Genomic DNA, 144179 nt, shown 5'->3' with positions numbered 1-144179 from the left:
TTCAGTGTGTCAAATCGGAGGGCCTGTTGTCCAGACCTCTGGCAGTCTCTATGGGGGTGCCACAGGGTTCAATTCTTGGGCAGACTCTTTTCTCTGTATATATTAATGATGTCGCTCTTGCTGCAGATGATTCTTTGATCCACCTCTACGCAGACGCCACCATTTTGTATACATCTGGCCTTTCTTTGAACACTGTGCTAACAAACCTCCAGATGAGCTTCAGTGCCATACAATACTCCTTCGGTGGCCTCCAACTGCTCTTAATTAAATGCTAGTAAAATGAAATGCATGCTCTTCAACCGATCGCTACCCAACCGCCCGTCGAGCATCCCTATTCTGGACGGTTCTGACTTAGATTATGTGGACAACTACAAATACCTAGGTGTCTGGCTAGACTGTCGTGGGTGGAAGAAGAGGAGGACCAATGCGCAGCGTCGTAAGTGTTCATATTCTTTATTAATGAAACAACTGAACGCTGGGGGAGGGGGGGGGACAAACGAACAGCCCTGTACGTTGAAGAAAAATACAGAACAGAAAATAATCACCCACAACTCAAGGGTGAAAACAGTCTGCCTAACATGGTTCTCAATCAGGGACAACGATTGACAGCTGCCTCTGATTGAGAACCATACCAGACCAAACAGAAATACCAAATCATAGAAAAAAATGACATAGACTGCCCACCCAACTCACGCCCTGACCACACTAAAACAAAGACATCACAAAGGAACTAAGGTCAGAACTTGACAGTGTGGTCGACAGCTTATCGTAAGGTACTCTACCTCAGGCGAGCAATACCTAGAGACTTCTTTATTATTAGTTGTTATTGACAAAAAGACACACACCTCCACCCCTTGTCTTACCAGAGGTAGCGTCTCTGTTCTGCCGGTGCATGAAAAATCCCACCAGCTCTATATTGTCCGTTTCTTCGTTCAGCCATGCTTCGGTGAAACATAAGATGTTACAGTTTTAACGTCCCGTTTGGTAGGATAATCTTCATAGTAGGTCCTCACTTTTTATTTTCTAACGATTGCACGTTAGCAAGGAGAATGGAAGGCATTGGGTGTTTATTTGCTCGCCTCTGGCTTCTCAGCAGGATCCCCGATCTGCGTCCCCTTTTCCAGCGTATTTTCTCCACGCGTGGATCTGGGCCTGTTCCAGTGAAATCAGTATATCCTTCTCGTTGGACTCGTTAAAGGAAAAAGTTTATTTCAGTCGGCGCTGAATAATCTCTTTTCTGATGTCCAGAAGTTTTCGGTCATAAGAGCCGGTAGCAGCAACATTATGTACACAATAAGTTTGAAAATAAGTTAAACAAAACTCAAAAAATAACAAAATTGCACAATTGGTTGGGAGAATGTAAAACGTCAGCCATGTTCTTCGGCACCATCTTCCCTCATTAGATTTAAGCTCATCTCGCTCTGGCTAGCATTAGTTGATCTTGTTATTGTTGATGTGCATAGACAAATGAGGGACAGAGAGCCTAACCTTTCATGGTTGTTTGATCAATAGGACTGTGAAGTTCCCAAATGTAAGAGGACTACCGTGGTATTTACATATTTACAGAAATCCATTCAGGTGTATATTGTGGCTTTTGGCAAATGCGTTTTAATGATCTAAAGTCGCGCTGTTGCTACTGCCTATAAACACACAGTCCAGTTCAAAGTGAATGGCAGGCACATGTGGCAAATGGCTTATATGCATATAGGCCTACTTTAGCTCTGATTGGCTATGGCGCACCGGTCTGAGTAGACTCCGGTCCTGGACAAGACAGATGTTTTTATTCGATTTTATTTACTGCAGTGTCTATCAATTGTCCAAACGCACGTTACTTTCCCACTCTATATTGCTATAGGATTTTCACAAATGCCTTACTATACGTCATTCCCAAACATTCTATGGATTTATGAAAACGTGAAAATGACCATATCTAAGTGCTTGCTTGTAAGAAAATGTTTTTTTTATACTGTCAGATTTTTCCTGGGGGTGTACATGAACAGATTTGAATACGATTTCATGTTGCTAAAACACTGTCAGTTCCACTTTAAATATAACCTTTCAAACTGACATTTAGTAGTAGAACTAGGCGAGAGGGGGTGCACTTTCAGTATATAGCTTTAATCCAGCTGCATCAAAGGATCCTAATATACTAAAGTGCACACACACAGAGAGATAAATGCAAAAATGCCTGTGTGTATGCTTGTATGTGTGCGTGCTCTTTAAAACAGGTAGTTTGGCTACTCAGTGATGGTGGATTAAAAAGCGAGTTGAGGTGATGGATGGCTGGCTGGATACTGCCTTTGTTTGTCCTGAGACTAACTGCTGCGCTGTTGAGCTATTGACTGATAGCTGCTGGAACGAAAGGGACTGATGGATGGATGGATGGAAGAAAGAAAGAAAGAAAGAAAGCAGGAATGGGTGGATGGATACAGATGATATTTCAGGAGGAGAGGTGTGACAGTCGCCTTACTGGAGGAATGGAGGGATGGGGAAGAGAGAGAGAGAGAGAGAGAGAGAGAGAGAGAGAGAGAGAGAGAGAGAGAGGTAAATATCACTTAGCATCTCTCCAACTGTCTCTCCCATTCACTCACACATGAACACACTCATAGCGACCACGTTGAGCTTACTCTTTTCGTTTGTTTTTTAGTCTTTTTACATTTTCTGACTGTGAAGGTTAAGATGATCCCAAGGGGAGTGGCAAAAATATGGTTGAGGAGTGGAGCGAGAGAGTGGTGGAAGGGGAGAGTAGGGGAGGGGTGTGCAGAGAGGCAGGAAATAGGGAACAGGCTGAGAGGAATGGGCAGGAACACACTTAATGCTCCACAAAACTTGACATCCTCGGGCGACTGATGGAGGATGGCGGTCACTGACAGCAGAGGCCAGGCATATCAACCTGACCACAACGTTTTTTTAATGGTGCTCTGTAGAAGGGATGGAAGAAGGAATGAATGCTGAGAACTAATGGTGCAGTCCATTAGGTGAGAACTACTGGTGCAGTCCATTAGGTGAGAACTAATGGTGCAGCCCATTAGGTGAGAACTACTGGTGCAGTCCATTAGGTGAGAACTACTGGTGCAGTCCATTAGGTGAGAACTAATGGTGCAGCCCATTAGGTGAGAACTACTGGTGCAGTCCATTAGGTAAGAACTACTGGTGCAGTCCATTAGGTGAAAACTACTGGTGCAGTCCATTAGGTGAGAACTAATGGTGCAGCCCATTAGGTGAGAACTACTGGTGCAGTCCATTAGGTGAGAACTAATGGTGCAGTCCATTAGGTGAGAACTACTGGTGCAGTCCATTAGGTGAGAACTACTGGTGCAGTCCATTAGGTGAGAACTAATGGTGCAGCCCATTAGGTGAGAACTACTGGTGCAGTCCATTAGGTGAGAACTACTGGTGCAGTCCATTAGGTGAAAACTACTGGTGCAGTCCATTAGGTGAGAACTACTGCTGCAGTCCCATTAGGTAAAAACTACTGGTGCAGTCCATTAGGTGAGAACTACTGCTGCAGTCCATTAGGTGAGAACTACTGGTGCAGTCCATTAGGTGAGAACTACTGGTGCAGTCCATTAGGTGAAAACTACTGGTGCAGTCCATTAGGTGAGAACTACTGCTGCAGTCCATTAGGTGAGAACTACTGGTGCAGTCCATTAGGTGAGAACTACTGGTGCAGCCCATTAGGTGAGAACTACTGCTGCAGTCCCATTAGGTGCAATATGGATTTGTAAAAGGAACAGTGCAGTGATATGAAATTACACTTTTATAATTAACCTAAAGCAATCAGACCTATTCTTACTTCAGAGGGGTTGGGTTAAATGCAGAAGACACATTTCAGTTGAATGCATTCAGTTGGTCAACTGACTAGGTTTCCCTTTCCTTTTTATATTTAGTCGCTCCCAGACTTCCACCACCATAAAAATACTTTTAGTCAGCTGAAGCAAACAAACAGTTTTTGTCTGTAACTTTTTTGGTTATTGAATTATTCACCAAAATACTTTAACATTTACAGACGTTTCTGTAAATTAGAATATATGATATTGAGTCTATCTACTAGTTTAACATTATTGGACAAATAGAACCATCTCACTGGTTGATTCAACGTTGTTTCCACGTCATTTCAACCCAAAACATCTATTTGATGAAGTTCACTCAACATGGAAAACTGATTGGATTTTCAAAAAAGTAATCACCCAATGGCCATTTTGTGTTTTTTTTTTTACCTAAAAAAATAAATGTACTTATCATATATCATATATTCTTATCAAAACAAGACATTGAACTGACGTCTGTGGGATCCTTCTCATATTGCATCCAAATAGCAGATTCATCCTCTTACATTAAGAGACAACCTATTTCAGCAGATTGGGGATTGTGCTAATGTAAGCGGTTTAGCTTGGCTAATTTAGCTGTGGGTGTGATATGAGTGTGATTAGTATTTATATTACACAGCCACATTAGGCAGTTTATTCTTGTTATGTACGGCACTCTCTTCCCTGTTTCAGAGACATGATGGCATGACACGGATGGATACCATCTGGCATCAATATTGGCATGAGCAGTATCTGTGATTATTGCCAAAGACAGCATAAACAAGGGTTCTCTATCATTATCTCTCTCTCTCTCTCTCTCTCGCTCTCTCTCTCTCTCTCTCTCTCTCTCTCTCTCACACACACACACACACACACACACACACACACACACACACACAGACACACACACACACACACACACGTTTTAGTTTCAGAAATAAACACCTGCAGTCACATACACACATACTATACAACAAATATTTTTTACATCTCAATGGAGTACACCGTTAAATTGTCATTTATGGATCCCTGGTTTACAGCAATAACAACATGTGCCATTACATTATGTCACAGTGTGCGTTATTGTATGCTATTATGTTCACTTGAAGGTGTGTGTAGCTCAATTATAATGTGGATCTCGCTGAGAGAAGAGCCAGATCATGCTGGTTGAGCATCATATCCCTGTGCTATTTCATCCAAATGGGAATGGAACCCACAGGGTTTCTTCCACCTCTCCCCTGTGAGCCGCCTGTTGCTCCATGGCCTGGCTGCCCCTGAAGGAAAGATGGATTGCATCAGGAGGACAGCGCACTACCGACCCTGCCCTTTACAAACACACATGCACACGCATGTACACACACACCATCTACTCCATTGTCCGCCTCATCCGCAGGCCGCTAACTCAGATACACTGACAGGGTATTTAGCGAAAGGTTGGCGTAAAGAATCGGACAAATCCCTCTTTAGAAAAACATGATTCCTACTCATCTAGTTCTGCAGAATGCACACGTCCAGTCTATCGTTTAGAGATTTACTCTTTCTGTTCTTCTCTTTCTTACACAACCACCATACACACACACACACCATTGGAGGTCGGTGCTATTTAAGATGAGGGAGAGAGATTGTATTTTTTATGAGCATGGCCTTATTTCTATTACAGCATACTGGATGACTGTCATTCATATTCCATTCATCCAGCTCAATGTAACATCAATAGGTTTAGGCTGCTACATGATACTCTTATTTTCCCTCTACCCAACATGAGGTTGCTACAACCTAGCCAATTAATGAAAGTTTACAACGTAGGTGCACACAGGTCAAGATAAAGATTTGAGGTGGCAGACAGTGACATATGGAGAGACAGTGACACATTCAATACCGCCTTGCACAGTCTTCCCTGCATCTAGCTGATCTACGGTGTAATCATTAGTCCAACAGTTGCAAACAAGAGTTTCTATTGGACAAATTCAGGTATGTTTATCCCCATTTTGTTCCATTTGCAAAACATTTTTCAACAGAATGAATACACATAAACAGAGTTCACTTTCATAGCAGCCACTTCGTAGTCGTTCTCACATTTCCACTCTCTCCTACATTTTACTCATTTAGCAGACACTCCTATCCAGAGAGTACTTAGTGCATAGTATATTTTCTTTGTACTGGTCCCCTGTGGGAATCAAACCCACAACCCTAGCACTGCAAGCACCATGCTCTACCAACGGAGCCACAATACATGGGACTCTCCTTTGCTCACCTTTTCCCTCCACTTCTGGACTTCAATGTACAACACATCAGCTGTCCGTGACCAGGCAAAAACAAAACCTTTCAAAGCCAAACCATATAACCGCTAACCCCTATATCATTGTCACCATTTTAGCTAAAGTAACATCATAGTCAACATAACTAATAGAACTAACACAAGAGTAGATCCGCTACTATCATGCAGCACAGTAAGCAGTTTAGCAGTTACACCGGTGGGCCCCGTGTCAATAAATTAGTAAAACCAAAAGCTTACCTTGACTAGGAAGAGTTCCGTTCCAGTGTTGGATAGTCATAGTCAGAAAGCTAACATAGCATCCCTCTGTTTGAGTTGGCAAAACTAGCCAGCTGCATTTTCTAGCTACTGTTAGTAAGTGAAATTTGTTCCAAACTGTTCAACTATTGTCTTTCTCTCTCTACATTTTAATTACTATGTAAGTCTGAGAATCATGAGCCTACTAGGTTTTGCATTGAAGTCAATGTACCCAGAGGTGGACAGAAGCTAGTTGTCCTTTGGTACACCATTGTGCTACCCTACAGAGTGCTGTTGAGGGTACTGCAGACCTTCATTGCAAAACAGTGTGTTTTAATCAATTATTTGGTGATGTGAATATATTTAGTATAGTTAAAAAGGGTAACTTTTTTAATGTTTTACTATTTATATTTGTATGAAATTCACTGAGAAGGATGGTCCTCCCCTTCCTCTTCTGAGGAGTCTCCACTGACACACACACATACACATACATGCACTCTCTCTCTCTCGCTCTCTCGCTCATTTGTAGGAGCCTAATGTGATTTCCTACTCTGCCAGGGCTTTCCACGACCTTTTACGATCATTTCAGGTACCATCGTTGTCGTCAACGTTTAATGAATGACTTTAGGGTTTGCACCGTGTGAGAAGACTTCCTTCCAGAGATGTAGTCACGCAGAAAGTTAATCTTGGTCAGAAGTCAGTAAGTGTTTGTAAGGCATAACAGAGGAGACTAGAAGACGAAGGCTGTTCTGCTGTTGTATTGTAAAGCAGGTTTTGATTGGTCAGGGCATAGGGAAATATTTTGTTCTAATTCATTCAGTTGTCAAGGTGGAAAACAAACCGATAAATAACCCACCCACGCAGTACCTATTCCTCTCACCTTCTGTGGCCTCCCTTCAGCCTTCCTCCCTTCCCTTCCCTTCCTCTTCTCTTCTTCCCTCTCCTCTCCTCCTTTCCCCTCTCCTCTTTTCCCCTTCCCCTTCCTCTGAGTATGCACCAAGCTTTCCCCCATCATCCCTCATCCCTCTTTAGGTGTGAAATGTATTGGTATTCTGCGGAGCAGAGAGATGGGAGGGGAAAGTGACACAGCCAATCTAATAGAGGAGGCGGTCATGCCTGATGTCTGTCAAAAAACATATTTCTGAGGATCAATCCGTGAAAATACCCAGCTGTCACATCCAATGAGCTATCCCTTTTCACAGAAAAATGTCTTCATGTAGTTGCCAAGCCCTGCTATGGCTCGGGCTCAGGCTCCGCATTGAGGAAGTGAGGGAGAGGCCAATGAAAGCAGACGTGAACCCAAAACCCGGGACGATGGTAGGGTTCTGGGTCTCTGGAGCTCTGCAGCCAGCCAGAAGCACATTATGAATGTCACAAGAGGAGTGAAACTTACAGTGGTGATTTTAGAATGTAAATCTTGATGGGGCAAACTCAGCATCTTTTCTTTTTAGATGCATGCCTGCGAAGCCACTACACAACATAAACAATACATTCATTGCACTATAATGGTGACAAACCGTGCCCACAAACTGTTAGGGCCTACATAAAGCTGTGCCAACAGTGGAGCTTACATTTCAGCACCATGGAGTGAATCCTTACCACTCCTACACCTGGCGGAGCCTCGTTTAGCAGAGAAACAGCTCATTCAACCACATTTACTTGCTTTTTAAAAACCATAGCTGATATGGCTGATTTGCTTAAATAAACACATTTTTTACTGGCTCCTTGTGGATTTGTGTTACTTGATAAGAACCACATTCTCCTTCAATAATAATGAATGCCAACATGAGTTCACTATTGAACCATACACAAACATTATTACATTTATGTTCAGTAAATTCACAATGTTTATTCTTATATCATTAACAGCTCTAAGTATAAGTGCAAGCAAACGAACTGCGATGAGATAGACCTATTCGTTCAGCGACAGGAATTCAGAGAGATGTTCAGATAAATTCAGCCAGATGTTGAGGCCTGAACTTTACTCTTCTTTAAGTCACAACACAGAGAAAGAGAGAGAGAGAGATGGAGGGAGGGAGAGCGAGAGCGAGACGTGGACTAAGAGGTTAGCCAACTGTTTGACATATTGTATCATGTGGTCTAAAAAGCAAGGAAAATACAATCACGAGGATCCACTTTTATAGACAATATATCGACGCACAGACAGCACATTAAGCAAACAAAACAACCCTTCCAATATCAACTGGAATTGCATGTGTTTATTACTGAACATTTTTTGTATTTTTTTTTTTTTAAGGGGAAGTGACTGTCACTGGCGAACATGGTTACAGACCCAACAATATTATCCCTCCTCGTGTAGAGAAGCACATGAGATGATTATAATACACAAAGTAAGCAAAAAAAATGATATGCATCATTCTAACATTACCTAAATGATGAATAAGATACTAATGTGATAGCCATATAAGAAATATAACAATGGCATAATGAGAGGAGGAGCGGATAAGGGACAAGCCGTCATTTCGAATAAGACATGAGCAAGCTGAGACTGATGTAGCCTATTTGCCTATTTTTTCATCCACACAATTTAATGCACGCTATGATTCTGGCAAGCACGTACTGTACCTACTCTCTTCCGTCTGTTGGTTGTGAAGGTCACGGCTTGTCTGTATGTGGCGTCTAGCTGAGCCACAACGTTAGATTTCCCCAGTTTAACAGCGTTGTCTACTTGTGATGCACAATTTTCATGTTTTGAGACAGTAAGCCACTGCTTCCTTCCACACTGTTGAATTTGCAATATCCGACTTGTTTTGCAATGTTTATGTAAAATGGTCCAAGAGCACCGAGACTCATGATATTGACATGATCAGTCCAATCAAAGCTACGGGAGATATAACATGAATTGACGTCATTTTATCTGTGGCCAATGACCTTGAGCCTTCTTGGACGGGCATTTCTACTGTCAATCCATGTTAACACCCCAGGTGGACTTGAACTGCTTAGTTCTCCCATAGATTCAGCGGTGATGTAGTGTCCCCATGAGTGACAGAACCCTGAGCCAATCACAGCATAACCAGAGTACGCTCTGTGCTTTCGCTGGCTGGCACCACAGAAAGCACTGTGCTATTCTGAAACAGCTGTATTATGGAGCTGCCTTACTCAAAGAAAAATACCATGTTTTTATGCTGCTTTAATAACTCAAGGATTTTAAAAAATGTTTTTTTACATTGTTTGCTAAACTGATATGTGACACAAATAAATGCTAGAATTACATGTAAAACTGGCCAACTTTTGTATTGTTATTATTATTTTTTAAACAGGTGGGGCTGCCACTGGATAGGGGACTCTTTCACCACAGCTGATGTCCCTTGAGTGCAAGAAAGAGATGCTGTGCTTTGTTTCTCCTAGATTCTACACTTTGCACTGGTCTCAAACACACACACGGACACACACACGGACACACACACTCACACACTGGATCTTTTTGGAGGGAATGTACCCATTTTATCTTTTAACCCCCGCACAGTGCGCAGTGTGCCCTTTTGCTAATACTTACAGCACAGGAACTGGCAATGAACTGGGACCTTGATGGTTTGAGTGAGTCATGTCCTTTTAAAAAATGCATTTAATTCCGTTAAAGTCTATCAATTCCTGTCATCCCTCTAAGGTTTTTTAACATGCAGACAGCGTAGCATGCTCAGTCGCAAGGACAGCTCAGTCCAGCCCAGTCCAGCCCTCTGGCGCGGATCTTTCAGACACCGACCAGACGAGTCCGGAGGAGAGACGTTTTGTCCCTTTAACTCTATTATCACTTTTAAAAATATTTTAACACATTGATGAATATTTAAAGCAGATTAATATTTCACCGTGGCACACCGCAGTCAGGAGATGAGAAAAAAAGATAGAAAAAGCAGCAGAAAAAGAGAGAGAGGAGAGAGAGAAGGGAGAGAGACGAGAGAGAGGAGAGAGAGTGAAAGAGACATTGAGATGCAGGGAGAGTCACCTCTTCTTCTTCCAACATGCAGTCTCGCTAGTCCTCTGCCTCACCCAGGTCTCTTCTCCTTTCCTCTCCTCTCCTCTCCTTTCCTTTCCTTTCCTTTCCTTTCCTCTCCTCTCCTCTCCTCTCCTCTCCTCTCCTCTCCTCTCCTCTCCTCTCCTCTGATGCATAGAGGACAGTGTAGTGTGTGAGAGTCCAGTACTGTCAACCAGTGTTGTGTCAGTGGAGTTCTGTTGGGGGAAAGCGCTGAGTCATGATGTGTGTGTGTGGAGAGAAGGAGAACGATGAGTTGGTAGGCGCTGTCAGAGGACGTTCATCTCAAACCCATGAGACGGATCATTACGAGTTCACACTTGCTCCAGTGACTCAATCCTCTACTCTCCCCTCTGCTCCCTCCTTTGCCCCGCAGACCCAGCCGAGACTCTTCTGCATTTGCAAGACACTCCACACTTCGAAGGGGGGGGGGGGGGGGGGGGGGGGGGGGGGTGACGGTTTTGTCGACAAGCTCCAAATCATTTGAGACTAATTTGAGGTCAAAGGTTCACATGGGATGGGCATCAAACGTGAATGAAAGCCATTGCTATCAAACAGTATATGAGCACCGCTGAATGATAACCACGCAAGCAACACATGAGGAAAAATGCACCCTCAGCAGCCATTCTATAGCGCTTATCTGCAGTTCACCGAGTACGATATGAAGGATTGTCCTCGCAAACCGTAAACTCTTAGGCGCCACTCAAAGTAATTCAAAACTCATCATCCACAGAGTGGCTTCATCATAGTCTAGGGCCCTATCGGCTTCCTCAAGAAACAATATCTTGTGAGGAAGAGACAGAGGTTTGGCCAGTGATCTGATTAGACTGCTGTCCCTGTAAACCTTATAGGGCTCCAAGCAAAAGAGTTCCCTGTTAGAACTCAAGCTTTGTTCCATAAATATGCCATTAGCAAAATGCATAATAGGAAGGACTTTTATATTCCAAACGCTGCTGCTGCTCCCTAATTAACGTTCCTGCACGCCTCACAATGATATTTGCATATTAATATGCAGTTAATGCGCCACGGGTGCTGGATAAATAACATCAGATACAAGCGTTCCTCTACTTTTACAGATACCAGCTGTAGAGGAAAAAACTAGAAACAAATGGAGCATTTATTTGGCGAGCTGCAGTGCAATTTGTAACTATGTTACATTTTAGTGCAATCATGTTTACATTTGCATTGCTTAAAGTTTCTCATTAGCATTTTCAAGTAAGGCTTGTTTTAAAAGGAAATGTTCGGATGGAACTGAAGAGCGAAGGTTTATGTCTGTATATTAAGCCTACTGACAAACATTTCCCTTGGAGCCATTCCCAATGGGCAAAACTGCTGCAATGACATCAATCTGACGTCTTTTATGACAACATTTTGTTTGCTGGGTTCGAGAGTGCAGCATTGAGCTGCATAAAGAGAAAATATCTGACTAGATATACAGGTATAGGATCTTCATTTGATCACTCTTTTGTTGCGGATCATTTTTCTGTACTGCAGGAAATGCAGTTGAGCTTTGTGATGTGCATAAATGTTACACAGGGTTATGTGAACAGCATTGCAATTTTCATGTAGCCTACTTTTGGCCAGCTAATAGCCCAATCACCAATCAAGCAATATTGAAATTAAAACGTTCAAATTATTATTATTCTGTGACAATATAGGTCAAATTAAGATCCGTAAGGTACACCTTAGAGCTGTAATAAAGTATGGGATAGATTGCACAATATGAGCCATTGAAGGGAATGCATTGGCACGTAGGAGCATGTGGAGGAGAGTGAGACAGAGGGTGGCGCTGTATTCTGATTCTATGGAGGGAAGTGTTGGTCTTCAAAGGGTATAGATGAGTGTGATATGAGAAATGGTAACCATGGACATATCTTTTCATGAGGATACAGTATGTTAGGTTCTGTTACTGTAAAAGGTCAAACATTATGGGTCCGTTTCCCTGACACAGATTAAGCCATGTCCCTGACTAAAAACACTATGGAGATTCCCATTGAGAATGCTTTTCGTCCAGGACTTGGATGTGATTGTGGGAAGTCTGTGGTGCTGGGGGGTTAATACAGCTACACAACCGGTGATAAAAACAGAGAGTTAAAAAACATATTAACGTTCAAAATCGATAAACATCAAACACACCAACCCATTTACAGAGATCGAACTTTACTGAAACACTTGGCACACAAACTGAAAGGTAAAATAATAAGGTATTGATATTCAATCAATCAGCAATAAGAAGAACAAGAACCTGAGTCTTTCTTCTCTTCCTTCTTTCTCACCTCTCGTTTTCTCTATCTCTTTCCATCCTCTGCCAGACCAGGCTCAACTAAGCTTAAAAAAGGAAATATCCTCCTCACTAAAGCCTGTGAAATCCACATGTCAAGCTGAGCTGAGGTGAACGCTACGGCCTAGACAGGACACTATGGTGACAAGTGTTCTTTTGACCGGAAAACAATATGACCGAGTGTAACAGTAACATTAACTAGTATAGAGAAACGCAAGACCAGCCTGGGTTAGCTGGGGAGGATAATATGCCTGTCTAAATTCTTCATGACTTATCTCTTCTTCTCCCACTCTCACTCTTCCGCACTCTCTCTCTCTCTCTCTCTCTCTCTCTCTCTCTCTCTCTCTCACAAACTATCTTTCCTACTCTTTCTCTATCTCACTATCTCTTGCTTTCTCTCTCACTATCTCTCTCTTTCTCTCTCTATCCGCACTCTGTCTCAGGCAGGCTTTTCTCTCTCTCTTCGTCTCATCTCACTATACTGCTAGTCTCTAGGTTTCCTTTTCTCTTTAATACCCTTTTTAGATGTGGGAGCTGCGTTCAGTTTCGGAATGATTCCTTTTCATTGAGTCTCTTGCCTTCTCCCTCTGTTTCTCTTAGATCTCAGCAGGGACCTGGCAGGCCCAACTTCTACAGTGTTCTCTCTCTCTCTCTCTCCCTCTCTCCCTCTCCACTGCTCCTGTGTTGTTTCTCTTGATTTTTATATTTACAACTAAGAGGCATGGATTTCCATTTCATAGTAATCATCCAGTGCTCATCTGCCTTTTATTAATCTTACTGTAAACTATGAAATCCTGTTTGTTAATTGATTGATTTCAATTCAAATTTCAAACAGCAATGGGGTGATTAAGCAGTATCTGTGACCTTTTTTAAGAGTCTTCTGCATTTTTGTTCATGTGTCAGTGAATATATTTGTGTGTCAGTGAATGTGTGTGAGTGTGGAACGCCCGACTTCCCAAATCCCCCCTCACTGGCCGCAGTGAACTAACCTGCAGCAATATTCACACCTTTGACTTGAAAGTGTGAGATGAACAGCCTATATCCTAAGTGTTGCGTGCCATTGCTTGATAATCACAGAGACTGCCTCATGGATGTCGTAATCCTGCCAAGCCAATAGGGAAGAGATTCGAACTGACAGTGAACCGTACGTTACCGTAGGATACACATATAATGCATATAGAATACACACATCCACCATATAGGAAACACACAGCCCTATTTAATACATGCGCTTTAACATGCGCACATGCACACTCAAAACACACGTGCAGACACACACTCTAAAGCCATGTCATACCTGTATATGATGCAGGCACAGTCTCTACACGTACCACAGTTCTCTATGTCTTGGCCTGTCCGGTAGGAGTGTCTCCTGGAGGGGAAAAACAGATGACATCATCACCACGGGACCATAGCATCCGTCACCTTGGCTTGAGTCACAGGAGAGACCATGATGTGACAGTAGTGCATGCGTGTGTGTGGTGAAAAAGGGATTAGAAATAAGCAGGATCTCAGTTTTACCATCCCTAGCTAGGTTTCATCACTTCCTCTGAGAAGTAGCTAGCTCTTATGTTTTTAATCGTAATCGTCTCCTCATCTAGAATCCCACTCCTGATCATTTCTTATGAATGATTTCCCTCAACTGACTCCCTGATGATTACGCAAAAAATGACTCACTTTATCTTCAGGGACAAATTAATGCTGATGAGGTAAATGTCAAGTCTGAATTCATTACATGTAGATCTCAGAACAAGAGCCCTTGTGAGAGAAGATGCAGTGCTTCTACAGGCTTTAATAAAGACTAGTAGAAACGTATTTAACTTGAAAGATAGGTCAAGACTGTACAGTCCGAGTCATACACACCCAGTGCACGCTAACCAGGTTGCCAGGTGCACGGTGTTTCCTCTGACACATTGGTGCGGCTGGCTTCTGGGTTGGATGCGCGCTCTGTTAAGAAGCAGTGCTGCTTGGTTGGGTTGTGTTTCGGAGGAGGCATTGCTTTCGACCTTCGTCTCTCCCGATCCCGTACGGGAGTTGTAGTGATGAGACAAGATAGTAACTACTAACAATTGGATACCACGAAATTGTGGAGAAAAAGGGGGGTAAAAATTCACACCTGGATGGTACGATATTTGCACATTATTGTTTTTTAAATTATTCAAGCTAAGTCAAGTTGGTTGTTGATCATTGCTAGACAAACATTTTCATGTCTTGACATTGATTTTCAAGACGATTTAAGTCAAAACTGTAACTAGGCCACTCAATGTTGTCTAGGTAAGCAACGTCTAGGTATATTTAGCCTTGTGTTTTAGTTTATTGTCCTGATGAATGGTAAATTTGTCGCCCAGTGTCTGATGGAAAGAAGCCTGAAGCAGGTTTTCCTTTAGGATTTTGCCTGTGCTTAGCTGTATTCAGTTTATTGCTATCCTAAAAAAACTCCATAGTCCTTGCCAATGACAAGCATACCCATAACATGATGCAGCCACAACCATGCTTGAAAATACAAAGAGTGGTACTCAGTAATGTGTTGTGTTGGATTTGTCCCAAATATAACATTTCGTATTCGGGAAATACATTTCTTTGCAACACTTTTTGAAGTTTTACTTTAGGGCTTTATTGCAAACAGGACGCATGTTTTGGAATATTTTTGAATTTGAAAATTGTCTAAGAACATAATTCCACTTTGACATTATGGGGTATTTGGTGTTGGCCAGTAACACAAAATCTATTTTAAATTCAGGCTGTAATACAAGAAAAGTTGGAAAAAGTCAAGGGGTGTGAATACTCAGTGATCAGTGATGGCACTGATCTCGTACAACGCGGTGTACTACTCCCTTCACAGAACAGCGCAAACTGGCCCTAACCAGAATAGAAAGAGGAGTGGGAGGCCCCGGAATAGACTGACGAATTTCAAAGAAAGTTCTGTGTTTCTGGCCATTTTGAGCTTGTAATCAAACCCACAAAATGCTGAAGCTCCAGACACTCAACTAGTCTAAAGAAGGCCAGTGGTATTGCTTCTTTAACTAGCACAACAGTTTTCAGCTGTGCTAACATAATTGCAAAAGGGTTTTCTAATAATCAATTAGCCTTTTAAAATGATAAACTTGGATTAGCTAACACAATGTGCCATTGGAACACAGGAGTGATGGTTGCTGATAATGGGCCTCTGTATGCCTATGTAAATATTCCATAGAAAATCTGCTGTTTCCAGTTACAATAGTCATTTACAAGATTAGCAATGTCTACACTGTACTTCGGATCAATTTGATGTTATTTTAATGGACAAAAAATGTGCTTTTCTTTCAAAAACAAGGGCATTTCTAAGTGACCCCAAACGTTTGAACGGTAGTGTATGTATTGATTTGTGTATGTTCATTACCCATTTTGTAATGTTATGAATTTACAAAACATACAATATGTTACGAAATTGGAAAAACATACAATGTGTTACAATTTGCAAAACCTTAGGGGTTAGGGTTATGTTTAGGAGTTGGTTATTAGCTAAAATGCTAAAGGTGTCCGTGATGTGATTCGATCTTGAAACCTTTGGGTTGCTATACATTTGCCTTATACAAATTCTAGCTTGGTGACTAACGTTAGCTAGGCTAGGGGATACGGTTAAGGGTTAGGGTTAGGGTTAGTGTTAGGGTTAGGGTTAGGGTTAGGGTTAGGGTTAGGGTTAGGGTTAGGGTTAAGGTTAAAGTTAAGTTTTGGAGTTAGGTTAAACGGTTTGGGTTAGGGGAAGGGTTAGTTAAAAGGGTTAAGGTTCGTTTGAGTGTCCTGGATTTACATTACTATGTTACGTCTCGTCTATGAGACCAGGCTGAAATATGTTATCCCACCCAGGCGTTCACATTCGCAACCACAGTACATTGATGATTACACCGTTCATGATTACAGACTTTTTCTTCCATAGACCACATGCATGTCTTCTCTCCAGGAGTTTTCCCCCCTCCTCTGATCTACCATGTTGGTATGATACCGACGGTGGAAAAATCCGTAAACAGCTTAGAAATGTGGGAAGTAGATTAATTAAAGTGCTGATGAGAATCATAAAGGGTTTACACTAAGAGCCTGTGCCGCAACTAAACCCAAAGCCTGCACCCGCATGACCTCATCATCAGCACTGATCGCTATTGCCGCCCATTGCAATGAGGAAATTATATAGAAATGATGTGTAGCCCCCCCCCCCCCAAAAAAAATATACAAATAAATAATATATATATATATAATATAAATAATGTGCGTATTAATTTCTCATTTGAAGTTTTGAAAATTTGGTTGGGAATATGAGAAAAGTTTTGACTTGTTGTTGACGTGGTGGATTTCATCATTTGGATTTAATCTCTCTCTCTCTCTCTCTCTCTCTCTCTCTCTCTCTCTCTCTCTCTATCTCTCTCTCTCTCTCTCTGGCATCTCCTCACACCCTCCCTGCTTCTCCTCTCCTCCTCATTTTTACCAAATGTACATTTCATTCTGTCCGCCCAAAGTATTTACAGCCTCACCATGCTGGGGTTGGCCTATAAATAGATGGGCGGAAGAACAGGAAAGCTCAAACAAAACAAACGTCCATCTGTAATATGAATAACACAACACATGCTGGATTATAACAGGGCTGCATGCTGTTGGTTTTTCTATCTTCATCCGAGGAGTGACAGCTACCAACAATAACCCTCGATTTGATTCCAGAATGAGAAAGGAAATGTTGTCGTGCCAAGCTATGATCACATTGTATACTCTGGGGCTGATTAATTTTCACATTGGACAAATCTTTGCACAAACAATAACCTCTCGAAGCAGAGCTAAGAGCATTTATGTGTGACATTTACTTTCTTGTCCTTTGTGTTTCTGTGCTTCGAGGCATTCCTTTATTCTTATCCTTACCTTATCTTTTCTACAATTCCACTAACCATTCTTCAGTTTTCTTAATTTTTTCCTCCTCTATCTTTAAAGTAACCAATTAAATAACTTTTTGTTCTCACATAATTTTTGTTCTCAGAATTCTGTTAGGCTTATATAATTACAGTAGCGGTGAGAGGGTAAAATCACTGGGGAAGCAAAGCTTGGAAAAAATAGCCATATGACAACCTACAGTATGTGTTGTGATAATTGCTTTGTTTGCTCTATAACCTGTGAGTTCATATGCCTTGCCACCGGGATATATAGGCCTACGGCCGAGACAATAAGAAGACACAGTGGCAGAATAAATTCAACCACACCTGTGCTTTTTCACAAAACCGGAGAGCAACATCTGCCCTGTGAAGTCCACAAAGCATATTGCATGTAACAAACAGTTAGATAACCTACAGTATGGTCAAGCATGTTAATGTTCCCGACATTTTCGGACCACCTAACAACTATTGATTTAGAACCACAGAGAATTCGCAAAGAATACAAGAGCTGCCTCCACTATTCCAGCACCATTTCAACATCATCAAATTACCTACAAATTACCTACCATTATGTATGGTCCTGAGTCTAATACAGTGACAACTAAAATACCCCAAAACTATTTAGTCAAATCAATGTAAGCAAAAAATTATGTGGCTGTCCATGGTGCTGATTTCTCTGTCTGTGTATGTGTGTGTGTGTATATGTGTGTGTGCCTATGTGTGTGCACATAGAGAAAAGCCAATGCCATCCTCTTCTCTTTCATGCTGCCGAAACGGTCTATGACTCTGTCATACAGTTCACGCTTTTAGTTTTTTTGTCCTAGTTACCTGGTTAAAATTCTTGCTCGCTAGCCTAACTTCCTTTCATGGGCAACGATGAGCCAGCTAGTTAACATTAGCCTACTACATCTAGCTACATATTGAACTTCCATCATCTCAGGCAAGGGGCACAATGTATGAATTTATGGTTGGATCAGAGTCACTGTTATAATCATTGGCCAGTACGAAGAATTAAGTAACACCACAATCCAAAACCCTATCTCCATCTAATGCAGGAATGACCAATTTTAGCTAGCTAGCTAGCCACCAGAGGACAACACAATGAGATGCAACAATTCAAGTTTTTGATGTGATGTGATTGATGTGAAGAAAAATCCAAACTGACTTCCCTTTACATTTTTTGGGGGGGTGAGCCAGGGCCATTCACATTTGAGCTCACTCAGTTTAGTTCAACACTGATTGGCTTGTATTTGATACTTTTTGGAACAAAGCAGGCGAAATGCTCATTGGCTTCCCTTGCATTCAATGCCATGGGCGGCAACAAAGTAATACTGTTTTCCAGACATCATCAGATAGATGGGCTACACATACAGGAACAGAGGGCCGCTGTTCTGCTCGCTCGGATGCTTTCTCTGGTGAGATACAATCAGCATCTTGTGAATTGAATGAAAATTATGACGAAAGATCAATTATTTTCTTGGTCCATTTTTGGGGGAAGCATGGCTTATATACGTGACTGTATAATTATAACATTGTCCCCAAGCAAGCATTATGTATGGTCCTGAGTTTTCATGGTCATCGCCCTTTATTTTTAATTTGTCAGGTCATATTCAGAGCACTAATTGGGAACAAAAAGGTAATTGCCGATGATCTGTGTTGGCTCAGTGGGACTCACTCACCCATCTCTCTCAGCCTCCTTCTTCTCCAGGTCCTGAATAACGTCCAGCAGTACCTTGATGGTATTCTGGCTGGTCTCCAAGACCCCTTCCAGGCTGTGCAGCTGGGTCTGCAGGCTGCGGATGTCGTGCAGGGGCCCGTTGGGGCCCATCAGTTTCTCTGCCACCCAGGTGGGATCCAGTTTACTCCTGGCCCCTGACACCAGCCCCCCCAGGATTTCCTGCACCTGCCTCAGTGTGTCTGCCTGGATGGAGGTCAGGGGCCCGGCCGAGGAGCCCCCTCCGGAGCCAGAGCAGCCCCCGGAGGGGTACTGGCCGGGGGGGAAAGTGTGCTGGCTGCTGGGGGTGTTAGGCCCAGAGCAGAGTATCTTATGGAGGGCACCAATCTGAGCCCCCAGCTGAGCCTGAGCCTGGCCCAGGCAGGTGGGTCTGGGGATGGCCTTGGTTGGCGAGGAACCCTGGTCCCCCTGGTTCCCCTTCAGAGGGACCTCCGGGGTTGTTTGAGCTCTGTGTTTCAGAGAACAGGCTCGGGGACAGTGCACAGGTGACCCTGATCTCCCTGACTTCTCCTTCTCACTCGCTCGCCTGAGTAGGGGCGCCCGGTGGCCTGGGCCTGAGGTGCAGCTCACCCCCTCTTTGCGTGGGGTGTATGGGGGAGGTGGCGGGGGTGGCGGTGGAAGTATCCTTCTCTCCCCTCTACACTCCCACTCTATCACCCTCCTGTCCTGAGTGCTGCAGTGTTGGGCCTGAGGTGGGGGGGTGTAGGGGGGCGCAGGCCGAAATGTGGAAGCATAGAGGGGCACAGTTTTTGTGGGAGTGGCGCAAGATGGACCCGTTGGAAGTGTATGGTAGGATTTTACCATTGGAGGTGGGGAGTTGCAGCTTTTTACGATGGGAGAGGGAGAGGAGCAGTATTTTATCGTTTGGATTTGAATGTGGGTGGAGTAGGAAGGAACTACTGGAGGTTGGGAGAAGCAGGATGGTATGGTCTGAAATGAGGGGTTCCCAGGTGGTATGGTCTGACATGGAGGGTTCCCAGGGAGTATGGTCTGACATGGTGGGTTCCCAGGGGGTATGGTCTGACATGGGGGGTTCCAAGGGGGTATGGTCTGACATGGGGGGTTCCCAGGGGGTATGGTCTGATGTGGGGGGTTCCCAGGGGGTATGGTCTGACATGGGGGGTTCCCAGGGGGTATGGGCTGACATGGGGGGTTCCCAGGTGGTATGGTCTGAATTAAGGAGATGTAGGGAGGGACGGTTTGGGTTGTTGGGTGACACAATGTCACAGTTGGAGGTGGAGAGGTGCAGTAGATTACTGCTTTATTTAAGGAGGAGCAGGGTGGGGCAGTTTGTGTTAGGATGGTGCAGGGGGCTATAGTTGGAGTCGAGGTGGTGTGGCAAGTTGGGGCTGAGTAGGGGGCTATCGTCGGGGTGGTGGAGAAAGTTGGAGCTGAGTAGGGGGCTATCGTCGGAGTTGGATTCGGGGTGGTGGAGAAAGTTGGAGCTGAGTAGGGGGCTATCGTCGGGGTGGTGGAGAAAGTTGGAGCTGAGTAGGGGGATATCGTCGGAGTTGGATTCGGGGAGGTGGAGAAAGTTGGAGCTGAGTAGGAGGCTATCGTCGGAGTTGGAGTCGGGGCGGTGGAGAAAGTTGGAGCTGAGTAGAGGGCTATCGTCGGAGTTGGAGTCGGGGCAGTGGAGAAAGTTGGAGCTGAGTAGGGGGCTATCGTTGGAGTTGGAGTCGGGGTGGCGGAGAATGTTGGAGCTGAGTAGGGGGCTATCGTTGGAGTTGGAGTCGAGGTGGTGGAGAAAGATGGGGCTGAGTAGGGGGCTATCGTTGGAGTTGGAGTGGGACAAAATTGGGCAGTGTAGGGGGCTAGAACATTAGTTTGTTTTGGGTCGAGGCAATTTGGGGCTGTGTCCGGATCTATCATTGGAGTTGGTGATTGGGTGGGCCAATTTGGAATTGAGGCTTTGGTTGTAGTTGTGGTGGTGCATGTTGGTTTGATTTGAATCAGGGAGGTACAGGGTGGAACAGGTTCAGTTTGTGTAGTGTGATGTGGAGTGGTTTGAGCTTTAGATGGAAGCACAGTCGGAGGAAGCACAGATTTTCTGGGGGGAGATGTACAGGTGGACTTATTCTGGGAGACGCAAGGCAGAACCACCAGAGGGGGAATTTCACAACGTGGATGGGTGGAGGTTAGCACAGTTTTAGGTAAGGAGGCATAGTGAAGCACAGTCTGAGTTTGGGAGGTGGAGGGCACAGTAGGAGGTGAGGAGATAGAGGGTCTCAAAGTCGAGGGAGGTGGGAAGGTGGAGGGACAGTCAGTTTGTGTTTGGGTGGTGCAGGCCTGCACCGACAAGGGAGGTGGGTAGGTGGAGGGTCCCACAGCAGAGGGAGATGGGGATGTGGAGGATCCCACAGTCGAGGGAGGTGGGAAGGTGGAGGGTCTGTCAGTTTGTGTTTGGGTAGTGCAGGCCTGCACAGTTGAGGGAGATGGGGAGGTGGAAGGTTCCACAGTCGAGGGAGGTGGGGAGGTGGAGGGTCCCACAGTCGAGGGAGGTGGGGAGGTGGAGGGTCCCACAGTCGAGGGAGGTGGGCAGGCGGAGGGACTGTCAGCTTTTGTTTGGGTGGTGCAGGCCTGCACAGTCGAGGGAGGTGGGGAGGTGGAGGGTCCCACAGTCGAGGGAAGTGGGGAGGTGCAGGGTCCCACAGTCGAGGGAGGTGAGGAAGTGGATGGTCCCACAGTCGAGGGAGGTGGGCAGGTGCAGGGCTGCACTGTCAAGGGAGGTGGGGTGTTAGGAGGGGAGACACAGGGACTCTCCGTCTGTGTTGGAGTGGTACAGTAGGACACCTCCCTTCCTGGGTCACTGATTGCATTGTTTATGCGCCTTCTCCTCCTCACTTGGGACGGAGTTGCACTCCCCTGGCATTTAGGAGGGGAAAAACAAGTAGAGTTATGCCAGGAAGAGTCCATGTGATTCCCAACAGCAAGGGAGCTAGCGTTAGCCTCATTAGTCCTGAGGCACTGGGTTTGGTTCACCAATCCCTGCTTAGCCTTAAACTCAGGGCCGTTTCCATCTCTGGATGCAGGCTCTGAAAGGTAGTTGTGGGTAGTGTAGTACTCATCATGTTCATTGTCCTGTTTGTCGTCCCCATCCACCCCCACCGAGTCCCCCACGCTGCGGACATTTGAGAGCACGGAGGGCTTGGGCTTCTGGAGGCGGGGGGAGGTCTGGATGGCCATGCTAGTGCACTGCCTCCGGGAGAGGGGCAGCGTGAGTGAGCATGGCAGTGGGGGTGATGACGGTGGTGCCCAGCAGCGGCGCGTGGGCCCTGGGGTTAGCGGGTGAGGGGGCGCCCGAGCCAAAAATGCCGCCACCACCTCAATGGTGTCTGCCATGTCCCCTCGGACTGCCCCCACCACCGAGGCCTCCGTAAGCCATCCTTGGGGGGCCATGGGGCTTGTGGGGCTGTTCTTCCGGAAGGGGTGGGGGCTGTCACACTCAGCGGTAGTCTTCTGGTAGCTCTTGGCTCCAGTGGTCCCACTGCCTAGTCCATCCTCCAGGTCTTTGAAGCGGACCTGCTGGGTGCGGTTGCGGCGGCGCTTTAAGCGGCTCTCGATATCCGGCGAGTCGCGGTTCAGCAGCACTGAGCGCACTGTCATGGTGCCAGGCAGCTTGTCGGTGGTCTTGCTGTTGGTGTGTTGGCCAGTGACCAAGTGATTAGTCTCTTTGCTCACCATGTCTCATGTGGTGTCTTGTTCTTTCCCCCGACATCCACAGACTCTGCAGGCCGTTTGATGTGATGAAATCCTCTTTCAGAGAGTAATTATATTTGCAATTTGTCTGTTGACTATTATTTATTCTCTATGACAATGGATTATCGGTATTATCGGATTTGTTGAGCTGGAGTGCCATCAACAAGCAGATCTGGGGAGACAGCTGTAGCTTGTTGGTTTGAGTGATCATGGAGATGATTGGAAATAACTGTCACACTGCAGTGCTGTTTGTCCTGTCATCCCCCTTCTGCAGCACTCCAATGGACTAGTCCTTCCTCAGGTGTGTGTGTGTTGCTCTGGATATCTGACTTCCTGAGAGATGTAAACAAAGCCAGGTGGTCTGTACTTTGCTCAAACTACAGATAGAGAGAACAGTATCCTGGACTTCATAAAATAAGTATTCAGGGTGAACCAGATTCTCATAGTCCACATAACTTCATTTATTTATGGTAATAGTCCACATAGAGTCCTGATTTCCTTATAGATCTGTTCTATATAGCCACATTAAATGTATAATTGATTTCAGCACGTTAAACATGGGAGCAAGTGCCAACTTAAAGCATGGCTCAGATCTCCCTCATACAAAATCTTCTTCTAAAAGAGGACATTTCACATTAAATAAGTGTGAAGACCCAGAAAAGAGCGGTGAGTGTGAGAATGGGGCACACAGTTCTGTTGCATGACTCCTGGATACTGTACAGTCAGCTCCAACTTAGTCTTAATAATATCCCAGAAGATCGTGACGGGGGCACGGTACCTACCGACAAATAGGCATGACTCCCCTGAATACACTTTGTCCATCCTTCCCATCAATGAATCTGCAGGCTTGCCTTTCCAACCCACTATTGTCCCATGGGGCTGGAGGGAGATTGGATTGCTAAGGAGTGGGATAACGTTGTGTGACTCCCCATAATGTTCTATATTCCTCTTTTGCTTTCTCACATTTTCTCTCTCTCTTTCTCTCTCTTTTTTTCTCTTCCGATACCTCTTCTCAGTGACTCATCTTCCACTCATTTTGCTGGATAACAGGATAGCCCAGGTTCCTGAGGTGACCAGAGAGAGAGAGAGACAGACAAGAGATAAGACAAGAGATGAGACAAGATAAATAATCAGCGCCCCCTCCACCCCCAGGCATTTACCTTATCTAGAGAGAGAGAGAGAGAGAGAGAGAGAGCAATAGAGAGAGAGAGAGCGAGAGAGAGAAAGAGAGAGAGAGAGAGAGAGAGAGAGAGAGAGAGAGAGAGAGAGAGAGAGAGAGAGAGAGCAGATGAGCTCCTGCATTTTTCAGGATGTTTTTACAAAAATATAGATTTAGAGTTAGATAAACGTGGATTTTTCCACAAGGACATATACAGGATAGTACCCTCCACAACATAACATTCACTCCAAATCAAAACTCCAAACCTACAACCTGATTTTGGACGACATTTCCTGGAAGAATTCCTACTACCAAAGATTCTTATTTCCAAGCTTCACAGCAAATGCTCTGGCAAGCAAACAACAGTAACCTAAAAACACCATCCAACCTGGAACTGAGTAAGTAATGTTTAGTCTGAAGCTACTTTTACAGCCATGATAAAAAAATACATTACAGTGTTATATTTAGCTTTATAAGGACTGAATGCTAAGTTAAGGCTACCAAGCATGCTAGGACAGAACACATCTGACTGCAACTTCAATTAGCACTGAGGTGTGAAGTGAGAGTTGTCAAAGCCCTTGAGCCCAAAAGTGGCAGGAGAGTTTCACAGCCTACCCCACCAAAATGCAGAGGTCGTTGAAGCCCCCTCCCTCTGTTCAGAGGTCATTACAATACAGTACCGTTTGGATGTAAAAAAAAATGATAAGGCACGAAAAGAATACAAAAATAAGCTCCTTATGGAAAACCAAGAGACACTTTTTTGCTGACTATTATTAAAATGGGAACATAAGCAACTTCATCTTCCACACAGACCATCCCCTGTGCAATGATATATTAACACACTACCCCTTTGTTAAGGGTGTTAGCGATGGGTGGAAACTTAGGATATTAGACAACAAGGACTCTGAGTCAGCCAATGTCAACCTGTGCAAGTCTGGAACAGTAATGGTACAGGGCAACCCCAAACAGTTTCAGTCTGACTTTCACATAATCAAAGAGCTAGCTCAGTAGGATAAGCTCTCTCTTGTGAAAGATACCCCCACCTCGAGCGTGTCAGACCAGATCTCTTCATTATATAACCCCACAGATGAACAACCCCAAGCGGAAAGAGAGACATATCTGCACTCTGGACTCTGGACTGTGGTGAGACAACATCAACAGGAGAAAGAGCAGGAGCAGGAGAAGAACAGAGCACTAGAGGAGAAGGTGAAAGTGCTCGAGGAGAAGGTGAGAACGATGACGTGTGACAGAGAACAACCCATTACAGAATTGGCTACCCCCGCAGAGAAGCCAGCAGAACAGCTCACCTTAGACCCTGACCATAGCCTCGGCATCACAGCAGGACAGAAAAATGAAGAAACCAAAGCCCAGGGCAACCCACCCTCTCTGAGCATCCCTCCGTCAGCCACCCTGATAGCCTTTCTGACAACCCCCGCACACCCACTTAGGACATATACAAGCCACAGATTGTACTCCTTATGGACTCAAACTGGAAACTTATACAAGAAAATATATTTTTTCCCAAACACACAGTGTCTAAACTCTGATGTCCAAACAGCAAGCACACCCTAGAACCTTCTTCCTGAGGACCACTAGGGTCATCCAGACACATAATAACCCACACAGGCACAAACAACCTGATAACACAACAGGAAAGGGCAGCCACAGCACTCAAAAAAGAGATTAAAAAAGCTTATTCTACTTTCCCCAAAGCACAAGTGGTTATCTCCACCCTGCTAACATACAGCGGGTAAATGCCCTCTAGGTTACAGGGAGCTGGTAGTCCCATCCACCAAGCTACCAGGTGTGAAAAAGGGAAGGGACTCAGGTGATATGCTAATTTGGTATAGAGCAGACCTAACTCAAAACAGGAACATTTTACATTTGGCTAGAAATTCAAAAGGAAAATGTCCTCCTGTGTGCTACCTATATCCCCCGATTAGAATCTCCATACTTTAATGAGGACGGCATCTCCATCCTGGAGGGGGAAATCAACAATTTCCAGGCCCAGGGACATGTTAACTAGTATGTGGCGGCCTAAATGACAGAACTGGACAAGAACCTGACACCTTCAGCACACAGAGGGACAAACACCTACCAGAAGGTGACAGCATTCCCTCCCCCATATGCCCCTCTAGGCACAACAACATAACAAACAAAAACGGGTCACAACTCCTGCAGCTCTGCCGCACGCTGGGTATGTACATAGTCAATGGTAGGCTTCGGGTAGACTCCCATGGTAGGTACACCTTAAGCTCATCTCTTGGCAGTAGTACTGTAGACTACTGCCTCACTGACCTCAACCCAGAGTCTCTCAGAGCGTTCACAGTCAGCCCACTGACACCCCTATCAGACCACAGCAAAATCACAGTCTACATGAACAGAGCAATAGTCAATAATGAACGTGCGTTGAATATGTCGTTCCCATAGCAACGATTAAAACATTCCCAAACCAGAAACCGTGGATTGATGGCAGCATTCGCGTGAAACTGAAAGCTCGAACCACTGCTTTTAATCAGGGCAAGGTGACCGGAAAAATGACCGAATACAAACAGTGTAGCTATTCCCTACGCAAGCCAATCAAACAAGCTAAGCGTCAGTATAGAGACAAAGTAGAATCTCAATTCAACGGCTCAGACACAAGAGGTATGTGGCAGGGTCTACAGTCAATCACGGATTAAAAAAAGAAAACCAGCCCCGTCACGGACCAGGATGTCTTGCTCCCAGGCAGACTAAATAACTTTTTTGCCCGCTTTGAGGACAATACAGTGCCACTGACACGGCCTGCAACCAAAACATGCAGACTCTCCTTCACTGCAGCCGACGTGAGGAAAACATTTAAACGTGTTAACCCTCGCAAGGCTGCAGGCCCAGACGGCATCCCCAGCTGCGCCCTCAGAGCATGCGCAGACCAGCTGGCTGGTGTGTTTACGGACATATTCAATCAATCCCTATCCCAGTCTGTTGTTCCCACATGCTTCAAGAGGGCCACCATTGTTCCTGTTCCCAAGAAAGCTAAGGTAACTGAGCTAAACGACTACCGTAGCACTCACTTCCGTCATCATGAAGTGCTTTGAGAGACTAGTCAAGGACCATATCACCTCCACCCTACCTGACACCCTAGACCCACTCCAATTTGCTTACCGCCAAATAGGTCCACAGACGATGCAATCTCAACCACACTGCACACTGCCCTAACCCATCTGGACAAGAGGAATACCTATGTGAGAATGCTGTTCATCGACTACAGCTCGGCATTTAACACCATAGTGCCCTCCAAGCTCGTCATCAAGCTCGAGACCCTGGGTCTCGACCCCGCCCTGTGCAACTGGGTACTGGACTTCCTGACGGGCCGCCCCCAGGTGGTGAGGGTAGGCAACAACATCTCCACCCCGCTGATCCTCAACACTGGGGCCCCACAAGGGTGCGTTCTGAGCCCTCTCCTGTACTCCCTGTTCACCCACGACTGCGTGATCACGCACGCCTCCAACTCAATCATCAAGTTTGCGGACGACACAACAGTGGTAGGCTTGATTACCAACAACGACGAGACGGCCTACAGGGAGGAGGTGAGGGCCCTCGGAGTGTGGTGTCAGGAAAATAACCTCACACTCAACGTCAACAAAACTAAGGAGATGATTGTGGACTTCAGGAAACAGCAGAGGGAACACCCCCCTATCCACATCGATGGAACAGTAGTGGAGAGGGTAGTAAGTTTTAACTTCCTCGGCGTACACACCACAGACAAACTGAATTGGTCCACCCACACAGACAGCATTGTGAAGAAGGCGCAGCAGCGCCTCTTCAACCTCAGGAGGCTGAAGAAATTCTGCTTGTCACCAAAAGCACTCACAAACTTCTACAGATGCACAATCGAGAGCATCCTGTCGGGCTGTATCACCGCCTGGTACGGCAACTGCTCCGCCCACAACCGTAAGGCTCTCCAGAGGGTAGTGAGGTCTGCACAACGCATCACCGGGGGCAAACTACCTGCCCTCCAGGACACCTACACCACCCGATGTCACAGGAAGGCCATAAAGATCATCAAGGACAACAACCACCCGAGCCACTGCCTGTTCACCCCGCTATCATCCAGAAGGCGAAGTCAGTACAGGTGCATCAAAGCTGGGACCGAGAGACTGAAAAACAGCTTCTATCTCAAGGCCATCAGACTGTTAAACAGCCACCACTAACATTGAGTGGCTGCTGCCAACACACTGACTCAACTCCAGCCACTTTAATGATGGGAATTGATGGGAAATGATGTAAAATATATCACTAGCCACTTTAAACAATGCTACCTAATATAATGTTTACATACCCTACATTATTCATCTCATATGTATACGTATATACTGTACTCTATATCATCTACTGCATCTTTATGTAATACATGTATCACTAGCCACTTTAAACTATGCCACTTTGTTTACATACTCATCTCAGATGTACAGTGCCTTGCGAAAGTATTCAGCCCCCTTGAACTTTGCGACCTTTTGCCACATTTCAGGCTTCAAACATAAAGATATAAAACTGTATTTTTTTGTGAAGAATCAACAACAAGTGGGACACAATCATGAAGTGGAACGACATTTATTGGATATTTCAAACTTTTTTAACAAATCAAAAACTGAAAAATTGGGCGTGCAAAATTATTCAGCCCCCTTAAGTTAATACTTTGTAGCGCCACCTTTTGCTGCGATTACAGCTGTAAGTCGCTTGGGGTATATATATACATGACAAAATACAAATATTAGAATCAACTATTAATGATTACCAGAACCCACTGTGTTCTCCAATTATATTGAATTAACTACATAACAAAATACAAACCCTCCAACCCAAAAAGGCCTGATAAAATATACAGACCACAAATTATCTTTAAATATAATTATTTGGAACTGATCACCCTAATCCACAAAAGTGGAGAAAATGTTGACCCCAATAACTACTGTGGGAAATGCCTCAACAGCAACCTTGGGAAAATCCTCTGCATTATCATTAACAGCAGACTCATACATTTGATCAGTGAAAACAATGTACTGAGCAAATGTCAAATTGGCTTTTTACCAAATTACCTTACGACAGACCACATATTCACCCTGCACACCCTAACTGACAAACAAAACCAAAAAAAAGCAAAGTCTTCTCAGGCTTTGTCGATTTCAAAAAAGCTTTTGACTCAATTTGGCATGAGGCTCTGCTATACAAATTGATGGAAAGTGGTGTTGGGGAAAAAACATACAACATAATAAAATCCATGTACAGTTGAAGTTGGAAGTTTACATACACTTAGGTTGGAGTCATTAAAACTCACTCCACAAATGTCTTGATAACAAACTATAGTTTTGGCAAGCCGGTTAGGACATCTACTTTGTGCATGACAAGTAATTATTCCAACAATTGTTTAGACATATTATTTCACTTATAATTCACTGTATCACAATTCCAGTGGGACAGAAGTTTACATACACTAAGTTGACTGTGCCTTTAAACAGCTTGGAAAATTCCAGAAAATGATGTCATGGCTTTAGAAGCTTCTGATAGGCTAATTAACATCATTTAAGTCAGTTAGAGGTGTACCTGTGGATGTATTTCAAGCCCTACCTTCAAACTCAGTGCCTCTTTGCTTGACATCATGGGAAAATCCAAAGAAATCAGCCAAGATGCCAGAAGAAAATTATAGACCTCCACAAGTCTGGTTTATCCTTGGGAGCAATTTCCAAACGCCTGAAGGTACCACGTTCATCTGTACATACAATAGTACGCAATGGACCATGCAGCCGTCATACCGCTCAGGAAGGAGATGCGTTCTGTCTCTTAGAGATGAACGTACTTTGGTGCAAAAAGTGCAAATCAATCCCAGAACAACAGCAAAGGACTTGTGAAGATGCTAGATGAAACAGGTGCAGAAGTATCTATATCCACAGTAAAACAAGTCCTATATTGTCATAACCTGAAAGGCCACTCAGCAAGGAAGAAGCCAATGCTCCAAAACCCCCATAAATAAGCCAGACTAAGGTTTGCAACTGCACGAATAAAATAAAATTAAATGTTATTTGTCACCTGACCTCAATCCCATAGAAAATGTGTGAGCAGAACTGAAAAAGCATGTGCGAGCATGGAGGCCTACAAACCTGACTCAGCTACACCAGCTCTGTCAGGAGGAATGGGCCAACATTCTCCCAACTTACTGTGGGAAGCTTGTGGAAGGATATCCAAAACGTTTGACCCAAGTTAAACAATTTAAAGGCAATGCTACCAAATACTAATTGAGTGTGTGTAAACTTCTGACCCACTGGGAATATGATGAAATAAATAAAAGCTGAAATAAATCATTCTCTCTACTATTATTCTGACATTTCACATTCTTAAAATATAGTGGTGATCCTAACTGACCAAAGGCAGGGACCTTTTACTAGGAATAAATGTCAGGAATTGTGAAAAACTGAGTTTAAATGTATTTGGCTAAGGTGGATGTAAACTTCCGACTTCAACTGTACATAAATAACAAGTGTGCGTTTAAAATTGGCAAAAAACACATTGATATCTTTCCACATGGCCGTGGGGTGAGACAGGGATGCAGCTTAAGATCCACCCTTTTTAACATATATATCAATGAATTGGCGAGGGTACTAGAACAGTCTGCAGCACCCGGCCTCACCCTACTAGAATCTGAAGTCAAATGTCTACTGTTTGCTGAGGATCTGGTGCTTCTGTCCACCAACCAAGGAGGGCCAACAGCAGCACCTAGATCGAAAATATGTGTTCCAAAAAAGGTCCAGTTGCCAGGACCACAAATACAAATTCCATCTAGTCACCTAAAATGAAGCGAATCCCAAACCTTCCATAACGAAGCCATCACCTACAGAGAGATGAACCTGGAGAATAGTCCCCTAAGCAAGCTGGTCCTGGGGCTCTGTTCACAAACACAAACAGATCCAACAGAGCCCAAGGACAGCACCACAATTAGACCCAACCAAGTCATGTAAAAACCAAAACATAATTACTTGACACATTTGAAAGAATTTACAAAAAAGCAGAGCAAACTAGAATGCTATTTGGCCCTAAACAGAGAGTACACAGTGGCCGAATACCTGAGCACTGTGACTGACCCAAACTTAAGGAAATCTTTGGCTATGTACAGACTCAATGAGCATAGCCTTGCTTTTGAGAAAGGCCGAAGTAGGCAGACATGGCACTTTAAAAAATATATATATTTCATTTAACCAGGTTGGCCAGTTGAGAACAAGTTCTCATTTACAACTGCGACCTGGACAAGATAAAGCAAAGCATTGCGACAAAAACAACAACACAGAGTTACACATGGGATAAACAAACGTACAGTCAATAACACAATAAAAATCTGTATACAGTGTGCGCAAATGAAGTAAGGAGGTAAGGCAATAAATGGGTCATAATGGCGAAGTAATTACAATTTAGCAATTAACACTGTAGTGATATGTGTGCAGATGAGGATGTACAAGTAGAAATACTGGTGTGCAAAAGAGCAGAAAAAAAATCCAAAAACAAATATGGGATAAGGTAGGTAGTTGGTTGGATGGGCTATTTACAGACTGCCTACAAAATGAGGTGGAAACTGAGCGGCTCTTCCTAATCTCCTACCAAATGTATGACCATATTAGAGACACACATTTCCCTCAGATTACACAGATCCACAAAGAATTAGAAAACAAACCCATTTTTTATAAACTCCCATATCTATTGGGTGAAATACCACAGTGTGCCATCACAGCAGCAAGATTTGTGACCTGTTGCCACAAGAAAAGGACAACCAGTGAAGAACAAACACCATTGTAAATGCAACCCATGTTTATGTTTATTTTTTTTTCTTTTGTACTTTAACTATTTGCACAATAATATGACATTTGAAATGTCTTTATTCTATAGGAACTTTCGTGAGTGCATTGTTCAGTGTTAATTAGTATTTTTATTTATCTTTTGTTTATTATCTACTTCACTTACTTTGGCAATGTTATCGTATGTTTCCCATGCCAATAAAGCCCTTATAATGACTTGAAATAGAATTGAGAGATAGAAAGACAGAGAGAGAGAAAGAGAAAGAGAAAGAGAGGGCATTAGTTTTCATATTGTGGTCCTCTCATTTATTTCCATTGGATAAGGAGATGACCTCATCATAATGAAGTTTGTAATGAGGTAGCCAGGTTTTTTTTAATTATAAGAGAAGGGTCAACAGAGAGACACACAAAGCGTGAGAAGGGGAGATTAAGTTTGTTTAAGAGAAGTAATGAAAAGGAGAGAAAGACAGAATGAGGAAGCATTGACAAAGAGCGAGGGAGAGAGAGAGAGAGAGTGTGTGTGTGTGTGTGTGTGCGTGTGTGTGTGTGTGTGTGTGTGTGTGTGTGTGTGTGTGTGTGTGTGTGTGTGTGTGTGTGTGTGTGTGTGTGTGTGTGTGTGTGTGTGTGCGCGCGTGCGTGTGTGTGTGTGTGTGTGTGTGTGTGTGTGTGTGTGTGTGTGTGTGTGTGTGTGTGTGTGTGTGTGTGTGTGTGTGTAATTGTGTTTGTGAGAGAGAGAAAAAGAGAAACAGAACTAGACAAAAAGATAGAATACCAAAAACAAGACATATACATATCCTTTCAGTGATTGACAAATGTCCAGCCGTGACAAGATGCTTTGTGACAAGAGGCAAGCCTGGCTCAGACCATCTGAGTTTCCTGAGGTCTGACGGTCTCTCTGCAGAGCCAGAGACAGTTAGTGTTGCCTCACAAGTTAGCGGTTATTTGTGGAATAGGGACCCCATGGGGGTTAATTACATTCACTTTTTTTCATATCTTGTTTCTTTTTTTTAAAGAGGAACATCTTTGTCAATTCCACACCCCCGCCGTCAACCTTTTAAAAACATGATTTTTAGGATAGATTATGATTACAGTCACACTTGAAGGGCCCAAGAAGGGGATGAGGAAGGAACCGTCAGCTGCTGCACTTATTTGTATTAGTTAGTGGGTGAGGAACACAGAATTTCATTCTTGTTTTACTTTCTTGTTTATCGCTGCGGTGTGTGTCTGTGTACCGATGATCTGCTTAAATGTGACTCACTGAGGAGCGTGTATCAGACTTGCTAATGATGATACATCAACATTGCTACATTGAAACACACTTCAGTGGAGACACAGTCATTCACTTGAATAAGAATGATTTTGTTGTTATAGTTAATGTGTTGGATATGAATGGACTTTATAAATAATTAATGATTATCACAGGCCTTGAAACACTGTAGTGAGAGGACAGACAACCGCTTGAATTAGAAAGATGTTTTTGTCGTTTTAGTTATTGTGGTGTAGCTCAGATGAAGCTTGTAATGCCAAGATATTGGATTTCACTCCTGGGACCACCCATATGTAGAAAATGCATGCACGCGTGACTGTAAGTCATTTTGGATAAAAGTGTCTGCTAAATGGCATGTATTATTGTTATATATTATCGTACTAGATGTGGACGGATCTTTATGAATTATATGCTTTCATTGCAGCATTGAGAACATACAGTAACTGTAACGATTCTCCTCCTCTTCTAAGGAGGAGTAGGAAATATCGGACCAATGCGCAGCGTGGGAAAGTGTCCATGTTGTTTATTAAAACCGTGACACTGAAGCAAAACAAAAATAGAACAAAACGCAACAGTTCTGTCAGGTACTCACACACAACACTAAACAGAAAATAATCACCCACACCACACAGGTGGGAAAAGGCTACCTAAGTATGATTCTCAATCAGAGACAACGAGCAACACCTGCCTCTGATTGAGAACCATACCAGGCCAAACACAAAACCACAACATAGAAAAAAGAACACAGACTACCCACCCAACTCACGCCCTGACCATACTAAAACAAAAACATAACAAAAAGAACTAAGGTCAGAACGTGACAGTAAAACCTGAACCTATAGGGGAGGGTCTGGGTGGGCGTCTGTCCGCGGTGGGGGCTCTGATGCGTAACTCACTGGTATATATAATACAGCTGTATTTTTCAGTGGTGTAAAGTACTTAAGTAAAAATACTTTGAGGTACTACTTAAGTCGTTTTTGGGGTGTCTGTACTAAACTATTTATATTTTTGACAACTTTTACTATTACTTTATTACATTCCTAAAGAAAATGATGTACTTTTTACTCCATACATTTTCCCTAAAACCCAAAAGTACTAATTTACATTTCAAATGCTTAGCAGGACTACTGCCTCTTATCTGGCAGACTCACTAAACACAAATGCTTCATTTGTAAATTATGTCTGAGTGTTGGAGTGTGCCCCTGGCTATCCGTAAAAAAATGTAAAACTAGAAAATGTTGCAGTCTGGTTTGCTTAATATAAGGAATTTAAAATTATTTATTATTTTCCTTTTGATACTTGATGATATTTTAGCAATTATATTGACTTTTGATACTTAAGTATACTTAAAATGAAATACTTTTAGTATTTTACTCAAGTAGTATTTTACTGGGTAACTTTAACTTTTACTTGAGTCATTTTCTATTAAGGTAGCTTTACTTTACTCAAGTATGACAGTTGGATACTTTTCCATCACTGTATTTTTTTCCTGTTTATGGTCAAACTTTAATCAAAACTATTTCTTAACAGTGATGGTCATCCTCCCTATTTCTCCTTCTCTATCTCCTCAATGTTCCTTCTCTCGGAGAGTTTTCCATTCACCTTTCACCCTGAAAGGTTTCCCAAGTTACACTCGTTGTAGGACCATTACCCTCCCCTCATTCTCCTCCACGTCAACCCAATTCCAACCCCTACTTCTGTCTTTCATCTGCCAATCCTCCCTTTTGTCCTTTTTGTTTTTTTACTCGCATCCTATCTCCACCCTTCTTTTTCTCATCCTGTCTTTCTCTCCCATTATCCTCATCTTTTCTCTCAGTTTCTCTCATCCTCCTCTACTTCCTTCCCTCGCTTTCTCTCCTCCCACTCAGTCTGCAAACTGACCTGAGATCAAAACTTACGCTGACAGACAGTTTAATGAATCCAGTGCTTCTTAATGCTTCGCCCACTCTGGAGGCCAAGCCTTTCCTCATGTGACATTTTCATGGAAAGCTTTATTGGCAGACAACAGATAAAACAGCAGCCAGGAGAAGTCAAGGTGTTCAGCGGAATAATGTCACCCGGGTTATAACTCTCCGTTGTTATTATTTAAGATTTACTAGGTTCCTCCTTAGAGAGGTTCCTACCTCTCTCCGCGGCCCGTCGACATGAAAACACTGAGTGAGTGTGCGAAATGTGGTGTGAAGGAGCAACGGTCATGTTTGATCTCTGTGCTTTCTAATCCATGTTGACATTGAGAGACAAAACAAGATATAGTGCACATGTACAGGATGTAACAGATATACACAGGAGATGAGAGAGGCTAAGTGTTACATATTTCATATTTCATTTCTCATGATCTTACAAATCATGTTTAATGAAAATAAAGCACCTTGGAGTTTTGTGTGTGTGTGTGTTTTAAGGGGATGCAGGCAGAGTGCTTCAGATTGAATTGTTATGTAAAGGCGTGTCAGATTAGATTGTCTGGGCATGGCTAACTTTATCCGACAGGACTGTGTACACGCACAGCCACCAACAGAGGAAGGGGGAGAAGGGGGGGTGTAGATACACATGGGTGGGTGGAGAGAGAGGGTGGGTGGATATATTTAGAGAGAGAGAGAAAAAGACAATGAGACACATAGCTGGAGAGCTGTGGGGGGTGGGTGTAGGCAAGAGGATGGGGAAAAGGAGAGAGTGAGGCAGGAGGGTGTGAGGAAGGGAACAACCCCCTTGCAGCAGAGGAGAGGAAATGCCATGGTTAGAGTTCAGTGAAGTGGTAAATAAGTAGCATCAGCGTATCAGGGCGTTTAAGGGGGAACTGGAGAGGAAATAAAAAAGGTACATGATCAGTTATTGGTTCTGGGAGCCCAGGGACCCAGAGGAGAGAGAGGAGAGATAACTACACAGCCAAGTGGAGAGAGAGGAGAGAGAGGAGAGATCCCTACACAGCCAAGGGGAGAGAGAGGAGAGAGATGAGCGATACCTACACAGCCAAGGGGAGAGAGAGGAGAGAAAGGAGAGATCCCTACACAGCCATTGGGAGAGAGAGAATAGATACCTGCACAGCCAATGTGATTGTATTTATAGATCGATGAGATGACTGAACAAAGGCAAAGTGCAAAGTTATGGTCATAGACAAAACAACCACATCAAATAAAAATCTACATTGATCAAATAACATGGAAAACAACCACTTTTTGTGCAGTATTAATCTATAGGCAGGCACAGCAAGGCACAAGGCAATAGTGATGGGTTCTCCTGTGGTTATATTTCTATGGCCAGGCAGAACAGAGGCAATAGTGGTGTGTTTGTTGTGTGTGAGAGAGCGAGAGAGCGAGTCCAATTCAGTAAACACCTCCGAGGAGCAGTGCCTAGGTAGGTGCATATTGTATTAAGTGTGTTTATAACTGTAATTTATGAAGTAAATTAAGATTTTCGCTACAGAGGTTTCTCCTGGGAAAATATTTCATTATGTTTGATAATGACCCAATAAACACACCTGTACACACACAGACATGCCCTCACACACAAGCGTGCACATGCACACACACATCGGCCCATCAGATATTTCCCATAAATCCTACAGTAAATGTAGTGAGGACTGTGTGCAACATATTAGCTGTGGTACAGTGAGCAACGCTAAACAAGCCTCCAGGCTAGAGCTGAGCCCACCCCTCTAACAAGTAGGCTGACCAGATAAGACCTCATATAACAGGGGCGCGAGATAGCCATTCAGAGAACAATATGTTTTCACAGGTGCCAGGCCACATTACAATAGAAATCTAGATAGCTGGACAGCCAGTGGCTACAGCTGCGTAAGAGTTGAAGCTTAGAGCCTGCTCCAAGCTCTGTCTGATGTGAAAGCTTGCTGAGAATATCACTGCATTGGATCATAATGGAAGGTTTAAAATATATATATAGATACAATACCAGTCAAAAGTTTGAACACGCCTACTCATTCAAGGGTTTTTCTTATTTATTTTTTTCTTATTTTCTACATTGTAGAATACTAGTGAAGACATCAAGACTATGAAATAACACATGGAATCATGTAGTAACCAAAAAAAAGATTATTCAAAGTATCCACCCTTTGCCTTGATGACAGCTTTACGCACTCTTGGAATTCTCTCAATGCCAAGCATGTGCAAAGCTGATTCCATATGTCTTATTTCATAGTTTTGATGTCTTCACTATTATTCTACAATGTAGGTTTAAGGGAAGGTTACTCGTGACTCCCAAGCTCAACATTTTTAACAAACTACCTCCCAGTTTGAAGTTAGCCCCTAGCCAGATTACTCACAACATTTTGCAATGAGTAGCTAGGTTTACATCCAATTGGCAACAGATTTTCATGCGAATATTCAAAAACATGTATAAAGAAAAAATTCCCATTTTCCAACCAGTGGTGTTTCCACCAAACTGACTTGTTGCTGATAAAAATCAGTGCATGATGACATAGTGCACACAAAATGTACTTTTTTCTTACGTTTTCATGTACAAAATAAAAATCTAATGTTCAATGTGTTTCCATCTCATTTTCAACTCTAGCGATAGATTTGTCACAAAAACTGTTGCAGGTACAGTGCAGGTAGGCTCTGTTGGTAGGTTAGGCATGATGAGATTATTATGGCAGTCAAGCATTGATCATCATGTTACCAGAATAAGACACTCAATATTTATTGGAAAGGAGCATCAAGCTCATACCATGCACTTTCACCACCCTATGAAGTTCATCATAACATCTGCATCCGAATAAACTACATGGTTTCCTGAGTCGTAGTGGGAGGACCAAAACACCCTATCACCGCATGACTCCAAATTTACTTTGATATGATAGTAAACTAGACACTATAATGTACTTGTCATCTTGCTCAGTTGTGCACCGGGACCTATAACGCCTCTTTCTAGTCTGGTTAGAGACAGTTGCGCTGTTCTGTGAAGGGAGTAGTACACAGTGAATAGCCTGGAATAGCCTTAATTTCTCAGAACAAGAATAGACTGACGAGTTTCAGAAGAAAGTTATTTGTTTCTGGCCATTTTGAGCCAGTAATCAAACCCACAAATGCTGATGCTCCAGATACTCAACTAGTCTAAAGAAGGCCAGTTTAAATGCTTATTTAATCAGGACAACAGTTTTCAGCTGTGCTAACATAATTGCAAAAGGGTTTTCTAATGATCAATTAGCCTTTTAAAATGATAAACTTGGATTAGCTAACACAACGTGCCATTGGAACACAGGAGTGATGGTTGCTGATAATGGGCCTCTGTATGCCTATGTAGATATTCCATTAAAAATCAGCTGTTTACAGCTACAATAGTCATTTACTACATTAACAATGTCTACACTGTATTTCTGATCAATTTATGTTATTTTAATCAACAAAAAATGTGCTTTTCTTTCTAAAACAAGAACATTTCTAAGTGACCCCAAACTTTTGAACGGTAGTGTATATATACATCTAGATGGTTGTAATCTGGGTACCTTGATAGCATCATGAAAAATAGATGCCTTTATCAGGCAGCAACAGAGACAGTTTAGTTGTAGTCTGGTTATTTAACATCTTCTCAACCAAAAAAAACCAACACATTACAACGAGAATTTAACATCATTATAGCCTCATATAGCCTCAAAGATGCGCCGGAGGGGATGGCTACAGTCTTATCGGCTTTTAATCAACCATGCTATTCTGTTTTTTTTTCTGTTTTTTTCGTAACTTGTTTTGTACATAACGTTGCTGCTACTGTCTCTTATGACCGAAAATAGCTTCTGGACATCAGAACTGTGTTTTACTCACCTCATATTCGATGGAGAGGACTGTTTTGCTAGCACAGACTGGATTATGTTCCGGAATTCTTCTGATGGCATTGATGAGTACACCACATCAGTCACTGGCTTTATCAATAAGTGCATCGAGGATGTCGTCCTCACTGTGACTGTATGTACATACCCCAACCAGAAGCCATGGATTACAGGCAGAGCTGCCACTTTCAAAGAGCTGGACTCAAATCCGGAAGTTTATAAGAAATCCCGTTATGCCCGTTGACGAACCATCAAACAGGTAAAGTGTCAGGACTAAGATCGAATCGTACTACACCGGCTTTGACGCTCGTCGGATGTGACAAGGCTTGAAACTATTACAGACTACAAAGGGAGGCACAGCCGAGAGCTGCCCAGTGACACGAGCCTACCAGACAAGCTAAACTTCTATGCTCCCTTCGAGGCAAGTAACACTGAAACATGCATGAGAGCATCAGCTGTTCCGAATGACTGCGTGATCACGCTCTCCGCAGCCAATATTAGAAACACCATGCACAGACCGGACCCGCGCACGCGCTATAGTGCTCAAACTGATTTTGTCCCCCCACACCAAATGAGATCACGACACGCATGTTGAAATATCAAAACAAACACAACCAATTATATTAATTTGGGGACAGGTCGATAAACATTAAACATTTATGGAAAATTTAGCTAGCTAGCTTGCAGTTGCTAGCTAATTTGCCCTATTTAGCTAGGTTTCTGTTGCTAGTTAATTTGTCCTGGGATATAAATGTTGAGTTGTTATTTTACCTGAAATGCACAAGGTCCTCTACTTCGACAATTAATCCACACATAAAACAATTTCTAGCCATCTCTCCTCCTTCCAGTCTTTTTCTTCTTTGGACTTTATATGGCGATTGGCATCTAACTTAGTACTCATAGTATTACCATGACGACCGACTGACCTCAGTTCATCTTTTCAGCTTCTATAAACCAATGAGGAAATGGGAGAGGCAGGACTTGCATTGCATTCAGCGTCACAAATAGAACTTATATTTTAGCGCATGGCAACGCAGACGCTCGTTGGAGCGCACGAGCAGTGTGGGTGCAATGATTGAATAACATGTATGCGTACATTTAGTCAGCATGTGAGACCTTTAAACAGGTCAACATTCACAAGGCTGCAGGACCAGATGGATTACCAGGGTATGTACTCCGATCATGCGCTGACCAACTGGAAAGTGTCTTCACTGACATTTTCAAATTCTCGCTGTCTGAGTCTGTAATACCAACATGTTTCAAGCAGATCACCATAGTCCCTGTGCCCAAAAACACTAAGGTAACCTGCCTAAATGACTACCGACCCATAGCACTGACGTCTCTAGCCATGAAATTCTTTGAAAGGCTGGTCATGGCTCACATCAACACCATTATCCCAGAAACCCTAGACCCACTCCAATTTGCACACCGCACCAACAGATCCACAGATGATGCAATCTCTATTGCACTCCACACTGCCCTTTCACACCCGGACAAAAGGAACACCTATGTGAGAATACTATTAATTGACTACAGCTCATCGTTCAACACTATAGTACCCTCAAAGCTCATCACTAAGCTAAGGACCCTGGGACTAAACACCTCCAACTGCAACTGGATCCTGGACTTCCTGACGGGCCTCCCCCAGATGGTAAGGGTAGGTAACAACACATCCGCCACGCTGATCCTCAACACGGGGGTCTCTCAGGGGTGCGTTCCCAGTCCCCTCCTGTACTCCCTGTTCACTCATGACTGCACGGCCAGGCACGAGTCCAACACCATCATTAAGTTTGCTGATGACACAACAGTGGTAAAGTCACATTTTGTGACCCATGCCAGGTGGTTGCGGTGGCATAGTCTCAGAGGCCTGAATATCATGGGAACGGGTGATGAATGAATAACTGGGGAGAAATAAAGGTAGAGAATGAAATAGAGGTAGATGAGGAAAGTAAAAAGCTGTGAAGAGGGGACGAGAATTAAAAGATGGTGAGATGGAGGGATGAGAGATGGAGAGAGGGAGAGATGGAGAGATGGAGAGAGTGAGAGATGGTGGGATGGAGAGAGTGAGAGATGGAGGGATGCAGAGATGGAGGGATAGGGAGATGGAGAGATGGAGGGATGCAGGGATGGAGAGATGGAGATGCAGGGATGGAGAGATGGAGGTAGAGTGAGGAAAAGGTGAGGTGGATGAAGCGAGAGATCTAAAGGAAGGTACCATTCCTGTTGAGGAGCCTAAACCGACCTAAAAACTGCACAGTGATTAGATGAGATAAAAGAGGGGAAAGAGAGGGAGACAGACAGGAGAGAAAGGAGAAGCAGGATGACAGACAGGACTAACAGCACAGCGTTTCCACAAAGAGGAAGCAGGGGGGTTAGAGTGTAGTGTAGTGTAGTGTGGTGTAGTGTAGTGTAGTGTATATGCGCGCGTGTGTGCGAGGGGTGCATGCATGTGCATATTGATGTTCACATTTAAGTGAGTATGTGAGTGTGGGTATGATATTGTTAAGATTAAAAAAACATCTGCGTGACCTATGTATTCTACATACCTCATTACACTATGAGTGAGATGACAACACACACACACTGTAAAAAAAAACTGGTGTCAACTAAACAATTCAGGGAAAACCAGGACTCCAATGTACTATCCTTTATGGTCAAGGTGACTGTTTTCTATTGACTTTGATCTCTGGGTGTGTTAAGTTACGCTTTCTGTGTGTTAGAATAAAGAACACTGTTTGAGAAGGTTGCTTGGGTGAAGGATTTAGATCAAGAAAGCATTATTTACAATATCACAATGGAGCAGTTACAGTATACACATTAAATACACATTCATGCAGTATACAAAAAGGCATGCCTCTCAGTAAGTACACAGACAGTGTACACATTAAATACACGTTCATGCAGTATACACAAAGGCATGCCTCTCAGTAAGTACACAGACAGTGTACACATTAAATACACGTTCATGCAGTATACACAAAGGCATGCCTCTCATTAAGTGCACAGACAGTGTACACATGTGCTCTCTTAAATACATAGACCCCCACACACTTTCACTCATGGAAAATATGCACTGACAGCATTCTAAGGTGACAGGTAGCCTAGCGTTAGTAGTGTTGGGCCAGTAACCCGAAAGGTTACAGGTTTGAATACCTGAGCCGACAAGTGGAAAGATCTGTTACGGTGCCCTTGAGCAAGGCACTTCACCCTAATGTGCTCCAGTGGAGTTGTACTACTCTGACTGACCCTGTATAACAACACATTTCACTACACCTATCATGCTACTATGACTGACCCTGAATATCAACACATTTCACTACACCTATCACACTACTATGACTGACCCTGAATATCAACACATTTCACTACACCTATCATGCTACTATGACTGACCCTGAATATCAACACATTTCACTACACCTATCACACTACTATGACTGACCCTGAATATCAACACATTTCACTACACCTATCATACTACTATGACTGACCCTACATATCAACACATTTCACTACACCTACCCAGTGTATGTGACAATAAAACCTTTTTTATATATATTTTTTTCCTGCTTCAATCTGCAAACCGGCATCTCTGACAACCCAATATAAGCCCCTTGGTCTTTAAAGCCGCTCATAAAGATAAGCAATCTCACACACAACTCCCACACCGGCTGTAAAGCACTTCCTAACACACACACACACACACACGCACACAACTCACACACACAAACAGATTTCTCTCCCATTCATTTCCCCCATGGTTGTGATAAGTTTGCACACCCGAGTAGAAAGGAAGAGAAACACAAACGAGTCTAAACAAGCAGAAACCAGTAACTCACCAGTAACTCATCAATAACTCATCAATAACTCACCAGTAACTCACCAGTAACTCACCAGTAACTCACCAGTAACTCACCAGTAACTCACCAGTTACTCACAAGTAACTCACCAGTAACTCACCAGTAACTCACCAGTAACTCCACTGCATGTATTCCTCACCAGTAACTCACCAGTAACTCACCAGTAACTCACCAGTAACTCACCAGTTACTCACAAGTAACTCACCAGTAACTCCACTGCATGTATTCCTTATATCGCTCCTTTACACCTGTCCTCTGATAATCTGTTGTCCCTTTTCCTACTCTCCTGGGACCATTCCTCCTCTCCCTCTGTCGTGGGCTGTTTGGGTAGAAGTGAAATGATGCTGGGAATATCCTTCAGAATACTGAACAGAGGAGTCACACACCATCTCTATCTTTCTTCTTTTTCACTCTATCTCTCTTCTTTTTCATATGCTTCTTCCTCTTCTTTCCTATGCTCTGTTTGTTCCATTCTTACATCGTTCCATTTTTTCCCCCTTTATTTCTTTCACATCTCTCTTTCACTGCTGCTCGGTGTTCTCAGTTCCTCCTTTCCCTTGCATCATCAGTAAGGACTCCATCTGTCCCTCTCCTCTTCTCTCTCTCCCTCTCTCTCTCTCTCTCCCTCCCTGCTGTGCCCTCTGTTTCACTCTCTTCTCCTCAGAGTCATCTCCTCAACTATAAGCCTACTCATTTCCCAGCCTGAGCACAGTGGCTTTGCAGGTGACTGTCAGCATGTATGTGTGTGTGTGAGTCTGAAAGTGTATGTCAGAGTGTGTGCGCAGGCGCATGTGTAAGAGAGAACAGGAGGGAGAGCAGGAGTCAGAGACACAGTGAATAAACAGGCAGTTATCCTCTTAGATGCGCCATTCAGTTTGCTCCCTCTGTCTCCCGCTCTCTTTCTCTCGCTCCTTCTCTTTCTGTCTCCCCCGCTCTGTCTTTTTCTCGCTCCCTCTCTTTATGTCTCCCTCCCTCACTCTGTCTTTCTCTCGCTCCCTCTCTCCCTTTCTGACCTTTCTGTCCCTCTCAGTGTCACCGCGCAAGTCCTGTATCCTTGTCAGTGGAGAGAGACCGAGAGAGAGCGAGAGAAAGAGAATGAGAGGGAGGGATAGAGAGGGAGGGGGGAGGGAGGGAGAGCGAGAGAGGGCAGAGTGAGAGATGGGGGAGAGTAGGAGATAGGAGAAGGTGGGGCTTGTGTCTCTGTCTAATTAAAAAACAGAGTATGTACAGCTGCAGAGAGAGGGAGCGAGGAAGAGGGAGAAAGAGGGAGAAAGAGAGATATAATTGAATTGAAATTGAATTGATTGAGAGAGAGAGAGAGAGAGAGAGAGAGAGAGAGAGAGGAAGAAAGAGTGGGATGGAGAGAGAGGGACCTTAAATTGAATTGAGAGAGAGAGAGAGAGAGAGAGAGAGAGAGAGAGAGGAAGAAAGAGTGGGATGGAGAGAGAGGGACCTTAAATTGAATTGAGAGAGAGAGAGAGAGAGAGAGAGAGGAAGAAAGAGTGGGATGGAGAGAGAGGGACCTTAAATTGAATTGAGAGAGAGAGAGAGAGAGAGAGAGAGAGAGAGAGAGAGAGAGAGAAACCCTGGCATGTGAGGTGGGAAAAGGAAGGGGGTATGACACGACACCAAGGTTGGCTGTGTAGGGCTGGAAGAAGGGCAGAGAGGGGAAGCAGAGAAGGAAAGAGAGAGGATAAGAGATATGAAGAGAGGTTGAATTCTGCAGATGTATTTTACACATAATATGAACAGAAGCAGCACAACCAGAGAATCGTGATGAGGGGAACAATGGAATGTATATGAGTAAAGCATACACCGTATTCGATGTCCAATTCTAGAATCCTATTCATAGCCACACACAGTTGAAATAGAAGGTTAAACTGCTGTTCTGTATGGATACAGTATATCTACCGTATAAAGATATTCCAAATCACCTTGATGTTGATTAAAAAAAAACGTATAAGCAGTTTTATCCAAGTGATGATTCATAGATTCATTTGGCCTTGGCTGCAATTTATGCTGAGGTCTTTGCGCATCTGTGTGTGTGTGTGTGTGTGTGTGTGTGTGTGTGTGTGTGTGTGTGTGTGTGTGTGTGTGTGTGTGTGTGTGTGTGTGTGTGTGTGTGTGTGTGTGTGTGTGTGTGTAACTATGTCTGTGCAAGTCTGTGTATTTCTTTGTGTGTGTGTGTGTGTGGCTGCGCTGCGCTGCCACACATATTTTCACATTCCCTGCATGTGTGTGTGTTTATGTGAAAATTAAGCAGTGTGCTGTGATGTCACGCCACTGTAGATAAATCTAATATGTTGTTTTATTCTGTCACGCTCAGGGTGTTGCTCTTTCTCTCTGTTTTACATGTAATAGAGTATGCTATTTTCTGATCGCAGTCTGTTGACTAGAAACAATTGATTCAAGCAATTTTCTTCTTGTATTGTTACGACTGTATCATTATTCCTACAGTACTTGTCATCCACCTAGTGTTGTAGAGCTTGCTGGGTGAGGGGATGCAGAGATAAGGTAAATGCCTGGGGGGTGGAGGGTAGACAGATCTCATCCCATTTGATTCTCTCTCGCTCTCTTTCCAGCAAGGACAATGAATAACATGATAGGATATGATGAATAAGGAAGCTTCAAAGTGTCATTGGTGGAGATGGCGAGAGGATGACAGCCACTTAAACTTAATTAACATGAAGCTCCTGGAACTCATACTCGGTGGATTTGGGCCAGTTATTATGTAAAAACAAGCCGTGACTGCAGTCACGTCCCTTAATTCATCAAATACATCTAAAAGTGTGAACAGGGTGTTTATACGTGCAATAGAACCATGGCGTGGTGTCGATCCACGATCCCTCTCTGAGCCAATAGGCGTCCGTCCTCTAGGGGCGAGGCCGGGAACTGTAATTATTATTTATCACACTAATCCAAGCGGGCTCGGCGGGGCAGCCAATCAGATTCTGTTTTCACAGGGTCCACGGGAGCCAACGAAAGAACACAACTAGTTTTATTGGCGTTCATTAATCAAGCCAGCCATGTCTGGCCGGCTACAAGAGCGAATTTTATGCAGAAGCCTTTAGTGCCGACTCAGATCAAGTCATCAATCATCTCCTAATGCAGTCTTGTAGAATTGGGGACATTGTCTAATGGGATGATCTAACCGTAGCCATTACCTGAAAAGGTTTTATTTTTTCGCTATCTGCAAACGTAAAACATGATGGATGAGTACCACGGATGGTCATTTGCTGGTCTCTTAAGAGCGTGTCATCCCAGAATGCACATATTCTTCCACGAGACAGAGACGGAACATTGTCCTAGAGATCTTAAGCCCCTTTGATGAATGGCTAACTTCTGGGTTTCTGTGTCAGGGCAGAATGGGAGGTCAGATGAGATGAGAAACAAAGTGAATCAATGGAAGGGAGGAGAAAATGGGTAAAGGAATAGATTGTGAAAGCCAATATCATAGACCTAGTCTTAACACCAGGGTTTTAGGGGCCTGAGGTTTTGGCCAGAGACTGAGAGAAAAACACCTTTATGGGATATGGACTTATCCCTTATCCCAGATGTTAGCTGTATAGGGCATTCTTTGAATATGAAAACTTCCTCACTTCTCTGTTTGCATTAGGTTGCTCTGTTTGCATTGCATTAGGTTGCTCATCAACTTTGGAATACTAATGCAGTAGTAAAAGTGTCTGAATATTAGTGCAGTTTAACATAGGCCCGGTTAGGTGTGAAAGCTGGACAAAGCTCTAGTGTAGTGTAGGCCTTGCAGTGATATGGTACATAGTCATCATTGAGAGCTGTAACAGCCAGGTGGCAGTGTTGTCTGTGAGAAGGACAACCAATAGTATGACCAACACAAAGCAACATCAACAACAACTGAAGTGGTGTATAATAGCCTACATAATCAATATTTAATAATCTTCTTACTGCAGGCCCATTGATTAGAGATGACAACAATTGATTCATAATTGTTGTAATGATAGGCTTCACTGGGCAGTTGTTTTTCAGAATGCCCTAGAGAAAAAAGCGATCACAGATTCGTTCAATCCAAAGCCTCTATGTGAAGAATACGATCACTAGTTATGTTTCCATTAACTTGTCTTGTGATTTTTTGCAAACAAATAAAGACAATTGCCTGCTAAGGTGCATTTCCAGTTAACTATCTTGCGTCGATAAAAACAGCTGGACGTAACAATGTCACGCCTACAAAAAAAAAAAACTACAGAGTTGAATAAAAATTAGGTGGTTGAAGGGTTTCCATTACCCATGTAGGCAAAATACACATTCATAAATTGTTGACAGCCTGTGTGCCCTCCCACCTATTTTAGAGATGGGAAACGGGCCAATAAACCATGGGGGAAGCTTGCGGGATTCCACCCGGAGGGGCAGATCCCGGATGGATAGCCATACCTTCTGCACAAGACAATACCGGGGAGCCGGAGTCCGATGGCCATCTGCTTGCCGCTGATACCTGGAGGTGGTCTTGAGAATTGGTAACCGGGTTCTCCTCCAGGTACGAAGACAGCGGCGGACAAACATTTGGGCAGAAGGTACGCCAACGTCTTCCTCTTGCTCGAGGAAGAGAGGGGGCTGATACCCCAGGGAACATTCAAAGGGCGATAGGCCCATGGCAGAGCAGGGAAGGGTGTTGCGGTTGGCGGAGACCAGGCAGCGCAGAGTTGTCTCAAGGTCCTGGTTGGAGGACAGGCTGAGGGTGCAGAAAGCCTTCCAGAACCGAGACGAGAACTGAGGGCCCAGGTCAGAGACCATGTCCATGGGCAGTCCATGGATCCGGAACACGTGCTGCATCATGAGCTAGGCAGTCTTCTTGGCCGAGGGTAGTTTGGGGAGGGGAATGAAGTGGGCGGCCTTGGAAAACCGGTCGACCACCGTCAGAATGGCAGTGTTGCCCTCAGACGGGGGGAGATTCGCGACAAAATCTAGGGATATGTGGGACCATGAACGGTGATGGACAGGCAGAGCTTGCAGAAAGCCAGCCGGAGCTTGCAGAGTAGCCTTGTTCTGAGCACACACTGTGGAAGAGACAACATTGCATCCGGATGCGAGACAGTGCATCCGGCTTGACATTCTTGGATCCCGGTCGATAGGAGAGGGAAAAGTTGAACTGTGTGAACAGTAGGGCTTGCCGGATGTGGCAGGTTTTGCAAATCATTATACACTACAAAGGGAAGCACAGCCGAGAGCTTCCCAGTGACACGAGCCTACCAGACCAGCTAAACTACTTCTATGCTCGCTTCGAGACAAGTAACACTGAAACATGTATGATAGCACCAGCTGTTCTGGAAGACTGTATGATCACACTTTCCGCAGCCAATGTGGGTAAGGCCTTTAAACAGGTCAACATTCACAAGGCTGTAGGGCAAGACAGATTACCAGGATGTGTACTGCGAGCATGTGCTGACTACTGACACGTAGAACACACATCTGTAGCCATGAAGTGCTTTGAAAGGCTGGTCATGGCTCACATCAACACCATTATCCAAGAGACCCTAGACCCACTCCAATTTTCATACCGCCCTATAAAGATTCAAGATGATGCAATCTCGATTGCACTCAACACAGCCCTTCAACACCTGGACAAAAGGAACACCTATCTGAGAAAACGATTCATTGACTACAGCTCAGCGTTCAACACCATATTACCCTCAAAGCTCATCAATAGGCTAAGGAGCCTGGGACTATACACCTCCAACTGCAACTGGATCCTGGACTTCCTGACGGGCCTCCCCAGATGGTAAGGGTAGGTAACAACACATCCGCCACGCTGATCCTCAACACAGGGGCCCCTCAGGGGTGTGTTCTCTGTCCCCTCCTGTACTCCCTGTTCACTCATGACTGCACGGCCAGGCACGAGTCCAATACCATCATTAAGTTTACAGATGACACAACAGTGGTAGGCCGACAACGACGAGACCTCCTACAGGGAGGAGGTCAGAGACCTGGCTGTGTGGTGCCAGGACAACAACGTCTCCCTCAATGTGATCAAGACAAAGGAGATGATTGTGGACTACAGGAAAAAGGGGACCGAGCACGCTCTCATTCTAGGGGCTCCACGGGGCTGCAGTGGAGCACATTGAGAGCTTCAAGTTCCTTGGTGTCCACATCACCAACAAACTAACATGGTTCAAGCACACCAAGACAGTCATGAAGACGGCACGACAAAACCTATTCCCCCTCAGGAGACTGAAAAGATTTGGCATGGGTCCTCAGATCCTCAAAAGGTTCTACAGTTCTATAGCTGCACCATTGAGAACATCCTGACTGGTTGCATGGCAATTGCTCAGCCTCCAACCACAAGGCACTACAGAGGGTAGTGTGAACGGCCCAATACATCACTGGGGCCAAGCTTCCTGCCATCCAGGACCTCTATACCAGGCAGTGTCAGAGGAAGGCCCTAAAAATGGTCAAAGACTCCAGCCACACAAGTCATAGACTGTTCTCTCTGCTGCCAAATGGCAAGCGGTACCGGACCGCCAAGTCTAGGTCCAAGGGGCTTATAAACAGCTTCTAACCCCAAGCCATAAGACTCCTGATCACCTAATCAAATGGCTACCCAGGCTATTTGCATTGCCCCCCCCCCCCCTCTTTTACACTGCTGCTACTCTCTGTTGTTATCATCTATGCATAGTCGCATAGTCAACTCTACCTACATGTACATATTATCTAAAATAACCGGTGCCCCCACACATTGACTCTGTACCGGTACCCCCCTGTATATAGTCTCACTATTGTTATTTTACTGCTGCTCTTTAATTACTTATTACTTTTATTCCTTATTCTTATCCATATTTTTTTTTACTGCATTGTTGGTTAGTGGCTCGTAAGTTAGCATTTCATAGTAATGTCTACACCTGTTGTATCTGGCGCCTGTGACTAATGTGGCGTTTGGCGGTGCTGATATACTGCAAGTTTTTGTGGTCGGTCCATACAATGAATGGATGTTTCGCCCCTTCCAGCCAGTACCTCCATTCCTCCAACGCCATCTTCACTGCGAGAAGCTCACGATTTCCCACATCGTAGTTTCTCTCCGTATTGTTGAAGGTGATGGGAGAAGAAGGCGCAGGGATGTAGCTTCAGGTCCAGTGCAGAACGCTGGGACAGAACCACCCCCACTCCTACATCCGACACATCGGCCTCCACCACGAACTGATGGGAAGGGTCAGGATGAACCAGGATGGGAGAAGTGGTGAAGCGGTGATTGAGGTCCCTGAATGCACGATCAGCAGCAGGGGACCATGTGAATGGAACCTGGGGAGAAGTGAGTACTGACAGGGGGGAAGCAAGGGTGCTGTAACCCCGGACGAAGTGGCGATAGAAGTTGGCGAACCCCAGGAAACGTTGCAGCTGCACCCTGGAAGAAGGCTGGGGCCAATCCACCACTGCTCTCAACTTCCCGTGATCCATCTGGACACTACCAGTGGAGATGATGTACCCCAGAAAGGGGATGGTGGAGCGATGGAACTCACACTTCTCTGCCTTAACAAACAGCTGGTTCTCTAGGAGGCGTTGAAGAACCTGTCGGACGAGGAGCACATGTGGGGGGAGCGGGAGAAGTTGAGGATGTCATCAATGTAGACAAAGACGATCCAGTTCAACATGTCGCGGAGAACAGAATTTACCAGAGCCTGGAACACAGCAGGGGCAGTGGTGAGGCCAAACGGCATGACCAAATATTCGTAGTGGCTGCTGGCCGTATTGAAGGCGGTCTTCCACTCATCCCCCTCCCGTATCTGCACCAGGTGGTAGGCTGGATCCAGCTTGGAAAACACGGTGGCCCCCTGGAGTGGCTCGAAGGCAGAGGAGATGAGTGGTAGCGGGTCTTCACCGTTATGTCATTGAGTCCTAGGTAGTCGATGCACGGGCAGAGGGTCTTGTCCTTCTTCTCCACAAAGAAGAACCCTGCGCTAGCAGAAGAGGACGAAAGACGTATAAATCCTGCAGCTAGGAAATCCCCATTGTAGGTGTCCATAGCCTTGGTCTCCAGTCTCGACAACAAGTACAGTCGGAGCGGTGCTAGGGACAAGGTCAATCCCGCAGTCATAAGGTCGGTGCAACGAAAGCAAAGTGGCTCAATTCCTTGTTGAACTGCCCCCAGTCCTGGTACTCTGCTGGAATGGCAGAGAGGTCCGGGGCACCTTCCAAGCCCCCAGGAAGACGTCCCGGGGCAGGTTGTACTGACTTCAGTCACTGGGCATGGCAGAACGGACTCCTGCCCATGATGGCACCAGTAGATTAGTTGATGAGGGGATTGTGTCGCTGGAGCCAGGAGAATCCCCATACCATGGGATTCTAAGGAGACTTGATGAGCAGGAATTGAATAGTCTCGCTGTGATTCCCTGACACTCGTAGGTTGATGGGAGTGGTAATATGAGTGACCCAGTCTGTTCAGCTCGGAAGCCAGGGTAGTGTCCAAAAAACTCGGCCCAAGAATCAATGAGGACCCGGAGAGATTTAGACTGGCCTCCCCACAGTAGAATGGCATGAACAGGGGTGCGAGCAAGGGAGGCAGGAAAGTTCTCCATATAGCCCACCAGAGTGCTTGTTCTTACCAGTGAGCCTGATCTTTTTAAAGGACAAGAGGACACAAAATGACCACAAAATGACCAAAAACCGCTGGTAGAATTGACAAACAAGACCAACTGGTCACAGATAAATTCACAGGGGATAATGGGGAGGGTGGGCGGCACCTGGAGGGGGGTGGAGACAATCACAAAGACAGGTGAATCAGATCAGGGTGTGACAATTTAGTTTGTTTTGAGTCCTGGCCTTCCTCTATTTCTGATGTCCGTCCAGTTTGAGTTCTATTTGCCATATATTTTTAACTGTGCTATTTCACAAACGTTCTGAACCTATATACATTACATTATATTTTACTGTTGTTATTAGTCCCACCCTTCATCAGCCCCTCCCATCTATCTCTTACCACCATCCATAATGGATTTCTATTTTTTACCTTTATTTAACTAGGTAAGTCAGTTAAGAAAGTTTATACTTAAAAAAAAAATGTTATCAATTAGTATATTTGAATTTAACCACAACATTTGTTGTATTATTTGTTCTGTCTTTTCTGGTGGATTAAACTGAAATTGCAACCAACTTTCTATGGCTTGTTAAAAAAAATAACGATATTTTGGAGATTATTTTGTTTTCAAATAAATTAAAGTGAGCGGTTGTAATCTGAACAAAGGGGAAAAGACCATTCTTGAACATGGGGTGAGACATTCTTACTAATTTGCTAGAGAACCCATTTGGATTTAAGTATAACTGTGCATGACTGACGCCTTTAGTGAGAAGTCTGTTTTAATATTGAATAATTTCTGCCCTCCAAATTCATATTCATTATATAAATAAGCCTGTTTAATTTTGTCTGTCTCACATAATTTTAAAAAACAGGTCGCTAGGTGTAGGCAAAACCATAAGCAAATAGGTAAACTGTGATATGACTAAATAGTTCATCAGTGTGATTTTCCCACAAATAGACAGGTATTTTCCTGTGTGAGATCATTTCTTTCTTTCGGGACATGTATACCGATTATGTCCACATCCCCGTCAGACCATTGTATTGGTGAACTACACGGTAATGTAAAAGTTGTATTTTTTTGTGATCCAATACCTAATATCATAATTTGGTTTTAATCCAGAGAGGTTAGAGAAAGCATATAGATCCTCGATGAGGCTGTAGAGGAATTCTCATTGTGGATTTAAAAGAAAACATGAATCATCAGCGTACAATGGCACCTTTGTTTTTAAGCCCTGGATTTCTAGTCCCTTGATATTATTGTTGGATCTGATTTTAACAGCTAACATTTCGATGACAATAATAAATAGATATTCCGATAGTGGACAACCATGTTTTACTCCTCTTGAGAGTTTAAAATTAGCCATTATTTACTCTTACACCTAGGGTTACTATACATAACTTTAACCCATTTTATAAGAGATTCACCAAAATTGAAATACTCCTGGCATTTATATATAAACTCCAGTCGTACTTTATCGTAGGCCTTTTCAAAGTCAGCTATAAATACCAGGCCTGGTTCCCCAGATATTTCATAGTGTTCTATTGTTTCCAGTACTTGCCTTATATTATCTCCAATGTATCGTCAATGTAAAAAACCTGTCTGATTAGGATTAATAATATCCGACAATACCTTTTAAATTCTATGCGCTAAGCATTTAGCTAGAATTTTTGCATCGCAACACCAAAGTGTAAGAGGCCACCAGTTTTTTAAATGGACAGGATCTTTATATTTACCACTTGGATCCTGTTTCAGTAATAATGAAATCAGACCTTCTTGTTGAGTGTCCAATAATCTACCATTTATATAGGAGTGATTAAAACATGCTAATAATGGTCCTCTGAGTATATCCAAAAAACGTTTGGTATACCTCCACAAGTATGACATCCAGTCCTGGAGTTTTCCCGAACTTAAAGGCTTTAATTGCATCAAGAATGACCTCCTCTGTGATTTGGCCTTCACACGAGTCTTTCTGTACAGATATTAATTTTACATTATTAATAGGAAAAAAATCCATACAATTAGCTTCGGTTAGTGGAGATGGAGGAGACTGAAATGAAAACATATGCTTACATGATGACCAGACCGGACACGTCGCATGTGCGAGCGTTAATAAATTTACACATACATGTTTTTCAATCATTGCACCCACACTGCTCGGGCAAGACAGCGAGCGTCTGCGTGGCCAGGTGCTAAAATAGAACTTGGTTCTATTTGTGACGCTCAACGTGCTGCATGTCCTGCCTCTCAAAGCTCCTCATTGGTTTTTAGAAGCATATACCCACGTGGGTGATTGAAAGATGAACTGAAGTCTACACTCCAGTTGGTTGTAGTAATGCACCATAAAGTTGGTTGCCAACCGCAATATAAAGTCCAAAGCAGAAAAAGAAGCCTGACGGAGGGAGGAGAGATGACGAGAAACTCCTTTGGTTTACTGTTTTATCTGTGGATTAATTGTCGGAGTAGAGGACCTTGTGCATTTCAGGTAAAATAACAACCCAGTGTTTATATCCCAGGACAAATTAGCTAGCAACAGCTAGCTACATTGCCATAAATGTTTAATGCTTTTCGACCTGTCCCCAAATTAATATAATTGGTTCAGAGTTTGTTTTGATATTTCAACCTGCTCGTCCTGGTCGTGTCTTGTGTAGGGGTACAAAATCTACATGCGCGCCAGCGGTTTAGTTTGGTCAGCATGTAAAAGTACTTTTCTTCCACAATATCGTTTGGTGAATCATGGGTAGTGAGTCATCCATGATTGTAGTTCCAGTAAATATTTTTTGTAGCATTTCTATGTGGAGACTAAAAAAATATTTGGTGCATTTTTCTGCATATTCCATCCAGTTCTCTTTATTTTTACAATGTATTACATTGGATCTTTGTTGAATAAGTTCCTCCATTTCTTTTTGTTTTTCCTTTAACTTACTCTGAGCCTCTATGGTACAGTTTCTATTGCTCTCTGTCTAGTCCTTAGTCCTTCCATTTCCTTCGTTAAAATGGACTCGTTTGACCTAAATTGCTTTTGTATTATAGATGAGTGAATTTCATTGTCTCTAAAGGCACATTTAAAAGTGTCTCATATAATAAGGGGATCTGCTGTATCTATGTTATATCGGAAAAAGTTAGTTATAAATTATTCTGTCCTAGTTAGAAACAAGTAGGCTTTGATTACATTTTCAATATCCTCGCCCACGTGGAAATTCTGTAAGAGTAATAGATATGCCAATTATGTGAAAGTATTCTAAACTTTTGGTGCCAGAGAGAATGACATAAGAAAGTAATCAAGACGACTAGCTTGATTGAGCCTCCGCCATGTACAGTGGGGAGAACAAGTATTTGATACACTGCCGATTTTGCAGGTTTTCCTACTTACAAAGCATGTAGAGGTCTGTAATTTTTATCATAGGTACACTGCAACTGTGAAAGATGGAATCTAAAATAAAAATCCAGAAAATCACATTGTATGATTTTTAAGTAATTCATTTGCATTTTATTGCATGACATAAGTATTTGATACATCAGAAAAGCAGAACTTAATATTTGGTACAGAAACCTTTGTTTGCAATTACAGAGATCATATGTTTCCTGTAGTTCTTGACCAGGTTTGCACACACTGCAGCAGGGATTTTGGCCCACTCCTCCATACAGACCTTCTCCAGATCCTTCAGGTTTCGGGGCTGTCGCTGGGCAATATGGACTTTCAGCTCCCTCCAAAGATTTTCTATTGGGTTCAGGTCTGGAGACTGGCTAGGCCACTCCAGGACCTTGAGATGCTTCTTACGGAGCCACTCCTTAGTTGCCCTGGCTGTGTGTTTCGGGTCATTGTCATGCTGGAAGACCCAGCCACGACCCATCTTCAATGCTCTTACTGAGGGAAGGAGGTTGTTGGCCAAGATCTCGCAATACATGGCCCCATCCATCCTCCCCTCAATACGGTGCAGTCGTCCTGTCCCCTTTGCAGAAAAGCATCCCCAAAGAATGATGTTTCCACCTCCTTCTTCTTCCTCCAAACACGGTGAGTGGAGTTTAGACCAAAATGCTCTATTTTTGTCTCATCAGACCACTTGACCTTCTCCCATTCCTCCTCTGGATCATACAGATGGTCATTGACAAACTTCAGACGGGCCTGGACATGGGCTGGCTTGAGTGTGGGCGTGTGGGGACCGCACACACACCGTTCCCTGTTGTGACCATATTCCCAAGCATCTCTGTGCAGTCAGACCTTTGATGATTTTGTGCCACCGGACTACAATAATATGCCCCTTCTCTCTGAATGTCTGAGTGTGACCCCCTTCCAATGGATAGTGTTGCCAGCACTGCCACTGCCTGGCTGGGGGCATCCCAGAGAAATCCCCACCGGCTAGGTACTGTACAAGGTCACCAAGGTTCTCATTAGCCGCTTTAAGAATTTCCATGTATTATGCTCTCCCATCAAGGGGAGTAGGACCAACCCTGCCAGGCAGGCTCAGAATCTTGGGGCGGTGCTGCTTTAGTAGGTCTCATTCATCTTTATGTTTTGGCTGCATATAGGCTACTTACAGTAGAGTTGGCCCATAAAACAGATTAGGACTTCTCCTTAGTGTATGGGTCACTCAGGTGGGTGTCTGGGGTATAGAGCTCGGGACCATTCCATCATGATAGGTAAATTAATAAATATTATTAATTTATTTTAAAATGTACACTACCGTTCAGAAGTTTGGGGTCACTTAGAAATGTGTATTGAGATCAGGGCTTTGTGATGGCCACTCCAATACCTTGACTTTGTTATCTTTAAGCCATTTTGCCACAACTTTGGAAGTGTGCTTGGTGTCATTGTCCATTTGGAAGACACATTTGCGAACAAGCTTTAACTTCTTGACTGATGTCTTGAGATGTTGAATCAAAATATCCACATAATTCTCCTTCCTCATGATGCCATCTATTTTGTGAAGTGCACCAGTCCCTCCTGCAGCAAAGCACCCCCACAACATGATGCTGCCACCCCTGTTCTTCACGGTTGGGATGGTGTTCTTCGGCTTGCAAGCCTCCCCCTTTTTCCTCCAAACATGACGATGGTCATTATGGCCAAACAGTTCTATTTTTGTTTCATCAGACCAGAGGACATTTCTCCAAAAAGTACGATCTTTGTCCCCATGTGCAGTTGCAAACCGTAGTCTGGCTTATTTAAGACGGTTTTGGAGCAGTGGCTTCTTCCTTGATGAGCGGACTTTCAGGTTATTGTCGATATAGGACTTGTTTTACTGTGGATATAGATACTTTTGTACCTGTTTCCTTCAGCATCTTCACACGGTCCTTTGCTGTTGTTCTAGGATTGATTAGCACTTTCGCACCAAAGTGTGTTCATCTCTAGGAGACAGAACGCATCTCCTTCCTGAGCGGTATGACGGCTGCATGGGTCCATGGTGTTTATACTTGCGTACTATTGTTTGTACAGATGAACGTGGTACCTTCGGGCATTTGGAAATTGAACCAGACTTGTGGAGATTTAAAATTATAAGTTGTCAAAAATATAAATGGTAAAAAATAAACTTATGTAGTACTTTAAAGTATTTTTACTTTAGTATTTTACACCACTGGTGTCACACACACAGTGTCTACCATTGTCCTAGCTAGCTAGAGTAGCGGTGTCGCCTCCCGCTTGTGTCTTCGTTCTTTTTTCGTGTTATTATGATGAATAAATGTATTGGCTGGTAAGAATGTGGTATATTTTTTCATCTAGCTGCCACAGCTGCTGGTGGGCCAAAAATGTTGTTTTTAGGCTCTGTTCGTAAACCATGTCGAAGGTCATTCCAAATCCAGTCACAGGCATTTGTTTACACCTTGTTCCTTCATGTTAACTCATTAGCTAGCTAAAAAACTGGTTCATTCACCAGTATATCTAAACATTTGGGGGCACAGAAAGAAAGGAAAACGACTAGCTTCTTTAGAAGATCAATGATCATAGCAATTAAAAAATGACTGATCTCTTGCATGTCGTCACTCAAAAACGTTGTGCTCTTAAAGAGACCGTGTAGAATTTTCTATTCAATGCATCTCAATAGGAAGAGTTTTACACCATGTAGAAACCTACTATTCTACAAACGACTTTGAATTAATTTCAATTACAGCTTTTGTATCAACATTTTAGCTTTTTATAATAAACAAATATCTTTACAGGGTTAAATATTGGTTTCTAGAGCACAACATGTGCTTCAAAAGTAGATATAGGCCCAATATACTATATATCGATCAATAAAAAAATATTCTGGTTCTCCTAGATTTCATGTTGTGCTCCTAACTTTTTTATATTAGGAGCACCAGTGCTACCAATGAACAATATTAATTTAGAGCCGTGTGTGTGTGTGTTTGAAGAGGAAGCATGGAAGCAAAAACCTGGAATCAGAAGAGCTACTGTGCATCATGACGGCCCGCCCTTGTGCGCCATGGTATCTCTATGGACACAACAACATGCACTTACTTCACAGGCACTGAACGAGCCTGAGTCTACATGCGGAGTGCTGATGTCACTAGTTGCTGGGCTTCTTTTCAAAGGAATTAAATAGATCAGTCACTGTCCACCAACCACCACAAGCTGTGACAACTCCCAAGTCCTCTATTTGATTCAGACGAAAAAATTGTTCATGTGGGGTAGCTCATAGATTGTATACTGAACAGAAATATAAATGCAACAATTTTAACAATTTTACATGTGTTTATATTTTTGTTCACTATATATACACTGTATGTGTATATAGGATACACTGTACATATTATTATATAGGTGAATTTGTTTGTTTTTTAAACATTCCCTGGATGTGCATTTAAAACTATTATTTAAATCACTTTCAATACACATTGTCTGAATGGAGTTGAAGTGAGTTAATTCAATTATCTCTTAATCTAATCCACCGTACAAGTGTTGTCAGCTACTTAAATTGCTGTATGGCTCTTTACTGTTGAGCTTCCCCACTGGGCACAGACGTCATTTCAACATCTATTCCACGTTGTTTCTTTGAAATTATGTGGAAACAACATTGATTCAACCAGTGTGTGCCCAGTGGGTCAAGTCTGTTTTGTTTACCTCGATCTTCTCTGCACGTGAGTAGGGAGGGAGTGCTGGCGGATTAGCGTGCTCTGATCATCACAGTCTACGTGCTACCATAACAACAGTGAATGAAGAAAGGCAGTTTAGAATACAGTTTTCTCCTCATTGCCCGTGTTTGTCAGTGTGAGAATCTCTCTCTCTGAATTTAAATCATCCTTCGGCCACTAACCATGTCTCTGTCCGGTTCGCAGACTCCAGAGGACGGCTTGTACGGTAAGGGTTTGGGGGACTGAGCTGGTCGGGGTGGTTACTTTGTGTCAATGTATAAAAAATGATTTATTGTTTTTGGGTCAATGCAAAGTCGGGTCAATGATGATTGATTTGTGTGTTACCATCAAATGTTTCTTAAAGCCTTGTTACTGCCCTAGGATGACTCTTTCTCTGTGTTTACCATAGGGATTAACTATGGCCAAGTGTTTCTAGGTTACATTCTTTATAAATAATTGCAAAAGGGGTCCATCAGGAACAGAACACTATTGATGTATAAATTACTATGTTCATCCTCAGGCCTGTAACGCTTATTTGTTAGTAACAATCAATTAATGATGCATGAACATTGACCTCTTTCATTAGAATAAGGTTGTTTGCTACATTTGACTTAATTCACGCACAACACTTATATAATCATTAACCATGACAGAATGCATGGATAGCGTGGACTAAAAGGGCAGGTTAGGGGAGAAACGTTAGCACACCCATTTGGAGTTGTTGCAACGGACATGTCATTGTGTAAACGGATTTCATGACTCACCTTTTTCTATCTCCCTAAGCCAATTAAACCCGGGAGATTCCCCTGAGGCTTATAGCTCACTGTACAGTTTGCTTATAGCCTCTACAGTACATGGGAGATGTTGTCCAGCTGTCAATGAATACACAACTCATACACAGATGGGAATAGTACATTGGACATGGTTGAACCGTAAACAGATTTATAAAGCCGTAATATCTAGGACTTTAACGCAAAGCTTTGGAACGAGCACAACAACACATTTGTGCTGTTTTTCAAGAACTAGGCCTATATTAACAGACATTACATAAACCTGATTGGCACTAATTCTATGGATGGATACTGGACGATTGACAGGCATTGGGTATTGCTGCGGTGCAACATGGTCAAGGCCACAGAGAGAGAAAGAGAGAGAGAAACAGCAGGCTGTCAGCCAGTGATTATGTCATAACTCTCTCTCTCTGGGAGGAAAACTAGGGCAACAGCACAGTTTCCCCTCTGTGCTCTCTTCTCCACCCCCCCCCCCCCCACCCCCCTCTATTCATAATGCCATCTCCAATGTTGCTGTTTACATGGTCTCTCACTTCCTTAAAGAAAATAAAACAGGGGAAGAGAAAAACAGAGGGGATGAGTGTTGATGATGTTTGCATACATGCATTCCTGAGAGAGAGATAATGAGATAGGAGAGAGGAGAGGGTGGATCATCTCATACAGAAATAAGATCTTATGTAAGCAGGCGGCACTCTGTCAGGGCACTCTGCCAGGGCACTCTGCCAGGGCACTCTGTCAGTGCTTGGCCCTGTTTGTTTGTGTGTGTTAGTGTGTGTTGTGTTTGTCCGTGTGCATGTGTTGCATGTGCTTATCATGGAACACTCCAACAATGCAACGGACTAGTTTCAGAGGGAGCAGTGATGAGATTATCATGTTAAAGACCAGAGACCAGTAGGTTTAAAGATAAGTGCTAAATGCATTTTAAGGAATATAGTTGTAGTTGTTATCTTAATAAAATATATAGAATTCACAACGTGATTCACACAATAAACAATGGTCACAATAGGCCTAGTTAAATTTCCATAACTCGGGTAAATAGTCTATCAGTATTTCAATATCTTGGGTAAATAGTCTATGGGTATTTCAATACCTCAGGTCCACCCATCTAATATCAATAATCACCGGTATATCATCAGATCAATTCAATATAGAACTTCGCTAGCACAGACTGGAATATGTTCCGGGATTCATCCAATAACATAGAGGAGTTTACCACATCACCGGCTTCTTCAATTAGTGCTACGACGAAGTCTACCCCACAGTGACCATACATACATATCCCAACCAGAAGCCATGGATTACAGGAAACATCCACACTGAGCTAAAGGCTAGAGCTGCCGCTAATCCGGCCTCTTATAATAAATCCAAGCTACGACCTCTGGCGAGCCATCAAACTTGCAAATGTCAATACAGGACCAATATCGAATCCTACTACTCCGGCCCTGACACTTGTCGGATGTGGCAGGGCTTGCAAACTATCACAGATTACAAAGGGAAATCCAGCCGTGAACTGCCCAGTGACACGAGTCTACCAGATTACCTAAATGTACTGAACAAAAACAGAAAGTGTTGGTCCCATGCTGAAATAAAACATCTCAGAAATGTTCCATGTGCACAAAAAGCTTATTTCTCTCAAATGCTGTGCACACATTGGTTACAGTGCCTTGCGAAAGTATTCGGCCCCCTTGAACTTTGCGACCTTTTGCCACATTTCAGGCTTCAAACATAAAGATATGAAACTGTATTTTTTTGTGAAGAATCAACAACAAGTGGGACACAATCATGAAGTGGAACGACATTTATTGGATATTTCAAACTTTTTTAACAAATCAAAAACTGAAAAATTGGGCGTGCAAAATTATTCAGCCCCTTTACTTTCAGTGCAGCAAACTCTCTCCAGAAGTTCAGTGAGGATCTCTGAATGATCCAATGTTGACCTAAATGACTAATGATGATAAATACAATCCACCTGTGTGTAATCAAGTCTCCGTATAAATGCACCTGCACTGTGATAGTCTCAGAGGTCCGTTAAAAGCGCAGAGAGCATCATGAAGAACAAGGAACACACCAGGCAGGTCCGAGATACTGTTGTGAAGAAGTTTAAAGCCGGATTTGGATACAAAAAGATTTCCCAAGCTTTAAACATCCCAAGGAGCACTGTGCAAGCGATAATATTGAAATGGAAGGAGTATCAGACCACTGCAAATCTACCAAGACCTGGCCGTCCCTCTAAACTTTCAGCTCATACAAGGAGAAGACTGATCAGAGATGCAGCCAAGAGGCCCATGATCACTCTGGATGAACTGCAGAGATCTACAGCTGAGGTGGGAGACTCTGTCCATAGGACAACAATCAGTCGTATATTGCACAAATCTGGCCTTTATGGAAGAGTGGCAAGAAGAAAGCCATTTCTTAAAGATTTCCATAAAAAGTGTAGTTTAAAGTTTGCCACAAGCCACCTGGGAGACACACCAAACATGTGGAAGAAGGTGCTCTGGTCAGATGAAACCAAAATTGAACTTTTTGGCAACAATGCAAAACGTTATGTTTGGCGTAAAAGCAACACAGCTGAACACACCATCCCCACTGTCAAACATGGTGGTGGCAGCATCATGGTTTGGGCCTGATTTTCTTCAGCAGGGACAGGGAAGATGGTTAAAATTGATGAGAAGATGGATGGAGCCAAATACAGGACCATTCTGGAAGAAAACCTGATGGAGTCTGCAAAAGACCTGAGACTGGGATGGAGATTTGTCTTCCAACAAGACAATGATCCAAAACATAAAGCAAAATCTACAATGGAATGGTTCAAAAATAAACATATCCAGGTGTTAGAATGGCCAAGTCAAAGTCCAGACCTGAATCCAATCGAGAATCTGTGGAAAGAACTGAAAACTGCTGTTCACAAATGCTCTCCATCCAACCTCACTGAGCTCGAGCTGTTTTGCAAGGAGGAATGGGAAAAAATTTCAATCTCTCAATGTGCAAAACTGATAGAGACATACCCCAAGCGACTTACAGCTGTAATCGCAGCAAAAGGTGGCGCTACAAAGTATTAACTTAAGGGGGCTGAATAATTTTGCACGCCCAATTTTTCAGTTTTTGATTTGTTAAAAAAGTTTGAAATATCCAATAAATGTCGTTCCACTTCATGATTGTGTCCCACTTGTTGTTGATTCTTCACAAAAAAATACAGTTTCATATCTTTATGTTTGAAGCCTGAAATGTGGCAAAAGGTCGCAAAGTTCAAGGGGGCCGAATACTTTCGCAAGGCACTGTATATCCTTGTTAGTGAGCATTTCTTATTTGCCAAGACAATCCATCCACCTGACAGGTGTGGCATATCAAGAAGCTGATTAAATAGGATGATCATTACACAGGTGCACCTTGTGCTGAGGACAATAAAACGGCACTCTAAAATGTGCAGTTTTGTCACAACACAATGCCACAGATGACTCAAGTTGAGGGAGCATGCAATTGGCATGCTGACTGCAGGAATGTCCACCACAGCTGTTGCCAGAGTTGTTTTAGAGAATTTGGCAGTACGTCCAACTGGCTTCATAACCGCAGACCATGTGTAACCACGGCAGCTCAGGACCTCCATATCTGGCTTCTTCAACTGCGGGATCGTCTGAGACCAGCCACCTGGACAGCTGATGAAACTGTGGGGTTTCTACAACTGAACAATTTCTGCACAAACTGTCAGAAATCGTCTCAGGGAAGCTCATCTGCGGGCTTGTGGTCCTCACTAGGGTCTTGAAGTTAGCATTGGCCCAGTAACGCGACGCAAACACAGTAGCTTGATTTGTGAAAAATTGTACTTAATAAGTTAATGGTCCACAAACTCATTCAACCAGTCTCAGGACGAGCCCCAAATTAACTGTAGTATAGATCCATTACACTTTGTGATAAAAAATGGGAAAGCGGAACCAGAATTGTTTTATTTTATATGAATTAATATATACAATAATATATATAGTAATATATACAGTACCAGTCAAAAGTTTGGACACACCTACTCATTCCAGGATTTTTCTTTATTTTTACTATTTTCTACACTGTAGAATAATAGTGAAAACATCAAAACAATGAAATAACACAATGTATTAAATGTATTAACACATACATTTTTTAAACAAATCAAAATGTTTATTTTTATTTATTTTTTATTTCACCTTTATTTAACCATTTAACCAGGTAGGCAAAATAAATAAATAAATAAAATACAGTAGGGAAAGAGGTAGTTGTTTGGGCTAAATTATAGGTGGGCTATGTACAGGTGCAGTAATCTGTGAAAATACAAAATACAGTGCCTTGCGAAAGTATTCGGCCCCCTTGAACTTTGCGACCTTTTGCCACATTTCCGGCTTCAAACATAAAGATATAAAACTGTATTTTTTTGTGAAGAATCAACAACAAGTGGGACACAATCATGAAGTGGAATGACATTTATTGGATATTTCAAACTTTTTTAACAAATCAAAACTGAAAAATTGGGCGTGCTAAATTATTCAGCCCCCTTAAGTTAATACTTTGTAGCGCCACCTTTTGCTGCGATTACAGCTGTAAGTCGCTTGGGGTATGTCTCTATCAGTTTTGCACATCGAGAGACTGACATTTTTTCCCATTCCTCCTTGCAAAACAGCTCGAGCTCAGTGAGGTTGGATGGAGAGCATTTGTGAACAGCAGTTTTCAGTTCTTTCCACAGATTCTCGATTGGATTCAGGTCTGGACTTTGACTTGGCCATTCTAACACCTGGATATGTTTATTTTTGAACCATTCCATTGTAGATTTTGCTTTATGTTTTGGATCATTGTCTTGTTGGAAGACAAATCTCCGTCCCAGTCTCAGGTCTTTTGCAGACTCCATCAGGTTTTCTTCCAGAATGGTCCTGTATTTGGCTCCATCCATCTTCCCATCAATTTTTTGCTGAAGAAAAGCAGGCCCAAACCATGATGCTGCCACCACCATGTTTGACAGTGGGGATGGTGTGTTCAGCTGTGTTGCTTTTACGCCAAACATAACGTTTTGCATTGTTGCCAAAAAGTTCAATTTTGGTTTCATCTGACCAGAGCACTTTCTTCCACATGTTTGGTGTGTCTCCCAGGTGGCTTGTGGCAAACTTTAAATGACACTTTTATGGATATCTTTAAGAAATGGCTTTCTTCTTGCCACTCTTCCATAAAGGCAAGATTTGTGCAATATACGACTGATTGTTGTCCTATGGACAGAGTCTCCCACCTCAGCTGTAGATCTCTGCAGTTCATCCAGAGTGATCATGGGCCTCTTGGCTGCATCTCTGATCAGTCTTCTCCTTGTATGAGCTGAAAGTTTAGAGGGACGGCCAGGTCTTGGTAGATTTGTAGTGGTCTGATACTCCTTCCATTTCAATATTATCGCTTGCACAGTGCTCCTTGGGATGTTTAAAGCTTGGGAAATCTTTTTGTATCCAAATCCGGCTTTAAACTTCTTCACAACAGTATCTCCGGACCTGCCTGGTGTGTTCCTTGTTCTTCATGATGCTCTCTGCGCTTTTAATGGATCTCTGAGACTATCACAGTGCAGGTGCATTTATACGGAGACTTGATTACACACAGGTGGATTGTATTTATCATCATTAGTCATTTAGGTCAACATTGGCTCATTCAGAGATCCTCACTGAACTTCTGGAGAGAGTTTGCTGCACTGAAAGTAAAGGGGCTGAATAATTTTGCACACCCAATTTTTCAGTTTTTTATTTGTTAAAAAAGTTTGAAATATCCAAAAAATACAGTTTTATATCTTTATGTTTGAAGCCGGAAATGTGGCAAAAGGTCGCAAAGTTCAAGGGGGCCGAATAAGGCACTGTATGTTTTATATTTGAGATTCTTCAAAGTAGCTCAAATAAGCATAGAGAAATGACAGTCCATCATTACTTTAAGACATGAAGGTCAGTTAATGCGGAAAATTTCAAGAACTTTGAAAGTTTCTTAAAGTGCAGTCACAAAAACCATTAAGCGCTTTGATGAAACTGGCTCTCACGAGGACCTCCAAAGGAAAGGAAGGCCCAGAGTTACCTCTGCTGCAGAAGACAAGTTCATTGGAGTGAACTGCACCTTGCAGCCCAAATACATGCCTCACCGATTTCAAGTAACAGACACATCTCAACATGGTCGATTTGGTGCGAAGAAACCACTACTAAAGGACACTAATAAGAAAAAGATACTTGCTTGGGCTAAGAAACACTAGCAATGGACATTAAACAGGTGGAAATCTGTCCTTTGGTCTAATGAGTCCAATTTTGAGAATTTTGGTTCCAATCGCCAAGTCTTTGTGAGACACAGAGTAGGTGAACGGATGATCTCCGTATGTGTGGTTCCCACCATGAAGCAAGGAGGACGAGGTGTGATGACGTGGTGGTGCTTTGCTGGTGACAATGTCTGTGATTTATTTAGAATTCAAGGCACACGTAAACACCATGGCTACCACAGCATTCTGAAGCGATACGCCATCCCATCCGGTTTGCGCTTTGTGGGACTATCATTTGTTTTTCAACAGGACAATGACCCAACACACCTCCAGGCTGTGTAAGGGCTATTTGACCTAAAAGGAGAGTGATGGAGTGCTGCATCAGATGACCTGGCCCCACAATCTCCTGACCTCAACCCAATTGAGATGGTTTGAGATGAGTTGGAATGCAGTGAAGAAAAAGCAGCCAACAAGTCCTCAGCATATGTGGGAACTCCTTCAAGACTGTTGGAAAAGCACTCCAGGTGATATATATATATATATATATATATATATATATATATTGTATTACCCTACCTACTAACCCTATACTAATTAAAACCTGTAACTTATTCCAGTCAATCAATCAAATGTATTTATTAAGCTCTTCTTATATCAGCTGATGTCACAAAGTGTTGTACAGATACCCAGCCTTAAACCCCAAATAGTAAATAATTCCACTACTTTAACCCTATCTGATCCTACCCCAGGCCATTGACCTGAGAGGATGGGACACTACCACTCAACACACTCTGTAACTCTTCTGAAGTCAAATCTCGTACCCCCATGTACTTCTCTGCAGCTGGCACCACAACATCTATTTTCTGTGATTAACGTTCCATTTCTGTGGTACAGTTGATAACCATTGCTATGAATGCTAAGAAGCCAACCTTACTGAAGCATATGTCACTCATTGGTCTATCCCTCTGTACTGGCACAGATCTACTATTCACAGGGATCCTCTCAGAATCCCTGACTATTGACCCATTCTCCTCTACTTTTTTTTCTCGCACTGGACACTTCCGATCCCCAGCAACATGTGCACCCCTACAGCTGACACACACAACTTTATCCACCAAAGCTTCACAGTCCTCTATCCCATGCCTTCCTGCACACTTCCCACATCTTGGAATCTCCCTCCTGCAACCAGCTATGACATGACCATAAACATTGCACCTGAAACAGCGCAGTGGATTCGCCACAAACACTCTAACAGGATAATTGATATATTCTAACATGACCTTGTCAGGTAAAGACTCTGACTCAAAACTCAAAAGGACTGACAGTGACTCCTCTGTTTCACCACGCTCACCACCGCATATGTGTCACACCAAACGGTGGGCGTCACAAACACCAGGAATCTTCAACTTCAAATGCTCCACCTCCACACGTAATGCTACCCCAAGAATCACTCCTTTCAATCGTGCCCTGTTCCTAAGAGCAAAGTAAAAAACATATCTTGACCCAAGTTGCGTCGCATGGAGCGCCTCCTCCCTCTGATCTGAAGAAACCCAAACAAACATCACAAGACCACTTTGGGTTACCTCACCAACTCAATACCACCCACCATCTTTTCCACCCAACCTGAAACCACCCATGGATCAGCCAATCAGCCTGTTTCCACCCTCTTCAAAAGTCTAATTCCCACGGGACCAAACGTATCTTTATCAACCTCGGGCTCCGAGCTCCTCACAACACCGTCTATCCATTTCACCTCCAGAACTCGAACTGGTTTCCGGCTCACTCTGTTTGAACTTGACAAAAACCTTCCTCAACATACCCTCTCCCTTGTTATTGCAAGCTTCAACAGATTTGAACCCATCCTCAGTATTTTCAACCTCCTCTCTCTTTCCCTCCAATCCTCCTCCAATAACCAATTACCTGACTCTGAAAATATTAAACTTTCCAAGCTGAAATCTCCTTCTAGACACATGCTAAGCCCTGTTCTCCCTCCACTTCAAACATACCAACCTTATCTAGGTTATACTCGCTATTTCGCTGTCTAAAATGGTGCATCCTCTGCAGGGCTTTCTCGAGATTGAAAGTGACTGAGCTGTCAATCAAAGGCAGGACCTAAATAATTTGCGCACTTCTGATTGGTTAAATCGTTTCTCACATACACATAAAGATGTTTAAAGGAAAACTTAGCAATTTTGTGAATTAAGCCTTTTTTCCTACTTACCCAGAGTCAGACAAAGTAATGGACACCATTTTTATGTCTTTGTGTGTAGTTTGAAGGAAGTTGAAGGTAGCATATCGATAGCTTTGCGCAATTAGCCTCTCAGGAATCTGGAAAGTATGCGGCATGGACTCTCAGATCCTCAGAAAGTTCTACAGCTCCACGACTGAGAGCATCTTGACTGGCTGCATCGCCACTTGACATGGCAACTGCTTAGCATCCGACCGCAAGGTGCTACAATACCTACAGTATATACCAGGCGGTGTCAGAGGAAGGCCCTAAAAATGGTCAAAGACTCCAGACACCCAAGTCATAGACTGTTCTCTCTGCTACCGCACGGCAAGCGGTACCAATGCACCAAGTCTAGAACCAACAGCACCCAGAACAGCTTCTACCCCAAAGCCATAAACTGCTAAATAGTTAGTTAAATCATTCACCAATAGCTAGCTACCTGGAATATCTGCATTGACCCTTTTTGCAACACCTCTTTTGACTGATCACATACTATTTCTCTAGTATTTATCTTTCTCTCTCTGCATTGTTGGGAAGTAAGTAAGCATTTCACTGTTAGTCTACACCTGTTGTTTTAGGAAGCAAATTTGATTTGATTTGAATTGCTGGAAGTCTCCAGGAACTACTAGCTGGCTTCTCTCAAAAGCAGGGAAATAGACCTTCTAACTACTCAAAAGCTGGGTGGTTGGTCATTTATAGTTTTACAAAGCTATACATAGTAATCAATGCAGGTGTATGCCACCTGGCAAAGATTGTAAAAGAGGTGCATGAAAAGCTATTTATTATGTGTGAATTGTTTCGTATTGTTTTCTAGGTATTACTACTGCACTGCCGGAGCTAGAAACACAAGCATTTCACAGCACCTGTGATAACATCAGCAAATCTGTGTATAATAAACTTTGATTTGACTAGGCCCTAACATGCTTAAACTTTACTCCCCAACGGGCTCGCGAGAGGCGAAGGTCAAGAAATACGTCCTCCGAAACATGATCCGCTACGACACGCTGCTTCTTAACACACTGCTCACTTAACCCGGAAGTCAGCCATGCCAATGTGTCAGAGGAAACACTGTTCAACTGACGACTGAAGTCAGTTTGCAAGTGCGGAGCCCGCCACAAGGAGTCTCTAGAGCACGATGAGCCAATGACAGCCCCCCGGCCAAACCCTCCCCTGACTCGTGCGCCTCCCTATGGTGCCAGCTGTGACACAGCCTGGGATCAGCTCTTCGAGGTAGTGCCTAAGAACGCTACGCAATTTGGGAGGCCCAAGCTTATCTGTCAAAAATACATTCAGAATATTCTAATTCTAATAAATTCAGAATGTTTAGGCAGGTTAGCTGGCTAACTCATTGATCCTGCTTTGCAGTATAGCCCTCTGCATTACGTGTCATAACCTTAAGACAGCCGTCTACTGTAATGATAAAGCAACAACAGACAATTAAACAGTCTCTTTAGATCAAATCAAAGGTTATTGATCGAGTACACATATTTTGCAGCTGTTATCGCAGGTACAGCGAAATGCTTATGTTAGTATACCTAACAATAGAAAACAACACAAGCAAATCCAAAAAATGTAAATAAAAAAATGAAGAAATATAGTACCCGCAAAACACGAGTCTCAACGTCAACAGTGAAGAGGTGACTCTAGGATACTGGCCTTCTAGAGGCAGAGTTCCTCTGTCCAGTGTCTGTGTTCTTTTGCCCATCTTAATCTTTTATTTTTATTGGCCAGTCTGAGATATGGATTTTTCATTGCAACTCTGCCTAGAAGGTCAGCATCCCAAAGTCGCCGCTTCACTGTTGACGTTGAGACTCATGTTTTGCAGGTACTATTTAATGAAGCTGCAAATTGAGGACTGGTGAGGTGTCTGTTTCTCAAACTAGACACTCTAATGTACTTATCCTCTCGCTCAGTTGTGCACTGGGGCCTGCCACTCCTCTTTCTATTCTGGTTAGAGCCAGCTCGCACCGTTCTGTGAACGGACTAGTACACAGACCAGAGGGCATTTCTCCAAAAAGTACAATCTTTGTCCCCATGTGCAGTTGCAAACCGTGGCTTTTTTATGGCGGTTTTGGAGCAATGGCTTCTTCCATGCTGAGCGGCCTTTCAGGTTATGTCGATATAGGACTTGTTTTACTGTGGATATAGATATTTTTGTACCTGTTTCCTCCAGCATCTTTACAGTCCATCTTTGCATCTTTACAGGGTCCCTTGCTGTTGTTCTGGGATTGATTTGCACTTTTCGCACCAAAGTACGTTAATCTCTAGGAGACAGAACGTGTCTCCTTCCTGAGCGGTATGACAACTGCATGGTCCCATGGTGTTTATACTTGCGTACTATTGTTTGTACAGATGAATTTGGTACCTTCAGGCATTTGGAAATTGCTCCCAAGGATGAACCAGATTTGTGGAGGTCTACAATACTTTTTTGGGGGTCGTGGCTGATGTCTTTAGATTTTCCCATGATGTCAAGCAAAGAGGCACTGAGTTTGAAGGTAGGCCTTGAAATACATCCACAGAAACACCTCCAATTGACTCAAATTATGTCAATTAGCCTATCAGAAGATTCTAAAGCTATAACATCATTTTCTGGAATTTTTCAAGCTGTTTAAAGGCACAGTCAGCTTAGTGTATGTAAACTTCTGACCCACTGGAATTGTTATACAGTGAATTATAAGTGAAATAATCTGTATGTAAACAATTGTTATAAAAATGACTTGTGTCATGCACAAAGTAAATGTCCTAACCGACTTGCCAAAACTATAGTTTGTTAACAAGAAATCTGTGGAGTGGTTGAAAAACAAGTTTCTGACTTCAACTGTATATAGGGCAGCAGTCTCTAAGGTGCACGGTAGAGGACATGGATGGTAGCCGGCTAGTAACAGTGACTAAGTTCAGGTCAGGGTATTGGGAGCAGGCTGGCTAGTGGTGACTATTTAACAATCTGATGGCATCTAATTTTTAGGTATCTTGGCCCAGCTTTGATGCACCTGTACGGTCTCTGCCTTCTAGATAGTAGTGAGGTGAACAAGCCATGGCTCAGGTGGCTGAGGTCCTTCATGGTCTTCTGGGCCATTCTGTGACATAGCGTGCTGTAAATATCCTGGAGGGCAAATAGACTTATTTGTCTATTTTTAGTGTGTTCATGCTGTATCCCTCACTTGCATGACTGCTGGCTGATATGTGGTCTGCCAAACCCTCCTGATTTAGCCTACAGTCTTCCAGAATGGGGCTTTAGTAAAGTTATTCCGGGAGATTGAAAACGATTGAATAAGATTAACTGAAAAGTAAACTATGGAATGTTCCAGAATTAGCCCAGCTCTCAGTTTGCAACATTGCTGACAGGGTGCATGTCTCTGTCTCTCTCTCTCTCACACACACACACACACACACACACACACACACACACACACACACACACACACACACACACACACACACACACACACACACACACACACACACACACACACACACACACACACACACAGACTCTTGGGTGGAGCTGGAGGAGCTGCTATCAGCGGTGAGCAGCAGGGCGAGTCTGACAGGACAAGAACAGGACACAGCCTCCTGGGCCCTGCAGGGGGAGCTACAGAGGATCCTGCTAGAGGCACAGCTCGAGAGTAAAGACAGGTTAGTAGCTGAGAGGGGAATAATAACAGGTTAGTAGCTGAGAGAGTAGTAATAACAGGTTAGTAGCTGAGAGAGTAGTAATAACAGGTTAGTAGCTGAGAGGTCTAATAACAGGTTAGTAGCTGAGAGAGGAATAATAACAGGTTAGTAGCTGAGAAGAGTGATGACAGATCAGTAGCTGAGAGAGGAATAATGACAGGTTAGTAGCTGAGAGAGGAGTAATGACAGGTTAGTAGCTGAGAGAGAAGTAATGACAGGTTAGTAGCTGAGAGAGGAATAATGACAGGTTAGTAGCTGAGAGGAGTAATGACAGGTTAGTAGCTGAGAGAGGAATAATGACAGGTTAGTAGCTGAGAGAGGAGTAATGACAGGTTAGTAGCTGAGAGAGGAGTAATGACAGGTTAGTAGCTGAGAGAGGAGTAATGACAGGTTAGTAGCTGAGAGAGGAATAATGACAGGTTAGTAGCTGAGAGGAGTAATGACAGGTTAGTAGCTGAGAGAGGAATAATGACAGGTTAGTAGCTGAGAGAGGAGTAATGACAGGTTAGTAGCTGAGAGAGGAATAATGACAGGTTAGTAGCTGAGAGAGAAGTAATGACAGGTTAGTAGCTGAGAGGAGTGATGACAGGTTAGTAGCTGAGAGAAGAGTAATGACAGGTTAGTAGCTGAGAGGAGTGATGACAGGTTAGTAGCTGAGAGAGGAATAATGACAGGTTAGTAGCTGAGAGGAGTAATGACAGGTTAGTAGCTGAGAGAGGAATGACAGGTTAGTAGCTGAGAGGAGTAATGACAGGTTAGTAGCTGAGAGAGGAATAATAACGTAGCTGAGAGGAGTGATGACAGGTTAGTAGCTGAGAGAGGAATAATAACAGGTTAGTAGCTGAGAGGAGTGATGACAGGTTAGTAGCTGAGAGGAGTAATGACAGGTTAGTAGCTGAGAGAGGAGTAATGACAGGTTAGTAGCTGAGAGAGGAGTAATGACAGGTTAGTAGCTGAGAGAAGAATAATAACAGGTTAGTAGCTGAGAGAGGAGTAATGACAGGTTAGTAGCTGAGAGAGGAGTAATGACAGGTTAGTAGCTGAGAGGAGTAATGACAGGTTAGTAGCTGAGAGAGGAATAATAACGTAGCTGAGAGGAGTGATGACAGGTTAGTAGCTGAGAGAGGAGTGATGACAGGTTAGTAGCTGAGAGGAGTGATGACAGGTTAGTAGCTGAGAGGAGTAATGACAGGTTAGTAGCTGAGAGAGGAGTAATGACAGGTTAGTAGCTGAGAGAGGAGTAATGACAGGTTAGTAGCTGAGAGAAGAATAATAACAGGTTAGTAGCTGAGAGAGGAGTAATGACAGGTTAGTAGCTGAGAGAGGAGTAATGACAGGTTAGTAGCTGAGAGGAGTAATGACAGGTTAGTAGCTGAGAGAGGAATAATAACGTAGCTGAGAGGAGTGATGACAGGTTAGTAGCTGAAAGAGGAATAATAACAGGTTAGTAGCTGAGAGGAGTGATGACAGGTTAGTAGCTGAGAGGAGTAATGACAGGTTAGTAGCTGAGAGAGGAGTAATGACAGGTTAGTAGCTGAGAGAGGAGTAATGACAGGTTAGTAGCTGAGAGAGGAGTAATGACAGGTTAGTAGCTGAGAGAGGAGTAATGACAGGTTAGTAGCTGAGAGAGGAATGACAGGTTAGTAGCTGAGAGAGGACTAATGACAGGTTAGTAGCTGAGAGGAGTAATGACAGGTTAGTAGCTGAGAGAGGAATAATGACAGGTTAGTAGCTGAGAGAGGAGTAATGACAGGTTAGTAGCTGAGAGAGGAATAATAACGTAGCTGAGAGGAGTGATGACAGGTTAGTAGCTGAGAGAGGAGTAATGACAGGTTAGTAGCTGAGAGAGGAGTAATGACAGGTTAGTAGCTGAGAGGAGTAATGACAGGTTAGTAGCTGAGAGAGGAGTAATGACAGGTTAGTAGCTGAGAGGAGTAATGACAGGTTAGTAGCTGAGAGAGGAGTAATGACAGGTTAGTAGCTGAGAGGAGTAATGACAGGTTAGTAGCTGAGAGAGGAGTAATGACAGGTTAGTAGCTGAGAGAGGAGTAATGACAGGTTAGTAGCTGAGAGGAGTAATGACAGGTTAGTAGCTGAGAGAGGAATAATAACGTAGCTGAGAGGAGTGATGACAGGTTAGTAGCTGAAAGAGGAATAATAACAGGTTAGTAGCTGAGAGGAGTGATGACAGGTTAGTAGCTGAGAGGAGTAATGACAGGTTAGTAGCTGAGAGAAGAGTAATGACAGGTTAGTAGCTGAGAGGAGTGATGACAGGTTAGTAGCTGAGAGAGGAGTAATGACAGGTTAGTAGCTGAGAGGAGTAATGACAGGTTAGTAGCTGAGAGAAGAGTAATGACAGGTTAGTAGCTGAGAGGAGTGATGACAGGTTAGTAGCTGAGAGAGGAGTAATGACAGGTTAGTAGCTGAGAGGAGTGATGACAGGTTAGTAGCTGAGAGGAGTGATGACAGGTTAGTAGCTGAGAGGAGTAATGACAGGTTAGTAGCTGAGAGAGAAGTAATGACAGGTTAGTAGCTGAGAGGAGTGATGACAGGTTAGTAGCTGAGAGAGAAGTAATGACAGGTTAGTAGCTGAGAGGAGTGATGACAGGTTAGTAGCTGAGAGAGGAGTAATGACAGGTTAGTAGCTGAGAGAGAAGTAATGACAGGTTAGTAGCTGAGAGAGGAGTGATGACAGGTTAGTAGCTGAGAGAGGAGTAATGACAGGTTAGTAGCTGAGAGAGGAGTAATGACAGGTTAGTAGCTGAGAGAGAAGTAATGACAGGTTAGTAGCTGAGAGAGGAGTAATGACAGGTTAGTAGCTGAGAGAGAAGTAATGACAGGTTAGTAGCTGAGAGGAGTGATGACAGGTTAGTAGCTGAGAGGAGTGATGACAGGTTAGTAGCTGAGAGGAGTGATGACAGGTTAGTAGCTGAGAGAGGAGTAATGACAGGTTAGTAGCTGAGAGGAGTGATGACAGGTTAGTAGCTGAGAGAGGAATAATGACAGGTTAGTAGCTGAGAGGAGTAATGACAGGTTAGTAGCTGAGAGAGGAATAATGACAGGTTAGTAGCTGAGAGAGGAGTAATGACAGGTTAGTAGCTGAGAGAGGAGTAATGACAGGTTAGTAGCTGAGAGAAGAGTAATGACAGGTTAGTAGCTGAGAGGAGTGATGACAGGTTAGTAGCTGAGAGAGGAATAATGACAGGTTAGTAGCTGAGAGGAGTAATGACAGGTTAGTAGCTGAGAGAGGAATAATGACAGGTTAGTAGCTGAGAGAGGAGTAATGACAGGTTAGTAGCTGAGAGAGGAATAATGACAGGTTAGTAGCTGAGAGAAGAGTAATGACAGGTTAGTAGCTGAGAGAAGAGTAATGACAGGTTAGTAGCTGAGAGAAGAGTAATGACAGGTTAGTAGCTGAGAGAAGAGTAATGACAGATTAGTAGCTGAGAGAGGGGTAATAACAGGTTCGTAGCTGAGATAGGAATGACAGGTTAGTAGCTGAGAGGAGTGATGACAGGTTAGTAGCTGAGAGAAGAGTAATGACAGGTTAGTAGCTGAGAGAAGAGTAATGACAGGTTAGTAGCTGAGAGAAGAGTAATGACAGGTTAGTAGCTGAGAGAGGAGTAATAACAGGTTAGTAGCTGAGAGAGGAGTAATGACAGATTAGTAGCTGAGAGAGGGGTAATAACAGGTTCGTAGCTGAGAGAGGAATGACAGGTTAGTAGCTGAGAGGAGTGATGACAGGTTAGTAGCTGAGAGAAGAGTAATGACAGGTTAGTAGCTGAGAGAAGAGTAATGACAGGTTAGTAGCTGAGAGAAGAGTAATGACAGGTTAGTAGCTGAGAGGAGTGATGACAGGTTAGTAGCTGAGAGAAGAGTAATGACAGGTTAGTAGCTGAGAGAAGAGTAATGACAGGTTAGTAGCTGAGAGGAGTGATGACAGGTTAGTAGCTGAGAGAAGAGTAATGACAGGTTAGTAGCTGAGAGGAGTGATGACAGGTTAGTAGCTGAGAGAAGAGTAATGACAGGTTAGTAGCTGAGAGGAGTAGAGACAGGTTAGTAGCTGAGAGGAGTGATGACAGGTTAGTAGCTGAGAGAGGAATAAAAACAGGTTCGTAGCTGAGAGAGGAATAATAACAGGTTAGTAGCTGAGAGGAGTGATGACAGGTTAGTAGCTGAGAGAGGAATAATAACAGGTTAGTAGCTGAGAGGAGTAATGACAGGTTAGTAGCTGAGAGGAGTAATGACAGGTTAGTAGCTGAGAGAGGAATAATAACAGGTTCGTAGCTGAGAGAGGAGTCATGACAGGTTAGTAGCTGAGAGGAGTAATGACAGGTTAGTAGCTGAGAGGAGTAATGACAGGTTAGTAGCTGAGAAGAGTAATGACAGGTTAGTAGCTGAGAGAGGAGTGATGACAGGTTAGTAGCTGAGAGGAGTAATGACAGGTTAGTAGCTGAGAGAGGAATAATGACAGGTTAGTAGCTGAGAGAGGAGTGATGACAGGTTAGTAGCTGAGAGAAGAGTAATGACAGGTTAGTAGCTGAGAGAGGAGTGATGACAGGTTAGTAGCTGAGAGGAGTAATGACAGGTTAGTAGCTGAGAGAGGAGTGATGACAGGTTAGTAGCTGAGAGGAGTAATAACAGGTCAGTAGCTGAGAGGAGTAATGACAGGTCAGTAGCTGAGAGGAGTAATGACAGGTCAGTAGCTGAGAGGAGTAATGACAGGTCAGTAGCTGAGAGGAGTAATGACAGGTTAGTAGCTGAAGCTGAGAGGAGTAATGACAGGTTAGTAGCTGAGAGAGGAGTGATGACAGGTTAGTAGCTGAGAGGAGTAATGACAGGTTAGTAGCTGAGAGAGGAGTAATGACAGGTTAGTAGCTGAGAGAGGAGTAATGACAGGTTAGTAGCTGAGAGAGGAGTAATGACAGGTTAGTAGCTGAGAGAGGAATAATGACAGGTTAGTAGCTGAGAGAGGAGTAATGACAGGTTAGTAGCTGAGAGGAGTGATGACAGGTTAGTAGCTGAGAGGAGTAATGACAGGTTAGTAGCTTAGAGAGGAGTGATGACAGGTTAGTAGCTGAGAGGAGTGATGACAGGTTAGTAGCTGAGAGAGAAGTAATGACAGGTTAGTAGCTGAGAGAGAAGTAATGACAGGTTAGTAGCTGAGAGAGGAGTAATGACAGGTTAGTAGCTGAGAGAGGAGTAATGACAGGTTAGTAGCTGAGAGAGGAGTAATGACAGGTTAGTAGCTGAGAGAGGAATAATGACAGGTTAGTAGCTGAGAGAGGAGTAATGACAGGTTAGTAGCTGAGAGGAGTGATGACAGGTTAGTAGCTGAGAGGAGTAATGACAGGTTAGTAGCTTAGAGAGGAGTGATGACAGGTTAGTAGCTGAGAGGAGTGATGACAGGTTAGTAGCTGAGAGAGAAGTAATGACAGGTTAGTAGCTGAGAGAGGAATAATGACAGGTTAGTAGCTGAGAAGAGTAATGACAGGTTAGTAGCTGAGAGAGGAGTAATGACAGGTCAGTAGCTGAGAGGAGTAATGACAGGTCAGTAGCTGAGAGGAGTAATGACAGGTTAGTAGCTGAGAGAGGAATAATGACAGGTCAGTAGCTGAGAAGAGTGATGACAGGTTAGTAGCTGAGAGAGGAGTAATGACAGGTCAGTAGCTGAGAGGAGTAATGACAGGTCAGTAGCTGAGAGGAGTAATGACAGGTTAGTAGCTGAGAGAGGAATAATGACAGGTTAGTAGCTGAGAGAGGAGTAATGACAGGTTAGTAGCTGAGAAGAGTAATGACAGGTTAGTAGCTGAGAGAGGAGTAATGACAGGTTAGTAGCTGAGAGAAGAATAATAACAGGTTCGTAGCTGAGAGATGAGTAATGACAGGTTAGTAGCTGAGAGAGGAGTAATGACAGGTTAGTAGCTGAGAGGAGTAATGACAGGTTAGTAGCTGAGAGAGGAGTAATGACAGGTTAGTAGCTGAGAGAGGAATAATAAGAGGTTAGTATCTGAAAGGAGTAATGACAGGTTAGTAGCTGAGAGAGAAGTAATGACAAGTTAGTAGCTGAGAGAGGAGTAATGACAGGTTAGTAGCTGAGAAGACTAATGACAGGTTAGTAGCTGAGAGGAGTAATGACAGGTTAGTAGCTGAGAGAGAAGTAATGACAAGTTAGTAGCTGAGAGAGGAGTAATGACAGGTTAGCAGCTGAGAAGACTAATGACAGGTTAGTAGCTGAGAGGAGTAATGACAGGTTAGTAGCTGAGAGAAGAGTAATGACATATTAGTAGCTGAGATGAGTAATGACAGGTTAGTAGCTGAGAAGAGTAATGACAATTTAGTAGCTGAGAGGAGTAATGGCAGGTTAGTAGCTGAGAGAGGAGTAATGACAGGTTAGTAGCTGAGAGAGGAGTAATGACAGGTTAGTAGCTGAGAGAGGAGTAATGACAGGTTAGTAGCTGAGAGGAGTAGCTGAGAGGAGTGGTGACATGTTAGTAGCTGAGAGAGGAGTAATGACAGGTTAGTAGCTGAGAGAGGAATAATGACAGGTTAGTAGCTGAGAGGAGTGATGACAGGTTAGTAGTTTAGAGGAGTAATAAAAGGTTAGTAGCTGAGAGAGGAGTAATGACAGGTTAGTAGATGGGAGGAGTAATGACAGGTTAGTAGCTGAGAAGAGTAATGACAGGTTAGTAGCTGAGAGAGGAGTAATGACCGGTTAGTTGAGGAGAGGAGTAGCTGAGAGGAGTGATGACAGGTTAGTAGCTGAGAGAGGAGTAATGACAGGTTAGTAGATGGGAGGAGTAATGACAGGTTAGTAGCTGAGAAGAGTAATGACAGGTTAGTAGCTGAGAGAGGAGTAATGACCGGTTAGTTGCTGAGAGGAGTGATGACAGGTTAGTAGCTGAGAGAGGAATAATAACAGGTTAGTAGCTGAGAGAGGAGTAATGACAGGTTAGTAGCTGAGAGAGGAGTAATGACAGGATAGTAGCTGAGAGAGGAGTAATGACAGGTTAGTAGCTGAGAGAGAAGTAATGACAGGTTAGTAGCTGAGAGGAGTGATGACAGGTTAGTAGCTGAGAGGAGTAATGACAGGTTAGTAGCTGAGAGGAGTGATGACAGGTTAGTAGCTGAGAGGAGTAATGACAGGTTAGTAGCTGAGAGGAGTGATGACAGGTTAGTAGCTGAGAGAGGAGTAATGACAGGTTAGTAGCTGAGAGAGGAATAATAACAGGTTAGTAGCTGAGAAGAGTAATGATAGGTTAGTAGTTGAGAGAGTAGTCATGACAGGTTAGTAGCTGAGAGAGGAATAATGACAGGTTAGTAGCTGAGAGAGGAGTAATGACAGGTTAGTAGCTGAGAGAGGAGTAATGACAGGTTAGTAGCTGAGAGAGGACTAATGACAGGTTAGTAGCTGAGAGAGGAATAATAACAGGTTAGTAGCTGAGAGAGGAGTAATGACCGGTTAGTAGCTGAGAGGAGTGATGACAGGTTAGTAGCTGAGAGAGGAGTAATGACAGGTTAGTAGCTGAGAGAGGAATAATAACAGGTTAGTAGCTGAGAGAGGAGTAATGACAGGTTAGTAGCTGAGAGAGGAGTAATGACAGGTTAGTAGCTGAGAGAGGAATGACAGGTTAGTAGCTGAGAGAGGAGTCATGAATGGTTAGTAGCTGAGAGAGGAGTAATGACAGGTTAGTAGCTGAGAGAGGAGTAATGACAGGTTAGTAGCTGAGAGAGGAGTAATGACAGGTTAGTAGCTGAGAGACGAGTAATGACAGGTTAGTAGCTGAGAGAGAAGTAATGACAAGTTAGTAGCTGAGAGAGGAGTCATGAATGGTTAGTAGCTGAGAGAGGAGTAATGACAGGTTAGTAGCTGAGAAGACTAATGACAGGTTAGTAGCTGAGAGGAGTAATGACAGGTTAGTAGCTGAGAGAAGAGTAATGACATATTAGTAGCTGAGAGAGGAGTAATGACAGGTTAGTAGCTGAGAGACGAGTAATGACAGGTTAGTAGCTGAGAGAGAAGTAATGACAAGTTAGTAGCTGAGAGAGGAGTCATGAATGGTTAGTAGCTGAGAGAGGAGTAATGACAGGTTAGTAGCTGAGAAGACTAATGACAGGTTAGTAGCTGAGAGAGGAGTAATGACAGGTTAGTAGCTGAGAGAGGACTAATGACAGGTTAGTAGCTGAGAGAGGAGTAATAACAGGTTAGTAGCTGAGAGAGGAGTAATGACCGGTTAGTAGCTGAGAGGAGTGATGACAGGTTAGTAGCTGAGAGAGGAGTAATGACAGGTTAGTAGCTGAGAGAGGAATAATAACAGGTTAGTAGCTGAGAGAGGAATGACAGGTTAGTAGCTGAGAGAGGAGTCATGAATGGTTAGTAGCTGAGAGAGGAGTAATGACAGGTTAGTAGCTGAGAGAGGAGTAATGACAGGTTAGTAGCTGAGAGAGGAGTAATGACAGGTTAGTAGCTGAGAGACGAGTAATGACAGGTTAGTAGCTGAGAGAGAAGTAATGACAAGTTAGTAGCTGAGAGAGGAGTCATGAATGGTTAGTAGCTGAGAGAGGAGTAATGACAGGTTAGTAGCTGAGAAGACTAATGACAGGTTAGTAGCTGAGAGGAGTAATGACAGGTTAGTAGCTGAGAGAAGAGTAATGACATATTAGTAGCTGAGATGAGTAATGACAGGTTAGTAGCTGAGAAGAGTAATGACAATTTAGTAGCTGAGAGGAGTAATGGCAGGTTAGTAGCTGAGAGAGGAGTAATGACAGGTTAGTAGCTGAGAGAGAAGTAATGACAGGTTAGTAGCTGAGAGGAGTAGCTGAGAGGAGTGGTGACAGGTTAGTAGCTGAGAGAGGAGTAATGACAGGTTAGTAGCTGAGAGAGGAATAATAACAGGTTAGTAGCTGAGAGAGGAGTAATGACAGGTTAGTAGCTGAGAGAGGAATAATAACAGGTTAGTAGCTGAGAGAGGAGTAATGACAGGTTAGTAGCTGAGAAGAGTAATGACAGGTTAGTAGCTGAGAGAGGAGTAGTAACAGGTTAGTAGCTGAAAGAGGAATAATAACAGGTTAGTAGCTGAGAGGAGTAATGACAGATTAGTAGATGGGAGGAGTAATGACAGGTTAGTAGCTGAGAAGAGTAATGACAGGTTAGTAGCTGAGAGAGAAGTAATGACAGGTTAGTAGCTGAGAGGAGTAGCTGAGAGGAGTGGTGACAGGTTAGTAGCTGAGAGAGGAGTAATGACAGGTTAGTAGCTGAGAGAGGAGTAATAACAGGTTAGTAGCTGAAAGAGGAATAATAACAGGTTAGTAGCTGAGAGGAGTAATGACAGGTTAGTAGCTGAGAGAGGAGTAATAACAGGTTAGTAGCTGAGAGGAATAATGACAGGTTAGTAGCTGAGAGGAGTGATGACAGGTTAGTAGTTTAGAGGAGTAATCACAGGTTAGTAGCTGAGAGAGGAGTAATGACAGGTTAGTAGATGGGAGGAGTAATGACAGGTTAGTAGCTGAGAAGAGTAATGACAGGTTAGTAGCTGAGAGAGGAGTAATGACCGGTTAGTTGCTGAGAGGAGTGATGACAGGTTAGTAGCTGAGAGAGGAATAATAACAGGTTAGTAGCTGAGAGAGGAGTAATGACAGGTTAGTAGCTGAGAGAGGAGTAATGACAGGATAGTAGCTGAGAGAGGAGTAATGACAGGTTAGTAGCTGAGAGAGAAGTAATGACAGGTTAGTAGCTGAGAGGAGTGATGACAGGTTAGTAGCGGAGAGGAGTAATGACAGGTTAGTAGCTGAGAGGAGTGATGACAGGTTAGTAGCTGAGAGGAGTAATGACAGGTTAGTAGCTGAGAGGAGTGATGACAGGTTAGTAGCTGAGAGAGGAGTAATGACAGGTTAGTAGCTGAGAGAGGAATAATAACAGGTTAGTAGCTGAGAAGAGTAATGATAGGTTAGTAGTTGAGAGAGTAGTCATGACAGGTTAGTAGCTGAGAGTGGAATAATGACAGGTTAGTAGCTGAGAGAGGAGTAATGACAGGTTAGTAGCTGAGAGAGGAGTAATGACAGGTTAGTAGCTGAGAGAGGACTAATGACAGGTTAGTAGCTGAGAGAGGAGTAATAACAGGTTAGTAGCTGAGAGAGGAGTAATGACCAGTTAGTAGCTGAGAGGAGTAATGACAGGTTAGTAGCTGAGAGAGGAATGACAGGTTAGTAGCTGAGAGAGGAGTCATGAATGGTTAGTAGCTGAGAGAGGAGTAATGACAGGTTAGTAGCTGAGAGAGGAGTAATGACAGGTTAGTAGCTGAGAGAGGAGTAATGACAGGTTAGTAGCTGAGAGATGAGTAATGACAGGTTAGTAGCTGAGAGAGAAGTAATGACAGGTTAGTAGCTGAGAAGACTCATGACAGGTTAGTAGCTGAGAGGAGTAATGACAGGTTAGTAGCTGAGAGAAGAGTAATGACATATTAGTAGCTGAGATGAGTAATGACAGGTTAGTAGCTGAGAAGAGTAATGACAATTTAGTAGCTGAGAGGAGTAATGGCAGGTTAGTAGCTGAGAGAGGAGTAATGACAGGTTAGTAGCTGAGAGAGGAGTAATGACAGGTTAGTAGCTGAGAGGAGTAGCTGAGAGGAGTGGTGACAGGTTAGTAGCTGAGAGAGGAGTAATGACAGGTTAGTAGCTGAAAGAGGAATAATAACAGGTTAGTAGCTGAGATGATTAATGATAGGTTAGTAGCTGAGAGGAGTGATGACAGGTTAGTAGTTTAGAGGAGTAATCACAGGTTAGTAGCTGAGAGAGGAGTAATGACAGGTTAGTAGATGGGAGGAGTAATGACAGGTTAGTAGCTGAGAAGAGTAATGACAGGTTAGTAGCTGAGAGAGGAGTAATGACCGGTTAGTTGCTGAGAGGAGTGATGACAGGTTAGTAGCTGAGAGAGGAATAATAACAGGTTAGTAGCTGAGAGAGGAGTAATGACAGGTTAGTAGCTGAGAGAGGAGTAATGACAGGTTAGTAGCTGAGAGAGGAGTAATGACAGGATAGTAGCTGAGAGAGGAATAATAACAGGTTAGTAGCTGAGAGAGGAGTAATGACAGGATAGTAGCTGAGAGAGGAATAATGACAGGTTAGTAGCTGAGAGAGGAGCAATGACAGGTTAGTAGCTGAGAGAGAAGTAATGACAGGTTAGTAGCTGAGAGAGGAGTAATGACAGGTTAGTAGCTGAGAGAGAAGTAATGACAGGTTAGTAGCTGAGAGAGGAGTAATGACAGGTTAGTAGCTGAGAGAGGAGTAATGACAGGTTAGTAGCTGAGAGAGGAATAATAACAGGTTAGTAGCTGAGAGAGGAGTAATGACAGGTTAGTAGCTGAGAGAGAAGTAATGACAGGTTAGTAGCTGAGAGAGGAGTAATGACAGGTTAGTAGCTGAGAGAGGAGTAATGACAGGTTAGTAGCTGAGAGAGGAGTAATGACAGGTTAGTAGCTGAGAGAGGAGTAATGACAGGTTAGTAGCTGAGAGAGAAGTAATGACAGGTTAGTAGCTGAGAGAGGAGTAATGACAGGTTAGTAGCTGAGAGAGGAGTAATGACAGGTTAGTAGCTGAGAGAGGAGTAATGACACGTTAGTAGCTGAGAGAGGAGTAATGACCGGTTAGTTGCTGAGAGGAGTGATGACAGGTTAGTAGCTGAGAGAGGAATAATAACAGGTTAGTAGCTGAGAGAGGAGTAATGACAGGTTAGTAGCTGAGAGAGGAGTAATGACAGGATAGTAGCTGAGAGAGGAGTAATGACAGGTTAGTAGCTGAGAGAGAAGTAATGACAGGTTAGTAGCTGAGAGGAGTGATGACAGGTTAGTAGCGGAGAGGAGTAATGACAGGTTAGTAGCTGAGAGGAGTGATGACAGGTTAGTAGCTGAGAGGAGTAATGACAGGTTAGTAGCTGAGAGGAGTGATGACAGGTTAGTAGCTGAGAGAGGAGTAATGACAGGTTAGTAGCTGAGAGAGGAATAATAACAGGTTAGTAGCTGAGAAGAGTAATGATAGGTTAGTAGTTGAGAGAGTAGTCATGACAGGTTAGTAGCTGAGAGTGGAATAATGACAGGTTAGTAGCTGAGAGAGGAGTAATGACAGGTTAGTAGCTGAGAGAGGAGTAATGACAGGTTAGTAGCTGAGAGAGGACTAATGACAGGTTAGTAGCTGAGAGAGGAGTAATAACAGGTTAGTAGCTGAGAGAGGAGTAATGACCAGTTAGTAGCTGAGAGGAGTAATGACAGGTTAGTAGCTGAGAGAGGAATGACAGGTTAGTAGCTGAGAGAGGAGTCATGAATGGTTAGTAGCTGAGAGAGGAGTAATGACAGGTTAGTAGCTGAGAGAGGAGTAATGACAGGTTAGTAGCTGAGAGAGGAGTAATGACAGGTTAGTAGCTGAGAGACGAGTAATGACAGGTTAGTAGCTGAGAGAGAAGTAATGACAGGTTAGTAGCTGAGAAGACTCATGACAGGTTAGTAGCTGAGAGGAGTAATGACAGGTTAGTAGCTGAGAGAAGAGTAATGACATATTAGTAGCTGAGATGAGTAATGACAGGTTAGTAGCTGAGAAGAGTAATGACAATTTAGTAGCTGAGAGGAGTAATGGCAGGTTAGTAGCTGAGAGAGGAGTAATGACAGGTTAGTAGCTGAGAGAGGAGTAATGACAGGTTAGTAGCTGAGAGGAGTAGCTGAGAGGAGTGGTGACAGGTTAGTAGCTGAGAGAGGAGTAATGACAGGTTAGTAGCTGAAAGAGGAATAATAACAGGTTAGTAGCTGAGATGATTAATGATAGGTTAGTAGCTGAGAGGAGTGATGACAGGTTAGTAGTTTAGAGGAGTAATCACAGGTTAGTAGCTGAGAGAGGAGTAATGACAGGTTAGTAGATGGGAGGAGTAATGACAGGTTAGTAGCTGAGAAGAGTAATGACAGGTTAGTAGCTGAGAGAGGAGTAATGACCGGTTAGTTGCTGAGAGGAGTGATGACAGGTTAGTAGCTGAGAGAGGAATAATAACAGGTTAGTAGCTGAGAGAGGAGTAATGACAGGTTAGTAGCTGAGAGAGGAGTAATGACAGGTTAGTAGCTGAGAGAGGAGTAATGACAGGATAGTAGCTGAGAGAGGAATAATAACAGGTTAGTAGCTGAGAGAGGAGTAATGACAGGATAGTAGCTGAGAGAGGAATAATGACAGGTTAGTAGCTGAGAGAGGAGCAATGACAGGTTAGTAGCTGAGAGAGAAGTAATGACAGGTTAGTAGCTGAGAGAGGAGTAATGACAGGTTAGTAGCTGAGAGAGAAGTAATGACAGGTTAGTAGCTGAGAGAGGAGTAATGACAGGTTAGTAGCTGAGAGAGGAGTAATGACAGGTTAGTAGCTGAGAGAGGAATAATAACAGGTTAGTAGCTGAGAGAGGAGTAATGACAGGTTAGTAGCTGAGAGAGAAGTAATGACAGGTTAGTAGCTGAGAGAGGAGTAATGACAGGTTAGTAGCTGAGAGAGGAGTAATGACAGGTTAGTAGCTGAGAGAGGAGTAATGACAGGTTAGTAGCTGAGAGAGGAGTAATGACAGGTTAGTAGCTGAGAGAGAAGTAATGACAGGTTAGTAGCTGAGAGAGGAGTAATGACAGGTTAGTAGCTGAGAGAGGAGTAATGACAGGTTAGTAGCTGAGAGAGGAGTAATGACACGTTAGTAGCTGAGAGAGGAGTAATGACACATTAGTAGCTGAGAGAGGAGTAATGACAGGTTAGTAGCTGAAAGAGAAGTAATGACAGGTTAGTAGCTGAGAGAGGAGTAATGACAGGTTAGTAGCTGAGAGAGGAGTAATGACACGTTAGTAGCTGAGAGAGGAGTAATGACACGTTAGTAGCTGAGAGAGGAGTAATGACACGTTAGTAGCTGAGAGAGGAGTCATGAATGGTTAGTAGCTGAAAGGAGTGATGACAGGTTAGTAGCTGAGAGGAGTAGTGACAGGTTAGTAGCTGAGAGGAGTGATGACAGGTTAGTAGCTGAGAGAGGAGTAATGACAGGTTAGTAGCTGAAAGGAGTGATGACACGTTAGTAGCTGAGAGAGGAGTAATGACAGGTTAGTAGCTGAGAGAGGAGTAATGACAGGTTAGTAGCTGAAAGAGAAGTAATGACAGGTTAGTAGCTGAGAGAGGAGTAATGACAGGTTAGTAGCTGAGAGAGGAGTAATGACAGGTTAGTAGCTGAGAGGAGTAATGACAGGTTAGTAGCTGAAAGGAGTGATGACAGGTTAGTAGCTGAGAGGAGTAATGACAGGTTAGTAGCTGAAAGGAGTGATGACAGGTTAGTAGCTGAGAGGAGTAATGACAGGTTAGTAGCTGAGAGGAGTGATGACAGGTTAGTAGCTGAGAGGAGTGATGACAGGTTAGTAGCTGAGAGGAGTGATGACAGGTTAGTAGCTGAGAGGAGTAATGACAGGTTAGTAGCTGAGAGAGGAGTAATGACAGGTTAGTAGCTGAGAGAGGAGTAATGACCGGTTAGTAGCTGAGAGAGGAGTAATGACAGGTTAGTAGCTGAGAGAGGAGTAATGACAGGTTAGTAGCTGAGAGAGGAGTAATGACAGGTTAGTAGCTGAGAGAGGAGTAATGACCGGTTAGTAGCTGAGAGAGGAGTAATGACAGGTTAGTAGCTGAGAGAGGAGTAATGACACGTTAGTAGCTGAGAGAGGAGTAATGACAGGTTAGTAGCTGAGAGAGGAGTAATGACAGGTTAGTAGCTGAGAGAGGAGTAATGACAGGTTAGTAGCTGAGAGAGGAGTAATGACTGGTTAGTAGCTGAGAGAGGAGTAATGACAGGTTAGTAGCTGAGAGAGGAGTAATGACACGTTAGTAGCTGAGAGAGGAGTAATGACACGTTAGTAGCTGAGAGAGGAGTAATGACAGGTTAGTAGCTGAGAGAGAAGTAATGACAGGTTAGTAGCTGAGAGAGGAGTAATGACAGGTTAGTAGCTGAGAGAGGAGTAATGACAGGTTAGTAGCTGAAAGAGAAGTAATGACAGGTTAGTAGCTGAGAGAGGAGTAATGACAGGTTAGTAGCTGAGAGAGGAGTAATGACAGGTTAGTAGCTGAGAGAGGAGTAATGACAGGTTAGTAGCTGAGAGAGGAGTAATGACAGGTTAGTAGCTGAGAGGAGTAATGACAGGTTAGTAGCTGAAAGGAGTGATGACAGGTTAGTAGCTGAGAGGAGTAATGACAGGTTAGTAGCTGAAAGGAGTGATGACAGGTTAGTAGCTGAGAGGAGTAATGACAGGTTAGTAGCTGAGAGGAGTGATGACAGGTTAGTAGCTGAGAGGAGTGATGACAGGTTAGTAGCTGAGAGGAGTGATGACAGGTTAGTAGCTGAGAGGAGTAATGACAGGTTAGTAGCTGAGAGAGGAGTAATGACAGGTTATTAGCTGAGAGGAGTGATGACAGGTTAGTAGCTGAAAGAGAAGTAATGACAGGTTAGTAGCTGAGAGAGGAGTAATGACAGGTTAGTAGCTGAGAGAGGAGTAATGACAGGTTAGTAGCTGAGAGAGGAGTAATGACAGGTTAGTAGCTGAGAGAGGAGTAATGACAGGTTAGTAGCTGAGAGAGGAGTAATGACAGGTTAGTAGCTGAGAGAGGAGTAATGACAGGTTAGTAGCTGAGAGAGGAGTAATGACAGGTTAGTAGCTGAAAGAGAAGTAATGACAGGTTAGTAGCTGAGAGAGGAGTAATGACACGTTAGTAGCTGAGAGAGGAGTAATGACAGGTTAGTAGCTGAGAGAGGAGTAATGACAGGTTAGTAGCTGAGAGAGGAGTAATGACACGTTAGTAGCTGAGAGAGGAGTAATGACAGGTTAGTAGCTGAGAGAGGAGTAATGACAGGTTAGTAGCTGAGAGAGGAGTAATGACAGGTTAGTAGCTGAGAGAGGAGTAATGACAGGTTAGTAGCTGAGAGAGGAGTAATGACAGGTTAGTAGCTGAGAGAGGAGTAATGACAGGTTAGTAGCTGAGAGAGGAGTAATGACAGGTTAGTAGCTGAGAGAGGAGTAATGACACGTTAGTAGCTGAGAGAGGAGTAATGACACGTTAGTAGCTGAGAGAGGAGTAATGACAGGTTAGTAGCTGAGAGAGAAGTAATGACAGGTTAGTAGCTGAGAGAGGAGTAATGACAGGTTAGTAGCTGAAAGAGAAGTAATGACAGGTTAGTAGCTGAAAGGAGTAATGACAGGTTAGTAGCTGAGAGGAGTGATGACAGGTTAGTAGCTGAGAGGAGTGATGACAGGTTAGTAGCTGAGAGGAGTGATGACAGGTTAGTAGCTGAGAGGAGTAATGACAGGTTAGTAGCTGAGAGGAGTGATGACAGGTTAGTAGCTGAGAGGAGTAATGACAGGTTAGTAGCTGAGAGGAGTGATGACAGGTTAGTAGCTGAGAGGAGTAATGATAGGTTAGTAGCTGAGAGGAGTGATGACAGGTTAGTAGCTGAGAGAGGAGTAATGACAGGTTAGTAGCTGAGAGGAGTAATGACAGGTTAGTAGCTGAGAGGAGTGATGACAGGTTAGTAGCTGAGAGGAGTGATGACAGGTTAGTAGCTGAGAGGAGTAATGACAGGTTAGTAGCTGAGAGGAGTGATGACAGGTTAGTAGCTGAGAGGAGTGATGACAGGTTAGTAGCTGAGAGGAGTAATGACAGGTTAGTAGCTGAGAGGAGTGATGACAGGTTAGTAGCTGAGAGGAGTGATGACAGGTTAGTAGCTGAGAGGAGTGATGACAGGTTAGTAGCTGAGAGGAGTAATGACAGGTTAGTAGCTGAGAGGAGTGATGACAGGTTAGTAGCTGAGAGGAGTGATGACAGGTTAGTAGCTGAGAGGAGTAATGACAGGTTAGTAGCTGAGAGGAGTGATGACAGGTTAGTAGCTGAGAGGAGTAATGATAGGTTAGTAGCTGAGAGGAGTGATGACAGGTTAGTAGCTGAGAGAGGAGTAATGACAGGTTAGTAGCTGAGAGGAGTAATGACAGGTTAGTAGCTGAGAGGAGTGATGACAGGTTAGTAGCTGAGAGGAGTGATGACAGGTTAGTAGCTGAGAGGAGTAATGACAGGTTAGTAGCTGAGAGGAGTGATGACAGGTTAGTAGCTGAGAGGAGTAATGATAGGTTAGTAGCTGAGAGGAGTGATGACAGGTTAGTAGCTGAGAGGAGTAATGATAGGTTAGTAGCTGAGAGGAGTGATGACAGGTTAGTAGCTGAGAGGAGTAATGACAGGTTAGTAGCTGAGAGGAGTGATGACAGGTTAGTAGCTGAGAGGAGTGATGACAGGTTAGTAGCTGAGAGGAGTAATGACAGGTTAGTAGCTGAGAGGAGTGATGACAGGTTAGTAGCTGAGAGGAGTAATGATAGGTTAGTAGCTGAGAGGAGTGATGACAGGTTAGTAGCTGAGAGAGGAGTAATGACAGGTTAGTAGCTGAGAGAGGAATAATAACAGGTTAGTAGCTGAGAAGAGTAATGATAGGTTAGTAGCTGAGAGGAGTGATGACAGGTTAGTAGCTGAGAGAGGAGTAATGACAGGTTAGTAGCTGAAAGAGAAGTAATGACAGGTTAGTAGCTGAGAGGAGTGATGACAGGTTAGTAGCTGAGAGGAGTGATGACAGGTTAGTAGCTGAGAGGAGTAATGACAGGTTAGTAGCTGAGAGGAGTGATGACAGGTTAGTAGCTGAGAGGAGTGATGACAGGTTAGTAGCTGAGAGAGGAGTAATGACAGGTTAGTAGCTGAGAGAGGAATAATAACAGGTTAGTAGCTGAGAAGAGTAATGATAGGTTAGTAGCTGAGAGAGGAGTCATGACAGGTTAGTAGCTGAGAGAGATGTAATGACAGGTTAGTAGCTGAGAGAGGAGTAATGACAGGTTAGTAGCTGAGAGAGGACTAATGACAGGTTAGTAGCTGAGAGAGGAGTAATAACAGGTTAGTAGCTGAGAGAGGAGTAATGACCGGTTAGTAGCTGAGAGGAGTGATGACAGGTTAGTAGCTGAGAGAGGAGTAATGACAGGTTAGTAGCTGAGAGAGGAATAATAACAGGTTAGTAGCTGAGAGAGGAGCAATGACAGGTTAGTAGCTGAGAGAGGAGTAATGACAGGTTAGTAGCTGAGAGAGGAGTAATGACAGGTTAGCAGCTGAGAGAGGAATGACAGGTTAGTAGCTGAGAGAGGAGTCATGAATGGTTAGTAGCTGAGAGAGGAGTAATGACAGGTTAGTAGCTGAGAGAGGATTAATGACAGGTTAGTAGCTGAGAGAGGAGTAATGACAGGTTAGTAGCTGAGAAGAGTAATGACAGGTTAGTAGCTGAGAGGAGTAGAGACAGGTTAGTAGCTGAGAGGAGTAATGACAGGTTAGTAGCTGAGAGAGGAATAATGACAGGTTAGTAGCTGAGAGAGGAATAATAACAGGTTAGTAGCTGAGAGAGGAGTAATGACCGGTTAGTAGCTGAGAGGAGTGATGACAGGTTAGTAGCTGAGAGAGGAGTAATGACAGGTTAGTAGCTGAGAGAGGAATAATAACAGGTTAGTAGCTGAGAGAGGAGCAATGACAGGTTAGTAGCTGAGAGAGGAGTAATGACAGGTTAGTAGCTGAGAGAGGAGTAATGACAGGTTAGTAGCTGAGAGAGGAATGACAGGTTAGTAGCTGAGAGAGGAGTCATGAATGGTTAGTAGCTGAGAGAGGAGTAATGACAGGTTAGTAGCTGAGAGAGGAGTAATGACAGGTTAGTAGCTGAGAGAGGAGTAATGACAGGTTAGTAGCTGAGAGACGAGTAATGACAGGTTAGTAGCTGAGAGAGAAGTAATGACAGGTTAGTAGCTGAGAAGACTCATGACAGGTTAGTAGCTGAGAGGAGTAATGACAGGTTAGTAGCTGAGAGAAGAGTAATGACATATTAGTAGCTGAGATGAGTAATGACAGGTTAGTAGCTGAGAGAGGAGTAATGACAGGTTAGTAGCTGAGAGAGAAGTAATGACAGGTTAGTAGCTGAGAGAGGAGTAATGACAGGTTAGTAGCTGAGAAGAGTAATGACAATTTAGTAGCTGAGAGGAGTAATGGCAGGTTAGTAGCTGAGAAGAGTAATGACAATTTAGTAGCTGAGAGGAGTAATGGCAGGTTAGTAGCTGAGAGAGGAGTAATGACAGGTTAGTAGCTGAGAGAGGAGTAATGACAGGTTAGTAGCTGAGAGAGGAGTAATGACAGGTTAGTAGCTGAGAGGAGTAGCTGAGAGGAGTGGTGACAGGTTAGTAGCTGAGAGAGGAGTAATGACAGGTTAGTAGCTGAGATGATTAATGATAGGTTAGTAGCTGAGAGGAGTGATGACAGGTTAGTAGCTGAGAGGAGTAATGACAGGTTAGTAGCTGAGAGAGGAGTAATGGCAGGTTAGTAGCTGAGAGAGGAGTAATGACAGGTTAGTAGCTGAGAGAGGAGTAATGACAGGTTAGTAGCTGAGAGGAGTAGCTGAGAGGAGTGGTGACAGGTTAGTAGCTGAGAGAGGAGTAATGACAGGTTAGTAGCTGAAAGAGGAATAATAACAGGTTAGTAGCTGAGATGATAAATGATAGGTTAGTAGCTGAGAGGAGTGATGACAGGTTAGTAGTTTAGAGGAGTAATCACAGGTTAGTAGCTGAGAGAGGAGTAATGACAGGTTAGTAGATGGGAGGAGTAATGACAGGTTAGTAGCTGAGAAGAGTAATGACAGGTTAGTAGCTGAGAGAGGAGTAATGACCGGTTAGTTGCTGAGAGGAGTGATGACAGGTTAGTAGCTGAGAGAGGAGTAATGACAGGTTAGTAGCTGAGAGAGGAATAATAACAGGTTAGTAGCTGAGAAGAGTAATGATAGGTTAGTAGCTGAGAGAGGAGTCATGACAGGTTAGTAGCTGAGAGAGATGTAATGACAGGTTAGTAGCTGAGAGAGGAGTAATGACAGGTTAGTAGCTGAGAGAGGACTAATGACAGGTTAGTAGCTGAGAGAGGAGTAATAACAGGTTAGTAGCTGAGAGAGGAGTAATGACCGGTTAGTAGCTGAGAGGAGTGATGACAGGTTAGTAGCTGAGAGAGGAGTAATGACAGGTTAGTAGCTGAGAGAGGAATAATAACAGGTTAGTAGCTGAGAGAGGAGCAATGACAGGTTAGTAGCTGAGAGAGGAGTAATGACAGGTTAGTAGCTGAGAGAGGAGTAATGACAGGTTAGCAGCTGAGAGAGGAATGACAGGTTAGTAGCTGAGAGAGGAGTCATGAATGGTTAGTAGCTGAGAGAGGAGTAATGACAGGTTAGTAGCTGAGAGAGGGTTAATGACAGGTTAGTAGCTGAGAGAGGAGTAATGACAGGTTAGTAGCTGAGAAGAGTAATGACAGGTTAGTAGCTGAGAGGAGTAGAGACAGGTTAGTAGCTGAGAGGAGTAATGACAGGTTAGTAGCTGAGAGAGGAATAATGACAGGTTAGTAGCTGAGAGAGGAATAATAACAGGTTAGTAGCTGAGAGAGGAGTAATGACCGGTTAGTAGCTGAGAGGAGTGATGACAGGTTAGTAGCTGAGAGAGGAGTAATGACAGGTTAGTAGCTGAGAGAGGAATAATAACAGGTTAGTAGCTGAGAGAGGAGCAATGACAGGTTAGTAGCTGAGAGAGGAGTAATGACAGGTTAGTAGCTGAGAGAGGAGTAATGACAGGTTAGTAGCTGAGAGAGGAATGACAGGTTAGTAGCTGAGAGAGGAGTCATGAATGGTTAGTAGCTGAGAGAGGAGTAATGACAGGTTAGTAGCTGAGAGAGGAATGACAGGTTAGTAGCTGAGAGAGGAGTCATGAATGGTTAGTAGCTGAGAGAGGAGTAATGACAGGTTAGTAGCTGAGAGAGGAGTAATGACAGGTTAGTAGCTGAGAGAGGAGTAATGACAGGTTAGTAGCTGAGAGGAGTGATGACAGGTTAGTAGCTGAGAGGAGTAATGACAGGTTAGTAGCTGAGAGGAGTGATGACAGGTTAGTAGCTGAGAGAGGAGTAATGACAGGTTAGTAGCTGAGAGAGGAATAATAACAGGTTAGTAGCTGAGAAGAGTAATGATAGGTTAGTAGCTGAGAGAGGAATAATGACAGGTTAGTAGCTGAGAGAGGAGTAATGACAGGTTAGTAGCTGAGAGAGGAGTAATGACAGGTTAGTAGCTGAGAGAGGACTAATGACAGGTTAGTAGCTGAGAGAGGAGTAATAACAGGTTAGAGGCTGAGAGAGGAGTAATGACCGGTTAGTAGCTGAGAGGAGTGATGACAGGTTAGTAGCTGAGAGAGGAGTAATGACAGGTTAGTAGCTGAGAGAGGAATAATAACAGGTTAGTAGCTGAGAGAGGAGCAATGACAGGTTAGTAGCTGAGAGAGGAGTAATGACAGGTTAGTAGCTGAGAGAGGAGTAATGACAGGTTAGTAGCTGAGAGAGGAATGACAGGTTAGTAGCTGAGAGAGGAGTCATGAATGGTTAGTAGCTGAGAGAGGAGTAATGACAGGTTAGTAGCTGAGAGAGGAGTAATGACAGGTTAGTAGCTGAGAGAGGAGTAATGACAGGTTAGTAGCTGAGAAGAGTAATGACAGGTTAGTAGCTGAGAGGAGTAGAGACAGGTTAGTAGCTGAGAGGAGTAATGACAGGTTAGTAGCTGAGAGAGGAATAATGACAGGTTAGTAGCTGAGAGAGGAATAATAACAGGTTAGTAGCTGAGAGAGGAGTAATGACAGGTTAGTAGCTGAGAGAGGAGTAATGACAGGTTAGTAGCTGAGAGAGGAATAATGACAGGTTAGTAGCTGAGAAGAGTAATGACAGGTTAGTAGCTGAGAGAGGAGTAATGACAGGTTAGTAGCTGAGAGAGGAATAATAACAGGTTAGTAGCTGAGAGAGGAGTAATGACAGGTTAGTAGCTGAGAGAGGAGTGATGACAAGTTAGTAGATGAGAGAGGAGTAATGACAGGTTAGTAGCTGAGAGAGGAATAATAACAGGTTAGTAGCTGAGAGAGGAATGACAGGTTAGTAGCTGAGAGAGGAGTAATGACAGGTTAGTAGCTGAGAGAGGAGTAATGACAGGTTAGTAGCTGAGAGAGGCGTAATGACAAGTTAGTAGCTTAGAAGAGTAATGACAGGTTAGTAGCTGAGAGGAGTAGTGACAGGTTAGTAGCTGAGAGGAGTAATTACAGGTTAGTAGCTGAGAGAGGAGTGATGACAGGTTAGTAACTGAGAGAGGAGTAATGACAGGTTAGTAGCTGAGAGAGGACTAATGACAGGTTAGTAGCTGAGAGAGAAATAATGACAGGTTAGTAGCTGAGAGAGGAGTAATGACAGGTTAGTAACTGAGAGAGGAGTAATGACAGGTTAGTAGCTGAGAGAGGACTAATGACAGGTTAGTAGCTGAGAGAGAAATAATGACAGGTTAGTAGCTGAGAGAGGAGTAATGACAGGTTAGTAGCTGAGAGAGGAGTCATGACAGGTTAGTAGCTGAGAGAGGAGTAATGACAGGTTAGTAGCTGAGAGAGGAGTGATGACAGGTTAGTAGCTGAGAGAGGAGTAATGACAGGTTAGTAGCTAAGAGAGGAATGACAGGTTAGTAGCTGAGAGAGGAGTAATGACAGGTTAGTAGCTGATAGAGGAGTAATGACAGGTTAGTAGCTGAGAGAGGAGTAATGACAGGTTAGTAGCTGAGAGAGGAGTAATGACAGGTTAGTAGCTGAGAAGAGTAATGACAGGTTAGTAGCTGAGAGAGGAGTAATGACAGGTTAGTAGCTGAGAGAGGAATAATAACAGGTTATTAGCTGAGAGAGGAGTAATGACAGGTTAGTAGCTGAGAGAGGAGTGATGACAGGTTAGTAGCTGAGAGAGGAGTAATGACAGGTTAGTAGCTAAGAGAGGAATGACAGGTTAGTAGCTGAGAGAGGAGTAATGACAGGTTAGTAGCTGATAGAGGAGTAATGACAGGTTAGTAGCTGAGAGAGGAGTAATGACAGGTTAGTAGCTGAGAGAGGAGTAATGACAGGTTAGTAGCTGAGAAGAGTAATGACAGGTTAGTAGCTTGGAGGAGTAATGACAGGTTAGTAGCTGAGAGAGGAGTAATGACAGGATAGTAGCTGAGAGAGGAGTAATGACAGGTTAGTAGCTGAGAGAGAAGTAATGACAGGTTAGTAGCTGAGAGGAGTGATGACAGGTTATTAGCTGATAAAGGAGTAATGACAGGTTAGTAGCTGAGAGGAGTAATGACAGGTTAGTAGCTGAGAGAGGAATAATGACAGGTTAGTAGCTGAGAGAGGAACAATAACAGGTTAGTAGCTGAGAGAGAAGTAATGACAGGTTAGTAGCTGAGAGGAGTAATGACAGGTTAGTAGCTGAGAGAGGAGTAATGACAGGTTAGTAGCCTACACCAACAGAAGTACGAGAAGCTTTATGCCCCTCTTGCACTCTCTCCCTCTTTCTTTCTCTGTCTCTCTCTTTTCTCTCCCACTCTGTGCGTGTGTATGTGTGTGTGTGTGTGTGTGTGTGTGTGTGTGTGTGTGTGTGTGTGTGTGTGTGTGTGTGTGTGTGTGTGTGTGTGTGTGTGTGTGTTGTTATTGAGAAGTCATGTTGACTTGCTCTCTGTGTTCAGTCCTCCACAGGTGGTGACTCCTCCACAGACTGTTGCTTCCCCTCCCCACAGTGAAGGCAGCAGCAGTACAGACTGTGTTACCATACAGGTACAGGTACTAAACAACAACACAACATTCACATCACACATTTTACTGTAGCAGTAGCAAGCCTTTGCTATTAGATAGCTTTAACACCACACAAGTCAGTGTTTTCATGATGGCAAATGTACTTATTAAATTACATTTATATTTCCCTCTCTTCTCCCGTCTCAGTCCGAAGAAGAAGGGGAGAGGGGGCTGATTTCTGAGTGGGTATGGGACTGGTCCAGTCGGCCTGAGAACGTTCCACCAAAGTAAGAACCTACGCATATAATTGGAATGATTCCAAATTGATTTTCACTGTACTTCATTTTAATTCCATTTACCTTATTTGAGTAGTTGCAATGTGAACACATTAACTAACATACACACAGTACTTGGCTGCTAAGAACAACCACTGACTCATGGGGGGCCTGTGGATTTGCTAGAGGGAATGTAGTTATTATTTTAATACATAATGAATAAAACTGTGTACAATAGCATTGAAACCTGACAGATAATATCTCTCCATTACATCTGAACATGACATATGATATTATTTTACAGTCATGAAGGTATCTTTCTCTTCATGGTATGAGACTACAGAATTTCTCCTGAGAAATCTCCTTTTATCTTGAAAAACAAGACAAAACAAAATGTTTAATTAATGTCTTCCCCCTCTCTCCTTCTCTTCCTCCTTTCTTTCCATCTATCTATGTTCCCATTTCTCCTGATCTCTCTAAATCTCTTTCTATCTTCATCTCCCTTGTTTCCCTTCCCCCCATCTCTCTCGCTGCCCCAGGGAGTTTGTGTTCCAGCACCCGAAGCAGCAGTCAGGCTCCCTGAGTGTAAGGAAGAGTGAGGTGATGAAGAGAGGCCTGTTCTCCTCCGACGTCCTCATGATCCTCATCCCCTCACTGCTGGTCTCACACCTTCTCACACTGGGAGTGGGGTAAGACACACACACACATATGCCCGTTCAAAGTTTGGGGTCACTTAGAAATGTCTTTGTTTTTGAAAGAAAACCACATCTTTGGTTCATTAAAATAACGTCAAATTGATCAGAAATTCAGTGAAAACAATGTTAATGTTGTAAATGACTATTGTAGCTGGAAACGGCTGATTTTTTTAAATGGAATATCTACATAGGCGTACAGAGTTCCATTATCAGCAATCGTCACTCCTGTGTTCCAATGGCATGTTGTGTTAGCTAATCCAAGTTGATCATTTTAAAAGGCTAATTGATCATTAGAAAACCCTTTTGCAATTATGTTAGCACAGCTGAAAACTGTTGTTCTAATTAAAAAAGCAATAAATATGGCCTTCTTTATTAGACTAGTTGAGTATCTGGAGCATCAGCATTTGTGGGTTCGATTACAGGCTCAAAATGGCCAGAAACAAAGAACTTTCTTCTGAAACTCATCAGTCTAATCATGTTCTGAGAAATAAAGACTATTCCATGCGAGAAATTACCAAGAAACTGAAGATCTCGTACAACGCTCTGTACTACTCCCTTCACAGAACAGCGCAAACTGGCCCTAACCAGAATAGAAAGAGTAGTGGGAGTCCCCGGTGCACAACTGAGCAAGAGGACAAGTACATTAGAGTGTCACAAGTCCTCAACTGGCAGCTTCATTAAATAGTACCTGCAAAACATCAGTCTCAACGTCAACAGTGAAGAGGTGACTCCGGGATGCTCTTCAGGCAGAGTTCCTCTATCCAGTGTCTGTGTTCTTTTGCCCATCTTAATATTGTGTTTTTATTGGCCAGTCTGAGATATGGCTTTTTCTTTGCAACTCAACCTAGAAGGCCAGCATCCCAAAGTCGCCTCTTCCCTGTTGATGTTGAGACTGGTGTTTTGCAGGTACTATTTCATGAAGCTGACAGTTTCTCAAATTAGACACTCTAATGTACTTGTCGTCTTGTTCAGTTGTGCACCGGGGCCTCACACTCATCCTTCATTTCTCAGAACAACAATAGACTGATGAGTTTCAGAAGAAATTCTTTGTTTCTGGCCATTCTGAGCCTGTAATCGAACCCAAAAAATGCTGATGCTCCAGATATTCAACTAGTCCAAAGAAGGCCAGTTTTATTGCTTCTTTAAACAGGACAACAGTTTTCAGCTGTGCTAACTGTCAAGGGAATTGTATAATTCCTATATGTGTTCATTAACCAATACAATTAAAATCCCTCTGTCTGTTTCTAAGAATTTGTAAGATCATTATTTGCATAAAATAGACAGAGACCAGTCTTATCAAAAGCATTTATTCTCGGAGCGCGCTGCTCATAGAACTCTGTACAACAGTTTATATATCAAATATGACGTCATAGGTTTTAAAATGTCCTTCCTCCTCTCGATCAGGACAAAGCAGGTTCAAAAGTTCATTCCAACTCACCAGCGCACATACATGACACACAATATAACTGGATTAACTCCTGAAGTCTCACCATAATTTATTACCACTTTAGCAGACAGTTCCAGATACGGAAAACCTGGAGAGGCTCTCGCTGTCTTATTTGATCGCCACAGAGTTATAGTTGAGTCGGTTCAAAATAGGTTAATGACCCTCTTTGCTTACTTAAGACACACACACACACATTCCTTCCTACACAATGGTTATCATTTCCAATTACCCCTTATCCATGCTACATAACCTCTTTCTTAGGAACTAACATTATTCATCAGATATTGTAAAACAGGGTAGAGTTTAATTAGTTATAGTTCTATTTAAATGTAGATATTGTTTAGTCATTATTCATAAAATTCCTAACACTAACATAATTGCAAAAGGGTTTTCTAATGATCAATTAGCCTTTTAAAATTATAAACTTAGATTAGCTAACACAAGGTGCCATTGGAACACAGGAGTTATAGTTGCTGATAATGGACCTCTGTACGCCTATGTACGTAGATATTCCATAAAAAATCTGCTGTTTCCATTTACAATAGTCATTTACAACATTAACAATGTCTACACATTATTTCTGATCAATTTGATGTTATTTTAATGGCCAAAAAATGTGTTTTTCTTTCAAAAACAAAGACATTTCTAAGTAACCCCAAACTTTTGAATGGCAGTGTATATATGTTACAGAGAAGTACAGGACATATTAGCTACCAGCAGAGATAATGAGATGCAGTTTGTTTTAGTAATGATAATGAATTAGCCTACTATTAGGCCACCACCACCTGACTTTCCTAATGGCAGCAATCTGTTTTTATACAACAACCAGGTAAATGTGGTTAAAAATAGCAGATTAAAGATATAAGTATAAGTATTGTGTTATCAATATTAGCAGTATATTTCTCTCTCCCTTTCTCAGGATATACATAGGGAAGCGATTGGCTGCCTCCACAACTAGCACTCTGTGATATATGCTTCAGGGTAGCGCTCCCATTTGTTGACGGCAGACCAATAGGAATGGCAGCCCTTCCCACAACACACCCGTTGCCCCCCTCTCTCGCTGTCATGGGGCAACATAGGACCAGGCCTTTCTTTACCACTGTCTCTCTGTCTGTCTCAATATGTCTGTCTGTCCACCACCCACCAGCACGTTGTGTGTCTGTCCATCAGTCAGTCACCCAGCATCTCTGAATCTGTGATTGTCCCAGGGCCAGAGAGAGTGTGAGTGTGAGTGTGAGTGTGTGTGTGTGTGTGCGTGTGTCAGGGCCGTGTCAGGGCCGGAGAGGGCCGGAGAGGCCGTGTCAGGGCCGTGTCAGGGCCGGAGAGAGACTGCTATACAGACATTGTGTCAATAACTCAGACTGAGATCACTATTACTTTAACAGCAGAGTAACACTGATCTCAGTTAACTAACAGAGAGAAACGAGTGATGAGATGGAGAGAGAAAAGGGAGAGAGAAAAAAAGAGAGTAACTCCTCACTAAATCCCCATGGAAGGTATGAGCAGGGCGTTGAAGAAATAGGGTATATAGTCCAATGCTTAACCAAATTTAAACCAAAATCGAATTCTGGTGAAAGAAAGTCCCCAACAGTATATCTTTATTTGACTCTGGTCACCAATAATTTGTGTCAGAAATAACAGTTCTGTGATAAGCCTGGGTGGTTTGTATAACGTTGAGGAATGGTTTGTATAACGTTCTAAGTGGTTTATGACAACACAAGTGGCGCTGGTTGTTTTTGTTGTCCTATATAACCATCTGACTGTTTAAACTGTTTGAAGGACCATAAGCCCATTAAACTTCATTCCTCATACAGCTCCACATGCCTGTGGTCCGTTTGTCTCTCTTACTAGATCTTTCCTTTTTTATACACTTTTATTGTGTTTGGCTACGCAATCATGTTATGCTAATAATGATACAAGTGCTAGAGAACTGTGATATAATAACATACAGTACCAGTCAAAAGTTTGGACACACCTACTATTTTTAATTCTATTTAAGGGTTTTTCTTTATTTTTTACTATTTTCTACATTGTAGAATAAAAGTGAAGACATCAAAACTATGATATTACATATATGGAATCATGTAGTAACCAAAAAAGTGTTAAACAAATCAAAATATATTTTAGATTTGAGATTCTTCAAAGTAGCCACCCTTGGCCTTGATGACAGCTTTGCACACTCTTGGCATTCTCTCAACCAATTTAATGAGGTAGTCACCTGGAATGAATTTCAATTAACAGGTGTACCTTGTTATAAGTTAATATGTGGAATTTCTTTCCTTCTTAATAGGTTTGACTCAATCAGTTGTGTTGTGACAAGGTAGGGGGTGGTATACAGAAGATAGCCTTTCTAGATGAAAGACCAAGTCCATATTACGGCAAGAACAGCTCAAATAAGCAAAGAGAAACGACAGGCCATCATTACTTTAAGACATGAAGGTCAGTCAACACGGAAAATGTAAAGAACTTTGGAAGTTTCTTCAATTGCAGTCGCAGTAACCATCAAGCCCTATGACGAAACTGGCTCTCATGAGGACCGCCAAAGGAAAGGAAGTCTCAGAGTTACCTCTGCTGCAGAGTTCATTAGAGTTACCAGCCTCAGAAATTGAAGTCCAAATAAATGCTTCAGAGTTCAAGTAACAGACACATCTCAACTGTTCAGAGGAGACTGCATGAATCAGGCCTTCATGGTTGATTTGCTGCAAAGAAACCACTACTAAAGAACACCAATATGAATAAGAGACTTGCTTGGGTCAATAAACTTGAGCAATGGACATTAGACTGGTGGAAAACTGTCCTTTGGTCTTATGAGTCAAATTTGAGATTTTTGGTTCCAACCGCCATGTCTTTGTGAGACGATGAGTAGGTGAACGGATGATCACTGCATGTGTGGTTCCCACTGTCAAGCATGGAGGAGGAGGTGTGATGGTGTGGGGGTGCTTTGCTGGTGACACTGTCTGTGATTTATTTAGAATTCAAGGCATACTTAACCAGCATGGCTACCACAGCATTCTGCAGCGATACGCCATCCCATCTGGTTTGTGCTTAGTGGGACTATCATTTGTTTTTCCACATTACAATGACCGGACACACCTCCAGGCTGTGTAAGGGCTTTTTGACCAAGAAGGAAAGTGATGGAGTGCTGCATCAGATGACCTGGCCTCCACAGTCACCTGACCTCAACCCAACTGAGATGGTTTGGGATGAGTTGGACCGCAGAGTGAAGGAAAAGCAGTCAACAAGTGCTCAGCATATGTGGGAACTCCTTCAAGAATGTTGGAAAAGCACACCAGGTGAAGCTGGTTGAGAGAATGCCGAGAGTGTGCCATCAAGTGTGCCTTGTCATCAAGGCAAAGGGTGGCTACTTTGAAGAATCTAAAATATATTATGATTTGTTTAACACTTTAGTTACTACATGATTGCATATGTGTGTTATTTCTTAGTTTTGATGTCTTCATTATTATTATACAATGTAGAAAATAGTACAAATAAAGAAAAACCTTTGAATGAGTAGGTTTTTTTGACTGGTACTGTATATCAAAACATTTGTATAAGTTAACCCTGATCCTAATTCAATTATCTGTCAGACATGTTTGTGTCAAGCCATTGTGTAACCGCAATATATTCTCATTTAGTCATACATCAGTGGAGGAACAGGCTACTTCAGTAATGCGAGTGTTGGGAAGTCATTTTCTGTACCGTAAACTGCAACATCTGTTGGACATTTTACAGCTTTTCCATGGGAGGTGAATCGTTGCGCATCAAAGTGTTTATATGGTAAATAAGTTTACCTTGCTACTTCTGGATTTATTGTGCATGTTGAGACAATATCCAGAACACACTCAGCTACACACACACACACACACCACACCACAGACACATACACACACACACACTCTGAAGGTTTTACAGGAATGCAGTGACATCATCAACACCATAATTTATCCGTGTGTAGTTCCCACCCATGTCTCTTTACCCCCCCCCCCCCCCCCCCCACACAATTCAGACCTTAACTCTTTTATTGTCTCAGTCCTCCTGACATCCCTTCAGACCTTAACTCTTTTATTGTCTCAGTCCTCCTGACATCCCTTCAGACCTTAAACCTTTTATTGTCTCAGTCCTCCTGACATCCCTTCAGACCTTAAACCTTTTATTGTCTCAGTCCTCCTGACTTCCCTTCAGACCTTAACTCTTTTATTGTCTCAGTCCTCCTGACATCCCTTCAGACATTAACTCTTTTATTGTCTCAGTCCTCCTGACATCCCTTCAGACCTTAACTCTTTTATTGTCTCAGTCCTCCTGACTTCCCTTCAGACCTTAACTCTTTTATTGTCTCAGTCCTCCTGACTTCCCTTCAGACCTTAAACCTTTTATTGTCTCAGTCCTCCTGACATCCCTTCAGACCTTAACTCTTTTATTGTCTCAGTCCTCCTGACTTCCCTTCAGACCTTAACTCTTTTATTGTCTCAGTCCTCCTGACTTCCCTTCAGACCTTAAACCTTTTATTGTCTCAGTCCTCCTGACATCCCTTCAGACCTTAACTCTTTTATTGTCTCAGTCCTCCTGACTTCCCTTCAGACCTTAACTCTTTTATTGTCTCAGTCCTCCTGACATCCCTTCAGACCTTAAACCTTTTATTGTCTCAGTCCTCCTGACATCCCTTCAGACCTTAAACCTTTTATTGTCTCAGTCCTCCTGACATCCCTTCAGACCTTAACTCTTTTATTGTCTCAGTCCTCCTGACTTCCCTTCAGACCTTAACTCTTTTATTGTCTCAGTCCTCCTGACATCCCTTCAGACCTTAAACCTTTTATTGTCTCAGTCCTCCTGACATCCCTTCAGACCTTAAACCTTTTATTGTCTCAGTCCTCCTGACATCCCTTCAGACCTTAACTCTTTTATTGTCTCAGTCCTCCTGACTTCCCTTCAGACCTTAACTCTTTTATTGTCTCAGTCCTCCTGACTTCCCTTCAGACCTTAACTCTTTTATTGTCTCAGTCCTCCTGACATCCCTTCAGACCTTAACTCTTTTATTGTCTCAGTCCTCCTGACATCCCTTCAGACCTTAACTCTTTTATTGTCTCAGTCCTCCTGACATCCCTTCAGACCTTAACTCTTTTATTGTCTCAGTCCTCCTGACATCCCTTCAGACCTTAACTCTTTTATTGTCTCAGTCCTCCTGACATCCCTTCAGACCTTAACTCTTTTATTGTCTCAGTCCTCCTGACATCCCTTCAGACCTTAACTCTTTTATTGTCTCAGTCCTCCTGACTTCCCTTCAGACCTTAACTCTTTTATTGTCTCAGTCCTCCTGACATCCCTTCAGACCTTAAACCTTTTATTGTCTCAGTCCTCCTGACTTCCCTTCAGACCTTAACTCTTTTATTGTCTCAGTCCTCCTGACATCCCTTCAGACCTTAACTCTTTTATTGTCTCAGTCCTCCTGACATCCCTTCAGACCTTAACTCTTTTATTGTCTCAGTCCTCCTGACATCCCTTCAGACCTTAAACCTTTTATTGTCTCAGTCCTCCTGACATCCCTTCAGACCTTAACTCTTTTATTGTCTCAGTCCTCCTGACATCCCTTCAGACCTTAACTCTTTTATTGTCTCAGTCCTCCTGACTTCCCTTCAGACCTTAACTCTTTTATTGTCTCAGTCCTCCTGACTTCCCTTCAGACCTTAACTCTTTTATTGTCTCAGTCCTCCTGACTTCCCTTCAGACCTTAACTCTTTTATTGTCTCAGTCCTCCTGACTTCCCTTCAGACCTTAACTCTTTTATTGTCTCAGTCCTCCTGACTTCCCTTCAGACCTTAACTCTTTTATTGTCTCAGTCCTCCTGACTTCCCTTCAGACCTTAACTCTTTTATTGTCTCAGTCCTCCTGACTTCCCTTCAGACCTTAACTCTTTTATTGTCTCAGTCCTCCTGACTTCCCTTCAGACCTTAACTCTTTTATTGTCTCAGTCCTCCTGACATCCCTTCAGACCTTAACTCTTTTATTGTCTCAGTCCTCCTGACTTCCCTTCAGACCTTAACTCTTTTATTGTCTCAGTCCTCCTGACATCCCTTCAGACCTTAAACCTTTTATTGTCTCAGTCCTCCTGACTTCCCTTCAGACCTTAACTCTTATTGTCTCAGTCCTCCTGACTTCCCTTCAGACCTTAACTCTTTTATTGTCTCAGTCCTCCTGACATCCCTTCAGACCTTAAACCTTTTATTGTCTCAGTCCTCCTGACTTCCCTTCAGACCTTAACTCTTTTATTGTCTCAGTCCTCCTGACTTCCCTTCAGACCTTAACTCTTTTATTGTCTCAGTCCTCCTGACATCCCTTCAGACCTTAACTCTTTTATTGTCTCAGTCCTCCTGACTTCCCTTCAGACCTTAACTCTTTTATTGTCTCAGTCCTCCTGACTTCCCTTCAGACCTTAACTCTTTTATTGTCTCAGTCCTCCTGACTTCCCTTCAGACCTTAACTCTTTTATTGTCTCAGTCCTCCTGACTTCCCTTCAGACCTTAACTCTTTTATTGTCTCAGTCCTCCTGACTTCCCTTCAGACCTTAACTCTTTTATTGTCTCAGTCCTCCTGACTTCCCTTCAGACCTTAACTCTTTTATTGTCTCAGTCCTCCTGACATCCCTTCAGACCTTAACTCTTTTATTGTCTCAGTCCTCCTGACTTCCCTTCAGACCTTAACTCTTTTATTGTCTCAGTCCTCCTGACTTCCCTTCAGACCTTAACTCTTTTATTGTCTCAGTCCTCCTGACTTCCCTTCAGACCTTAACTCTTTTATTGTCTCAGTCCTCCTGACTTCCCTTCAGACCTTAACTCTTTTATTGTCTCAGTCCTCCTGACTTCCCTTCAGACCTTAACTCTTTTATTGTCTCAGTCCTCCTGACTTCCCTTCAGACCTTAACTCTTTTATTGTCTCAGTCCTCCTGACTTCCCTTCAGACCTTAACTCTTTTATTGTCTCAGTCCTCCTGACTTCCCTTCAGACCTTAACTCTTTTATTGTCTCAGTCCTCCTGACTTCCCTTCAGACCTTAACTCTTTTATTGTCTCAGTCCTCCTGACTTCCCTTCAGACCTTAACTCTTTTATTGTCTCAGTCCTCCTGACTTCCCTTCAGACCTTAAACCTTTTATATATTTTTTTATTATTTTTACATGTGCTGACATGAAATCAGTCAAGACTTGTACACTTGCAGCTTTCCCATGAACCGAACACTGACCATGTGTAACGCATGCTCCCTTACCCCATTTAACATCTCATATAAAATAATGGGGCTTGGCTGGGCCGGGCCAGGGGAGTGGAGTGCTATTTTACTGCCTGGGGTAAATTGCTCCCATTTGTTCTGAGCCCTGGCCCAACTAAATAGGTTTCTCATCCATCAGCAGGGTGTTTGATGTGAAGGCTCCTGCTGGGGTCACACTGCTAGCTGACAGTGCAACCGCTATTGTACATACTGTTGTTGGAAGAGCACAAAAACACCTGGTTTCCATTCTCAAACAGACACATGCAGACACACATGGGCGCATGGTTATACACATATGTTTACACACACAAACACACGGCATCTTGTCTTGTGTTCTGTACTGCACGCTAGGTTGATTGTAATTGGTCAATTTAGGTTAAGTAATGTTATAGAAACAGTTCAGTGGATTTGAAGGGGAGGTCTATGCAGATTCTCATGTTTACATTTGTGTCGTTTATCAGATGCTCTTATCCAGTGATTTACAGGAGCAATTGGGATAAGTGCCTTGCTCAAGTGTACATCAACATATTTTTCACCTAATCGGCTTGGTGATTCGAACTGTCGTTAAGGAGCCCAATGTTCTTAATAACCCCTAAGCTACCTGTCGTCTTCTACAGTGATCCACCCTGTACCCCTCTGTCTCCCACTCACCCAAAACCAGTTCACACAACAAGGTGGTACAGAGAACCCACTAACCACCCCCCTCCCTAACCACCCCACCACCCTCCCTCCCTGGGAGAAATTCATTCATTTCCTGAACCTCCGCTTCAGAAAGAGTGGGACGTCTGTCTCTCTGTAAAAGGCATTATCTTTCGGCCTCTCTTTCCTGCCAAACAGGAAATAGAGACTCCAGTTTCATACAGGCTGGGCCGAACGAAGGAATGCATTTAAATTGGCATGTCATAACCATGACTTAACATTCAAACAAGGTGACCAGATTACACCAAGCTCCGCTCAAGGAATTGCATTTCCCCAATCGTTTCATTCTGTACAGAACCACCATTTTTTTGGTTTCGTTCCACTGCTCCGACCAGAAAAATAAAGTTCTGAAATGGTTAGAACCCCAAAAAGTACAGGTTTAAATTGTTCCTTTTGAACCTGTGAAATTAACAGTTGTTTACATTTAGCTCATTAAATGACTTCACCAATCAGTGAGGATAGAGCAGGAAAGCTAGTTGTTTACATGCGTGATGGACAGAGAAGTGGAGCCTATGGCGCAAGATGCGACTGAAATTTTGCGGGTGGGGAGAGATTAAGAGAGGGTTCAGGAGGAGGCTTGAAGCGCTGGGCATCTTGTTATGACATGCATTATGTGAATTAGGTCCACATAATTATACAATTTTAATGTCCTTTGAGCTAGCTAGCTAATGTGCTTGTGTGTGCAAAGCAGCACCAGAATTAAAAACACGTCTTAGTTAATAAATCCAATGTCAAACGTGATAATAGCACAGAATTTTTTTTTATTCATTCATCTCTATCTAATTCAACATTTCTCTCCCTATCTTCTGAATCAAGCTTGTAACGTCAGTACAGTAGGCTATGCTTCGGAGGGGGAGTGGCAGGTAGCCTAAACACACACAGGTAAAGATTTTCAGCTTACAGGCAGACACTGGAAAAAGTTTGTGAGTGACAGAGTGAGGGCTTTGCATAGGTGCTTTGTTGTGGAACTAGAAAAAAACGCCTGGAACTTAAAATAACGTTATTAAGCGGTTCCCATGCTTTAAAATAATAGTTATTTTCCAGGAACAGTTTTGTTCCAGGTTCCATTTTTCTTCCCTGAAAAAAGTATTAATCTTCCGGTTTCCGGTTCTGTTCCCTGAACCGGTTCCAACCCCGGGTTCCTTCAATTTTCATCTCCGTGATCCATTTATTGTAATGAACAATTTACCTCATAATTTATCATAAGAAACAATATGCCTCATTATTTATTATAAGGACCAATATACATCATCATTTATCATAAGGAACAATGTACCTCATAATTTATCATAAGGAACAATTTACCTCATAATTTATCATAAGAAACAATATGCCTCATTATTTATTATAAGGACCAATATACATCATCATTTATCATAAGGAACAATGTACCTCATAATTTATCATAAGGAACAATTTACCTCATAATTTATCATAAGAAACAATATGCCTCATTATTTATTATAAGGACCAATATACATCATCATTTATCATAAGGAACAATGTACCTCATAATTTATCATAAGGAACAATTTACCTCATAATTTATCATAAGGAACAATATACCTCATAATTTATCATAAGGAACAATATACCTCATAATTTATCATAAGAAACAATATACCTCATAATTTATTAGTAGTAACATTATAAACCGGGAGGTTTGATCCCTGAATTCTGATTAGCTAAAAGCCATGATATATCAAACAGTATACAATGGGTATGACAAAACATTATTTTTACTGTGCTAATTACGTTGGTAACCAGTTCATAATAGCAATAGGGCACCTCAGGGATTTGTGGTATATGGCCAATATACCATGGCTAAAGGTTGTATCCAGGCATTCCACGCTACGTCCTGCATAAGAACAGCCCTTAGCGTTGGGATATTGGCCATAACCACACCTCCTCGGGCCTTATAGCTTAAATATACCTCATAATTTATTATAAGGAACAATATACTTCATCATTTATCATAAATATCAATATACATAATAATTTATCATAAGGAACGATATACTTCATAGCACCATCACACACTCATACTACACAAGTGGCCAAAGCACAATAACACACTGTCTGATATGCAACCGTCCTCACTCCCACGCATGGCTTCACACACTATCTATCAACTTCACATTGGGGGAGAAAGTACTTCTGGGAATCCTAGATTCTAGTAAAATCCTTGAATTCAAATAATTTAAGTTTGTGAACTCTATGGGAACAACATCATGTCCCACGCGTCCAACCTAATTCCACCCCAACACACAATAGAACCCCTACTACACACACTATAAAACACTGTCCTGAATCCTGAATCCTGAATGATATGTCAAACTGAATATGGTCTACCCAGAGAGACAACCAACACCTCAGTGATACCAGCCTTCAGCACACTGGTGGATGTCATGACAACACACCATTATGACTCTCTAACTCACATCAACACCTACCTTCCCCCACACGTTTGACTAAGTTTCTTTTGATCACAGCAGAGACTGTTCCCAGTCAGCACACCAAGGTGAACATAAGGATGAAAGAGATTCCTTTGTGTTGCTACTGGGCTGTTCTGGTGTGTGGATTTCCCCCCAACATGTAACCAAACACGTGAAGACAGCTTTGCCAGATTGTGGACCAATTAACCAGTGTCAAAATGGTGTGTGTGTGTGTGTGTGTGTGTGTGTGTGTGTGTGTATGTGTGTGTATGTGTGTGTGTGTGTGTGTGTGTGTGTGTGTGTGTGTGTGTGTCTGTGTCTGTGTCTGTGTGTCTCAGAGCCAGATTGTGAAACCAACGTCATAATAGTTTCCATGTGGCGTCTACTCTCTCCTCCTATTTCCACTCTCTTCCCAGCAGTAGTCAGTCATGTGCCCTGTGGACTGACAAGGACTACAGTGTACTACTGTGCCATTTCCCATTTGAATTCATTGGTGGACTAAACCCATCCAGCCCAGACATGCTTGGCTCAATGAGGCATTATTCATCATAGGCTTAGAATGAAAGATGGGATGGAGACGCACACAAATGCATGCACGCACACATACACTCTAAGATAATGTACAGTACTGTAAGAAAGTAATGGCAGATAAGCAAAGGTGTGTTTTGTCCTCACATCTTGGGCCAAATACAAATCTTTGACGTAGGCCTTAAAGCTAGAATCCTTCATTGCTACATAACTTTTGGACTTATAAATTAATAATATTTACCCATTAATTCTTGAGGAATATAACTTATAAATGCATTGTGAGCTTAGTTCAACTGTCGTACACCACTAGAACCCGAAAAATAAGCTGTTTTTACACAAATATTTGTAAACAACATAAATGTAAACAAAGACGGTATAAAACATTGGTTAAAACTATCATTTTGATATCATGTATGACCAGTCCTTGCATCCATGGCTCTCGCTATGAATTTGAGAGTGGCTACATTTCTCCAGGCCCATTCCTCAGCCTCTTACCGAAACAGAGGTTTGGTGTGCACTTTGTTATTGTTTCAATTAAGGATTCTAGCTTTAATCTATGCAAAGAACAGAATGAAACATGATTTTTTTGGAACAAGAGAGAGAGAGAGACATCTATCAGATGCTTAGCAGGCTCTGCTCACACTTACTGTGGAGGCCAAATCACACGACTAACAACATTGGACACTTTATGGAACACAAAGCCTTCACTATCTCATCCTGGAATATTCCAGGACTGAGGTCATCGGCCTTTGGCCTAAAGAGCAGGAACCTGGACTTTACCAAAGAAATTAGAAATACAGACATTGTCATCCTACAATAAACATGGTATAGAGGAGATGGACCCACTGGTTGCCCTCTAGGTTACAGGGAGCTGATAGTCCCATCCACCAAACTACCAGGTGTGAAAAAGGGAAGGGAATCAGGGGGTATGCTAATTTTGTATAAAGCAGACCTAACTCTATTAAATTAATCAAAACACGAACATTTTTACATGTGTCTAGAAATTCAAAAGGAAATTCTCTCAACAGAGAAAAATGTCCTCCTGTGTGCTACCTATATCATCCCACTACTAGAATCTCCATACTTTAATGAAGACAGCTTCTCCATCCTGGAGGGGGAATTAATCATTTCCAGGCCCAGGGACATGGACTAGTCTGTGGCAACCTAAACACCAGAACTGGACAAGAACCTGACAAGAACCTGACACCCTCAGCACATAGGGGGACAAACACCTACCTGGAGGTGACAGCATTCCCTCCCCCATATGCCCCCTTGGAACAGCTACAACAACATAACAAACAAAAACGGGTAACAATACCTGGAGCTCTGTCGCACGCAGGGCATGTACATAGTCAATGGTAGGCTTTGAGGGGACTCCTACAGTAGGTACACCTATAGCTCATCTCTTGGCAGTAGTACTGTAGAATACTTTATCACTGACCTCAACCCAGAGTCTCCCAGAGCATTCACAGTCAGCCCACTGACACCCCTATCAGATCACAGCAAAATCACAGTTTACTTGAACAGAGCACTACTGAATCATGGGGCATTAAAGTCAAAGGAAATTAATAATATAAATAAACTCAGCAAAAAAAGAAACGTCCTCTCACTGTCAACTGTGTTTATTTTCAGCAAACTTAACATGTAAATATTTGTATGAAAATAAGAAGATTCAAGAACTGAGACATAAACTGAACAAATTCCACAGACATGTGACTAACAGAAATATATTCATGTGTCCCTGAACAAAGGGGGGGGGTCAAATCTAAAGTAACAGTCTGGTGTGCATTAAGTACTGCAGTGCATCTCCTCCTCATGGACTGCACCAGATTTGCCAGTTATTGCTGTGAGATGTTATCCCACTCTTCCACCAAGGCACCTGCAAGTTCCCGGACATTTCTGGGGGGAATGGTCTAGTCCTCACCCTACGATCCAACAGGTCCCAGACGTGCTCAATGGGATTGAGATCCGGGCTCTTCGCTGGCCATGGCAGAACACTGACATTCCTGTCTTGCAGGAAATCACATGCATAACGAGCAGTATGGCTGGTGGCATTGTCATGCTGGAGGGTCAGGTCAGGATGAGCCTGCAGGAAGGGTACGACAGGAGGGAGGAGGATGTCTTCCCTGTAACTCACAGCGTTGAGATTGCCTGCAATGACAACAAGCTCAGTCTGATGATGCTGTGACACACCGCTCCAGACCTCCAGAGTACAGGCCTTGGTGTAACGCTCATTCCTTCGACGATAAACGCGAATCAGACCATCACCCCTGGTGAGACAAAACCGCGACTCGTCAGTGAAGAGTAATTTTTGCCAGTCCTGTCTGGTCCAGCGACGGTGGGTTTGTGCCCATAGGCAACATTGTTACCAGTGATGTCTGGTGAGCACCTGCCTTACAACAGGTGTACAAGCCCTCAGTTCAGCCTCTCTCAGCCTATTGCAGACAGTCTGAACACTGATGGAGGGATTGTGCGTTCCTGGTGTAACTCGGGCAGTTGTTGTTGCCATCCTGTACCTGTCCCACAGGTGTTATGTTTGGATGTACCGATCCTGTTCAGGTGTTGCTACACGTGGTCTGCCACTGCGTGGACGATCAGCTGTCCGTCCTGTCTCCCTGTAGCCCTATCTTAGGCATCTCTCTGTAGAGACATTGCAATTTATTGCCCTGGCCTCATCTGCAGTCCTCATGCCTCCTTGCAGCATGCCTAAGGTACTTTCACGCGGCTGGACAGGGACCCTGTGCATTTTTCTTTCGGTGTTTTTCAGGGTCAGTTTTCATAACTGTGACCTTAACCTCTTTGATCTCTAGGGGCGCTATTTCATTTTTGGATAAAAAACGTTCCCGTTTTAAGCGCGATATTTTGTCACGAAAAGATGCTCGACTATGCATATTCTTGACAGTTTTTGAAAGAAAACACTCTGAAGTTTCAGAATCTGCAAAGATATTGTCTGTAAGTGCCCCAGAACTCATTCTACAGTCGAAACCAAGATGATGCGTCAACCAGGAAATGAGCAGAATTTCTGAAGCTCTGTTTTCCATTGTCTCCTTATATGGCTGTGATTGCGCAAGGAATGAGACTACACTTTCTGTCGTTCCCCCAAGGCGTTAGCAGCATTGTGACGTATTTGTAGGCATATCATTGGAAGATTGACCATAAGAGACTACATTTTCCAAGTGTCCGCCTGGTGTCCTGCGTGGAATTCGGTGCGCAATTGCCAGCTGCTTGTACTTTTCCATTTGATTGAGGGGAGAAACCATGCTTCCATGAACGATATATCATTGAAGAGATATGTGAAAAACACCTTGAGGATTGATTCTAAACAACGTTTGCCATGTTTTCAGTCGATATTATGGAGTTAATTTGGAAAAAAGTTCGCGTTTTGAGGACTGAATTTTCATTTTTTTTTGGTAGCCAAATGTGATGTATAAAACGGAGCTATTTCTAATACACAAAGAATATTTTTGGAAAAACTGAGCATCTGCTATCTAACTGAGAGTATCCTCATTGAAAACATCAGAAGTTCTTCAAAGGTAAATTATTTTATTTGAAGGCTTTTATGTTTTTGTTGAAATGTTGCGTGCTGGATGCTAACGCTAATGCTAACGCTAAATGCTACGCTAGCTAGCTACTTTTACACAAATTATTGTTTTCCTATGGTTGAGAAGCATATTTTGAAAATCTGAGATGACAGTGTTGTTTACAAAAGGCTAAGCTTGTGAGATGGCATATTTATTTCATTTGCGATTTTCATGAATAGTTAACGTTGCGTTATGGTAATGAGCTTGAGGCTGTAGTCACGATACCGGATCCGGGTTTGGGAGATCAGAGAGGTTAATTACCTACAGTCTGTAAGCTGTTAGTGTCTTAATGACCGTTCCACAGGTGCATGTTCATTAATTGTTTATGGATCATTGAACAAGCATGGGAAAAAGTGATTAAACCCTTTATGGTTCTCAATCAGAGACAACGATAGACATCTGCCTCTAATTGAGAACCAATCTAGGCAACCATAGACATACAAACTACCTAGAAAGGAAACAGCCCCATAAACATACAAAAAACCCTAGACCAAAAAAAAAATCCCCCATGTCACACCTTGACCTAACCCATCGGGTGCGGCCGGTAGTCCGCACCCGATGGTGCGGACTACCGGCCGCACACCTAAATCCATAGGGGAGGGTCTGGGTGGGCGTCTGTCCATGGTGGCGGCTCTAGCGTGGGACGTGGACCCCACTCCACCATAGACTTTGTCCGCTTTAGTCTCTTCCTAGGAACGGCGACCCTCGCCGCCGACCTAGGATTGGCAACCCTACTAAATGGCCCCACTGGACTGAGGGGTAACTCAGGACTGAGGGGTAGCTCAGGACTGAGAGATAGCTCAAGCTGGTTGACAGCTCTGGCAGCTTCTGGCCGACTGACGGCTCTGGCGGATCCTGGCCGAATGGCGGCTCTGGCGGATCCTGGCCGAATGGCGGCTCAGGCGGATCCTGGCCCGAATGGCGGCTCTGACGGATCCTGGCCCGAATGGCGGCTCTGACGGATCCTGGCCGACTGGCGGCTCTGGCGGATCCTGGCCGACTGGCGGCTCCTTGCAGACTGCCGGCTCTGGCGGCTCCTTGCAGACTGGCGGCTCTGGCGGCTCCTTGCAGACTGCCGGCTCTGGCGGCTCCTTGCAGACTGCCGGCTCTGGCAGCTCAGGACAGATGGGAGACTCTAGAGGCTCTAGACAGACGAGAGACTTTAGCGGCTCTGGACAGGCGGGAGACTCTAGCAGCTCTGGACAGGCGGGAGACTCTAGCAGCTCTGGACAGGCGGGAGACTCTAGCAGCTCTGGACAGGCGGGAGACTCTAGCAGCTCTGGAGAGACGGGAGGCGTTAGCAGCGCTGGACAGGCGGGTGGACCTGTAGCCAAAGGACGGAGAGACAGCCTGGTGCGGGGGGCTGCCACCGGAGGGCTGGTGCGTGGAGGTGGCACTGGATGGACCGGACCGTGAAGGCGTACTGGAGATCTTGAGAGCAGGGCTGGCACCATCCGCCCTGGCTGGATCTTCACCCTAGTCTGGCAGATGTGGGGAGCTGGGATGTAGCGCACCGAGCTAAGCTAAGCACGCGTACTCTTCCCCCCCTGGCGCTTGAGGGCACCAGGCTGCCCTGCATCACGCACTGCTATCATCCACTACGCACATCCGCTTTCCCTCGTCACGCGCATCAGCAATATTGGACACACCTGGACTCACTCATCACCTGTTTATTTCCTCCCCTATATTTGTCAGTTCCCCAGCTCTGTTCCCTGCTGCTGCATTGATTGTTCTTTGTTTGTGACGCTGTTACTTTGTTTGCTGACGCTGTTACTGTCTCGTTCCATGTCCGTTCATTATTAAATGTTTGACTCCCCGTGCCTGCTTCATCACTCCAGTGTCATCCATGTGACAAATGGTTTGAAGAAGAATGCAAAAACCTAAGAAAGAAATTAAGAAACCTATCCAACCAAAAACAGAGACCAAGAAAACTTGAGCCTTCCTTATGGTGAATAACTAAAGCAATACAGAAATACACTACGGAGAAAGAAGGAACAGCACGTCAGAAATCAGCTCAAGGTAATTGAAGAATCCATAGAATCTAACCACTTCTGGGAAAATTGGAAAACACTAAGAAATAAAAAGAAATTAGAAATAAATAAAAGTAACAAATAATGAAAGAGCAGCAGTAAAATAACCATAGCGAGGCCATATACAGGGGGTACCGGTGCAGAGTCAATGTGCGGGGGGACCGGTTAGTCGAGGTAATTGAGGTAATATGTACATGTAGGTAGAGTTATTAAAGTGACTATGCATAGATAATAAACAGAGTAGCAGCAGCGTAAAAGAGGGAGGGGGACATGCAAATAGTCTGGGAGGCCATTTGATTAGCTGTTCAGGGGTCTTATAGCTTGGGGGTAGAAGCTCTTTAGAAGCCTCTTGGACCTAGACTTGGTGCTCCGGTACCGTAATAGAGAGAACAATCTACGACGAAAAAGATCGCGCCGGAGGGGATGGCTGCCGTTTATTGGGCTCTTAGCCAACTGTGCTATTTATTTATTTTTTCGCATTGTTTGTAACTTATTTTGTACATAATGTTGCTGCTACCACCTCTAATGACCGAAAAGAGCTTCTGGAAATCAGAACAGCGATTACTCACCTTGAACTGGAAGAAGAATTTCTCTTTAATTAGTCAGACAAGAGGGATTGAAAAGGTATTAAGGAAGGAGATTGAGGTGCCTTGTGAGGATCAGCCGACAAGTGCCTAATCTGCCTTCGCCATTGGTACTATCGGCCAACGTACAATCACTGGATAATAAATTGGACAAACTACACACACGTATTTCCTACCAATGGGACATTAAAAACTGTAATATCTTATGTTTCACCGAGTCGTGGCTGAACGACGACATTAATAACATAAAGCAGGTGTGTTATACACTGTATCGGCAGGATAGAACATCAGCCTCTGGTAAGATAAGAGGTGGCGATCTATGTATATTTGTAAACAACAGCTGGTGCACAATATCGAAGTCCCAATGTTTTACTTGCCTGAGGTAGAGTATCTCATGATAAGCTGTAGACCACACTATCTAACTAGATAGTTTTCATCTGTATTTTTTGTAGCTGTCTACATACCACCACAGACTGATGCTGGCACTAAGAGATGTATACCGCCATAAGCAAATAGGAAAATGCTCATCCAGAGGTGCCGCTCCTAGTGGCTGGGGACTTTAATGCAGGGAAACTTAAATCTGTTTTACCTCATTTCTACCAACATGATAAATGTGCAACCAGAGGAGAAAAAACTCTAGACCACCATTACTCCACACACAGAGACCTTTACTCCACGTACAAAGCTCTCCCTAGCCCTCGATTTGTCACATCTGACCATAATTCTATCGTCCTGATTACTGCTTATTGATTATTGACTCGGTCAATAAATAAGTGGTCTGATGAAGCAGATGCTAAGCTACAAGACTTTTTGCTAGCACTTCCAAAGACTGGAATATGTTCTGGGATTCTTCCGATCAGTCACTGACAACGTGTTGTTAACTACCCGTCAGGAAGTCCAGGATCCAGTTGCAGAGGGAGGTGTTTAGTCCCAGGGTCCTTAGCTTAGTGATGAGCTTTGAGGGCAATATGGTGTTGAACGCTGAGCTGTAGTCAATGAATAGCATTCTCACATAGGTGTTCCTTTTGTCCAGGTGGGAAAGGGCAGTGCAATAAAGATTGCATCATCTGTAAATCTGTTGGGGCGGTATGCAAATTAGAGTAGGTTTAGGGTTTCTGGAATAATGGTATTGAAGGGAGCCATGACCAGCCTTTCAAAGCAATTCATGGCTACAGACGTGAGTGCTATGGGTCGGTAGTCATTTAGGCAGGTTACCTTAGTGTTCTTGGGCACAGGGACTATGGTAGTCTGCTTGAAACATGTTGGTATTACAGACTCATACAGGTAGAGGTTGAAAATGTCAGTGAAGACACTTGCCAGTTGGTCAGCGAATGCTCGGAGTACACGTCCTGGTAATCCGTCTGGCCCTGCGGCTGTGTGAATGTTGACCTGTTTAAAGGTCTTACTCACGTCAGCTACGGAGAGTGTGATCAGTTGTCCGAAACAGCTGATTCTCTCATGCATGTTTCAGTGTTACTTGCCACGAAGCGAGCATAGAAGTAATTTAGCTTGTCTGGTTGGCTTGTGTCACTGGGCAGCTCGCAGCTGTGCTTCCCTTTGTATGTATGTAATAGTTTGCAAGCCTGCCAAGCTCCAAAGCTGGTGTAGTACGATTTGATCTTAGTCCTGTATTGACGCTTTACCTGTTTGATGGTCTGTTGGAGGGCATAGCAGGATTTCTTATAAGCTTCCGGGTTAGAGTCCCGCTACGTTTTTTCTTGTAAGCAGGAATCCGGAAGGTAGAATTGTGGTCAGATTTGCCAAATGTAGGGCGAGGGAGAGCTTTGTCCATGTGCACAAAGCCTTCACTATCTCATCCTGGAGTGAAGGTGGTCTAGAGTTTTCTTTCCCTCTGGTTGCCCATTTAACATGCTGGTAGAAATTAGGTCAAATGGATTTAAGTGTCCCTGCATTAAAGTCCCTGGCTCCTTGGAGCGCCGCTTCTGGTTGAGCGTTTTCCTGTTTGTTATGTTGGTAAAAAGACAGCTACGAAGAATATAGATGAAAACTCTCTTGGTAGATAGAGTATCTCATGATAAGCTGTAGACCACACTATCTCAGGTGAGCAAAACCTTGAGACTTCCTTTGATATCGTGCACCAGATGTTGTTTACAAATATCCTCTCTGGCACCAGTGGGACGGTAGCGTCCCACCTCGACAACAACAAGTGAAATTGCAGAAATCCCATAATTCACATTCCTTAAACATACAAGTATTATACACCATTTTAAAGATAAACATCTTGTAAATCCAACCACAGTGTCCGATTTCAAAAAGGCTTTATGGCGAAAGCACACCACGCGATTATGTTAGGTCAGCGCCTAGTCACAGAAAACCATACAGCCATTTTCCAGCCAAGTAGAGGGCTCACAAAAGTCAGAAATAGCGAATAAATTAATCACTAACCTTTGATGATCTTCATCAGATGGCACTCACAGGACTTCCTGTTACACGATAAATGTGTGTATTGTTTGATAAAGTTCATCTTTATGTCCAAAAACCTCAGTTGAAATTGGCGTGTTATGTACAGTAATCATTGTCTCAAACAAACATCCGGTGAAATTTCAGAGAGCCACATCAAATTACAGAAATACTCATCATAAACATTGATGAAAAATACAAGTTTTATGCATAGGATTAAAGCACACCATGTGATTATGTTAGGTCAGTGCCTAGCCACAGAAAACCATACAGCCATTTTCCAACCAAGGACAGGTGTCACAAAAGTCAGAAATAGCGTTAAAATTCATCACTTACCTTTGATGATCTTCATCTGGTGGCACTCCCAGGTCTCCATGTTAGACAAAAATGTTTGTTTTGTTCTAAAAATGTCCCTCTTTATGTCCAAAAAACGTTTTGTTGGTACGTTTAGTTCAGTAATCCAAAGGCACAATGCACGCTCTCAACATCCAGATGAAAAGTCAAAAAAAGTACAATAAAAGTTTGTAGAAACATGTCAAACGATGTTTAAAATCAATCCTCAGGTTGTTTTTGTCATAAATAATCAATAATATTTCAACCGGACAAAAGCTTCGTCAAAAGAAAAGGAGAAACAAGAAAGGCGCGCTCCCGATCACACGCTGGACTCATGGCTGAAAATGTCCACTGTCTACTCATTGAAAGTGCTGTATCTCCCTCATTTTTCAGAGTAAAAGCCTGAAACAATGCCTAAAGACTGGCCACATATAGAGGAAGCCATATAGATCGTGAACTGGGTCCTAAGTCTTTGTATGGTGGATAGGCTTTCAATGGAAAAACAGCCTTTCAAAATAATAGTACTTCCTGGATGGATTTTCCTCAGGTTTTCGCCTGCCATATCATTTCTGTTATACTCACAGACATTATTTTAGAGTGTTTTCTGTCCAAATGTACTACTTATATATGCATATCCTAGGTTCTGGGCCTGAGTAGCAGGCAGTTTAATTTGGGCACGCTTTTCATCCAAAATTCCGAATGCTGCCCCCTACCATAGTGAAGATATACATAGACCACCACCCCTTGTCTTACCAGAGGCTGATGTCCTATCCTATCGATATAGTGTATAACCCATGTTGATCATGTTGTTGTTCAGCCTCGGTGAAACATAAGATATTACAGTTTTTAATGTCCTGTTGCTAGGATATATGTGCTTGTAGTTTGTCCAATTTATTATCCAGCGATTGTACGTTGGCTGATAGTACCAATGGCGAAGGCAGATTAGGCACTTGTCGCCGGATCCTTACAAGGCACCCCAACCTCCTTCCGCAATATCTCTGTCTCTTTCTCCTGCGAATGATGGGGATGAGGGCCTTGTTGGGTGTCTGGAGTAAATCCCTCTCGTCCGACTCATTATAGAACAATTCTTCATCCAGTTCAAGGTGAGTAATCGCTGTTCTGATGTCCAGAAGCTATTTCCGGTCATGAGAGACGGTGGAAGCAACAAAATAAGTTACAAACCATGCAGAACAAAAACTAAATAGCACGGTTGGTTAGGAGCCCATAAAACATCAGCCATCCCCTCCGGCGCCATCTCAGTTTTGTCCCTATAACAAATAACAAACAGCAAAAACATATACATGAGCAAATACAAATCTTAGAATCAACTATTAAAGACTAGCAGAACCCACTGGATTATCCAATTACATTGAATAATACATGACAAAATACAAACCCTCCAACCCAAAAAGGCCTGTGGTGTTGATGGTATCCTGAATTAAATTATAAAATATACAGACCACAAATTCTAATTGGCTATACATAAACTCTTTAACTTCATTTTTAGCTCTGGCATCTTCCCCAATATTTGGAACCAAGGACTGATCACCCCAATCCACAAAAGTGGAGACAGATTTGACCCCAATAAATACCGTTGTCACGCCCTGATCTGTTTCACCTGTCTGTGCTGAGACAGGGATGCAGCTTAAGCCCCACCCTCTTCAACATATATATCAACGAATTGGTGAGGGCACTAGTACAGTCTGCAGCCCCCGGCCTCACCAAAACTAGAATCTGAAGTCAAATGTCTACTATTTGCTGATGATCTGGTGCTTCTGTCCTCAACCAAGGAGGGTCTACAGCAGCACCTAGATCTTCTGCACAGATTTTGTCTGACCTGGGCCCTGACAGTATATCTCAGTAAGACAAAAATAAAATGGTGTTCCAAAAAAGGTCCAGTTGCCAGGACCACAAATACAAGCGCCACAGGTAACTTCCACAAAGCTGTGAACGATCTGAGAGACAAGGCAAGAAGGGCCTTCTATGCCATCAAAAGGAACATAACATTTGACATACCAATTAGGATCTGGCTAAAAATACTTGAATCAGTTATAGAACCCGTTTCCCTTTATGGTTATGAGGTCTGGGTGCCGATCACCAACAAAGATTTCACAAAAAGCGACAAACCCCAAATTGAAACTCTGCCTGTAGATTTCTGCAAAAAATATCCTCCGTGTACAACGTAAAACACCAAATAATGCATGCAGAGCAGAATTAGGCTGATACCTGTTAATGATCAAAATCCAGAAAAGAGCCGTTAAATTCTACAACCACCTAAAAGGAAGCGATTCCCAAACCTTCCATAACAAAGCCATCACCTACAGAGAGATGTACCTGGAGAAGAGTCCCCTAAGCAGGCTGGTCCTGGGGCTCTGTTCACAAACACAAACAGACACCCAAAAAAGATAATTACACATTGGAAAGAATTAACATAAAACTGAATAAACTAGAATGCTATTTGGCCCTAAACAGAGAGTACACAGTGACACAATACCTGACCACTGTGATTGACCCAAACTTAAGGAAAGCTTTGGCTATGTACAGACTCAGTGAGCATAGCCTTGCTATTGAAAAAGGCCGCAGAGGCAGACCTGCCTCTCAAGAGAAGACAGGCTATGTGCACACCGCCCACAAAATTAGGTGGAAACTGAGCTGCACTTCCTAACCTCCTGCCCAATGTATGACCATATTAGAGACACGTATTACCCTCAGATTACACAGACCCACAAAGAATTTGAAAACAAATTTTGATAAACTCCCGTATCTACTGGGTGAAATACCACAGTGTGCCATCACAGCAGCAAGATTTGTGACCTGTTGCCACAAGAAAAGGGCAACCAGTGAAGAACAAACACCATTGTAAATACAACCCATATTTATGTTTATTGTTTTCCTTTTTATACTTTAACTATTTGCACATCGTTACAACACTGTATATTGACATAATACTACATTTGAAATGTCTTTATTCTTTTGGAACTTTTGTGAGTGTAATGTTTACTCGTCATTTTTTATTGTTTGTTTCGCTTTTGTTCATTATCTATTTCACTTTCTTTGGCAATGCAAACATATGTTTCCCATGCCAATAAAGTAACTTACATTGAAATTGAGAGAGAGAGATGCCAAGAGAGAGAAATACACAGAAAGACAACAAGATGGTAGGAAGACAGACAGAGAGAGAGAGAGAAAGAGAGCACGAGAGAGAGAGAGGGTGAGTGGGTCGAGGGTGGTGGAAGGTGATGTACGTGCTGAATGGTGCCTGTGTGAAGTTAGTGGAACAGCTGCTGGCTAGTCTGTGGGCTGACTGACTGGATGGGTCCATCTGGTAAGAGCATTACCTGGGTCCTCTTACCACTGAGGGGGCCTCCATTAGCTAGTCTTGGACAATCCTTCCTGAGAATTTCAGTGGGCACTAAAAAGGCTGTGTAGTTTGTGAAATTATACATTTCCCCTCACATGTACTGTAGTTGTTTTGAGAATACACAAGGTTCACCTTGTGCAATAATTACACTTCCAGGAAAAGTATAATTTCTCCACTTGTCCACAGTGGAGAACATTTTGAGTGATTTCACAGACAACTTCATTGATTGGTAGATAGACTTTATGGCCAAGCAAATGGAAAAGGTGTGGGTATGACAGCATACTAATTATCTAAACTGAGTCCTATTGGTCTCTTACAGGATATAAAACAATCATGTAGGACCAGACATGTTTCCGGACCATGTAATCAGTGCAGGAAAAACTCTAGGCTATAACTAAAACCCAGAGTTTTTCCTGGTCAGGTCACCTACATATAAAGGATAAATTATCTGTCTGGAATGTGTCCTATCCTTGGCTAAGAGCAGACCTGCCTCAGGTTAGGTAGGTTTATTCTCAGGTTACACTAGTCTTTTTCTTAAACAGCCTCCTAAAATTACAGCTAAAGATGGAATAAATCTGCATCAGTAATACCGAATGCATTACATTTTAAAATCCTAATTTACATACATTGGCTGAGAATATATTTTCCAGTCTTCTTTTGACCCTCAAAAAAATTAAGCTTTGTATAATTCATACTTTCGACTGGTACGACCTGGAAAAACTTGGAACCTAAACAGACAGAGTAAGATGGATGAGATCCTCCTCACCATAGCACCTAGGGGCTTAACTCAAGTCAACTTCTATTCTTACCTGGACTGCCTTAGAAGACCATTCTAGAAACAAATTGGCTCATATGTTTAAAGACAAATACCCACAATCCCATAGGATGTGGGAGGATTATTAAGCCTTTGGCATTAGAGCTGACTCTAATGACGGAGTAAAGCCCAATGTGGAAGCTGTAATTTGGAGTTTGGAGTTGCCTTCCCCCTACTGGACCAGCCTAAGCTCTGATACATGTCTTAGTCTAATTAGAAGATGAATAAACTCTCCTCACGGCTACTGATTACAATTGTGCAACTTCATTCATTTGAGAACATCCCCATCACAACACAACACATCACAACGCAGCACAACGCAACACATAACACATCACATCACAGCACATCACAACCCAGCACATCACAACCAAACACAACAAAGAGTAATGACACTATACAGTACAATAGCAGCAAGACGTACTGTAATATGTGTGTGTATATGTGTGTAGGCTAACGCTTGATAAAAAGGGACATACTGTAGGGATAAGAAAAGGGGTTTAGGGATGAGAAAACCTGAGCTGCACAATTTCACATCTGTCTCCAGTCTAAGAATAGCAGCAGCCTGTCTGTCTCTGGGGTTTGGGTTGATACAAACCCAGTTACACGGTTCACTCTGAGCTCACCAACCACACTATGACGTGACTCAGTCCAGGGTCTCCAGCAAACGGATGTGGGCTGTCCAATAATTAATTATATGCTTAGCCTATCACACTGGTGCCTTTCGCTGATCCAGAACCTCACTTCTGTGGAAGGCCTTTGTGATAACTCAACCAATCAGAGGAGAGTTTAGTCTTTGGGTGTCCTACAGAATCTCTGTCAACTACTTAGATGGAGTCCACACCATAAAACACCAAAAGACTGAAGAGACATGCAAGTGACCACACAAAACACATGTGGTATCTGGGTACAGAAACTGTCTCGCTTTCTCAATGCTGTCTGCTGATGAAGCTTCTATCTTGCTCCTTCTGTTTGTCCATTTAAGGAGCAGCTTTGCACTGCTGCAGACATCTTGAACAGACTTCAGTTTAAGACCGAATCAATGAAGAATGCACTACTGACCACACATCTAGCTTCTTGTTATGCAACACAGCAGCAGTGCAACCTATAACGTCTTATATATACACATTTCCTAGTTTCCTATCTCCATCTGTGCTACAACTCTTAGTCATGAGTTTCTTCAGCGACTAGCTAGGTGTTCACTGCGGGAGTCTGGACTAGCGGAGTACTTGGAAACCACAAACGCCTTGAAATCTCAAAATGTAACAAGCCTCCATACTCTTAAAAGTCACAAAATACACAAAAAATGAGAAAAACAAACATTATTAAGCCTCCAGTTTGTTCATGTCTGCCAAATGTGACAAGTAGTTTGGTGCCAGATAGTGTGACAACCTCCGGCCGTGTGTTCCGGACTGTCTTGCGGTATGTTGGCACCAGTGACTGTGTTGGGCCCAGTGACAGTGTTGGGTGTTGGGCCCAGTGACAGTGTTGGGCCCAGTGACAGTGTTGGGCCCAGTGACAGTGTTGGGCCCAGTGACAGTGTCGGGCCCAGTGACAGTGTCGGGCCCAGTGACAGTGTCGGGCCCAGTGACAGTGTTGGCCCCGGTTGGCCCCGGTGACAGTGTTGGCCCCGGTGACCGTGCTGGGCTTGTTAAAGCTACAGTCTGAGATCTGGGAATTTATTCAATGGTCATTTCAATGAATGATATATAAACATTGATAATTGAATAAAGGACTTATAAATGCTTCATGAGCTCAGTAAAACGGTATTATCTTGGTAAACTATGCAGTATTTAGTTTTTTATGTATTATTTCTTACATTGTCAGTCCAGAATTTATTTTGTGTTATTACATACAGCCGGAAAGAACTATTGGATATCAGAGCAGCGGTAACTCACCAGCACTACCAGTATTACAACCAGGAATACAACTTTCCCGAAGCGGATCCTTTGTTCACACCCCCAGGGCAATTGAACTGATTCCAGAAGCCAAATAAAAACAACGCCGGTGGAGGAGAGGTACTCGGAGTGGTCTTCTAGTCCAACTTGTGGTGCGCACCCCACCCACCACTTCCGAGTATATTACTCGCTAATGTTTACTCTCTGGATAATAAAGTTGACGAGCTCAGGGCATGGGTTTCTTTCCAGAAAGACATCAGGGATTGTAACATATTCTGTTTCATGGAAACATGGCTCTCTCAGGATATACTGTCTGAGTTGGTACATCCGGTTGGGTTCTCAGTTCATCACGAAGACAGGAATAAATATATTTCCGGGAAGAAGTAGGACCGGGGGTGTGTGTTTCATGATTAACGACTCATGGTGTAATTGTGACAACATACAGGAACTCATGTCCTTTTGTTTACCTGACCTAGAATACCTCACAATCAAATGCAGACCGTATTATCTCCCAAGATAATTTTCTTCGATTATAGTCTTGGCCATGTACATCCCCCCTCAAGCCGATACCACGACGGCCCTCAAAGAACTTCAATGGACTTTATGCAAACTGGAAACCACATATCCTTAGGCTGCATTTATTGTAGCTGGGAATATTAACAAAGCAAATTTGAGGAAAAGGCTGCCGAAGTTCTCTCAACATACCGACTGTAGTACTCGCACTACTAAAACACTCGACCACTGTTACTCCAACTTCCGCGATGCCTACAAGGCTTTCCCCCGCCCTCCTTTCGGCAAATCTGACCATGACTCCATTTTGCTCCTCCCTTCCTATAGGCAGAAACTCAAACAGGAAGTACCCGTGATGAGGACTATTCAATGCTGGTCTGACCAATCGAAATCCACACTTCAAGATTGTTTTGATCACGCGGACTGGGATACATTCCAGGTAGCTTCAGAGAATAATATCAACGAATACGCTGAGACGATGAATGCGTTTATCGGGAACTGTATAGGAGATTATGTACCCACTATGACTTTTAAAACATACCCTAACCAGTTTGTCAGAATTTGTGGGGTTTTGTTTGTCCACCCGCCTCTTGAGGATTAACCACAAGTTCTCAATGGGATTAAGGTCTGGGGAGTTTCCTGACCATGGACCCAAAATATCTATGTTTTGTTCCCCGAGCCACTTAGTTATCACTTTTGCTTTATGCAAGGTTCTCTATCATGCTGGAAAAGGCATTGCTCGTCACCAAACTGTTCCTGGATGGTTGGGAGAAGTTGCTCTCGGAGGATGTGTTGGTACCATTCTTTATTCATGGCTGTGTTCTTAGGGTAAAATAGTGAGTGAGCCCACTCCCTTGGCTGAGAAGCAACCCCACACATGAATGGTCTCAGGATGCTTTACTGTTGGCATGACACAGGACTGATGGTAGCGCTCACCTTGTCTTCTAAGGACAAGCTTTTTTCCAGATGCCCCAAACAATCGGAAAGGGCATTCATCAGAGAAAATGACTTTACTCCAGTCCTCAGCAGTCCAATCCCTGTACCTTTTGCAGAATGTCAGTCTGTCCCTGATGGTTTTCCTGGAGAGAAGTGGCTCTTTGCTGCCCTTCTTGACCCCAGGCCATCCTCCAAAAGTCTTCGCCTCACTGTGCGTGCAGATGCACTCACAACTGACAGCTGCCATTCCTGAGCAAGCTCTGTACTGGTGGTGCCCCAATCCCGCAGCTGAATCAACTTTTGGAGACGGTCCTGGCGCTTGCTGGACTTTCTTGGGCGCCCTGAAGCCTTCTTGACAACAATTAAACCACTCTCCATGAAGTTTTTGATGATCCGATAAATGGTTGATTTAGGTGCAATCTTACTGGCAGCAATATCCTTGCCTGTGAAGACCTTTTTGTGCAAAGCAATGATGATGGCCGTATTTCCTTGCAGGTAACTATGGTTGACAGAAGAAGAACAATGATTCCAAGCACCACCCTCCTTCTGAAGCTTCCAGTCTGTTATTCGAACTCAATCAGCATGACAGAGTGACCTCCAGCCTTGTCCTCCTCAACACTCACACCTGTGTTAACGAAATAATCACTGACATGATGTCTGCTGGTCCTTTTGTGGCAGGGCTGAAATGCAGTGGAAATGTTTTTTGGGGGAATTCAGTTCATCTGCATGGCAAAGAGGGACTTTGCAATTCATCTGATCACTCTTCATAACATTCTGGAGTATTTGCAAATTGCCATCATACAAACTTAAGCAGCAGACTTTGTGAAAATTAATATTTGTGTCATTCTCAAAACTTTTGGCCTCCACTGTACAATGTAGAAAATAGTAAAAATGAAGAAAAACCCTTGAATGAGTGGGTGTGTCCAAACTTTTCACTGGTACTGTAGCTCATTACATTTCTCCAGTCCCATCCCTGAGCTTTATAGCAAAACCAAGTGGCAGGGCTGCCGTTTTCCTGATAAAATGAATTTCGGATTTCAGATTTGGGTTTCAGATCGCTCATTTCCTGTCAAAAGCCTGTAGATTAAAAGGAAGCCGGGATGCAGTGGAAAGGTGTTACATCTGAAGCCCTGAAAAGCTGAAAGAATCCCTAACAGTGTTTGGGAGGAGGAGGTGTGTGCCAATAAAATGCCTCCTGACTGCCAGGAGACTGACTTTATTGCTGTACTATTAACACACGTTTTTTTCTCTAAAGTCTGAAGAGTGGCACAGATCAAAAAGTTGCACATTGTTTAGTCTGGCTTACTGTAAGTACAGAATGTTCACTGCCCACAATGAGGTCGTGAACCATGGAAGAACCCCTGCATGCATATACACACACACAAACACACACATTAATGGGAGCCAATACGGTGGAGAATGTTTTGGTCACTCCTCTGCATGTGGCTGTCTGAAGAAAGCTTAAACCATCTCCGGCCCTGCTCCTCCTCCCTCAGTCAGCCTCCTGTCCTCCCCACTCAGCCACACACACACACAGACAGCAGCTGTTCCGTGCCTCACTATGACAGCCTAGCCTCACCTCTGTCTCTACTGTGAGCCATACACACCACACACATCCAAGGCAACAAACAGTACAGGAGGACCAAGAGCACCACTCTGCCTGATAAAAGATAAGTCACTCCAGAGAAACAGGTCTGGGAACAGTGAGAGGACAGAATGGGGTTGTGGACGACACTGATCGTGGCTTCGCAACTGATCTTCAACCTGTGTTCGGAAGTGGGAGCCCAGGGCTCAGGTGAGTGTAGCTGACAATGACTTTCTTAAATTATTACTGAATGTGATGCCATTATGATCTTGATGTGGTCATTGAAGTCTGTTGAAACCATGCAATTGCACCACAAAGTACTTTTAAGGTATTGCTTTGTAATCACAGGACACAACCGCTAAAAGTAAAAATTCAACAATTTGATCTTAGCCAAAGACATACAGTTTAAGTTGACATACAAACCGACTGTGATGTCATCTTCAGATGCCCTTTATCAGTCTACTAAAGCTCTCAGCACTCTACCTCAGAGTATTCCAATCGAGAACCATGAAGCTCTGAGGTAATGATTGATCTAACAGACACTGTGATTGAGAATATCACATATCACATTTTTCCCCAAAAGTTTAAGGTAACAAAATCAGTCAACACAAAAATATATATTGCTCTTATTTAGATTGCAATCACCATTGTACAGTTGCTTTTTTACTTTGTAAAACGAGAATATCATATTCATTCACACTCAAGCCAATATACACAGAGGGCTAGACAGGACATTTGATACTCTGTTGAGTAAGAATAAATGTTCTGATAAATAGTCCTCTGTGTCCTGTGTGGTAAGAATATTGAAAATACATGCTTCATAAGAATGTTGTGTACTGACTTTAGACTGAGGAAGAGTAAGAGGTGATGACTGAGATGTGACCGCTGTATTAATTGAGTGTGTGTGTGTGTGTGTGTGTTTAGTGTGTGTGTGTGTGTGTGGGAGGGGGGGGGGGGGGTCTGGAGTCTGGATATGATTTAAAGTACCAGCTATAGCACACACATGGGAATAATCACTAATGGTCTGCATGCAATTTTGGAGTCTGAAAACACACACACACACACATGCACCACAACACACAGGCCTTTAAATGGCATCTACACTGAGGTACAGGCCATAACTGTCACATTATTTTACAAAATATATTCACAGCTATACTGCACACAGTTGTCGCCGTTGATAAATAGTAAACATTTGACTCACTAGCAGTTCATACAAGTATAAATTATTGGCAATTATTGCATGAGGTTTCACTATAAACAAACAAAAGTTTGGACTTATTAAGTAAATTGTCAATTATATGCCTTGTGTTTACAGTACAACTTTGTTATTACTTATAATAATACAATATATACTATTTTGCAGACACTTTTATCCAAAGCAACTTACAGTCATGTATGGTATCGAACCCACAACCCTGGCACCACGCTCTACCAGCTGAGCCATACAGGACTTAAATGGATTATTTACCTTTTAAGGCACAATATACATATCAGACAACAATAATGCAGTTGTTTATTATCTACTGCATCTAGGTGATTTTACTGTCACTTTATGACTTCAATTGACTTTATGTGGTACATCATGTCGCATGTGTCATACTGTATGTGAGCTGTTCAGGTGAATTTGGTTTTGTATAGCTTAACAGATCATGATAGGACAAGCGGTGGCTCTGGGGATGAAATCTAACCCTTTCTCATGGAACTTTGTGAGGAGATCCTGACACACAGATGGAAGAGAGAGAGTGTGTATAATGTGTCTAAACAGACAGATGAGAATAGAAAAAGAGTTGGTTTGTTTAGACTGTTTTATTGGTGCACTCCCCAGTCCCAGTTTGCAGGCCAAGTCAGGTTGAACCATACAGAGATCTATCTGTTAGTGTTTGCCTAACCTCCCTCCTCAAGTGACGGGGACAATAGTGATGCTGAAGCCTTTCACAAACCAGGCATCAGTGTGTTTGTAAAGGTGAGATTGAGTGCAGGAAACAGCATGAAAAGGAGGCTCCAGTCACGTTTAACCACACACCTTTAAAAGCACCCGTGCTGCTCCCTGGTGAGCTGGAGCAGATTGAGGCCAGGCAGGGGGAACGGGAGGAAAGACTAGAGGCAGGAGAAAATAAGAAAGATGTCTGAAGCTGACAGACACAGATGGAAGCCCACGCACGCGTGCGCACACACACGCACACACGCACACACACTGAGAAGAGAGAAGATGAGAGCAATTTTCTAGAAGCATTTGGGAGCAATTTGGTGCGTGCCTTCATTACACTGTGCCTTGTAGACGGCTGCTAGGACACTTGTGTATTCATGTACGGTCTCAGACTGGCGGGGAGGGATTCAAGGCACATCCTCCCATGGCCTGCTGTGTCCCGGAGGGACTTTATTGGAATAGAATTGTAACCTTGAGCTTAACCGTCCACTCAAGAGAAAGCTTCTCACTGTAACCAGTGACTGTAATCTGGTTCAGGTTATTAATCAACCTACCAGGTTGTTTATAAACACTACAGGGACAAGATTATCCACATGTATCGATCACATTTTAACTAATAGTGTAGAACTTTGTTCTAAAGTTGTATTTGTACCCATTGGATGCAGTGATCACAATATTGTGGCTATACCCAGGAAGGCCAAAGTTCCAAAAGCTGGGCCTAAAATTGTGTATAAGAGATCATACAAAAGATTTTGCTGTGACTCTTATGTGGATGATGTTAAAAATATTTGTTGGTCTGATGTGATTAATAAGGAGCATCCAGACACTGCACTTGATGAATTTATGAAATTGCTTCTTCCAATTATTGACAAACATGCACCTGTTAAGAAACTGACTGTTAGAACTGTTAGGGCTCCATGGATTGATGAGGAAATTAAAAACTGAATGGTTGAAAGAGATGAGGCGAAAGGAGTGGCTAATAAGTCTGGCTGCACATCTGACTGGCTGACTTATTGCAAATTGAGAAATTATGAGACTAAACTCAACAACAAAAAATAAGAAACTGTATTATGAAGCCAAGATCCATGATACAAAGAATCATGGGAAAAAAACATTGGAGTACATTAAATTAAATTATTGGCAGAAAGACAAATTCAACTCCATATTTTAATGAATCAGATGGCTTATTCATCACAAAACCATTTGATGTTGCAAATTATTTTAATGATTACATCATTGGCAAAGTGGGCAAATTTAGGAAGGAAATGCCAACAACAAACAATGAGCCATCGTATTCATGCATAAAACAAATTCTAATGAAAGAAAAGCATTGCAAGTTTGAATTTTGTAAAGTTAGTGTGGGAGAGGTGGAAAAATCATTGTTAACTATCAATAATGACAAACCTCCTGGAATTGACAACTTAGATGGAAAGCTACTGAGGATGGTAGCTGACTCTACAGCCACTCCTATCTGTCATATATTTAATCTGAGCCGAGAGGAAAGTATTTGTCGTCCGGCCTGGAGGGAAGCCAAAGTAATTCCGCTACCCAAGAGTGGTAAAGCAGCCTTTACTGGTTCTAACAGCAGACCTTTAAGCTTGCTGCCAGCTCTTAGCAAACTGTTGGAAAGAATTGTGTTTGACCAAATACAATGCTATTTCTCTGGAAACAAATTAACAACAGACTTACCGCAGGGTTATAGAAAAGGACACTCAACATGTACTGCACTGACACAAAGCTTCTCTAATGTTAAACATGTAAAGTGTGGTGTACCGCAGGGCAGCTATCTAGGCCCTCTACCCTTTTTTTATTTTCTTTACCAATGACCATCCACTGGCATTAAACAAAGCATGTGTGTCCATGTATGCTGATTATTCAACCATAAAAGCATCAGCAACCACAGCTAATGAAGTCACTGAAACCCTTAACAAAGAGCATTGTATTTGGTAGAAATAGTAGACCTCAGCTGAATCTGGTAATGAATGAAGTTGCAGTTGAACAAGTTGAGGATAATAAATTACTTGGCATTACCTTAGATTGTAAACTGTCATGGTCAAAACATATAGATTCAATGGTTGTAAAGATGGGGAGAGCTCTGTCAGTAATAAAGAGATGCTCTGCTTTTGTAACATAACATTCCAAAAAGCAAGTCCTGCAGGCTATAGTTTTGTCTTATCTTGATTATTGTCCAGTAGTGTGGTTGAGTGCTGCAAGGAAAGACCTAGTTAAGCTGCAGCTGGCCCAGAACAGAGTGGCACGTCTTGCTCTTCATTGTAATCAGAGGGCTGATATCAATACTATAAATGGCAGTCTCTCTTGGCTAAGAGTTGAGGAGAGACTGACTGCATCACTTCTTCTTTTTTATAAGAAACAATGTGTTGAAAATCCCAATTTCTTTGCATAGTCAACTTACACACAGCTCTGACACACACACACACCAGACATGCCACCAGGGGTCTTTTCACAGTCCCCAAATCCAGGACAAATTAAAAAAAGCGTACTGTACTACATAGAGCCATTATTGCTTGGAACTCCATTCCATCTCATTTTGCTCAAATGAACAGCAAACCTGGTTTCAAAAAACAGATAAAGCAACACCTCACGGCACAACTACATTTTTTTTAACCTTTATTTAACTAGACAAGTCAGTTAAGAACAAATTCTTATTTACAATGACAGCCTACACCGGCCAAACCCGGACGATGCTGGGCCAATTGTGTGCCGCCCTGTGGGACACCCATTCACGGCCAGATGTGATACAGCCTGGATTCTAACCAGGGACTGTAGTGACGGCTCTTGCACTGAGATGCAGTGCCTTAGACCACTGCTCCACTATTTGACCTAGATAGTTTGCGTGTATGTATTGGTATTGCTATATAGGCAACCTGTGACTTAAAAAAAATATATTGATGTAGTTCTGTCCTTGAGGTATTCTTGCCTATTAATGTTTTTGTATTATGTCATGTTTCATGTTTTGTGTGGACCCCGGGAAGAGTGGTTGCTGCTTTTGCAACAGCTAATGGGGATCCTAATAAAATACCAAATACCAAAACTCTTTAGTGGCTTCTACATTCCCCTCCCTGAGCACTCAGTACAGTCTATCCATATTTGTGTGGTAAAAGTGGTCAAGCAAAAGACCCACTACGTTATTCCAGCCCATTCTAGTCTACTGACGTAAAGTATTGTCTCGGAACATCAAAACTACTAGCTCAAGATTGATCAAAATACCATACATTCTGATAAAAGGGAAAATGTTTTACCCCAAACTCTGCCTCATCTGCCTCATCGACAACTAGCCTACTCTCTCGTGACGACCAGCATCTTCTCAGCACTTTAAAACCTCTAGCTCAGCAATCCTCACCATTCAGGTCGATGTGATCAAGTGGACACTACAGGCCAGGCAATGTAACATTTCTCCCCAGCTAGCCAAACTCACTGTGATGTTCCAGCCCAGTTTAGTCTATACAGTATTGACGTACACTTTCCCCCCGAAACATCCAAAACACTGTCGTGTCTTTACTATCATTAAATGAAGACTTTTAGTTTTTATCAAAGATTCTCTGTAATTAGTATTATGCGATTAAAATGATTAATCATGTAACTGTAATTAACTAGGAAGTTGGGGCACCAAGGAAAATATTCAGATTACAAAGTTATAATTTCCTAATATAACTTTTCAGATATTTTATATCTGATCAATTAGTCTTCGAATTAATTAATTATTTACTTTACCTCGTGTTAGTCTCATTCCAAACGTCGTAAAATGTTGGTTATCTGCACGAACCCAGTCTTCACTATGAGTCATCCATACATCAATTGTCTTAAATCGTTTATTTACTAACTAAGTAATTCACAGAAGTGCATAAACAAACAAACAAAGTAAATATGGTTACAAGAAATGATAGGGGAATGTGCCCTAGTTGGCTAAACCGGCATGGCGGCTTGTTGTATTAAAATGTAACAAATGGACCAGTTCGTAGCTGGATACTTCACCGATCTTTTATACCTCCTCCGGGAACATAAATGTTGTTCGGACCTCAAGTTCTGTGAGGTGGAAGAAATTCCCTTGTTCTCTATGAAACTTCACTCTGTCGCTATACTGTGTGGCCATGAGGCAGGATCTTCCTGGAATTTACGACCTCTCTGACCACAGCAGCCTAGTTGTAGGCAGGGAGAGGGGGATGGGGCTTGCTGTACCCAAAGAGGGCAACGTCATGACAACACCTTGCTCAATAACCATCCTATTCATCTACACGTGTCTTTATTCTCGCTGTACTGAGCAGCAGAACTTTACTTTGTTACTTTACTTCCCCTCAAAGATTACTTTACTTTATTTTACTTTAGTTTATGTTTCCTTTTACAGTTATTTTACTCTATTTTATGTTTCTCTTCACAGGTATTTCACTTTACTTTATGTTTCCTTTTACAGTAATTTTACTATACTTTATGTTTCCCTTTACATTTATTTTTACTTTATGTTTCCCTTTACAGTTATTTTACTTTACGGTTCCCTTTACAGTTATTTACTTTACGTTTCCCTTTACATTTATTTTACGTTACATTTCCCTTTACATTTATTTTACTTTACATTTCCCTTTACAGTTATTTTACTTTACATTTCCCTTTACAGTTATTTTACTTTACATTTCCCTTTACATTAATTTTATCTTACTTTACATTTCCCTTTACAGTTATTTTACTTTACATTTCCCTTTACATTAATTGTATCTTACTTTACATTTCCCTTTACATTAATTTTATCTTACTTTACATTTCCCTTTAAATGTATTTTACTTTACATTACCCTTTACAGTTATTTTACTTTACATTTCCCTTTACAGTTATTTTACTTTACATTACCCTTTACAGTTATTTTACTTTACATTACCCTTTACAGTTATTTTACTTTACATTTCCCTTTACAGTTATTTTACTTTACATTTCCCTTTACAGTTATTTTGCTTTATTTTTTCCTCTGTAGTGTATGATCTCCTCAATTCCCCGGACTGTCTGCCAGACCTGCTGCAGGGTGGCTTAGTGGAGCAGGGCGTTAATGAGGCGTTCATCCTCACCACCTTCAAGCTGCAGCCCAAGACTGGCACCACAGTGTTCGGCCTGTACAACCCACGGGACAACAGCAAGTACTTTGAGTTCACCGTGCTGGGGAAACTCAACAGAGGTAAGGGGTAGGGAGGAGAGGCAGGGGCGTCATGCCCATTGAAACCGATGGTTTATCTACTTATACTCTGAAAATACAGAAGATATTGTTTATTTTACTCATTATTAATTCAAAGGTATCGATTTCTGGCCACCATTTCCTCTCAAAGAAATGAGGTGCACAACGGGGAGAGGGATGCATAATACATTGGTCTTGCTGAATGCATTTTTCTGTACTATGTCAAATTAAATAACATTTTAATTGTCACATGCTTCGTAAACAGGTGTAGACTAACAGTGAAAAGAGTCTTAGTTCTCTCTCTCTCTTTTAATTTAATTTGTGTTTAAAAATCATTATTTTCGCTCTCTGCTTCTACATTATTCATGTATTAATTTCATTGACGCATTTGCTGTGATTCCCTTTTCATCACATGTCCTTTTCCTTTAACTATCAAGTTCTTCTCATCTCTCTCCCTCTAATTCTTTCCCTTCCTCTCTCCCAGCTGTGCTGCGTTACTTGAGGAGTGATCGGAGGATGAGCTCCGTGACCTTCAACAACATCCCGCTGGCAGACGGTCAGCGCCACCGCCTCCTTTTCCACCTGAAGGGCATGCAGCAGGGACCTGGGGGGGTGGAGCTACACCTGGACTGCAGGCTGGTGGAGACGGTCCGGGATCTCCCCTCCGTGTTTCAGGGTCTGCCTGCAGGCTACGGTGTGGTGGAGCTGAAGAGCATGCAGGGCAAAGCAGAGGTGATGTTATTAGATATGTTTCAAACCTATTGCTTTTATAGAGCACTTATTTAGACCATTGTCAAATTGGGTGCAGTTCAAATGTAGTGCATCATATGTAATAGAGCTATTATTTACTCATGGATCCAGACAAAATCACAGAACCTTCAACTGAGGATTGGTTGTCAGTTTCCATTTAAGCCATTTGACCAGAGCTACCCAGACACTCCCCAAACCATTGCTTTTGTTGACTTTGTACTCAGGGAAACTATGAGTGATGTCACCTATTTACTCCTAGATCCTCCTTCCAAATTCAAATGACCCTAACCCCCTAGCGTGATAGTCTGTGCCAGATAGTCTGTTTCTGCTTTGGCCAAATGCTTGTCCATCGGAAATTAGAGTTGGCTACAGCAGGTAAAAATCGGGAAATCGGGAAACAAATTTGGTAACCACCTTGTCCTAATCTAATCAAACCCATCCATCAGCATTCAGCACTGATTCCAACTAATGTGTCCCTGTTGTTGGACTTCTTCATAAACAGGAAGAGCTGGAGGAGCTGAAACTAGTGGTGGGAGACACGTTTGAGAACGTAGCTTCTCTTCAAAACTGCCACCAACAAGGAGACTCAGTGCAGACTCTGGGTAAGAGTTTATGACAAAAAATATATAAATAAATAAACCAACTCCTATTCCTGTGTGTTCCCTAGTACTGTCTAGTTTACACAGACAAAAACATTTTGAGGAAAGTCTTTCTCTTGAACGTTGCCCAACTGTCTTTCAAGAAGCAAATAAATGGTGATATATATAGATATATATATGTCTCTACTTTCGAATTCACACAAAAACAACAGTTACTGTAGATTGATGTTAAACAAGAACCCCCCCCCCCCCCCCCCCCCCCCCTCGAGTCTGTTGGTATGACTAATGTTATTTTCCAATGCTGCTCTCCCGTGCAGGAGTCAACACAAAGCAGCTGTCCAATCAAATGCTTGATCTCACGAAGGTGATAAACGAGCTGAAAGATGTCCTCATTCAGCAGGTAACTATAGTGCTCAAGCTCATCTGGGAGCTATTAATAAACTGTACCTCCTGACCCACTGAGTCCATAAAAACTAAAAACATGTATATGTTGCTTTCTAAAGGTCAAAGAGACATCTTTTCTCAGAAACACCATCTCTGAGTGCCAGGCTTGTGGTAAGAACATCCACCATCACCATTATATTACAAATGATGTATTAAAGTTATGTTATATGTTGTTTATAGATTGGGCAAATAGCTTTTTCCTGACCATGAGGAAAATCACTGGGTCCTAGTAATAAAACTAGTTTGAAGTATGTTCGCTTATAACACATTCATTACTAATACATGAGAAACCACTGGTATTGTGGAAACGAGTGTCATAAAAATATATTTCCTCTGGGTGTCTTTGAAGGACTGGGTGGAAGCGAAGTCATGAAGCAGAAGTGTGCCCCTGGCGTTTGTTTCCGCGGTGACATGTGCATTGAGACAGAGGACGGGGTTGAGTGTGGACCCTGCCCTGACGGATACACAGGGGACGGCTTCAGCTGTGATGATGTGGATGAGGTAGGGTGTGTTTGTGTGTGTATGTTATATTCAGGTGCATGCATGTTTACTGTATGTATTTATATGGTTGTAATAATTCTGAAACACTAACCAAGCGTCTTCTTTCATCTCTCTCTCCAGTGTCAATTTAACCCATGCTTCCCCGGGGTGAAATGTGTGAACACGGCTCCAGGGTTCCGCTGTGACGCCTGTCCTCTGGGCTACTCTGGTCTGGCTGTGGAAGGGGTGGGAGTGGTCTACGCACAGACAAACAAACAGGTCAGTCAACATAACCAACATCACCAAATACAGTCAAGGTCTCCAGGTCAGTCAACATCACCAGCATCATTAAATGCAGTCAAGGTCACCAGGTCATTCAGCATCACCAAATACAGTCAAGGTCTCCAGGTCAGTCAACATCACCAAATACAGTCAAGGTCTCCAGGTCAGTCAACAACACCAAATACAGTCAAGGTCTCCAGGTCAGTCAACATCACCAAATACAGTCAAGGTCTCCATTTTAATTGGGTAAAAGAAAAAGCTGCACACTCTAGTAGGTCTGTTGTAATAATTTATTCACCAACGTTTCGACAGGAAGGTTTAAAGTCAGTCAATGGACAATTCAAGAAGATTCATTTAAATTAAATATACTCCTACCCACCCAGTGACATTGTTATTAGGATAACTAATCATGGAACACCTTTTCAAGATATGTATCATAATAATCATCTCCAGTCTTGTACTTTATACGGTCTCTTAGGTCTGTGATGACATTGACGAGTGCAAAGAACCCAACAATGGACAGTGCACCGCCAACTCTCTCTGTCACAACTCTGCGGTAAGGCCTGAGTGTGTTACTCTGTCATAAATCTGCGGTAAGGCCTGAGTGTCTGTCTGTCTGATAGCCTGGTGGTCGACTAGATCGGTTTGTTGCTTCAGCCAACTCCTGACCTTCGTTTCCTTCAACAGAAATTGCTTGAAGCACAAACAGATCTGGCACCAGGCTAGTATCTGATAGCCTGGAATAAAAAACGGAATATTGCTCAATTTAAACAATAATGCAAGGAGGGAACAATGTTAACTGGATTCCAAATCTCTGACTGCCTGCTACAAGTACTACATTTATTCCTATGTCTCTCATTGCCTATTACCCTACATTATCCCTGTAGGGTTCATATGTCTGTGGGGGCTGTAAGACAGGCTACACAGGGGACCAGGTGAAGGGATGTAAGCCAGAGAGGAGCTGTGGTAACAGTTTGACCAACCCCTGTGATGTCAACGCCCAGTGTTTCCAAGAAAGAGACGGCTCCATCACCTGTCAGGTGGGGTCCTAAGAATCACAAACTGGCCTCCATTGACAGAACTCTCCCTCACACACACAAACACACGCACACATACGCACTTACACACGCAAAAACACACAAACACGCACTGCCTCTTAAGTGTTCTCTCTTCTTTCTCCTGTCAGTGTGGGATTGGCTGGGCTGGTAATGGCTACCTATGTGGAAAGGATACAGACATTGATGGATACCCTGATGAGAAACTTAAGTGCAAGGATATGCTCTGTAAAAAGGTAACCATGACAACACAAGAAATACAACTATCCTGGGATAAACAACCCCCCCCCTCCTCTCCCTTTTCCCCTCCCTCCATCTTCTTTTTATGGTGTGTCTGTTAAAGTGATAACCATAAATCGGTCAATAAATAAATCTGTCTGTTTTCAGGATAACTGCATGCGCGTTCCTAACTCTGGCCAAGAGGATGCTGACAAGGACGGACAAGGAGACGCTTGTGACACCGACGCTGATGGTGACGGTATTCTGAATGAACAGGTAGACCTTATACCTTTACACACACACACACACACACACACACACACACACACACACACATTAAATTAAATGCATTTATAAAGACCTTTTTACATCAGCAGATGTCACAAAATGCTTATTTAGAAACCCTGCCTAAAACTCCAAACAGCACACAATGCAGATGTAGAACCACGGTGGCTCGGAAAAACTCCTTAGAAAGGCAGGAACCTAGTAAGAAACCTAGAGAGGAACCAGGCTCTGAGGGGTGGCCAGTCCTCTTCTGGCTGTGCTGTGCTGAGAATTTGAAGGAGCATACTTAAGTTCACACAGGACACCGGTTAAGACAGGAGATTTCACCAGATAAGACAGACTGACCCTATTCCCTCTGTGCCCCTCTCCCGTGCAGGATAACTGCTGGCTGAAGCCTAACGTGGACCAGAGGAACAGTGACAAGGACAGCCATGGTGACGCCTGTGACAACTGTCGCACGGTGGAGAACCCTGATCAGAGGGACACTGACAGTGATGGGAAAGGAGACGCCTGTGATGATGACATGGATGGAGATGGTACGTACAGTGACACATCACTGCCACATAGCTACAGTCCGTCACAGTAGTATGTTCCAACAGCCGCTTGTCTAGAATCCTTGAACATACAGTACCACCAAGCACCAACCCTACCCTGACCCAATGATTTATATACTAGATGATTGACAGGGGGTGCTGTTTTGAAGCCACCGCACCTCCATCTTGGCATTCCCCATCTAGCGTAAAAAAAGGTTTCGGAAGCTATATAAATTCATTAATTCATTTCTACGTTAATTATATTACAGACACCTTAATGCATACTTTTAAATTATAGAATGTGAGCTAATCATGAAAAATATCTATTAAAAAAATTGTTACTGTCCCCACTAAATTGTATTTTTTAAATACAAGTAATTTTGTCCTTGACACATTTAATTTAAATACTGTAGCGTTCCATTCATTCCTATGGAGGACTGCTTCTTCTGGGGGGTGTCAATATGCCCGATCTGTGGCTTCAAAGCCTCTCACTAGCCAGTACATAGAGTAGCATCAGCAATCCAGGGTTTATATACATAATTGCCATGACCCCACTACTAAAATGACCTCTCAAGTTAACAGAAACATACAGTATGCCTTTATCATCCTCACTCTTTAATAATGTAGATGACTGTCTGGGTTTCTTTTTATAGACCCTGTCTACAGACGGCTTGACCTTTATGCTACAACCACAGTACTGTTGCTTTCCAGAGATAAATGAGAAATGACACACACGGCCTACCATATTTCAACAGTTCACTCAGATGACAAATGCAACAGTGCCTCCTTGTGGCACAACTATTGAACTATTAGAAACAGCATATCAATGGAAATAAAATCAACCACATGCAGTTTGCTTTTAAATCCCAATGCATTGATTCAACGTCAGTGGTTAAGCCTTCAAATCATACAAATCATGTTTTATGACTTTCTCATGGGCCACACTTAAAGTTCACTTTTTGCATGTATCCAACCGAGATTCACACATGTTCTAAATGTGAAATATCTAGAACAGCCATCGCTGGTGTTCATACGTCACAAAGCAGCGCTCCTAAAGGAGTCCACTTGAAGCTGAAGCACTCATGTATTTCACCAACACTTCTGCAGAGTGGTGGGATACTATTGGTCAGATAACTTTACAAACTCAAACTTTGTAATTGAATTGGTCTCCAGGCTTGAAGAACTTCCTTGACAACTGCCAGCAGGTGGTGAACCGAGACCAGCTGGACCGGGATGGAGACGGAGTGGGAGATGCCTGTGACAGCTGCCCTGATATCCCTAATCCTAACCAGGTCAGACTGCTTCCACAGGCCTCCTTTAGGGTTCTGAGACCTGTTCAGTTTACAGATATAAAATGGGATATGGAGCAACTGGACTGTCCTACCCTGTAATAAATATTATACTGAGTGGTCAAAAAGTGTTTTAACAAATCTGTGCTCTAATTTTAGTCCGACATTGACCATGACCTGGTTGGGGATTCTTGTGACACAAATCAAGACAGGTACAAGAAAAACACATTTTAAAAGTGTCTGACTTGAGAAAACGTATGCTCTTAAAATATCCACTTCATGATTTAATTTATTTTAGTCAATTCATAATTGCAGTAGTCAATATATCCCTTTATTTTGACAAATATTTCCATTTTACTGTATATTTTAGTATACAGTGCATAAAGTAGGTTGCCAGTGCAATGTTACTAAACTGCCAGCCATTCCCTACTAGCCTGAGTCCCAGATCTGTTTATGATGTCAACTCCATTGCTGTAAGCAACACTAAATCCATTCATATAATGACCTGAACCTATCTTTTCTGTCCCTCCTCCCTGTGTGTCATCCCCTGGTCTGTAGTGATGGCGATGGTCACCAGGACACCAAGGACAACTGTCCCAACGTGATCAACAGCTCCCAGCTGGACACAGACAAAGACGGCCTGGGGGATGAGTGTGACGATGACGACGACAACGACAGCATCCCTGACTTCCTGCTACCAGGACCCGACAACTGCAGACTGGTGCCCAATCCCGACCAGCTGGATGAGAACAGTCAGTCTTTAATATTTCTTTCAAATAATTTACTTTACTGCTTCAAACAAATTGCAGAGCAACGGGACAATCTGAATGTGAATTCTTGAGTCATCACCTAAAACCTATTGCCTGGTGATCCAGTCTGTTTGTGCTTTGGCCAACACCTCTCTGTGTTAGTTTGTGTCCTGCCAAACAGACAGTAAATGGTGTGACAACTGTAGAAGAGTTGACTACACCAACAGTATGGGATCAGACTACATTTTAAGTGAAAGTAAAACACAAGAAAGTGAGCACCTATGCATTAACAAGGTTCTCTATCAAATTTAATTTTATTCGTCACATGCTTCGTAAAACAACAGGTGTAAATAACAGTGAAATGCTTACTTCACAATGACATCTGCAAAAAAAATAACTGTAGCTTAATTGGTCTACTACTGTATCATTCATCATTGATATTCAACCAATTTGTGGCAGGTAGCCTAGTGGTTAACCCTATAGCTCCTATATGTTGCTCTGGATAAGAGTGTCTGCTAAATGACTCAAATGTAACTCTCCACTCTACCAGTGTATTGTCTATGCTTAGAACCTTACTGGGCATCATTTCCTTTGTGTATTCTCTCCTTCCAGATGATGGTGTTGGAGATGTGTGTGAGTCAGACTTTGACCAGGACAAGGTGATAGACAGGATAGACAACTGTCCAGAGAATGCTGAGGTCACTCTGACAGACTTCAGAGCCTATCAGACGGTGGTGCTGGACCCGGAGGGCGATGCCCAGATTGACCCCAACTGGGTGGTACTTAATCAGGTCAGATGATCATTTACTGGATGGACTTACAACACAATAAGTTCAACATGGCAGAAATGCTTTGACGTTGTCAACATAACTGACATTTAATCTCTCAAACAGGGAATGGAGATTGTTCAGACCATGAACAGTGACCCTGGACTTGCTGTCGGTAAGAAAGACTTCCAAATCGTTATATCGTTATATCTCATATGGTATTGTATCAAGTCGTATCCTATTTTATCGCAACATTTTTGTTGTGTATTGCTCCCTAGGTTACACTGCGTTCAGTGGAGTGGACTTTGAGGGGACATTCCATGTTAACACGGTGACTGACGATGACTACGCAGGCTTCATCTTTGGCTACCAGGACTCCTCCTCCTTCTACGTGGTCATGTGGAAACAGACTGAACAGACCTACTGGCAGGCAACACCCTTTAGAGCAGTGGCCGAGCCTGGCATCCAGCTCAAGGTGTGTGTGTGTGTGTGTGTGTGTGTGTGTGTGTGTGTGTGTGTGTGTGTGTGTGTGTGTGTGTGTGAGATTGTGTTTTTGAAGTAAGTACAAAAAGACAAAGATAGATAGATTTGGTTTAGGGTGTCTCTTGATTGTACAATTCACACACATGTGTACTATGGAGAGCCACCCAAAACACAATCTGTCTTGAGCAGACCTACTAGCTGGCCACACCCTTCAGAGCAGTGGCTGAGCCTGGCATCCAGCTCAAGGTGTGTGTGTATGATTGTATGTGAGATTGTGTTTTGAAGTAAGTACGAAAAATAAAGATAGATTGTATTTAGGGTGGCTCTGTACAATTTAACACACACACGTGTGCTATGGACAGCACAGGAGGTTGGTGGCACCTTAATTGGGGAGGATGGGCCTGTGGTAATGGCTGGAGCGGAATGGGTGGAATGATATCATGACATCCATGTGGTTGATACCATTCCATTTGCTCCATTCCTGCCATTATTATGAGACGTCCTCCCCTCAGCAGCCTCCACTGATGGAGAGCCACCCTAAGCCAAATCTGTCTTTGTTTCTTTGTACTTACTTCTTAATTACCTTCTCTCCCTCGCCATCTCCTCTCTCCATCGCTCTCTCCCTCCCCAGGCTGTGAAGTCTAAGTCAGGTCCAGGGGAGCACCTGAGGAACTCCCTGTGGCACACAGGGGACACCAACGACCAGGTGCGTCTGCTGTGGAAGGACCCCAGGAACGTGGGCTGGAAGGACAAGGTTTCCTACCGTTGGTACCTGCAGCACCGACCCCAGGTCGGATACATCAGGTGAGACAGCTGAGAGAAAAATAGAGAGAGAGAGTGTGTGTGTGATGTCATGGCTACATCTAATACACAATGGTGTACAACAATGGCTAATGTCTGTTGGGTGTTTGGACAGGGCCCGTTTCTATGAGGGGACAGAGCTGGTGGCTGACTCTGGTGTGACCATCGACACCACCATGAGAGGAGGCCGACTGGGCGTGTTCTGTTTCTCTCAGGAAAACATCATCTGGTCCAACCTAAAGTACCGTTGCAATGGTAAGCAGCATGCTTTCATCGAGTGTCGCAGCGGTCTTAGGCACTTCATCTCAGTGCTGGATAAATAAATAAAAATTACAATTGTTTTGAACTCAAATTAGTCAAATTCATCAACCAAAGTGGCAACCTTAATTTAACTGACTCTTGGTAGAACTTGACTTTGACCCTTAACCTCTGACCTCTAACCTACACAGATACCATCCCTGGGGACTTCCAGGAGTTCAGCATGCAGCACGGCGTCGTCGACGGTCTCTAAGCATACAGAGAAAAACTGAAAGAGAGACCGTTTCTCCAGATGTGTTTGGAATGTACTGTATGTGGTGTGTGCGTTTGTACACAGTGGCAATACTGTATGTATGTGGTCTGTTTCCATGTCTACCCACTTCCCCAACAAAAATCTAATCAACTTGTCTTCATGGGTGTTATAATCAGTGTCCTCAGTGGTTTAAATTAGGACTACTAGAGTAAAATAAAATTCACATTTCACATTTCAAACTTAAGATTTTATTATTTGAGCTCATTTTGCAATAACATCCACAAACAGAAACATCAGCCATTGATATAAGCTTCCTTCTCTCTCCCTCTCTCAGAGCTTTGATTCTCAGTGTGTACCAGCCCCACACAATGTCATCACACAATATGGACATGAGAGAAAACACAGGAGATGAATCAGACCATGGGGACTTGGTCATGTCTGAGCATATTCCATTGTCTTATACCCTGGTACCAGATCTGTTTGTGCTGTCTTGTCCTGTTGGAAAGACAGCACAAACAGATCTGGGACCAGGCCAATTGTCTTGGACCTGTGACCTCAATCCTCCCCAGAGGCCTAGTCTTGACCAAGAGTTTTGTTATCAGTGAATATCCCGGCTCCTTAAAACAACTCTCTAGAGGCCAATAGAAAGCGATTTGAAAATGATTCCCAAATAAACTCCACTCTTCTGCCTGGTTTAAGTCTTAGTCCCCTGTGTAGGTGTTTGTAAGTTTGAAATGTTGATTATTTTATAAGTATAATGCTATCAACAAAGGAATTTCAAATAAAAAAATGTGATAAGAGATATTGTATTGTGTTTTTTTTGGTCTTATTTATTAGCCTTATTGAATGTGTTTCTCCAGATTTTCATCGGACAGTCTCTCAGTTCATGTGGCTGAAAGAATAAAGAGCAGTGAGGAAACAAGAATATTGACCTGTTAACCTAGTATTATTATTATTGCCGGTGACCATGTGGCACGGGCATCCATAAGGTATGCTAATATATTAAAAAAACAAATCTAATCTCATTCCATAGTCACCCTCATATTTTGGTCATGCCTCCGAGCGAGTTGGTAGGGGCGAGGTGGTGGTTTGGGATGTATGACAAGTTATTTGGCTATAGAACTTCGGGGATAACAAAGTCCTGAGGGACTTTATGTGGCCTAATGTGGGAATGTATATTGATAGGCCTTCACCAAATGTGTCACTTAAGATCCTAAAAAGACTATTCAGGAAAGAGTTTAAAATGGATTTAAGATTGTATTTTTAAGGTTTATTTAATAGATTGACTTTCTATCATTGAAAACAAGTTTCACCCCAGCATTCCTGCTCGTACATTCTTGCTCTTGCTGTACAACCCTTTTCATGAAACTCAAAACTACACAAGAATATATTTATTCTGAAGGCTTTGTCAACAACAGAAAAAG

At 43.1% G+C, this 144179-nt stretch overlaps 4 protein-coding genes across 7 annotated transcripts in view; 2 read left to right on the top strand and 2 right to left on the bottom strand.

The window, feature by feature from the left end:
- LOC110537038 (mucin-2) overlaps positions 1–21625 on the bottom strand; it is a 31576-nt gene extending 9951 nt beyond the window's left edge. Inside the window, exons 1-2 of the mRNA XM_021622753.2 lie at positions 19165–21625; positions 13891–13965 (exon numbers count right to left, since the gene is read on the bottom strand). Coding sequence (XP_021478428.2) covers positions 13891–13965; positions 19165–21092 — 2003 coding nt within the window. The 5' untranslated portion in view covers positions 21093–21625. The remainder of the gene's footprint in view (positions 1–13890; positions 13966–19164) is intronic.
- LOC118937717 (mucin-5AC-like) lies at positions 21173–42936 on the bottom strand. Its single transcript, XM_036938114.1, has 3 exons — positions 42913–42936; positions 21366–23983; positions 21173–21232 (listed from the first exon to the last, which is right to left on the bottom strand). Exons 2-3 carry the CDS (start codon positions 22902–22904, stop codon positions 21173–21175), a joined length of 1599 nt encoding a protein of 532 aa, XP_036794009.1. The 5' UTR covers positions 22905–23983; positions 42913–42936.
- A 15408-nt stretch (positions 42937–58344) lies between these two features.
- Positions 58345–99250, top strand: LOC110537037 (BCL2/adenovirus E1B 19 kDa protein-interacting protein 3). Of its 4 annotated transcripts, none has more exons than XR_005034886.1 (7): positions 58345–58632; positions 71148–71292; positions 94971–95064; positions 95224–95303; positions 95831–95980; positions 98353–98680; positions 98743–99250. XR_005034886.1 is itself a non-coding variant. In XM_036937006.1 (6 exons), the coding sequence occupies exons 1-6, from the start codon at positions 58590–58592 to the stop codon at positions 98399–98401; spliced, it is 561 nt and encodes a 186-aa protein (XP_036792901.1). In that variant the 5' UTR covers positions 58345–58589; the 3' UTR covers positions 98402–99250. The 4 variants fall into 4 exon arrangements, 2 of the variants coding, with proteins under 2 accessions (XP_036792901.1, XP_036792902.1); XR_005034885.1 differs by having other exon boundaries at positions 98353–98697; positions 98750–99250; XM_036937006.1 differs by having other exon boundaries at positions 98353–99250.
- A 27047-nt stretch (positions 99251–126297) lies between these two features.
- Positions 126298–143555, top strand: LOC110537036 (thrombospondin-4-B). Its single transcript, XM_036937005.1, has 22 exons — positions 126298–126612; positions 133314–133511; positions 133993–134240; positions 134761–134860; positions 135175–135257; positions 135361–135412; positions 135651–135802; positions 135923–136060; positions 136542–136619; positions 136951–137103; positions 137250–137354; positions 137506–137613; positions 137999–138158; positions 139329–139447; positions 139604–139656; positions 140003–140196; positions 140806–140984; positions 141087–141135; positions 141239–141435; positions 142075–142247; positions 142360–142499; positions 142694–143555. Exons 1-22 carry the CDS (start codon positions 126534–126536, stop codon positions 142753–142755), a joined length of 2820 nt encoding a protein of 939 aa, XP_036792900.1. The 5' UTR covers positions 126298–126533; the 3' UTR covers positions 142756–143555.
- The last annotated feature ends 624 nt before the right edge of the window (positions 143556–144179 follow it).

The sequence above is a fragment of the Oncorhynchus mykiss genome, chromosome 12 (genome assembly GCF_013265735.2).
Source record: "Oncorhynchus mykiss isolate Arlee chromosome 12, USDA_OmykA_1.1, whole genome shotgun sequence".
NCBI classification, from domain to species: domain Eukaryota; kingdom Metazoa; phylum Chordata; class Actinopteri; order Salmoniformes; family Salmonidae; genus Oncorhynchus; species Oncorhynchus mykiss.
This window is presented reverse-complemented; position numbering and strand designations above follow the sequence as displayed.

Bases quoted from the DNA above. Each gene is read 5' to 3' on its own strand.
- LOC110537036 (XM_036937005.1), top strand. From the start codon at position 126,534: ATGGGGTTGTGGACGACACTGATCGTGGCTTCGCAACTGATCTTCAAC. The intron at 138,159-139,328 runs GTACGTACAGTG...ATTGGTCTCCAG, and splicing joins TGATGACATGGATGGAGATG to GCTTGAAGAACTTCCTTGAC. The intron at 142,248-142,359 runs GTGAGACAGCTG...GTGTTTGGACAG, and splicing joins CCCCAGGTCGGATACATCAG to GGCCCGTTTCTATGAGGGGA.
- LOC110537037 (XM_036937006.1), top strand. From the start codon at position 58,590: ATGTCTCTGTCCGGTTCGCAGACTCCAGAGGACGGCTTGTACG. The intron at 58,633-71,147 runs GTAAGGGTTTGG...ACACACACACAG, and splicing joins TCCAGAGGACGGCTTGTACG to ACTCTTGGGTGGAGCTGGAG. The intron at 95,981-98,352 runs GTAAGACACACA...TCCCTTTCTCAG, and splicing joins CTTCTCACACTGGGAGTGGG to GATATACATAGGGAAGCGAT.
- LOC118937717 (XM_036938114.1), bottom strand. From the start codon at position 22,904: ATGGTGAGCAAAGAGACTAATCACTTGGTCACTGGCCAACACACCAAC. The intron at 21,233-21,365 runs GTGCTAACCTCC...TTCCATCTAAAG, and splicing joins ATGCCTCCTTACCTAAAACT to CTCAAACCACTCCACATCAC.